The sequence below is a fragment of the Leptodactylus fuscus genome, chromosome 4 (genome assembly GCF_031893055.1).
Source record: "Leptodactylus fuscus isolate aLepFus1 chromosome 4, aLepFus1.hap2, whole genome shotgun sequence".
Lineage (NCBI taxonomy): Eukaryota > Metazoa > Chordata > Amphibia > Anura > Leptodactylidae > Leptodactylus > Leptodactylus fuscus.
Genome location: NC_134268.1, coordinates 179,377,556 through 179,521,734, shown reverse-complemented (window position 1 = coordinate 179,521,734; position 144,179 = coordinate 179,377,556). Strand labels below are relative to the sequence as shown.

Here is a 144,179-nt window from a genome sequence, read left to right as displayed (position 1 = left end):
CAAGATTTGAGTTACCAAAACAATTGAAAACCCCCATAAATGACCCCATTTTATAAAGTAGACCCCTTAAGGTATTCATTGAGGGGTACAATGAGCATTTTGACCCTATAGCCGTTTCACAGATTTTACTAACCTTGGGATGTGTAGGTTAAAAATTACTAAAATGTCCCTTTATCTCCAAAGTTTTTATTTTCACAAGGGGTTAAAAGAGAAAAAGCCCCCCCGCAGTTTGTTACACAATTTCTCCTGAACACGGCAATACCCCATATGTGGCCATAATCTGCAGTATGGGTACTTGGTGGGGCTCAGAATGGAAAGAGCGCTATTTGGGTTTTGGAGAGCAGGGTTTGCTGGAATAGTTTTCAGGTGCCATGTCGCATTTGTTGAGCCCCTAATGTATCAATACAATAGAAACCCCTCAAAAGTGACCCCATTTTAAAAACTACACCCATCAAAGAATGTATCAAGGCGTATTATCATTTTGAGCCTAAAAATTCTTCCCAAAAATTAACGTACAAAATGAAAATTGAAATTTTTAAAGAAATCAGCCATTTCGGCGCCCAATACTTTGCACCCACTTTGTGTTGTCAGAGACCTGCACTCCTAAAACTATTAAGGAGCCATCCTGAGGGGCAAAAAATTATATATGTGGGTGTAAACTGCTACTTGGGCACAGAGCAGAAGGGAGCTCAGAAGGGAAGGAGCACTGCGCTTTTTAGCTTTTGGGGTGCAGATTTAGAGGAACCCTCTGGGCGCCATGTTGTTTTTGTAGAGCCCTGGAGGCAACAGTAAACTGGAATTCCCCAAGAAGTGACCCCATTTTGTAAGGGCATTTTTTGGGTCTCTGCAAATATGATATGGTGTCCAAACACCAACAATCTAAATCTGCACTCCAAATGTACATATCGCTCCTTCACATCTGTGCCCTGCTGTGTACCCAAATGGCGGTTTATGCCCACATGTATGACACTGGTGTACCCCGGATAACGTACGTAATGCCATATGTGGGTAGAATCGGCTGTTTGGGCACAGCCGGGCACAGAAGGGAAGGAGCGCTATTTTGGTTTTTGGAGCACAGTTTGGTTTTAGGACACCATGCCACTTTTGCAAAGCCCCTGAATTGCCAGTAAAGTGGAATCCGCAGACATGTCACCGCATTTTGGACACTAGCCCACTGATGGAATTTATCCCGGGCACAACAGCTTTTAGAGCGTTCATCTCTGATACAAGTCGGGCACAAAATATTAGGCACTGAAATGACGTATTCCTGGAAAAAATTATTTTTACCTTTCACAATCAGCTTCGTATTCATTTATGGATAATAAGTTATAGCAACACTTGGGGGTTAAAAATGCTCTCTGTACCCCTGGATAAATCCTTCAGGGGTGTAGTTTCCAAAATAAGGTCTCATATCAGGGGATTCCACTTTACGGGCATTTCAGCTCTGCAAAAGTGTCGTGGAATCCAAAACCGCCCGTGCTCCAAAAACCAAACAACCCTTCTGTGTCCGGCTGTGCCCCTATATCAGTTTATACCCACATATGGCATTGCGTACGGTATCCCGGGTACACCAGTGTCATACATGTGTCATAAACTGCAGTTTGGACGTACAGCAGGGCTCAGAAGGGAAGGAGCGCAATGCGGCTTTTGGAGTACAGATTCAGATGTTTGGTATCTGGACGTCATGTCATGTTTGTAGAGCCTGTAAGGTACCAGAAAAGTGGATTCCCCAAAGGAGTGACCCCATTTTGAAAACTGCACCCCTCAAAGAATTTATCAGGGGGTGTAGTGAGTATTAGTATCCCAGACGTGACTGCACAGCGGATGGCGAAGAGGGAATATATAAGCTGTGCGGAGAACATTGCAGACACCAAATTCCCTACTATGTCCCAGGAGCTCCTATAATTGGGGGAGTCACTCTGCGGGTCACTTTGGGGGTCACCTCTGGTGTCTTTTCGCTCATAAGCTGTAAATCTGGAGTGTCCCCTGATTTACGCTCGCACAGCTTGTTTGTGGGATGAGATGCATTTTGTAATTACACCATTTTTGGGTGCCTACAATTTATTGAATACATTTTATTAACTCTTTGCTGGATTTAAAAAAAAATAAAATCAATTCTGGCATTGCGTTTTACCTTTTTAATTTTTCGCCATGCAGCGTACAGTATAAGTAATATGTGACCTTTATTCTGCTGGTCAGTACGGTTACAGCATGCAGTGTACAGTATAAGTAACATGTAGCCTTTATTCTGCGGGTCGGTACGGTTACGGCGATACCTCATTTATATTTTTTTATGCGATACTAATTCTGCAGAACAAAAACACATTTGGGGACAAAATCAGTGATTTTTGCATCGCCATCTTCTGAGAGGCGTAACATTTTTATTTTTCGGTTGACAGTGTTGTTTGAGGGCTTAGTTTTTGCGGGACAACCTGTGCTTTTTATTGGCACTGTTGTGGGGTGATTATGACTTTTTGATCACTTTTTATAGCATTTTTTTTTTTAGGTGAGATGGCGAAAAATCACTACTTCCGACGGGTTTTTTCCATTTTTTTTTCCCGACGTTCACCATGTACATTAAATATTATTTCAGTTTTATTATACAGATTGTTACAGACACGGCGGTACCAGATATGCATTGTTTTTATTAATTTTTAGGTTTTTTTATATAATTCATTTTCTATTGAATAAAAATGAATTTTTGGGGCTTTATAACTTTATTAATTTTTTTCAAACACTTTATTAGTTATTTTTCACTTTTTTTTCACTTTTTTTTATGTGTCTCTTTTAGGACACTTGATTCTGCAATGAATTCATTGCTGAATCAATCAGGCTGGAGACACAGGCTGCACGTGTCTCCAGTCTAACAGGAAGCCAAGCGATGTAGACGCATCGCTTGGCTTTCTTAGTACCTGGCAGGGTCAACCAGGTAACGAGGGGCTCATGCACTCTGGGGTCACTGGTTAGACCCCAGGGTGCATGTTTTACATATCGGCACCCCCCGATCTCCCCGCAGGGGGTGCCGATAACATCGCAGAACCACTTCAGTGCCGTGATCATGTTTGATCACGGAACTGAAGGGGTTAAACTCCGATCGGACACCAGCTCCAATCGGAGTACATCGGGCACAGTGTTAGCTATAACATAGCTATAACACAGGGAAAGTTTGTTACTGCAACAAACTTTCCCTGACATGGCTGCTACATGATCGGGACCTGAATCTATTAGGTCCTGATCATGTCTCCGTGGACCCCAGCAGCTATTAGCGCTAGGTCCACGGAGCTCCGGACCCTCGGGGAGACCCGATCCCAATTTTAAAAGGGTCAGTTTATAAACGTCGGCGCGGCACAGAGCCCAAGCCGCGCCGACGTTTATATACAGTCAGCCGTCGTGAAGCGGTTAAGTTGCTTTATCTGATGCCCAGTGCTGCAGTCACGTTAATTAAAGTCAAACACCTGTGATTTACAGCTGCTCCTACAATAGTGATGAGTACAGACATCTCCATGCCGAAGTTACTGTCCAGGAGTTACACTGTGATAAGCAAAGCTTTTAGGACTTTTATCATGACTTTTTTTCAACAATGATGATCATAGTAAAGTAAAACTGTCTTTGCATTCACGTTAATGCTAGAAGCACTCGCTCCCCTTCCCATCACCTACTCCCTGGATGTTTGCCCCATCTCAGCAGGAAGCCTAGCTAGAGAAAACAGAAGCAGTTTACAGCCCTCTACTGTACTAAACTACAGGTTAATTTACACAGGGACAAGATGTCCAGAAAATAAGCCATGCTGGATATAAAACCATATAAAACCTAATTTTTTTTGGTTGAAAAACTATATAAATGTGTAGATCTGTGATCAGAAAAACTAGAACGTTTGATTTTAATATGTTTATATGCAATAGTATATATAAAAACTATTTTGTTTTAGGTAAAAGAAGCAAAATTTACAATTTTTTTAACATTTTATAACATTCTTCCACTTCTAACAAAAAAAACAAAACTTGGTTAACATATAGTAATACTTATTTTGAGCCTTATGTGTCTTCAAAAAAACATTGTAAAAATAGTTGAGATATGCAAAGCCATTAAAAAGATATTGGGGTGTAAAGCAGTGCAAACCAAAGTGCTAAGTTTGGCCTGAGGATTGGGGCATCAATGACACTTGGTCCTGAAAGAGTTAAACATACAACTCATCCTGAAAAAAATCTGCCCTCACCATAGGGTTTATGTCCCATGTCTGCAGCGGGAAATCACCCAGTGCCCTATTCACCTGACACATGTCTACAATGTGCCCTTTTGATATACAGTAGGTCAGCATGCCTCAAATGTATAGAAAAGCACAGTAGACTACAAGTTTCTATATAGACAACCAGCAAACAAAATGTATCCTAGTATATGGTGTTCAATAGCATTGGAGCCTATGGGAAACATATACATTGCACCAGTACATTACTGTAATGTTAGTACCTTATGGCTCCTTTTGCCATCAGAAGTTTTTTTTTTTTTCTGTTGATTCAAACTTCAGTAAAAGTCAATGATATATAACATCTGATATCTTATAGATGCCAGGACAAGGGGCAGGCCTAGTGTGCCATTAAGGGTGGCATAGTGGTTAGTTTAATGAGTCATTGTCATTAAAACATCTTCAGATTTCAAAGGGAGGTAAGCCTGATGTGTTTTTCATCTCCTGCACTATTTCCTTGGCTTGTCTTTCATCTACTGCTCTGTTTCCATTGGGTCCTAAAAGTTGCCTGTTTCTTGCTGATTCTTCTAAAGAGCTTGAACATATCTTGAAACCTTATTCTGGTTTGAAATCTTTGCCTGGCATAGAACTTACTAATGTAGACAACAACCCCAAGTATACAGCCAATCTCATTATGAAGCATCTTCAATCAAAAAAAAAGTTGTCCTGGAAGTGATGATATGGCCTCCACAGCACTCTGATCAAAACCTGTCTGGGATTACATGAAGACACAGAAGGATTGGAACAAGCCTACATCCACCGAAGATCTGGGCTTAGTTCTCCAAGATGTTTCGAACAACCTTCATGCCGAGTTCCTTCAAAAACTGTCTAGAACTCTAACTAGAAGAAATGATACTGGTTTGAAGGTAAAGGGCAGTCACATCAAATGCTGATGAGATTTAGATTTCTCTAATGTTCATTCACATGATATTTAGGAAAATATAGAAAGAAACATTGTCCCCAGCAAGTATAGATGGTACAGTCTCTAGCTGACTATGTTATGTACTGAGGGAATATGGGACTGGTAACAGGGAAAAGGAACTCTAAAAACCAAGATGATGTTTGTTCTAAAGCTGAGGAAAGGCTGGATTAAGGGGAATTCAATGGATTATACGTAAAAGAATTACATTGTACTGTGTGGGGGCCACTGTGGAGCATATTATACTGTGTGAGGGCCACTATGGAGCATATTATAGATTGTGAAAGGCAATCATGTGTGGAGTGCAGTGATGAAAAAAAGTGTTTTTGCTGGATTGATCTTTGAAGGGTTAATCAGCACCATATTTACAGTACGGTAATATGCCAGGGCCCCAGTCTGTATATAGGTGTACTGCTATACAAGCTGCAGGATGGTGTTCCGTAGCAAATTTGTCAAATATGACTATCTGTTCAATTTTTTTCTTCTTTGGTCAGCCAAGGAATTATTTTACTTTCATCCAATTAACAAAAAATGATTTATTTTTTTTTCCAGTAGAAAATACAATAGTCTTAAACTGCCATATGTTAGAAAAACAGACATGACAGCAATAGCCAAAGTCCATTATTTATGTTATTGAGATATTGGCATTTTCTGGTTTGTTGTTGTCTCGGGCAGTTTTTGCAAAACTGACAAAAAGATTTGCTGCCATATTGATTGTCAGTTTGCAATTAATTTTTCAGGAACTGGCGACAAACCGTGACTTTGTTATTAATCGTACACGATCGGACAGTTATAGGCTGTCATCAGTCGCTGACAAGCTAATTGAAGTGACAGCCAAGATGGTGGCAGATTCTGTTGTCCTGCCCACCATAATATTACTGCAAGTAAGAAAACAATGCAATGTATTTGGACCATCTACTCGTATGGGGTATTGTTTTGTTTTGGGTACTAATGCTCTTTACAGTGCATTTAAGGGCAGTAAGTAAGACAACACATATTCAGATTCATTTAAGGGCCAAAGGCATAATCCAGCAACGCTTGCCAAGAAATCACGCAGAGGGATACGAGAAATTACAATGAGATTCAGTACACTAACATTATCTTCAATATGCTGAGCGCCAAGCTATGGAGGCTACATTTACATCCTCTATTGAAGCGTTGCCGAATTTCCTACCCTCTAATGCTCTTTCCTTGTGTTTCCATAATTCTATATTAATAGTCTTTATGAAGCAGCCAACTTTTTTAGTTCTCTTGTTTTAGAACTTTTGCTTTTGACTTACCAGCTTTTTCTTATCAGACACAGGTTCAGTTATCTGCTCCACCAAGTCACACAATTATGCTATTACAGCAACTTGTTGCAGTGAAGAAATGCTTAAATATACCTCGTGACACTGAGATGTTATAAGTATGCAATTATTCGTATTCAATAATATACATAAACAATATGTAGGCAGCTTTATTACTACATTGACAGCAGCAAGCTTAATGTATGTCATAGAAAGCAAAGACCCAATGAAATTGTACAAATATTTTAGTTCATTGCATTCTGCCTGAGAACATAATATAAAATCTCATACAATATCTATAAGAAGCCATATTCTCTAGCTTTATCCTCTATTATTGTCTTTTCAAAGCATTATTTAATTGGCATTCCCAAGAATATCTATCTAGTTAGCCCCCAAAAAATATGTAGCCCTCTGCTGATACAGATAAGAAGTCGGGGCAATTTATTAACCATACTAAGGCCTTGTTCACATCTGCGTTGGTAATCCATTCGGGGGAGTCCACATGGGGACCCCCCTGAATGGACTTGCGAATTCATTGGCAAGCGGTGTACAGTGAAAGCACACAGACCCTATATACTATAATGGGGTCCGTGTGCTTTCCGCACATTCTCCGCACGGAACATGCGGACAGAAAAGTAGTTCACGATTTACATTCCTGTCTGCGTGACCATTATAGTCTAGGGGTCCGTGTGCTTTCACTGCACACCGCTTGCCAATGAATTTGGTAGTCTATTCTGGGGGTCCCCATGCGGACTACCCGAACAGATTAGCGACTCAGATGTGAACGATGCCTAACATTGTTTCAGTTCATTTACATGAACCTTTCTCAAGCAATGCGATAATGATAAAGTATATATTCAGCACCAATCATACAGTGCAATTCACAGGTCTATCATACATCATAATCAAGCCATGTGAATAGTTTAATTCTAATAATTTCAATAATAATCATCATTAATGAATGCATTCTTAATAATAAATGTAGACAAAAATTCATAAACCACATCAATAAAAAACATATCAAGTACATATGTAAGGCTGTATTAAACAGGACCCATAATACTATAATGGCATAATAATGAATGTGGCAAAAAACAATTCATATAATAAATGAATTAAACTGAAATGATCAAATTCATGTGTGTTTCATAAGCTAACTAACCTGGAAACTGGTTACACCCCATCATGGAATTTGCATACTTCCAAACAATATGCACACTGATAATCTGATCTGATCCAAAGTTGCCACTATATCTGTGTGCAGTCCTAAAAAAGAGGCTAAAGACAGAGGATGGCGCATGCATGGATATGCACAAAGGAGTAAATAGATACAACCAGCTCCATATTACGCAAGGCGAAAATCGGCAGACAGTGTGCAAGTGCAAGGACATGCACGATTTAATAGACAGATGCAACGGACACCATATTGTTAAAGGCTCCTTATAAGATAAGATAAGATAAGATAATGCTATAATATTCCCACAGTGGGAAAATTTCAGTATTTTACAGCAGCATAGTAATACAGATACAGGATAATACACAGTAATATATTACAGACGTAGACACACATATGCTGAGAAGAGAAGTTATACTAGGAGTCCATAGCAGCTAAGGAAGAGAAGAAAGAAAGAAGGAAGACTTCAGGATCATTTAGTTCTCTGTGCGGAGTGATCCTCGCTTGGTCTGATGTAGATTATACAGCCTGACCACGGTTGGAAGGAAGGACTTGCGATAGCGCTCCTTCTCACATTTGGGTTGAAGCAGTTGGTCACTGACAGTGCTGCTAAGTGCCATCAAGGTCTCATACATGGGGTGGGATTTGTTCTCCCGCATGGGGCTCACCATGAACAGTATCCTTCTGTCACCCACCACCTGTACTGGGTCCAGGGGGCTCCCCAGGACAGAGCTGGCCCTTCTGATCAGCCTGTCATCAGCCTGTTATAACCATATGTGTGTGTACAATATGTGATAAAGCTACATTTGCTGCTAATACTAAAAAACAATCCCTTTACAGTTTGCAGACCATGAGGTCAACACTTTCCAGTAGGTGGCAGTTTTGAGTCCAGAGCTATTTGTCTTGTAAGATTCAGAGAGACCAGGAGTCCTTGGCCTCCTCCAGAACTGGGAGGTAAGACTTACATCCTTTATTACATAGTCTCCAAGGCATGTTGACTCCTGTTCTTCAGACAGAATAGCAGTGTTCATTGTTTACTGGACAGATAAAGGTGATCTATACAAATGATATTCATGTATTTATAGCCAATTGTTATCTTTGTATTGTTCAGGCTATTGGCTGAGGCTGGCAGGCTAAAACAAGTTGGGCTTGCAACAGCGCCCATACAGATTAGATGGGTGACCTGTCCTGCGCAAACTGGTGAGTTCAATTAACATTAGTCTAATATGTAGCTAGAAAAAAAATCCTTTACATGTACCCATTTTATGCCTAGAACAAGTGCCAAGCAATGATGGGCACTGGTTAAAGGACCATTTGACACTGACCAGTTGTCGGGATGAACAGATGCACAAACCACCATTCATAACCCACGGTCATTGGCGCGGCTGATCCTTTCTAGTATTGCTGCCAGTAGATGCGCTATTTACATAGAAAGATGTACTAATGACAAGGGATCATATTTAATGCCCCATAAAAGAAGTGATCAGCCGAGAAACGTGTGTTTGCTCATTTGCTGACTGATCACCAGGGCTTTTACACTGGGCAATGATCAGGCTGATAAGTCAGGAGACAAATGAACTGCTTTATAGTCTATACACTAAGGAGAAGAAAACTTTGTCCAGTGACAATAACCTAGATAGAGATACACAACCAGTATTTTATCTGAGACGTGTTCTGTCACTACAATTACAAATGACTGCGATTCTTCCTGCTTTATAAGATTAATTCACTAGTCTCTATGAGCCTGCTGCAGAAATCTGCCATCACAACAGCAATACTCCCCAGCAGTAATTGTAAGTGAAAGATCGTTCCTTTACTATAATGAATATTGGGGCTAGTCATTATGGAGTAGTAATTTCACAGCTCAGTAATTGACAATGGCACAAAGTAAAAACAACAGAGTAATGATCTCTATATATAAAGTGCTATAAATGTGCCTGTTACTAAATGTCTTAATACTAATCTTATTTAACTCATTCCGGTGACAACACCTTAGAGAGCAAGTCTAGACTGATCGGAAAATTCAACAAGGAAATCCAAGCATACCATTTTTTATTATTTGGAGAAATTATATATTCAGCTGCGGATAAATGAGTTTTCTAGAACTTTATGAATGATAGTCTAAGCCCGAATTTACACCGGTGACACTCGGTCCGTGTGTTGGCCGGATTTACCTGACATAACAGTATGCTGGGAGAATGACTCCTATATGGTTATATATGGTTATATGGTATATATGGTATATATGGTTATATATGGTTATCCATGATGCTAGGAGTCCCTGCCACCCAGTGACATACTGTCCTGTACTATGATCAGCATGGGACAGTATGTTGCTGGGAGGCAGGGACTCCTAGTATCATAGAGAACTATACACAGTACATCACACAGTATACAGTAATGTCCCATAGTGGCCCCTCCACACGGTATAATGTCCCATAGTGGCCCGTCCACACAGTATAATGTCCCATAGTGGCCCTTCCACACGGTATAATGTCCCATAATGACTCCTCCACATGGTATAATGTCCCATAGTGGCCCTTCCACAAGGTAAAATGTCGCATAGTGGCCCCTTAACATAGTATAATGCTCCATAATGGCCCGTCCACACAGTATAATGCCCCACAGTGGCCCGTCCACACAATATAATGCCCCATAGTGGCCCTTCCACAAGGTAAAATGTCGCATAGTGGCCCCTTAACATAGTATAATGCTCCATAATGGCCCGTCCACACAGTATAATGCCCCACAGTGGCCCGTCCACACAATATAATGCCCCATAGTGGCCCGTCCACACAGTATAATGCCCCATAGTGGCCCGTCCACATGATATAATGCCCCATAGTGACCACTCTCACCTCTGCTGTGCTCCGGAGCAACTCCCTGTTCTCTTTGCCGCTTCTGCCTGATGCCAGAGACTGCTGATTGGGTCTTAGAGGTCACGTTAGTGTTATTATATTTCAAAACACCAACGTGACCTCTGAGGCCCCATCAGCGGTCCCTGATGTCAGGCAGAATTGACCAGGATAACAGGGAGTAGTTCCGAAGAGGTGAGTAACATTGCTTTTTATGATTGATCACCTCTCCTGGGCTTCTGCTTATTATACTTTGGGGTTTGACGGGACCCAGAGCATAATAATATTAGTTTAGTTTCAGTCCATAGGAAAACGCTGGGCAAGTTCTTTTAAGTGTCATTGCCTCAGGGACTTGGGCTGCCGTGCCAGAGAAATATTCCTTGTGTGCCCGTCTTGGCACTTGTATGAGGGGGTTGCTGACCCTTGGTATAGGACATCATTGTATTATCATTGAAATAAACTGGCAATATTGTCAATATTTATTCAAGCATGCCAACGTTTGTTCTTGGCGCTGTTGAGTTAAGCTGCAGTAAGGCTGAGCCCACACATTGCAGAAAAGCTGTTTTTTTTTTGTTGCAGAATTTACTATGATTCTGCAGGCCAAAGCCAGGACTGGATCTATCAGAAGAGAGAAGTATTACCTATATATATATATATATATATATATATATATATATATATATATATATATATATCCTATTCCTTTTGATGCCACTCTTGGCTTTGGCTCAAAATTCAGCTTTCCAACAATCTGTGGCTTTAGCCACTGCTTTGTGCTAGATTACGTCAGTCACTGCAATGACATACCAGAAAGTACCTGGCACATTTTTTTAAAGTGTTACTACATACGTAGACAAAATTGTTGGTACCCCTCTTTTATTGAAAGAAAAACCCACAATGGTCACAGAAATAACTTGAATATAACATCTCGGTCTGTTTGGGTCTCTGTGCTACCCTCCGCTCCCACGCTGCGGGGCATGAGACGTGTGCAGTTTGATTTCTTGCTTAGAGTTTTTCATTGCACTGTGTGAACACAATTCTATTGCCTATCTCTGTAATTGTATTCCCTCCACACCCGTCTCCTGCACCTTGTTTCTCTCTGTTCATAAAATGGTTAATTTTAGCCTTGCTTGTGTGACTGACAGCCTGTCTTCCAATCAAGCATAAGGCGAGTCTTTGGCTCTCCTATATACAGGCCATCCGTTCACATAGACTTGCTAGCTATTGACTCTGTCCTTAGACTTTGTCCCTGCTAAGCTCCTCTTCTACCATTGTATTACTTACCTCTGACCTCTAGCTTTCCTTATTAACCATTCTCTTGGATTTGATTCTGTGCTGCATTGCTCGACTGTTACCGGACCCTTGGCTAGCTGACTTCCCTTTTGTGTTGTTTGTCTTGTCTGTGTTCTGTGTTGTCACCTATACAAGAAGGGCTTTGTCGACCAAGTGTCCTCTGCTGCATAGGGCAATGAGGCAAGTAGGCAGGGGCAGCGGTGGGTTCAGCTTAGGGCTCACTGTCTTGTTGTGCCCCTCCCTCCAGACTTTTCCAGTAGCTACTAGGGAATTCCTCCTCTAGATTTGCCCTTATATTGAATCTGACAAAGGTAACAACAAATACAAATTCTATGAAAATGAACAAATGAAAGTCAGACATTGCTTTTCTCTTCAACAGAATTTAAAATGAAAATAAAACTCATGAAACAGGCCTGGACAGAAATGATGGTTCCCTTAACTTAATATTTTGTTGCACAACCTTTTGAGGCAATCACTGCAATCAAACGCTTCCTGTAGCTGTCAATGAGACTTCTGCACCTCTCAGCCTATTCTAGGCTCAAGTCCAACCTCACACACAATGATGTAAACTATAAGTTGATAAAGGGATCTCGAGGCAGTCTCCTCACCACCCGGGTGACTTGACATTTTTGATTTTGGTGGAAAATTTCCACCAAAAACCATATCCACATAGAATGATTATAATCCCATGTGGAAACCTAAACTGATTGATTTAGAAATGTAAAGCTGGGGAAATTAATTTACGGAAAACGTAAATTGCAGTAGATCTGGTGCCTGTATCTAAAAAAAGACAAATGTGTGAAGCATGAACCTAAGCTGACAGTAGTAATAGGGAAATCCCAATGGTTGCTTAGATACTATGTCCAGAAATATCCTATATAAGCAAAGTAGGTGTTATTTTACAATAATATAGTATACCATGCCATATACACATTGCTTTCTATGAAAATGTAAATACATATTAATCAAGAATTCTGAATTATTCTATCTATTTAGGTATATTTATGGGGTAATGGATAAGAACACTCTTCTTGCTTTAGGTCTCCTGGCATAGGTGCCACACCCTGGTTGCACCAGCCATGTATGTATGTTTGTGTGTTTGTGTCTTTGTTCCTCAATCACGCAAAGACGGCTGAACAGATTTGAATGAAATTTGGCACATAGATAGTTTGTAACCTCGATTAAAACATAAGCTAATTTTTATTGCGGTAAATGACGGCTTCATGACTGTTATGAATTTTTGTTCACATACTATATTACACTGCTCTTATCTCAGCTTCTGAGAAAGCCAGGGCTGTTATCACTCTGTGTAAACACACACTAACCCTCAGTGGTTTGTGTTCATGCATTTGCATATTATCTGATCTGGTCCAGGCACTGCAGACAAACTGACATGGGCAAACACCTTTAATCCAAAATAGCAGTTTGCCAATTTTCAACATGCCTGGAAAAAGAACATCTAATTTGTCGCAAACAAGGAGAGCTATGAAGGAAGCCAGAAGTCACAGAGCTCTCCTCAAGCAGAACTGAGGGGGATCATCGACGCCAACAACACGCTCATTATATGGCATCCTAGCGAGCTGCTGAGATACTGGAACAATCAAAGGTACAGCGCAAGGAACAAGTTCAGCAGCAGGCCAGCTTGACAGCTTGACAGCTGCTGAAATGCCGGAGCAGAAGGATCATCAATGCCAACAACACGCTCATTATATCACGTTCCAGCGAGGTGCTGAGATGCCAGAACAATCACAGGCACAGTGCAAGAAACAAGTTCAGCAGCAGGCCAGCTTGAGAGCTGCCAAAACGCTGGAGCATGCGGATCATCTACGCCAACAACACGCTCATGATATGGCGTCCCAGTAAGCTGCTGAGATACTGGAACAATCACGAGCACAGCGTGATGAACGAGTTCAGCAGCAGGACAGCTTAAGAGCTGCCGAAATGCGGCAGCAATTTGCTGAATATAGGCGGATCATCAATGCCAACAAGCAGACAAAGTCGCGGGCAGAGGCTAGTGTTCACTATTAGAGATGAGCGAACACTAAAATGTTCGAGGTTCGAAATTCGATTCGAACAGCCGCTCAATGTTCGTGTGTTCGAATGGGTTTCGAACCCCATTATAGTCTATGGGGAACAGATACTCGTTAAGGGGGAAACCCAAATCCGTGTCTGGAGGGTCACCAAGTCCACTATGACACCCCAGGAAATGATGCCAACACCTCTGGAATGACACTGGGACAGCAGGGGAAGCATGTCTGGGGGCATCTAACACACCAAAGACCCTCTATTACCCCAACATCACAGCCTAACAACTACACACTTTACACACTCAATACCACATCTCTGACAGTAGGAAAACACCTTGAAACATGTGTATTTGGCACTTGCAGTGAGGAGAGCTTGTCACCAGCAGTGAATTTGGCCCTTGTAGTAAGTTGAGGTTGGCACCAACATTTGTTTTGAAAATCAGGGTGGATTGAGCCTCTAACCAGCAGAGTTTGGGCAAATTCATGGTGGAGGGAGCCTCTAAACACCCCAGTTTGGGCAAATTCATGGTGGAGGGAGCCTCTAACCAGCCCAGTTTGGGCAAATTCATGGTGGAGGGAGCCTCTAAAAAACCCAGTTTGGACCAATTCATGGTGGAGGGAGCCTCTAAAAAACCCAGTTTGGACCAATTCATGGTGGAGGGAGCCTCTAACCAGCCCAGTTTGGGCAAATTCATGGTGGAGGGAGCCTCTAACCAGCCCAGTTTGGGCAAATTCATGGTGGAGGGAGCCTCTAAAAAACCCAGTTTGGACCAATTCATGGTGGAGGGAGCCTCTAACCAGCCCAGTTTGGGCAAATTCATGGTGGAGGGAGCCTCTAACCAGCCCAGTTTGGACCAATTAATGGTGGAGGGAGCCTCTAACCAGCCCAGTTTGGACCAATTAATGGTGGAGGGAGCCTCTAACCAGCCCAGTTTGGACCAATTAATGGTGGAGGGAGCCTCTAACCAGCCCAGTTTGGACCAATTAATGGTGGAGGGAGCCTCTAACCACCCCAGTTTGGACCAATTCATGGTGGAGGGAGCCTCTAAACAGCCAAGTTTGGACCAATTCATGGTGGAGGGAGCCTCTAAAAACCCCAGTTTGGACCAATTCATGGTGGAGGGAGCCTCTAACCAGCCCAGTTTGGGCAAATTCATGGTGGAGGGAGCCTCTAAACAGCCCAGTTTGGGCAAATTCATGGTGGAGGGAGCCTCTAACCAGCCCAGTTTGGACCAATTAATGGTGGAGGGAGCCGCTAAACAGCCCAGTTTGGGCAAATTCATGGTGGAGGGAGCCTCTAAACAGCCCAGTTTGGACCAATTCATGGTGGAGGGAGCCTCTAAAAAACCCAGTTTGGACCAATTCATGGTGGAGGGAGCCTCTAAACAGCCCAGTTTGGGCAAATTCATGGTGGAGGGAGCCTCTAACCAGCCCAGTTTGGACCAATTAATGGTGGAGGGAGCCTCTAAACAGCCAAGTTTTGGGAAATTCATGGTGGAGGGAGCCTCTAACCAGCCCAGTTTGGACCAATTCATGGTGGAGGGAGCCTCTAAACAGCCCAGTTTGGGCAAATTCATGGTGGAGGGAGCCTCTAAAAAACCCAGTTTGGACCAATTAATGGTGGAGGGAGCCTCTAACCAGCCCAGTTTGGACCAATTAATGGTGGAGGGAGCCTCTAAACAGCCAAGTTTGGACCAATTCATGGTGGAGGGAGCCTCTAAAAACCCCAGTTTGGACCAATTCATGGTGGAGGGAGCCTCTAACCAGCCCAGTTTGGGCAAATTCATGGTGGAGGGAGCCTCTAAACAGCCCAGTTTGGGCAAATTCATGGTGGAGGGAGCCTCTAACCAGCCCAGTTTGGACCAATTAATGGTGGAGGGAGCCGCTAAACAGCCCAGTTTGGACCAATTCATGGTGGAGGGAGCCTCTAAAAACCCCAGTTTGGACCAATTCATGGTGGAGGGAGCCTCTAAAAAACCCAGTTTGGACCAATTCATGGTGGAGGGAGCCTCTAACCAGCCCAGTTTGGACCAATTAATGGTGGAGGGAGCCTCTAAACAGCCAAGTTTGGACCAATTCATGGTGGAGGGAGCCTCTAAAAACCCCAGTTTGGACCAATTCATGGTGGAGGGAGCCTCTAACCAGCCCAGTTTGGACCAATTAATGGTGGAGGGAGCCTCTAACCAGCCCAGTTTGGACCAATTAATGGTGGAGGGAGCCTCTAACCAGCCCAGTTTGGACCAATTAATGGTGGAGGGAGCCTCTAACCACCCCAGTTTGGACCAATTCATGGTGGAGGGAGCCTCTAAACAGCCAAGTTTGGACCAATTCATGGTGGAGGGAGCCTCTAAAAACCCCAGTTTGGACCAATTCATGGTGGAGGGAGCCTCTAACCAGCCCAGTTTGGGCAAATTCATGGTGGAGGGAGCCTCTAAACAGCCCAGTTTGGGCAAATTCATGGTGGAAAGAGCCTCTAACCAGCCCAGTTTGGACCAATTAATGGTGGAGGGAGCCGCTAAACAGCCCAGTTTGGGCAAATTCATGGTGGAGGGAGCCTCTAAACAGCCCAGTTTGGACCAATTCATGGTGGAGGGAGCCTCTAAAAAAACCCAGTTTGGACCAATTCATGGTGGAGGGAGCCTCTAAACAGCCCAATTTGGGCAAATTCATGGTGGAGGGAGCCTCTAACCAGCCCAGTTTGGACCAATTAATGGTGGAGGGAGCCTCTAACCAGCCCAGTTTGGACCAATTAATGGTGGAGGGAGCCTCTAACCAGCCCAGTTTGGACCAATTAATGGTGGAGGGAGCCTCTAACCACCCCAGTTTGGACCAATTCATGGTGGAGGGAGCCTCTAAACAGCCAAGTTTGGACCAATTCATGGTGGAGGGAGCCTCTAAAAACCCCAGTTTGGACCAATTCATGGTGGAGGGAGCCTCTAACCAGCCCAGTTTGGGCAAATTCATGGTGGAGGGAGCCTCTAAACAGCCCAGTTTGGGCAAATTCATGGTGGAGGGAGCCTCTAACCAGCCCAGTTTGGACCAATTAATGGTGGAGGGAGCCGCTAAACAGCCCAGTTTGGGCAAATTCATGGTGGAGGGAGCCTCTAAACAGCCCAGTTTGGACCAATTCATGGTGGAGGGAGCCTCTAAAAAACCCAGTTTGGACCAATTCATGGTGGAGGGAGCCTCTAAACAGCCCAGTTTGGGCAAATTCATGGTGGAGGGAGCCTCTAAACAGCCCAGTTTGGACCAATTCATGGTGGAGGGAGCCTCTAAACAGCCCAGTTTGGGCAAATTTATGGTGGAGGGAGCCTCTAAAAAACCCAGTTTGGACCAATTCATGGTGGAGGGAGCCTCTAACCAGCCCAGTTTGGACCAATTAATGGTGGAGGGAGCCTCTAAACAGCCAAGTTTGGACCAATTCATGGTGGAGGGAGCCTCTAAAAACCCCAGTTTGGACCAATTCATGGTGGAGGGAGCCTCTAACCAGCCCAGTTTGGGCAAATTCATGGTGGAGGGAGCCTCTAAAAAACCCAGTTTGGACCAATTCATGGTGGAGAGAGCCTCTAACCAGCCCAGTTTGGACCAATTAATGGTGGAGGGAGCCTCTAAACAGCCAAGTTTGGACCAATTCATGGTGGAGGGAGCCTCTAAAAAACCCAGTTTGGACCAATTCATGGTGGAGGGAGCCTCTAACCAGCCCAGTTTGGACCAATTCATGGTGGAGGGAGCCTCTAAACAGCCCAGTTTGGGCAAATTCATGGTGGAGGGAGCCTCTAAAAACCCCCAGTTTGGACCAATTCATGGTGGAGGGAGCCTCTAAAAACCCCAGTTTGGACCAATTCATGGTGGAGGGAGCCTCTAAAAACCCCAGTTTGGACCAATTCATGGTGGAGGGAGCCGCTAAACAGCCCAGTTTGGACCACTTCATGGTGGAGGGAGCCTCTAACCAGCAGAGTTGGTGGAAATCAGGGTGGAGGGAGCCTCTAACCAGCAGAGTTGGGGGAAATCAGGGTGGAGGGAGCCTAGTATTAGCAGAATTGTGCAACGCTTATGGTGGATGAGTATGAGGATGCGGAGGAATTGGAGAGGTTGAGTACAGACATGGAGTTTCATGTTGGGGTGCTTTACACAGGTGGGCACAAAAATGACGGCTCTACCCAGTGGTGGTTCATTTTTATCAAAGTGAGCCGGTCGGCACTCTCAGCTGACAGACGGGTGCGCTTGTCAGTGATGATGCCACCGGCTGCACTGAACACCCTCTCAGATAGGACGCTGGCGGCAGGACAGGACAGCACCTCCAAGGCATATAGGGCAAGTTCAAGCCACAGGTCCAACTTCGACACCCAATACGTGTAGGGCGCAGAGGGGTCGGAGAGGACAGGGCTGTGGTCGGAAAGGTATTCCCGCAACATGCGCCTATACTTCTCACGCCTGGTGACACTAGGACCCTCCGTGGCGGCACTTTGGCGAGGGGGTGCCATCAAGGTGTCCCAGACCTTAGACAGTGTGCCCCTCGTTTGTGTGGACCGGTGAGAACTTGGTTGCCTACTGGAGGAACTGCCCTCCCTGCCGCCAACGTCACATGCTGGAAACATCTCCATCATATTCTGCACCAATTGCCTGTGGCAAGCATTGATGCGATTGGCCCTCCCCTCTACCGGAATAAAAGACGAGATGTTGTTTTTATACCGGGGGTCAAGGATAGCAAAGATCCAGTACTGGTTGTCCTCCATGATTTTGACAATACACTTGTCGGTTGTAAAGCACCCCAACATGAACTCAGCCATGTCTGCCACAGTGTTAGTTGGCATGACTCCTCTGGCCCCACCGGAAAGTTCAATCTCCATTTCCTCCTCATCCTCCATGTCTACCCATCCGCGCTGCAACAATGGGACGATTCGAAGTTGCCCGGAAGCCTCCTGTATCACCATCACATCATCGGACAACTCTTCTTCCTCCTCCTCCTCCTCCTCCTCCATTAAACGCAGTGAAGCGGACAGATGTGTGGACCTACTCTCCAGCTGTGACGGATCGGATGCTATCCCTAACTCCTCTGTGTGATCTGAGTTATCCCTGATGTCAATCAGGGATTCTCTCAGAACACACAAGAGCGGGATTGTAAGGCTCACCATCGCATCCTCAGAGCTCACCCTCCTTGTGGACTCCTCAAAGACCCGTAGGATGTCACAAAGGTCTCTCATCCATGGCCACTCATGGATGTGAAACTGAGGCAGCTGACTTTGTGGCACCCTAGGGTTTTGTAGCTGGTATTCCATCAAAGGTCTCTGCTGCTCAACCACTCTATTCAACATCTGAAACGTTGAGTTCCAGCGTGTGGGGACGTCGCACAAAAGCCGGTGTTGTGGCACATGCAGGCGTTGCTGGAGAGATTTTAAGCTAGCAGCGGCTACTGTCGACTTGCGAAAGTGGGCGCACATGCGCCGCACTTTCACCAGTAGCTCTGGAACATTGGGGTAGCTCTTTAGGAAACGTTGCACCACTAGGTTGAAGACGTGGGCCAGGTATGGAACATGTTGGAGTCCGGCAAGCTTCAGAGCTGCTACCAGGTTCCGGCCGTTATCACAAACGACCATGCCTGGGCCCAGGTGCAGCGGCTCAAACCATATTGCCGTCTCATCGAGGAGGGCATCCCTCACCTCGGAGGCAGTGTGCTGTCTGTCCCCCAAGCTGATCAGCTTCAGCACAGCCTGCTGACGTCTACCAACGCCAGTGCTGCAACGTTTCCAACTCGTAGCTGGGGTCAATCTAACAGCGGAGGAGGAGGCGGTGGCGGAGGAGGAGGCGGTGGCGGAGGAGGAGGCGGTAGAGGAGGAGGAGGAGGGGGGTGTTCTTCTCGTGTCCCTGCCAGGAATGTTAGGCGGGGAGACGAGGTACACCGGGCCAGTTTGGGAAGCAGTCCCAGCCTCAACTACATTCACCCAGTGTGCCGTCAGTGAAATGTAGCGTCCCTGTCCGCATGCACTTGTCCACGCGTCGGTGGTCAAGTGGACCTTTGTGCAAAGCGCGGAACTAAGGGCCCGCCTGATGTTGAGTGACACGTGCTGGTGCAAGGCGGGGACGGCACACCGGGAGAAGTAGTGACGGCTAGGGACGGCATAGCGAGGTGCCGCAGTTGCCATCAGGTCCAGGAAGGCGGGAGTTTCAACAAGCCGGAACGCCAACATCTCCTGGGCCAGCAGTTTAGCGATGTTGGCGTTCAAGGCTTGCGCGTGTGGGTGGTTAGCAGTGTATTTCTGCCGCCGCTCCAATGTCTGAGAGATGGTGGGTTGTTGTAAAGAAACGCCTGATGGTGCCTTTGATGGTGCAGGAGAAGGAGATAAGACAGGACCAGGGGAGGATGAGGTAGAAGTCAACAAAGTGGCGGAGGCAGATGAAGTGATGTCCTGGCTCGTCCTCTGGAGTGCATCGCCAGCACAGTCAGCAGTGGCAGTGGCAGAGGCAGAGGCAGTGGCAGAGGCAGTGGCGTGAACGGCAGGCGGCCTTTGTCCTGCCGTTGCTGCCTGCCACTGATTCCAGTGCTTGGATTCCAAATGACGGCGCATTGAAGTGGTGGACAGGTTGCTCTTCTCAGAGCCCCTAATCAATTTCGAGAGGCAAATTGTGCAGACAACACTATATCTGTCCTCGGCGCATTCCTTGAAAAAACTCCACACCTTCGAGAAACGTGCCCTCGAGGTGGGAGTTTTTCGGGGCTGGGTACGAACTGGAACATCTTGGGAGATTCCGGGTGTGGCCTGGCTTCGCCTAAGCTGCTGACCTCTGCCTCTGCCTCTAGCTACCCTTTTTGGTGCTGCACCTGCCTCAACATCCACACTACTTTCCCCGCTTGACATCCCCCCTGTCCAGGTCGGGTCAGTGTCCTCATCATCCACCACTTCCTCTTCCAACTCCTGTCTCATCTCCTCCTCCCGCACAATGCGCCGGTCAACTGGATGCCCTGACGGCAACTGCGTCACATCATCGTCGATGAGGGTGGGTTGCTGGTCATCCACCACCAAATCGAACGGAGATGGAGGAGACTCTAGTGTTTGAGCATCTGGACACAGATGCTCCTCTGTTAGGTTCGTGGAATCGTGACGTGGAGAGGCAGGTTGAGGGACAATGAAAGGAGCGGAGAACAGCTCTGGGGAGCAGGGACAGTTTGGGTTATTGTTCTGTAAAGCTTCGGAATTTTGGGAGGAAGGAAGACAAGACTGTTGGGTAATAGGAGGAGAGGAGGCAGAGTCTGACTGGCTGCTGGACAATGTGCTGTAAGCGTTCTCTGACAGCCATTGCAAGACCTGTTCCTGGTTCTCGGGCCTACTAAGGTTTGTACCCTGCAGTTTAGTTAATGTGGCAAGCAACCCTGGCACTGTGGAGTGGCGCAATGCTTGCTGCCCCACAGGAGTAGGCACGGGACGCCCTGTGGCTTCACTGCTACCTTGCTCCCCAGAACCATTCCCCCGACCTCGCCCACGGCCTCGTCCACGTCCCTTTCCGGGAGCCTTGCGCATTTTGACTTCCTAGTTAGAAATTGGCACTGTATACCAGTAGTAAAAATTGTGGGTGCACGTAACCCCAATATATTCTTTGAATTACCAGTCAGAAACTGGCACTATATGGCAGTAGCAAGAAATGAGGGTATTTGTATTCCCAATATATTCTTTGAATTCCCAGTCAGACACTGGCACTATATGGCAGTAGCAAGAAATGAGGGTATTTGTATTCCCAATATATTCTTTGAATTCCCAGTCAGACAATGGCACTGTATACCAGTAGTAAAAATTGTGGGTGCACGTAACCACAATATATTCTTTGAATTACCAGTCAGAAACTGGCACTATATGGCAGTAGCAAGAAATGAGGGTATTTGTATTCCCAATATATTCTTTGAATTCCCAGTCAGACAATGGCACTGTATACCAGTAGTAAAAATTGTGGGTGCACGTAACCCCAATATATTCTTTGAATTACCAGTCAGAAACTGGCACTATATGGCAGTAGCAAGAAATGAGGGTATTTATAACCCAATATATTCTTTGAATTCCCAGTCAGACAATGGCACTGTATACCAGTAGTAAAAATTGTGGGTGCACGTAACCCCAATATATTCTTTGAATTCCCAGTCAGACACTGGCACTATATGGCAGTAGCAAGAAATGAGGGTATTTGTATTCCCAATATACTCTTTGAATTCCCAGTCAGACAATGGCACTGTATACCAGTAGTAAAAATTGTGGGTGCACGTAACCTCAATATATTCTTTGAATTACCAGTCAGAAACTGGCACTATATGGCAGTAGCAAGAAATGAGGGTATTTGTATTCCCAATATATTCTTTGAATTCCCAGTCAGACAATGGCACTGTATACCAGTAGTAAAAATTGTGGGTGCACGTAACCCCAATATATTCTTTGAATTCCCAGTCAGACACTGGCACTATATGGCAGTAGCAAGAAATGAGGGTATTTGTATTCCCAATATATTCTTTGAATTCCCAGTCAGACAATGGCACTGTATACCAGTAGTAAAAATTGTGGGTGCACGTAACCCCAATATATTCTTTGAATTCCCAGTCAGACACTGGCACTATATGGCAGTAGCAAGAAATGAGGGTATTTGTATTCCCAATATATTCTTTGAATTCCCAGTCAGACAATGGCACTGTATACCAGTAGTAAAAATTGTGGGTGCACGTAACCCCAATATATTCTTTGAATTACCAGTCAGAAACTGGCACTATATGGCAGTAGCAAGAAATGAGGGTATTTGTATTCCCAATATATTCTTTGAATTCCCAGTCAGACAATGGCACTGTATACCAGTAGTAAAAATTGTGGGTGCACGTAACCCCAATATATTCTTTGAATTCCCAGTCAGACACTGGCACTATATGGCAGTAGCAAGAAATGAGGGTATTTGTATTCCCAATATACTCTTTGAATTCCCAGTCAGACAATGGCACTGTATACCAGTAGTAAAAATTGTGGGTGCACGTAACCCCAATATATTCTTTGAATTACCAGTCAGAAACTGGCACTATATGGCAGTAGCAAGAAATGAGGGTATTTGTATTCCCAATATATTCTTTGAATTCCCAGTCAGACAATGGCACTGTATACCAGTAGTAAAAATTGTGGGTGCACGTAACCCCAATATATTCTTTGAATTCCCAGTCAGACACTGGCACTATATGGCAGTAGCAAGAAATGAGGGTATTTGTATTCCCAATATATTCTTTGAATTCCCAGTCAGACAATGGCACTGTATACCAGTAGTAAAAATTGTGGGTGCACGTAACCCCAATATATTCTTTGAATTCCCAGTCAGACACTGGCACTATATGGCAGTAGCAAGAAATGAGGGTATTTGTATTCCCAATATATTCTTTGAATTCCCAGTCAGACAATGGCACTGTATACCAGTAGTAAAAATTGTGGGTGCACGTAACCCCAATATATTCTTTGAATTCCCAGTCAGACACTGGCACTATATGGCAGTAGCAAGAAATGAGGGTATTTGTATTCCCAATATACTCTTTGAATTCCCAGTCAGACAATGGCACTGTATACCAGTAGTAAAAATTGTGGGTGCACGTAACCCCAATATATTCTTTGAATTACCAGTCAGAAACTGGCACTATATGGCAGTAGCAAGAAATGAGGGTATTTGTATTCCCAATATATTCTTTGAATTCCCAGTCAGACAATGGCACTGTATACCAGTAGTAAAAATTGTGGGTGCACGTAACCCCAATATATTCTTTGAATTCCCAGTCAGACACTGGCACTATATGGCAGTAGCAAGAAATGAGGGTATTTGTATTCCCAATATATTCTTTGAATTCCCAGTCAGACAATGGCACTGTATACCAGTAGTAAAAATTGTGGGTGCACGTAACCCCAATATATTCTTTGAATTCCCAGTCAGACACTGGCACTATATGGCAGTAGCAAGAAATGAGGGTATTTGTATTCCCAATATATTCTTTGAATTCCCAGTCAGACAATGGCACTGTATACCAGTAGTAAAAATTGTGGGTGCACGTAACCCCAATATATTCTTTGAATTACCAGTCAGACACTGGCACTATATGGCAGTAGCAAGAAATGAGGGTATTTGTATTCCCAATATATTCTTTGAATTCCCAGTCAGACAATGGCACTGTATACCAGTAGTAAAAATTGTGGGTGCACGTAACCCCAATATATTCTTTGAATTCCCAGTCAGACACTGGCACTATATGGCAGTAGCAAGAAATGAGGGTATTTGTATTCCCAATATATTCTTTGAATTCCCAGTCAGACAATGGCACTGTATACCAGTAGTAAAAATTGTGGGTGCACGTAACCCCAATATATTCTTTGAATTCCCAGTCAGACACTGGCACTATATGGCAGTAGCAAGAAATGAGGGTATTTGTATTCCCAATATATTCTTTGAATTCCCAGTCAGACAATGGCACTGTATACCAGTAGTAAAAATTGTGGGTGCACGTAACCCCAATATATTCTTTGAATTCCCAGTCAGACACTGGCACTATATGGCAGTAGCAAGAAATGAGGGTATTTGTATTCCCAATATATTCTTTGAATTCCCAGTCAGACAATGGCACTGTATACCAGTAGTAAAAATTGTGGGTGCACGTAACCCCAATATATTCTTTGAATTACCAGTCAGAAACTGGCACTATATGGCAGTAGCAAGAAATGAGGGTATTTGTATTCCCAATATATTCTTTGAATTCCCAGTCAGACAATGGCACTGTATACCAGTAGTAAAAATTGTGGGTGCACGTAACCCCAATATATTCTTTGAGTTCCCAGTCAGACACTGGCACTATATGGCAGTAGCAAGAAATGAGGGTATTTGTATTCCCAATATATTCTTTGAATTCCCAGTCAGACAATGGCACTGTATACCAGTAGTAAAAATTGTGGGTGCACGTAACCCCAATATATTCTTTGAATTCCCAGTCAGACACTGGCACTATATGGCAGTAGCAAGAAATGAGGGTATTTGTATTCCCAATATATTCTTTGAATTCCCAGTCAGACAATGGCACTGTATACCAGAAGTAAAAATTGTGGGTGCACGTAACCCCAATATATTCTTTGAATTACCAGTCAGACACTGGCACTATATGGCAGTAGCAAGAAATGAGGGTATTTGTATTCCCAATATATTCTTTGAATTCCCAGTCAGACAATGGCACTGTATACCAGTAGTAAAAATTGTGGGTGCACGTAACCCCAATATATTCTTTGAATTCCCAGTCAGACACTGGCACTATATGGCAGTAGCAAGAAATGAGGGTATTTGTATTCCCAATATATTCTTTGAATTCCCAGTCAGACAATGGCACTGTATACCAGTAGTAAAAATTGTGGGTGTATATAGCCCCAATTCTATTGCTAGGGGACTTGCAGGGTATTTCTGGGGTGAAGGTGGGGGGGCACACCGTTGGAACGGGTATCGGGGTATATATCGGGTATACGGGAATACACTGACAGTGTATTCCATTCAGGATCCTGGGAAAGCTGGGTTGCGGAGATTGAGCCCGTCAGTGCCACGTTACACTGACAAGCTTCTCCCTGGAATTTAGCTCTTACAAGAGCTGTTGTGGTTGTCTTCTCCTTCCTATCCTAGCCTGTCCCTGCCTACCCAGAATCTAACCCCTAGCTAACTGGACGGAAACCTCCGTCCCCGGTGAATTGCAAGCTCAGAATGACGCGAACCTGGGCGGCGCTGTTCTTTTAAATTAGAGGTCACATGTTTTCGGCAGCCAATGGGTTTTTCCTACTTTTTTCAACGTCACCGGTGTCGTAGTTCCTGTCCCACCTACCCTGCGCTGTTATTGGAGCAAAAAAGGCGCCAGGGAAGGTGGGAGGGGAATCGAGTAATGGCGCACTTTACCACGCGGTGTTCGATTCGATTCGAACATGCCGAACAGCCTAATATCCGATCGAACATGAGTTCGATAGAACACTGTTCGCTCATCTCTATTCACTATGTCTCTAACAGCCCATACAACTGTATATAAGTGGTTTAAAAGCAATTGTTTTGCCTTTAGACTCCATTAAAAGAGTAGTCCCATCTAGTAAAATGAAGAGGTATCGACATCGCTTTTTGAATGGTAGCCTGTGGGATTTCATTGATCCTTAGAATAAAGGGACCTGAAAGAGTTTGCTCAAAAATGTAAGACTGGATGTACGTGACTACTGAGGCCATTCACTGGCTACAACAGTGATACCTCTGAAACCTCTAATAGGAAGTGGCAGTCTTGTAATCTAATAGTCAACAAAATAAAATCGGGCGTTGTGGTGTTACTGGCTAATAACATTACTGAAGGACCTGGAGTTTGTTGATTCTATCTCTTGCACACAAGATCTGTAAAATAAGTGCCTGGATGTTTTGTGAAGAGGGGCAATGCTGTATGATTCACATAGTCTAAAGCTGTGGGGGAAGGAATGGGCAGCCTATCCTCAAGGTCCCTATTAGTGTTGAGCGAATAGTAGATTTCATTACTTCGCTCCCATAGGAATGCGTGTTAGCGCCGGGCGCTTAACCCCTTGGTGTTTGGCCACTTACATGCATTCCTATGGGAGCAGAGGTATTCAAAACTATTCGTCAAATACTATTCGCTCATCTCTAGTCGCTATGGGGTATGGGATGAGCCCCTTATTCTCAAAACTGGTTTTACTAACTGGTTCTAGCATAGATAGTTTATGAGTAAAAAAAAATTTCACCATAGTCATAGGCAGGTCTTCTTTACAGTAAGAGCAGTGAGCTCTGACAAAAGATATGGCGATGACTGATAACTTGTGCGGGTTTAAGAAGGGCCTGGATGTCTTTCTTGAGAGTAATAATATCATAGGTTATAAGAACTGCATATTTTTGGGATAGGCTATTAATCTCCAGGGACTTGGTCCAATTGTCATATTAAGGGTGCATTCACACTATGGAACGCCAGCGTGTATCACAGCCGTACACGCCGGCGTTACAGCAGGGCTGCCGGACACTTCCCATTCATTTCTATGGGAGCCGGCATGCGAGCGCTCCCCATAGAAATGAATGGACAGACACTTCCCATTCATTTCTATGGGAGCCGGCATGCGAGCGCTCCCCATAGAAATGAATTGAAAAAAGCAGTCCATTCATTTCTATGGGGAGTGCTCGCATGCCGGCTCCCATAGAAATGAATGGGAAGTGTCCGGCAGCCCTGCTGTAACGCCGGCGTGTACGGCTGTGATACACGCTGGCGTTCCGTAGTGTGAATGCACCCTAAGAGTTGTGAAAGAATTTTTACTTAAGACTTAGGCCCCACATTGCAGAAAGGCAACGGTTATTGTTGCAGATTTTGCTGTGAATTTTTGAACGAAAGTCGGAAGCAGCTACAAAAAGAATGTAGTTTCCCTTCTGTTAATTCCACTTCTGACTTTGGCTCAAAAAAACGCAGCAAAATCTGCAACAAAAAACAGTTTCCACAACATGGGGCCTTAGTCTAAGGCCGGGGCCCCACAGAACGTAAATGCCGCAATTTGCCAGCAGCGTTTCCGCTGCAGGAAAAATTGCTGCGTTTTACAGTGCAAGCAAAGGGGATGGGATTCATACGAATCCCATTCCCACTTTACGGAAAAAAACGTAGTGCGGACACGCTGCGATTTGCAAAGCCGTTGCGGCTTTCCAAATCATAGCATGTCAATTATATCTACGGAAACGCCGGCGGCTTTTCCCATAGATATAATGTTAAGAGGAAGTCTGCAGAGGAAAACTCTGTGAACTTTCTCCTAAAAGCGCTGCGGAAAGAACCGCAATGCGTTCACGCAGCGGTTCTTTCCGCAGCGCTTTAGCACTGCGATTATGGCCCGTGGGGCCTTAGACGGGATAAATGGTATCAGCCTCATGTTATTTGCCTTCCCCTGGATCAACTGGGTGGATTTACAGTTAAGGCCAGAAATATTTGGACAGTGACACAATTTTCGCGAGTTGGGCTCTGCATGCCACCACATTGGTTTTGAAATGAAACCTCTACAACAGAATTCAAGTGCAGATTGTAACGTTTAATTTGAAGGGTTGAACAAAAATATCTGATAGAAAATGTAGGAATTGTACACATTTCTTTACAAACACTCCACATTTTAGGAGCTCAAAAGTAATTGGACAAATAAACATAACCCAAACAAAATATTTTTATTTTCAATATTTTGTTGCGAATCCTTTGGAGGCAATCACTGCCTTAAGTCTGGAACCCATGGACATCACCAAACGCTGGGTTTCCTCCTTCTTAATGCTTTGCCAGGCCTTTACAGCCGCAGCCTTCAGGTCTTGCTTGTTTGTGGGTCTTTCCGCCTTAAGTCTGGATTTGAGCAAGTGAAATGCATGCTCAATTGGGTTAAGATCTGGTGATTGACTTGGCCATTGCAGAATGTTCCACTTTTTTGCACTCATGAACTCCTGGGTAGCTTTGGCTGTATGCTTGGGGTCATTGTCCATCTGTACTATGAAGCGCCGTCCGATCAACTTGGCAGCATTTGGCTGAATCTGGGCTGAAAGTATATCCCGGTACACTTCAGAATTCATCCGGCTACTCTTGTCTGCTGTTATGTCATCAATAAACACAAGTGACCCAGTGCCATTGAAAGCCATGCATGCCCATGCCATCACGTTGCCTCCACCATGTTTTACAGAGGATGTGGTGTGCCTTGGATCATGTGCCGTTCCCTTTCTTCTCCAAACTTTTTTCTTCCCATCATTCTGGTACAGGTTGATCTTTGTCTCATCTGTCCATAGAATACTTTTCCAGAACTGAGCTGGCTTCTTGAGGTGTTTTTCAGCAAATGTAACTCTGGCCTGTCTATTTTTGGAATTGATGAATGGTTTGCATCTAGATGTGAACCCTTTGTATTTACTTTCATGGAGTCTTCTCTTTACTGTTGACTTAGAGACAGATACACCTACTTCACTGAGAGTGTTCTGGACTTCAGTTGATGTTGTGAACGGGTTCTTCTTGACCAAAGAAAGTATACGGCGATCATCCACCACTGTTGTCATCCGTGGACGCCCAGGCCTTTTTGAGTTCCCAAGCTCACCAGTCAATTCCTTTTTTCTTAGAATGTACCCGACTGTTGATTTTGCTACTCCAAGCATGTCTGCTATCTCTCTGATGGATTTTTTCTTTTTTCTCAGCCTCAGGATGTTCTGCTTCACCTCAATTGAGAGTTCCTTTGACCACATGTTGTCTGGTCACAGCAACAGCTTCCAAATGCAAAACCACACACCTGGAATCAACCCCAGACCGTTTAACTACTTCATTGATTACAGGGTTTACAAGGGAGACGCCTTCAGAGTTAATTGCAGCCCTTAGAGTCCATTGTCCAATTACTTTTGCTCCCTTGAAAAAGAGGAGGCTATGCATTACAGAGCTATGATTCCTAAACCCTTTCTCCGATTTGGATGTGGAAACTCTCATATTGCAGCTGGGAGTGTGCACTTTCAGCCCATATTATATATATAATTGTATTTCTGAACATGTTTTAGTAAACAGCTAAAATAACAAAACTTGTGTCACTGTCCAAATATTTCTGGCCCTAACTGTATATAGTGGACTTGATAAACTTATATCTTTATCCAACCTACTATGTAAAATATACAAAGGCAGGTAGAGGAAAATTGACGAAAACTTTTTCATCTTGCAATAAATGATCTAGGAATAACAATTATTGAGGAAACACAAGAGATTCACCAATATTTTGGAAAATCTCTTTTTTTTTCTGGTGTTTGCTTTCTCTATCCTATTAGAGTCCTTGAACAAAACTGTTCCATAGCCAGATGAGTGTTTGTAACAATTGTTGAAACACTGACAAGTCAACTCAGCAATGGAATTACCAATGTGTCTGACTATTGTAATTGCTTATAGGATACATTTGTTGCCTTACTGTTATCACTGTTGTGTTTTTATCACAATATTGTCATATTGTAGCATGGGAGCAAATCTAGAGATCATTGCATGTTAAATACAATAGATTGACGATTTTGGAAGAATACAATTATCCCATTCATCCTTCATTAAAATTCTATTCATCTTTTGCCTTCAAATGAAATGCAATATCTGCAAAGAGATATGTAAAGTGATTTTAGTTATTCGCTTGCCTGAAAGACGTTATTTTGTTCATTATTTATAGCTTATGAACAGGTGCTAAATAATTGCTCCAAAAAGTCAAATGAAAATCAATATGTCCATTGTAAACAATCCTTTCACTTCGCCATGAACTTGACTTTTACTTAAATGTCAGTACAGAAACAAGAATCATTTTCTCAGCGGCGTTCTCAAAGCTGCTATTTATTAAGGAGAATATTGGATGCAAGGTACTAACTGTTATGGGAATCAAAAGTGCTTCTGTTTTTCACTATTACAATTTAGGCTACATTCACATTTGTTTCAGAGACTCAGTCGCAGTGTCCTCCTAAACTGCTGGATGAAAAAAATCCTGTACACACGACTTTTTCATCCGGCCCTTTTAGTTAGAAACAACAGACGCCAGATGGACCCCATTGACTATGATAGGCTTTGTATGTGTCCGCTGTTTTAGTGGTCCATTTAGTTCGTTGTTCTGGTCTTCTGACGGATGAGTACGACGGACACTCTTGACACAGATGTAAGCCTGGCGTCACTTTTCAGTTTTAGTTCAGATCTATCCAACTATCTAACTGGTATTTGTTTTCAGAAAAGTTTAGTAGTGAGTTAATGCTCCACTCTTTTAAAGGGTTTATATTAAAAGAACTGTTCATAGGAAAGGGATAGGATGGGGTCTGACTGCTGAAAACCCTACCAATCCCTAAGACCCCTGTTGTGAATGTAACAGTGAAGTCAGAATACGTGACCCAGATCCATTTCCTCCCTTGGGAATGCGAGAAATAGCATTTGTTCAAAGACAAACAAAGACTTGGACTGGCCCACTAAGTTACCAGTGAATTGCTGAGGGGCATTGTGCTTTTTGGGGTCCTACCACTTGGGTTGTTGCATTTTTAATAGGCTGTGACAGCCCCTATTACTTTAACGATCCCTGTTCCTGCCCACAGTAGCCTCTTCCACTTCTTCTTTAGCCTCCAAGGGACCCTGAGCATTGCCCATTATGTCATTGTGTTGGAACGTGATGTTCAGCACATAGGGCTCCCTGAATGGTGAAGAAGAGGAGCTGTAAGTGAATTGTGAAGAGACGCAGCTGGTTCTGTTTGATTAACAACCGAATCAACCAGTGGGAAGTGGCACCCAAATTTGGTGCTGCTACTGGTAGAGGACACCATCACTGCTCTACCACTCTTCAACTTGTAGGCCACCGAACTTTTAGGCCTTTGGCCTACAATTTACATGGGATAAGGCGTTTGCTCTCCAGGACTTTTCGCTCCTTCCTACTCCAGGCGCATATGATGTCACAACAGTGCACCCAGAGCATAGAGACAGAGCAGAATCAGGGAGTAGACAGGTAAGTAATTAGTTAATTCCGTTGTACAGGGGCCAGTGAGGGGGCTACTTCATAAATTAGGCTCCTGAACAGAAGTCCACATCAGCTCCTTGCTGGCGTAAAATTCTGGCATCATTTATTACAAAAATCTATCGTAAATGATGATAAATCTGACAGGGACAGGAAAGTGGCATGACTTTTTTTAAAAAATTGATTGTACTCCAGTAAGAGTAGGGCGGACCCCTAAAATCAGTTTCACTGGTTGGCCCTAGACATCCCAGTCCAACAATGAATGGACATACCGATGATGCAACCTGTGCCCAATAGATAAAAAACTATGAGCACTGATTGTTAGAGAAAAAAATCCACCTGTGCTAGAAACAGTGGCACAGAGCTTATTGAAGGACGCGAAGAAATGGAGTTGATGAAAGGTCCACTTGAACATTCACCTTCTGAGAGTGGCTTCACAACCAAAGCTAAAACTAGGCCAAACGTTACACTGCCGGCTGTACCACACGACCATAATGATGAGGATACAGGATAGTCGCCCCATGGTGAGGCAGCTAGCTATGATACTGTAAGCCTTGGTCCCTGGCTGACATATGAACCATATTTTCTAGACTATAAACCAGTGTGCAACAGACCATACAGTTCACCTAAAGGCATTTAGTCCTTAGGGGCATAAATTGCTCACCCAGTTACTTTCAACACCCGAACCGAACATTTGATAGAAACTACTGTATTTTTTAATATAATACTGGAAGGCCTAATTTAAATAATTGTAAATAACGGCGTGTAATCTCCATTTTTCGAACGGATGTCACTCGACCATTTTAAAATTCCTGAATGACTAGGGGTCTGTTCACATGTCCTTTTTATTTTTTTGACAACCTTCAGAAAAACTGACATGCTCTATCTTTGCCTGTTTTGACGAACCTAAAATTATACATGTGAATAGACCCATAGACATTAAGGAGTTTTAAAACAGCCAATTGACAGCCGTTATTTACTGTCATGTGTTAATGGGACTTAAGCTACATTCATATGACAGTGATTAATGGCCGTGTGACATCTTTTTTTTTAACGGATGTCACACCGCAACATTACATTCGATATCAGTGTATAGGGGCTATTCATATGACCGATATTTTTCCGGCCCATTGCAATGTATGAAGATCTCTGAAAATGGCCATTTTGAACCTCGGTTGTCTGAATGTAGCTTTAAATGGACTGAGGTGTCTGTTTTTCACAAATGTTAGGTCTGTGAAATATGGCATGGTGAATAAGGCCTAACACTGCACGGCCACATTATCTCCTGACTGTTCATTTGAACACAGTTTTCTCTTGTAAGACCAGTTTTCCATCTTTTTATTTATCAAGCTGTTACTTGATCTTGACATACATGGAGTAATTAATCTTAATATAGAACGTATATGAGTACATTCTAGATACATTTTAATTACTTGGCTTCTATTAATGGATCCATAATTATTATTTTTTTCCCTTCTGATTTGTCCAATAAGAGCATATTTAGCTACAAGCAGGATTGAGGGGGTTCCGTGTTATGTCAGATTACAGTTGATTAGAAGACTAAGAGCACAATACAACCTATGGTTATATATTGGTAATATAACCCACATTGTAAGAAGAGGTTGTCCAAAGAGAGTGAACCCTTTAAAGGGGTTGTCCAAGATTTAGGCTTTTTTGATCTGTTCTTAGGATAGGTCATAAATATCTGATTGGTGGAATGTAGATAAACAGCCACTGCGCAGATCAGCAGTATTGAGCGACTTCCAATGTCAAAGTATAAATAACATGGAGCCAGGAGCAGGTGGCTCCATACTCTATATAGAGATTGGGTGCTATATTGCACCTTTGCCCCCTTTGACTTCATTCGAAGCTGAGCTGCAGTACCCATGTCCAGCCACTATACATGAACCAGAGCTATCTGCTTCTGGCACTGTGTTGTGTATATAGTACAGGCACTATGTACAATGGCCTTGTATAGCTGATATGGATGACCAGATATGAGAACAGCCCCATTAATCCTTTAATCCCTTCCCGCTCTGCTCCGTACTATTACGTTTCGCTGAACTTATAATTAATGCTGTGGGCACAGAAGCTTTACCTGCAGCTTTACTTCCAGCCCTCGACTGTATTACACAGCCGAGAGCCGGGGCCAGCCGCCAATGTCGGAAGATACTCTGACTCTGGTGGATTAACCCCCTGGATGTCGTGATCAATAGCGATCACAGCATCCGGCGGGTCCAGGACAAGATTCCCCCTGTCACCCCTCAGAGCCACAGCCTCCTGACTGCATATGCACAGTTTCCATAGGAACTAATGTGTGATGTTCTACAATACCATGTATTGCACTGGGAATCTGAGATTCCAGCTTCAAGTCCCCTTGTAGAACATGTAAAAAGTGAAAAACAAAAAACACACATATAGTTTACAAAACACAACAATAAATAAACAAAAAAAAAACCCTTTTATATTTTAAAAAATACATAATGTAAACAAAATAAAGAAAGAAACAGGTTAGGTACCTCCATGTGCCTATAAGTCCCCACTATCCAAAAATAGCGTTATTTATCCTGTGAACGCCGTAAAAAAAAATACTGCAATGCTCAAATTAATGTATTTTGGTCACTTTGCTCTCCCGAAAAAAATAACAGTAAAAAGTGATCAAAAAGTCATATATATTAAACATAGGTACCACTAAAAAGTACAAACTGCCGTGCAAATAACGTGACCGCTGAGGCCATCAGCAGCTCCATGAAAGGGACTGGGGACGTCATAGCCAACGAGGAACTTCACTTCAAGAAGATAACGGAGCAGCAGGACTGGACCACACTGGGAAGACATTGGAGAATCGGGGACAGGTGAGTAGGATTATTTTTTATTTTTTTCACCTCCCTCGGCCTTTTTAATAAATAAACTTTTTGTCCGGACAACCTTTTTAAAGTATGCACGGCTTTATTTAGCTTAGAGAGGAAGAAATATGCAAAAAACTGGAACCAGCACATGCTTAAAATTGCTAAGTTATCTCCGCTCATTAAAATAAAAAATACCTTAGACATTTGGACCATATTTAGATGTGGCAGAGCTATAAATGGCCTGTAGCTGTTTGTCACTCCGGAGATCCGGACCACCGCACACTGAAATATGGAAAAATAGGAAGATCTTTATTTGTGCCATCAAAACAAAACAGTTATTTTGGAGAGATAAAAGAGAACACAAACAGCACAATGATAAGGCTGTCAAGTAATGCAAAACTATGCCGTACAAGAAATCAAAGAAAACTAAGAAAATACAATTACTAAATAAATATCACCGCATGCATAAAATGTACAGGACTGAGCAAAAATGAGGAGACGAGTAAACCTTCAATTACTTAGTGATAATCCCATAGTGTTAATACAACATAAAAATTAAACAAATATTGATGGAGCAAGGAGGGGTAAGGTAGTGATGTCAATATATCGGCTGCCAGCAGCAGAGACTAGGGGAACGGGCTGCAGTACTAATCTTATTCTTCTGTCTTTTGTGCATTATAATGTGGGGGCCATAAGGGAGGACACTATATATTGTGAGGGCTACATTATAAGTGTCATTGGTGAAGCCATATTTACAAGGAATTATATTGTGGGGGCCATATTAAGGGGGAGATTATACTATGGAGGCCATACTAAGGGGGGTACTATGCTGTGGGGCCATATTAAAGAGGACCTTTCACCATCTGGGGCACACGCAGTTTAATACACCGCTAGAAAGCCGACAGTACACTGAATTCAGCGCACTATTGACTTTCCCATTCTATGCCCCCGGTGAACAGCTATCAGTGCCGATACCATAGCTCTTCACTGTCAGAAGGACGTTTCTGACAGTCATTCAGGAACGTCCTTGCTCACAGCAGCGTCTATTTCGCTGTAGTGTGATACCGGGGAGGAACGCCCCCTCCCCTCCTGATAGTACGTGTCCATAGACTAGTACTGGGGGGGGGGGGCACTGTTGGCTTTCTAGCGGTGTATTAAATCGCATGTGCCTCAGATGGTGAAAGGTCCTCTTTAATAAGGACATAATACTGCGGGGGCCATAAGAGGGACATTATACTGTGGAAGCCACATTTAAGGATAATTATACTGTGGGCACCACCATGAGTTAGACATTATATTCTGGGGACCATAATTAGGGGGGCATCATACCAAGGGGGGCACAATGAGACGGGCATTACACTGCAGGGGCCACAAGTGAACATTACATTGTTTGGTAACCAGAAGGAACACAATAATGTATGGAGGCCACTAATGAGGGATTATGTTGTGTGGGGGCACAATGGGAAATGGTTGGGACAAGGGCTGGTGGGGGGTTTACTTACATTTATCAGATTTTATCCCTCCATACCATTAGTTTTTGGTGATTGATCTCTGTATGTTATTCAGCCTACCACTTCATAGTATTGTAACTATGATGGTGTAGGTGCCTCTCCCTTTGGTGCGTCTGATGTTACACTGCAGTGAATGGGATTTTATTAAACCACAGACCTACGGTAGATAGTTAATATATTTAATACAAACTCATAATCATGCTTCAAATGTGAGAGCCTTCTCTACAATACATACCCAAACCAAATCAAAGAGCTCTATCACATCAGCATTTGACAATCCTGTTTCAAAAGAACGCACAAGTAGCACTCTGATGGGGCAACACGGTGGCCCAGTGGTTAGCGCTGTAGCCTTGCAGCGCTGGAGTCCTGGATTTGAATCCTGCCAAGGACAAAACATCTGTAAGCAGTTTGTGTGTTCTCCCGTGCTTGCGTGGATTTCCTCCCACACTCCAAAGACATACTGATAGGGAAAAATGTACATTGTGAGTCCTATATGGGGCTCACAATCTACAAAAATGTTAGTTTACCCATAATTCAACTTTTTTTTGCGATATAAAAAAAACCACAATTTATCTGTACAGAAACAAATCCAGTTCAGATATGTCAATGGGCAATTAAAGCTACTTACCCAAATGGTAATTGAGGCTGAGAAAAACACATTTATGTCCAGCAATTTCATCCACTTATTTTATGCTAATTCTGTCCTAGTCTGTAAGTGAGGAAAAAAACCGAAACACTTCATTTAGTATAGTCATCCCAGAGTCAGAACAACATCCCAGCATTAAGCTGCAACGTTTGGCATTTATTCACAGCAGGAACAGCAATAGAACAAAAGATGGATTTAGACATTTCTACAAATGTACAATGCAGAATAATATAAACACGTCTTGAACATCGCTCACTGTCCACATCCCTAAGAGCTTTCATTGACAGCTGTTTCATTTGAAAGTTTTCCAGTCCAGGAGTGTATTTTACCTTTTATCTGTGTACTAATGGGAATACATTTATTATCTATCCAGCAGGAGAATTTAAAGACCTACCCCGGAATCACACATGGATGTTATTACAGTGATGGCCAATATGATATCCTCTTTGGGCTCCATTCATACTTGGTATTGTACCCAAGTTCAATTTGCCTGTGGTGCAGATGTAACATTTTTGCCACCGGTCGACATATAGATTCATAGACTACTGTAGGTATTGAGTCCAGTTGTAACACAACAGTCTCAGCTGACCCATTTTTGGTTTATCAAAGCTGCTTTTGTGTGTAGGAGGACCTACTTTTAAGAATTTTAGTGACTTTGGTCCTGTATTTTCTCCGTATCCAGGTTAACAATTCAAAAACATAAAAAGGGTTTTCTGAGGATTGGTCACCAATACCAGATAGGGGGTGTTGGACTCCCAGCAACCCCATAATCAGCCATTTGAAGAGGCCATGATGCCTGAGTAAACTCTTTTCAGGCCAATGATGACAAGTCCATCGGTTACATAGCCATGCTGCAGCTCAGTCCTCTTCAAATGAATGGCACTGAGTTTCAATAGTAAAGAGAGCTGCTATACTACGCATGGCATTGTGTCTGGTATACAGTCAAGACGCCGAGACAGCACTTGGCCTATTCAAATAGTTCATCTGACTTGCCTACTCTTGAATCCCCTGAATTGCTAGCAGTGTTTTTAAAGGGGATGATCCAAGTTTTAAAGGGGTTGTCCCATCACAAGGATCCTATCTATACTGCTAGTTTATGTGGATTTAAGACTTTTCCTAAATGCATTGCTTTATCAAAACTGCTTTGTTTGGCCACTAACTTAATTTATTCACTTCATTGTTTACGCTCTGTTTCTATGGCCCTTGGGATTATCTGCTCATTTGTCATGTGACGTAGCTGCCTGCTCTCAGGGGGGAAGGAAGGGGCTGGGAGCAGCTCTGAGCTGTTTGTGTCTTTTAAGTAGCGGAGCTTCTATGGGATTTCTGAGCTCTTTTCAGTTGGTTTAATTGAATTTGGCTGATAAGGGCTGAGATAGGGAGTCCATTACCTCTGTATGTAATGCAAACTGACTCAAATCCAGCTCTGCAACATCAGCTTCACACTGTGGTAATTGATTTACAACAAATCCCATGAAAGTGAAACCCCGCCTACCTATGTGCCGAGAAAACCAGAAAGTGAAGAGAGCACAACAGCCTGCAGGTTAGTGAACAAGCGTCATGGGAATACCCCTATAATGTTATTCCAACTGCACCACAGGCAATAGAGTGACACCTAATAAGGGATGCAAAGAGTTGGATTTAGTGGAGGCAATAACATTCCCATGTAGCAAAATCTTACCATTTACAACCATGTTAATGCCAGGTTTTATTAACCTGGTACAAAAAAAAACTATCTAACCAAGGAGATCAGACTGAAAATTCCAAGTATCTCTTCTCTAGTGTTACTATTTACTAGAAGGAATTACAAATCCCAATGTTCCCAATATTCTAGGTTGGACAAGACAAGATGAATTCTACACTCTGGTTCTGGCATCAGCAGAAACACCGAGGCAGTGGTTCACTTTAATCATCTGCTCTGTCACAGCAGAAAACACCAGATACCTAAGGGACGTGTAGATACAAAAATTTGTTGAAATGAGTTTCCCTGTGGGAGTGTATAAGAAAATATTTTCAGCTATCCTGTTCATCTTTGCTTTCTATAGTAGGTGTAATTCTTATATGTGTGCCAATTATTAAATAATATTGTGGGGAAAATCAAAAGCAGAGTTTCGCCCAAGGCAATGCCACCCCTACCTTTGCTGTCCTCACATGTTTAAGAAGAACTATTTCTGACATACTCCATTCCTCAATTATTTTATTTGGCCTCACCCTCTACCTTTCTCACACAAAATGCCCCCGGCCCCCCCCGCAGACTATGTTATTTATAAATGGTTTAAGCTCATATGGAGACCCATAAAAGGTATGGGCAGCAAATGGAACTATCTTGGGGAAATTTTTATTTTTGATCTTTGTTGGAATATTTAGGGTTATTTTTATTATTATTATGTAGGCATTTTTCAAACCCATTCATTTAAATGGGTTTGAAAAGTGTGCAGTTGTGAGCGCCCGTGAGCATTTTGTGCTCTCCGCGGCGAAACCGGTTTTTTTAACCAGACACAAAGTCAGACATGCCGGACTTTATGTCCGGTTTTTAAAAAAACGGTTTAGCCGCGGAGGGCTCAAAACCCTCACCGACGCTCACGACTGGACTCGGTGCAGAAGACGGAAACCTCATAACGAAGACACGAACGCTGGTGTGAACCCAGAGATATACTGTATGTACCTTCTATACTTTATATTTATACCAAATCTAGGGAAAGGGGGGTGATTTGAACTTTTAATATTTTTTTTTACATTTTTTTTTACTTTTGTTCTTAGACTCCTTAGGGGTCTTGAACCCAAGGGTTTTGGTTATTAATACAAAATACTGCAATGCTGATGCAATAAATTGTAAAATCCATAGAGTTCTATTACAAGCTGCCTAGCACAATCTGTAATAGAACCACATTGATGACAAGCCTGGGAGTCTTCAATTGGCTCTCGGCTGCCTATTCAATGGATCATCACCAAAATGACAGCGCAAATGCTATGCCAGTGAAAAGATGCCTCGGTCATCTGTAATATAAATGACCACAATGAGGGCACTGATCTTGGGCATTGCCCATGGGTTTCTGCTGTATAATACAGTGGCTGTTGAAAAGTGCTAGGTGGGCAGGAGATGAGCAGGAACACCAGTCTTACCAGGTCAAAAATATATATGCAGGTTGTATTGTAAAATCTGGTGTTAAATCCTGCTTAAGGCTGGGACCCCACGTAGTGTAAATGCCACGGTTTGACTAAGGCAGAAACACTGTGGCAAAAACATTCCCAAGTTTCCCTATAGATACAACTGAAGCATTGCGTTTCTGCCTCAGTTTTTCCAGCTTCGTATTTTTGCTGCGGCCCAAAACGTGGGGCTTTAGCCTAAGAGAGCAAAAGTATCTTAATTTATAGGAATCATTGTTCTTATCTGATCAGGGTGATTTTACAGACTGAGGAAACTGAACTCTGCCTGAAAACCATGAACAAAACCTATTCATTTTAACTACATAAGTGCAGCAGGCTGAATTCCACTGAAAAAAGTGACAGTGCAAAGAGTGTTAATTGCATTGCTGAAGAAGGAATTTCTAAGGTATATTCACCTTCTGACTGTACTTCAAAACTGAAGATCATATGGCTACATTAGAACAATTGACAATGACAGTTAATTTGCACCTGCTGTAACCTGGAACAATGTGGACTATTAATATATATATATATATATATATATATATATATATATATATATATATATATATATTATTATATGTTAATATAAATGTGAAAGTTTGGATGTTTGTGTGTTTGTTCCTCAATCACGCAAAAACGGCTGAATGGATTTGGATGAAATTTGGCACAAAGATAGGCTACTTTTTATCCTAGTAAATTACATGGTTTCACGACTGTTATAAATTTATGTTCACATACTATATTACATCAGGTTCTGATAAAGCCAGCTCTGTTATCTCTCTGTGTAAACACACGCTAACCCTCAGGGGATTATGTACATGCATTTGCATATTATCTGATCTGTTGCAGGTAGTGTGGACACATTGACATGGGAAAACACCTTTAATCCAAATTGGCTGTTTGCCAATTTTAAACATACCGGGGGGGGGGGGGGGGGGGGGGGGATCATCGACACCAACAACATGCTCATTATATGGCGTCCCAGCGAGCTGTTGAGATGCCGGAACATCCATGGGCACATTGCGAGGAATGAGTTCAGCAGCAGGCCAGCTTAACAGCTGTCGAAACGTCGGTACAGGCAGATATTCAACGTCAACAACACGCTCATTATATGGCTTCCCAGCGAGCTGCCGGAACAATCACGGGCACAGCGCGAGGAACTAGTTCAGCGGCAGGTCAGCTTAACAGCTGTCGAAATGCCTGAGGAGGCGGATCATCAATGCCAACAACATTCTCATTATATGGTGTCCCAGCGAGCTGCTGAGATGCCAGAACAATCACAGGCATGGCGTGAGGAACATGTTCAGCAGCAGACCAGTTTGAGAGCCCACAATATGCTAGAACAGGCAAACCATCAACAGCAGCAATTTGCTGATATAGGCAGATCATTGACGCCAACAACATGCAGACAAAGTCACGGGCAGAGGCTAGTGTACACAAGGGTGGGTACAATGTGATTGAGGAGTCTCAGGAGGCCCTAGACCTCTGTTTTGCATCTCCTGTACATCCAATCTACATTGCTCAGGTTTCCTTCCACGGTCCCAAAATATAACATGAAATAGCATGCAAAGTTCTGGTTCTTGCAATCTACAGGGCATAGTCCATAAAAGACAAAAAAAAAACAGCAAGCTTGATAAAGTCATATACAGCCCCCAAAAGTTACACCCATTGATTAAACTATTTTTTCAGCGGTTTAATACTAATGATCTCCCACCAATCAGATATTGATGACTTACTCTAAGGACATGCTGTTCCGCTTTCCAATATGGAATTAGAAAAGATATACTGATCTGTACGTCCTGACAGAATCCTAATGGACACTTATACAAACCTAATATGTAAATAAAATGGCCAGAACGTACTGTGTAGTCTGTACCGTACCACTACAACCTCACAGCATGACAATCTCCATATCACTGAAAAAGGATGAGCCCTGTGGGATTGAAATTTATCTGCTATATGAGAAGACAGCTGCAACATCAGGGAATGTGATATATGTGGAATTCTAGCAAAATCTACCGAAGTCATTTCAAGAATTACCCCAGGAATATTAAAGGACTGAATAATTACTATGAAAATAAGGATCGAGCAGGATCTTCTTCTCTATAATATGGATACAAATTTCTTCTATCTAGTTCATTAATACTGAAAATAGAAATATGTTGATCATGTCGCTTATTTATAGAATTGTAAAACAAAGTAGAAACAAAGAACATTGAATTGTTGTTAAAGCTTTGGATCTCAGGGCCTCTATGCTTGTTGAATGGATCTGTAATAGGGCATCTATAGCCCGTCATGGGCCCATGGTGTGCCCCTTTATGATTCCAAATAAATGATATCTAGTAAGATTACATTTTATCATGCAGAATCTCATGGTGAATCGCACAGTTTGTCTTCCTTCTAGAGAACAATACAGTAATCCTCACTGTTACAAACCAGTTTTGGGTTTCACAACTTCAGCCGACCACCCGCGGATCCTTTCCTAACACTAATGATGTCCTTGGTAGTTCTTCTAAATAGTGCGGAGTCTCTCTGAGGTGCTGCCTGGCTATAGAATTAGCTGCTAGGTTTTTGGTTGCCTCTCTGGTTCGATAGTTTTGTTTGCTTGTTAACCCTTTGATTGCTACTGAACTTTGCAAGCTTCCCTCCACTAAACTCAAATCACATTCAAGTCAGGCTTCCTTACGGATTCCAGACTTCTTTCTGCTAAGCAGTTCTGTTCTTTTGCGCACCTGTTCAAGCTTTGCTTAGCTAAACCAAAGTACAAACTTTTCACTCTTACATCAACATTGCATACAATCTGCAGTTTCTTGGTATCTCAAGGCTACTACTGAATGTTCACAGGTGATCTCTGTATAGAGGATTCAGCACTGCAGTATAACAGAATATGAAGTGCCTATGGGTTCATAGTTGGAATACCATACTCCACATATGGAGAGGTTAAGGTCACCTGAATCCAAGATCAGTGCCTCTACTTCCGTGATATTGCTGCAGATTATTATTACAGTGCATTATTACAGATTATTACAGATTATTATTACAATGCAGATTAGCATAGCATTGTCTCGTACCTCTTTAGAACAAAGGCTACTTCTTCATTGCTCCAAAGAGCTCATTTACATATTAGCAAAATTAGCAATATCTTAGCAATGGATGCACAGATTTCCGAGAGGAAAACACTGTTTGATTCAGGTGATATTAATCTATGTGCGGTGTTGGGTTGATATGCTTGGTTCTGGTAACAGGCTCATTTTATACATGATGGGGGAATTTCTTAAACTGAACACAGTTTTCTGGTTTCTACAGTAGCTTGCAAAAGTATTCATAACCATTGAACCTTTCCACATTTTGTCTCCTTACAACCACTAACTTATTAAGATTTTAAGTGATAGACCAACACAAAGTAGAAGATAATTGTGAAGTGGAAAGAAAATGATCCATGGTTTTCAAAATTTGAATCAAATTTGTTTTACTAAAGGTGAGATCAGATTGCAGCAAAAATAAAGAAAACTTCTAAAAAAGTTTTTTTTTCCATTTCATTGTGAGAATTATGATCCAAATCTGTATTTATAATGTCTTAAGGTACCAGCCAATTTTTTTTCTGAACTGATGACTGTATATATGGGATTGAGCCAGCTCCCCCCACACACACACACACACACACAGATGATGTTGAGTGAAAAAAGGATCAGTCATGCTTGATTTTGACATGCACAATCCTTTTTTCTCATACGATATAAGTGCCACCAGAAATGGAGTCTGGGGGAACTCTTATTGGCAAAAATACTATTGAACCTGTATGGCCATCTTAAGGGTCAGTGCACACGGAGATTTTTGGCGCTGATTTTGCTGCTGAATCCGCCTGAAAATCAGCCTCCTAATAGAACTCTATTGAGAGGCTTTTTTTTGGAGGCTGATTTTCAGGCGGATTCAGCGTCAAAATCAGCGCCAAAAAACTGTTTGTGTATTGACCCTTTGAGGGAAACAGATTTATTGTTCATAGGCAAAAGAGACCATAGAATGTGGTCTAAGATTGCAAAATTTGTTTGTTTTATCGTGTGCCATTTTTTTTATTTGCTCACATACTGTCAATTTACTTCTATAACAATTTTAAAGAGGACCTTTCACCATTTTTCACACAGGCAGTTCTATATACTGCCGGAAAGCTGACAGTGCTCTGAGTTCAGCGCACTGTCGGCTTTCCCGATGTGTGCCCGGTGTGAAGAGCTTACGGCCCGGTACCGTAGCTCTTCTATGGTCAGAAGGGCGTTTCTGACTGTTAGCCAGAGACGTCCTTCTGCCTCACGGCGCCAATCGTGCTGTGCTGTGAGAGCCAGGAGGTTCCTCCCGGCTCCACAGCACAGTGCGATTGGCGCCGCGAGGCAGAAGGACGTCTCTGACTGAGTGTCAGAAACGCCCTTCTGACCATAGAAGAGCTACGGTACCGGGCCGTAAGCTCTTCACACCGGGCACACATCGGGAAAGCCGACAGTGCGCTGAACTCAGCGCACTGTCAGCTTTCCGGCAGTATATAGAACTGCCTGTGTGAAAAATGGTGAAAGGTCCTCTTTAAGAAATGTCCTCGAAATACTGTATAACAGAAATGGTTGTACACGAGTAGAAAAACATGACTGCTTCCTGCTAGAAACAGCACCACATCTGTTCTTAGATTTTATTTGGAATTGCAGATGAACTCCAGTGAAGTGAATGGCGTTGAGCTAAAATACCGCACACCCTGTGGACAGATATCGTTTTTGAATACAGCCATGTTTTGGTAATGCAAGCTTTAAAACGACAATAAAACTTATCTTTTAGAAGAATCATTTTGGTCAGAACGGTCGGTCCACCTTACAGTGTGTAGAGTTTTACAGACCATACGTCCTATACTAGGAATTTTGAGAAATGAATAGGCATACAAGTTCTCCTTAATAGAAAAATGAAAACTTGCTCTAGCACCACCTTCTGGAAGGTAGCTATAAATGCCTGGTTTTCTTAGAATTCTAGTGACGTTGTCTAGGATTAAAGTCAAACCAGAACATCCCCTCCAAAAAGAAGACCGCTGTTTCATCGGGTACTAGTTTGGCTGGGTGAGAGGTCATAGATGTGGGACAAGAAGGATACTATCTCTCTTTAAGAATTACCTTGCAATATTTAGTCTTTCAGACTATGCATTCTCTACTAGGAATTCGGGGAAAGGAATATGCAAATAAATGATGGAAAAAGATAACCACACAGATGAGGGGTAATAACCCCCAAATCTGTGAATGGGTCTCTCATTCCCTAGGAAATGTTCTGGTTTGGCTATCACTAAGCTTCTTAAATAAGAGGCATTGATATCTAGGGAGTTGCCTTCCAAAAGGTGGTGCTACAGTATGTTCTGCATCATAGAGAACTTATTTGCATACTCTTTTTTGAGAAAAGATGTTAACATGCAAAAAGGTACCTTATACTGTCGGCCAAAGTATTTAGTAATATAACTTGTTATATAGATCTTAAAAATCCAACGGGCGAAAAATAAGACATTTTAAGAAGAAGCACGGGGTCTCTTCAGTGCAGATCTATAGGCATGCCCATCAGCAAGACATTGTTAATCAATAATCCCACGTTTTCCTCTCAGTTTTTTTCCACAGGGGCCAGACTTCTGTAGTTACTGCGAGAGCCAGAAGCAATGGTGCAGTCTAGAAATAATGACACTGTTTCTGAAGCAAAAAGAAAAAGTCTGGGTTGATTATTTTGTCAGCTTTGTAGGCAAGTCGCTTTATCTGCATGTGCCTGAGGCAGCAGGCTCTACGGGAACGAGATGGAACAAAGAATCATAGATCACTTGTACTTTTTACACCTGCAAAACCATTTCCAATTTTTTTCCCCATCTCCATCAGCAGGGTGTGTTGGCAGTTCATTGCATTCCATTATGAATAGTGGAAATTAATAGCAGCAGGATAAATAGGTCCGTCTTCTGCAAGGGTTGTTACCCATTACAACTCCAGCTGCTTTACAGTCCACACTAAGCAGACATAAGCATTGGTATGCCAGATACCAGCCTGGACTCCCCGCTGCACATACATGTTTAAAGGGGAATAACAGTACTTTTCACATTGAAAAATACTACATTTTTTTCAGTATAGATTTGGCATCAATTCATCATTTTTAACCTCTTTATATGGCACATGTTAAATTTTTTGTCACATTTCAAGAGCTAGAACTTGTAGCCATAAAGCCCCTTGCAGATGACCTTGGGCGAGATCAGTGTGCTATCCATGTTTTACCCAAATAGAACAGACCCACTAATTTCTATGGCCCCATGTACACGACCAGTGTGCAAGCCGTGAGTCCATGCTGCAAAATATAGAGCAGGTCCTATTCTGTTCAGTGTTTGCGGCACGGACTCGCCCCTAGTGGCCTATGGGAGACTAAGAACCTTGGAAGGCACATGGATGTACTCCGTGTGTCATCAGTCTCCCGTCTGTATTTGCGGACAAGATAGGGACATCGTTAGGGGGCGTACATTTAATTTTTTGGTTAATTTTTATACATTTTTGAGAGAAAGCAGAAAAACAGAATGCTTAATATTGTTTTTTGAACTGTTTACTATATGGTAAAACAAGTTTACTTTAATATATGGGTTGTTATCATTGTGACAGCACTACATATATGATTTCTAAAAAAAAATTACATGCTTGTTAAATTATTTTTAAAAAATTTAAATCCTGATAAGTCATTTTTTATGTAATTATAAAATATGTAGTACCCCAGAAATCCCAAGTGCAACTTTCCCAAGTGCTCCATGTGAGTGAAGCAGCGTTGGATGTATACTCACCATTTTTTTCTCTTCTATGGGACTACAACAATGGCAATCTGCTGCAGCCCCATAAAAGCCACACGTGTACCACTTCTACATTCAGGCTAAGACCCCAAGCAATGAATCGCTGCAAAAAAAAATAATAAAATGCTGTGGAGAAGACTGTGGCAGAAACATATGGAATTTTTTTTTTTGCCAGCGCTTTTCCCAGGTAGTCAGTGTTTCCGTAGATATAATTGACAAGCTGCGATTTGCATAAATATTAGAAATCGCAGCATTTCCGCTGCAGAGATTTTTCTGCAATGTGAGGATGGAATTAGCCAGAATCCCATCCACTTTACAGGTAATGTAAATGCAGTGGTTTCTGCGGCAGCGTTTCTGCTGCAGCCAAAAAGCTGTGTTTTTCGCAACGTGGGGCCCTGGTCTCACATGGATTCACTTTGCCTCATTTTCATAATAACTTAGGGCCCCAGTAGTCAATCCCCTAACCATCAGATACTTATCCCCTATTGTGTGAATAGGGGCTAAATATTTATGGTGGGACTTTAGCTTTTGGCTGAGGCCATATGTTGTGAGTTCGCAGCAGGTTACATTAGCAATGAAGTTAATGGGATTTCATCAAATCTGTGGAAAAACATGCAGCGCAAAGTGTGTAAACTGTTCTAGCAAAAACCAGCCGCGTATCCCACAAAGGACAACCAAGTAAAGTGTAAAAGTCTCTGGAATCAGTCTTTCAGCAGAAAGCTTCATTGTTTACTTCCAGTGGATAAAATCTGTACTGGTTATGTTACAGACACACACAGGTGTATGGTACGTTACAATACAGCACTCTAACAACTGTGTGTAACACTAACAAGCCGTGCCATTACATGACCAGAAAAAGCTTTTTCAACTGCAAATAAACAATGAATGACAAGAAACAAAGATTGTAGAAATGATGAGGATACAGAAGGGCATATAAGGCAACGATACTTTGAGGTAATGGGAGATTTTCAAAGCAAAATGCACTAGAATTCTGTCTAAAACTGTGCCAAAAAGTGAAGTATATACCATTATCATACCTCCCAACTTTTGAAGAACCGAAAGAGGGACAAAATGTGTGGCGCGCATAGCGCGCCGCGGCAAATTTAGCCCCGCCCACTTTGTGTTGACCCCGCCCACTCATTAATTTTTCAAGTGCCCGCACACAGTATAATCCTCCTACAGTCACCTGGAAATTATATGTCCTCCCTCTATCTCTCCCCCAGTTTCATATACACCCTTCATCTGCCCCCAGTTTCATGTCCCTCTTCCATCTCTGCCCCCAGATTCATGTCCCCACATCTCTGCCCCCAGATTCATGTCCCTCCATCTCTGCCCCCAGATTCATGTCCTCTCCATCTCTGCCCCCAGATTCATGTCCCCACATCTCTGCCCCCAGATTCATGTCTCCCATCTCTTCCCCCAGATTCATGTCCCCCATCTCTGCCCTCAGATTCATGTCCTCTCCATCTCTGCCCCCAGATTCATGTCCCCCATCTCTGCCCCCAGTTTCATGTCCACTCCATCTCTGCCCCCAGATTCATGTCCCTCCATCTCTGCCCCCAGATTCATGTCCCCACATCTCTGCCCCCAGATTCATGCCCCCTCCATCTCTGCCCCCAGATTCATGTCCTTCCATCTCTGCCCCCAGATTCATGTCCTCTCCATCTCTGCCCCCAGATTCATGTCTCCCATCTCTTCCCCCAGATTCATGTCTCCCATCTCTTCCCCCAGATTCATGTCCCCCATCTCTGCCCTCAGATTCATGTCCTCTCCATCTCTGCCCCCAGATTCATGTCCCCCATCTCTGCCCCCAGATTCATGTCTCCCATCTCTTCCCCCAGATTCATGTCCCCCATCTCTGCCCTCAGATTCATGTCCTCTCCATCTCTGCCCCCAGATTCATGTCCCCCATCTCTGCCCCCAGTTTCATGTCCACTCCATCTCTGCCCCCAGATTCATGTCCCTCCATCTCTGCCCCCAGATTCATGTCCCCACATCTCTGCCCCCAGATTCATGCCCCCTCCATCTCTGCCCCCAGATTCATGTCCTTCCATCTCTGCCCCCAGATTCATGTCCTCTCCATCTCTGCCCCCAGATTCATGTCTCCCATCTCTTCCCCCAGATTCATGTCTCCCATCTCTTCCCCCAGATTCATGTCCCCCATCTCTGCCCTCAGATTCATGTCCTCTCCATCTCTGCCCCCAGATTCATGTCCCTCCATCTCTGCCCCCAGATTCATGTCCCCACATCTCTGCCCCCAGATTCATGCCCCCTCCATCTCTGCCCCCAGATTCATGTCCTTCCATCTCTGCCCCCAGATTCATGTCCTCTCCATCTCTGCCCCCAGATTCATGTCCCACATCTCTGCCCCCAGATTCATGTCCCACATCCCTGCCCCCAGATTCCTGTCCCTCCATCTCTGCCCCTAGATTCATGTCCCCAGATTCATGTCCTCTCCATCTCTGCCCCCAGTGTCATGCCGTCCTCTCCTTCATCTGCCCCCAGATTCACGTTCCACCTCCACATTAAACTTACCTTCTCCTCCGCTCCCTCGCTGCTCTCTGCCCGCCTCTCTCGCTGACACATGCGGCTGAAGGAAGGAGCTGACACAGGTCAGCTCCTCGCTTCGCCGCTGCCCGCCTCTCTCCCTGACACATGCGGCTGAAGCTGCTCGCGTGCTCGCTTCGCCGCTGCGTCTCTCTCTCGCTGACACATGCGGCTGAAGCGAGGAGCTGACCTGTGTCAGCTCCTCGCTTCGCTGCTGCCGCCGGCTCCTAGCTTGTACATCGCGTCTACAAGCCAGGAGCCGGCGGCAGCGGTGAAGCGAGGAGCTGACACAGGTCAGCTCCTCGCTTCAGCCGCATGTGTCAGCGAGAGAGAGAGAGACGCAGCGGCGAAGCGAGCACGCGAGCCGCTTCAGCCGCATGTGTCAGGGAGAGAGGCGGGCAGCGGCGAAGCGAGGAGCTGACCTGTGTCGGCTCCTTGCTTCAGCCGCATATGTGTTCAACTCAGATCTGCGTCCTCTGGATGCAGATCTGAGTTGAAATCGGGACATACCTCCCTCCAACCGGGACCGCGGGACATGTCACCCAAATCGTGACTGTCCCGCGGAAATCGGGACGGTTGGGAGGTATGCATTATGTATAACAGTAGCCTAAAGTTTTAAAAACGGTAAGTTCACACAGGGATTTTTGGATCGGAACCTGAGGCAGAGGCTGCTTTAGGTTCCGATACAAAAACCAGGTAGCCACAACTGAAAGCCGATGCACTGCACTGGCTTCCAGCCGCGCACTCCACTCTGGATTAGTCCCAATGAATGGGCCTAGTCGGGAGGGTCTTCAGGCCTAATCGCGAGGTGACCTGGCCTGAAGAATGAGCATGTTGCTTCTTTTTTCCGGGAGCCGGAAGAAACGGCTCCTGGAAAAAAGACCTGAGCGGCTCCCATTGATTTCAATGGGAGCCGTCTTTTTGATCAGGGTTTTGAGGCGGATACGGCCTCAAAACTCTGACACAAATTTTGATGTTCACAAAGTTTACTGCTTTACGCCACCTTTTGGAAGGAAGCACCTTAAAGATCAATGCCTAGTTTTCTATTAAATTTATATCCTCTGGGATTAAGCCAAACCAGAACATCTATCCCAAGAGGAAAAGAGACCCATCTGCACACAGCTGTTTCAGGATTATTGCCACCGCATCAGCAAAAAGCAGAATACTGGATTGGCTGTCTGAGAATTGACTGATGTGGGTCGGAGGAGGCACTTTGTCGTCTTAAGGAGACTGCCCTTATAGGCCACCTTACAGTGTGTAAAGTCTAAGGCTATATTCTGGCCCTGTGACATCACACAGCTGCATTAATTCCGAAGTCAGTGAATGGGTCTATTCTCATGACCCTTATTTTGATGATCTGTGGTTACGAACCGTCAAAATATAGGTCATGTCCTATTTTCACAGATCCTAACACAGAAATGTATGGAAAATCCGTGCAAACGGCCACCCCTCAGTCATGTACATTTAGCCTTACACACCATGCGTGTTCTACTTGGAATTGTGTGAAAGGAATATTTAAATGTTTCCTTTGATGGAAAACTCACTCTAGCACCGCCTTTTGGAATGTAGCTACCTTTAGATCAATGCCGGGTTTTCTATGAAACCAAATTTTTTACATTTATTTTGCTTGTTTATATAGCGCCATTATGTATCACAACGCTTTATTCCCTATCAATATGTCTTTGGAGTGTGGGAGGAAACTGAAATACCCAGAGGAGATCCACACAAACAGAGGGAGAATATACAATCTCCTGGCATATGTTGTCCTTGGCTTGGTTTGAACCTAGGACTCCAGCGCAGCAAAGCCAAAGTGTAAATCCCTGTACGCCAAATGGTCATCACATATTGTCAATGTGAGTGGAATAAAACAGGGACACCTCGGTTTGACATAGTCATTATAACACACACCAGTAAGGAACTGGCATGGATTTCCGTTGTGTCACTGGAGCCTCTACATAAATCACTCATTCCCTGCGCCATTTAGGACTTTATTAAGACTGGCATATCATACACCAGTCTTCATAAATTTGTCCCATATGCTGGGATTAAAGCTAAATCAGAATATCTGGAAACAGCATTTTCAGAGTTTTTGCTGCACCCAGAGCCTGCTGGAACAGCTTACCTGAGCAGGGTCGGGGTGTCAGACTCCCACAGATCAGATATTGATGACCCATCCCTTGAAGACGTGATCAGCATGAAAACTCAATTTAGGGCCAGAAAACTCATTTCATATGTGCATTAATAGAATTACTGAGCAGTTCTTGCCCAAATGGAGCCCGTTTTACTTTAACAATGGTAAAAAAATAAAAATTGATGCCCTGAAAAGGGTATTTTTTTTCTTTTTACATAGGTGGTCCCGGCTACTGAGGTGGCACGTGAATGGCATTTTAGGCTACGCTCACATCTGCATTGGGAAGTCCGTTACATCGGCATACAAGAAGAAAAAAAATGGACAGGAAAAATAGCGCGAATGGATCCCAATATTATAACGGAGATCTCTGGCCGGTCTTGCAGGAGTTTTTTATCTGGTGATTTCCGACAACATTCAGCCAGATGTGAACATCGCCTTAATCCATGGCGGTTCTTCAGTCCTCATCTACCTTATAGTTATTCACCAGATGACAGAGGTCGTATAGGCCCATAGCATTAGAGGTGGATAATACTGATAGCTATATACAGTATTGTATACATACAGAGCCTCTCTATACATGTGAGGACCTCTGCTGCACTTATGGCTGTGACTTTAGCTCAATGACAATCACGTCTGCAGCTTCCATGAACACCGGCGTCTCCTGCCGGCATTGCCAGACAAAAGTGCCGGTAATGAGCCGTCCATCACCCGGAGGGGCGGGGAGGAGACGCCCGCTCCCATTGAATTCTCAATGACGTAGTTTTGCCGCCTCTTGCGGGCGCCCGAACGTGTCGTCAGCGGCTGAGGTGCGCGCGCAGTCTGTGCCCGACTCCCTCGGGGGCGCGCCTCGGCTCGTTCACGGCAGCGCTGACACCGGCTGTGCTCACGGAGAGTTCTTGAGGAAAAGAAGGATCTCGGGTCACATGTGAGCGGTCATTAGCCTGTGTCTGCCCGTCATCCAGCGGCCGCATCGGAGCTCTGAGCACGGCCCTGCGCTCCCCTTCTATCCCAGTCCCTTCTGACAGACAGCGCGCCCGGGAGAGGTGAGTGGCTGTCACCGGTCAGTAGCGCTGTGATTTGTGTCCTGCCGGCTGTCTGCGCCTCACTGAGGGGACCGGTGTGACACTGTACTTGTGTGTGGACGGGGCTCCTATAGACGTGACATGTGGCGGTAACGTGTGTCATGTGCAGCGCATATGGACACGGGCACATACATGTGTGTTACACGGCTTGTGTCATGTGCTGGACATACATGTGTGCTATACATGGCTTGTGTCATGTGCTGGACATACATCACATGTCCTTACCCCATGACCTGCTCTGCTGCACCGGCTGAAGTGTCTGCCGGGGAAGCCCCTTAATGAATGGCCCAGCAGAAGGACATGAGGCGGGGGGGCTGCTGTGTCCTCTTACCGGGTCTCCGCCACAGGAGGAGGGGGGCAGTGTAGTCACAATATGAAGGGTTTCTGGTAGGAGCATTACTGACACTAATGATGATATTATCTGTATGGGGGGGATTATGTGCTGTGTGCAGGCTGTTATATGATACCTCAGAGGTGCACACTGCCAGCAACTGGAGCCCAATGTGAGGGGAGCTCAGCGGGGAAGCCTGGACTCTATGCAGGGTATAGTAGTGACTGCACAGCGCCCCCTGGAGGTGAGGAGAGCTCAGCGGGGCTGCCTGGACTCTATGCAGGGTATAGTAGTGACTGCACAGCGCCCCCTGGAGGTGAGGAGAGCTCAGCGGGGCTGCCTGGACTATATGCAGGGTATAGTAGTGACTGCACAGCGCCCCCTGGAGGTGAGGAGAGCTCAGCGGGGCTACATGGACTCTATGCAGTGTATAGTAGTGACTGCACAGCGCCCCCTGGAGGTGAGGGGAGCTCAGCGGGGCTACATGGACTGTAAGCAGTGTATAGTAGTGACTGCATAGCGCCCCCTGGAGGTGAGGAGAGCTCAGCGGGGCTGCCTGGACTATATGCAGGGTATAGTAGTAACTGCATAGCGCCCCCTGGAGGTGAGGGGAGCTCAGCGGGGCTACATGGACTCTATGCAGTGTATAGTAGTGACTGCACAGCGCCCCCTGGAGGTGAGGAGAGCTCAGCGGGGCTGCCTGGACTGTAAGCAGTGTATAGTAGTGACTGCACAGCGCCCCCTGGAGGTGAGGAGAGCTCAGCGGGGCTGCCTGGACTGTATGCAGGGTATAGTAGTGACTGCACAGCGCCCCCTGGAGGTGAGGAGAGCTCAGTGGAACTGCCTGGACTCTATGCAGTGTATAGTAGTGACTGCACAGCGCCCCCTGGAGGTGAGGAGAGCTCAGCAGGGCTGCCTGGACTATATGCAGGGTATAGTAGTGACTGCACAGCGCCCCCTGGAGGTGAGGAGAGCTCAGCGGGGCTATATGGACTGTAAGCAGTGTATAGTAGTGACTGCACAGCGCCCCCTGGAGGTGAGGGGAGCTCAGCGGGGCTACATGGACTCTATGCAGTGTATAGTAGTGACTGCACAGCGCCCCCTGGAGGTGAGGAGAGCTCAGCGGGGCTGCCTGGACTATATGCAGGGTATAGTAGTGACTGCACAGCGCCCCCTGGAGGTGAGGAGAGCTCAGCGGGGCTGCCTGGACTGTAAGCAGTGTATAGTAGTGACTGCACAGCGCCCCCTGGAGGTGAGGAGAGCTCAGCGGGGCTGCCTGGACTGTAAGCAGTGTATAGTAGTGACTGCACAGCGCCCCCTGGAGGTGAGGAGAGCTCAGCGGGGCTGCCTGGACTGTAAGCAGGGTATAGTAGTGACTGCACAGCGCCCCCTGGAGGTGAGGAGAGCTCAGCGGGGAAGCCTGGACTCTATGCAGGGTATAGTAGTGACTGCACAGCGCCCCCTGGAGGTGAGGAGAGCTCAGCGGGGAAGCCTGGACTCTATGCAGGGTATAGTAGTGACTGCACAGCGCCCCCTGGAGGTGAGGAGAGCTCAGCGGGGCTGCCTGGACTGTAAGCAGTGTATAGTAGTGACTGCACAGCGCCCCCTGGAGGTGAGGAGAGCTCAGCGGGGCTACATGGACTCTATGCAGTGTATAGTAGTGACTGCACAGCGCCCCCTGGAGGTGAGGAGAGCTCAGCGGGGCTGCCTGGACTGTAAGCAGTGTATAGTAGTGACTGCACAGCGCCCCCTGGAGGTGAGGAGAGCTCAGCGGGGAAGCCTGGACTCTATGCAGGGTATAGTAGTGACTGCACAGCGCCCCCTGGAGGTGAGGAGAGCTCAGCGGGGCTGCCTGGACTGTAAGCAGTGTATAGTAGTGACTGCACAGCGCCCCCTGGAGGTGAGGAGAGCTCAGCGGGGCTGCCTGGACTGTATGCAGTGTATAGTAGTGACTGCATAGCGCCCCCTGGAGGTGAGGAGAGCTCAGCGGGGCTGCCTGGACTGTAAGCAGTGTATAGTAGTGACTGCATAGCGCCCTCTGGAGGTGAGGAGAGCTCAGCGGGGCTGCCTGGACTGTAAGCAGTATATAGTAGTGACTGCACAGCGCCCCCTGGAGGTGAGGAGAGCTCAGCGGGGCTATATGGACTGTAAGCAGTATATAGTAGTGACTGCACAGCGCCCCCTGGAGGTGAGGAGAGCTCAGCGGGGCTATATGGACTGTAAGCAGTGTATAGTAGTGACTGCATAGCGCCCCCTGGAGGTGAGGAGAGCTCAGCGGGGCTACCTGGACTGTAAGCAGTGTATAGTAGTGACTGCATAGCGCCCCCTGGAGGTGAGGGGAGCTCAGTGGAACTGCCTGGACTCTATGCAATGTATAGTAGTGACTGCACAGCGCCCCCTGGAGGTGAGGAGAGCTCAACGGGACTCTAGGCAGTGTATAGTAGTGACTGCACAGCGCCCCCTGAGGGTATGAGGAGCTCAGCGGAGCTTCCTGGACTCTAGGCAATGTATAATACTGACAGCACAGTGCCCCCTGGAGGTGAGGGGAGCTCAGAGGGGCTCTAGGCAGTGCATAATGACTGTGCAGTGTCCCCTGGAGGGGAGGTTTGCTCAGCAGGGCTGCCTGCCCTCTAGGCAGTGTGTAGTAGTGACTGCATAGCGCCCCCTGGAGGTGAGGGGAGCTCTGCAGGGCTGCCTGGACTGTAAGCAGGGTATAGTAGTGACTGCACAGCGCCCCCTGGAGGTGAGGGGAGCTCAGCAGGGCTGCCTGGACTCTAGGCAATGTATAGTAGTGACTGCACAGCGCCCCCTGGAGGTGCTCTCTTACTGGAGTTTTTAGGGTTCTGAATGGCACTCTAGCCCTTATTTTACTGCATTTCCGGGGGGCACTTAGAGGTATACCCACTAACACTCCTGTGAATATGGGATAAGTGTCCGACTGCTTGAGGTCTGGCCTAAGGATCATGAGCATAGTGTTACTCCGGACCCCTGTGTGAATGGAGCTGTAGTGTCGCCAGCACTTCATTGACTCTTCTGGGACTGTCGGAGCGCTGTGCTTGTGTCGGAGCGCTGTGCTTGGCTATTTCTGTCAGTCCCATATAGATGAATAGAGCATCGGTGAAGCATGCCCATTAGAGCTCCATTCATATGGGGGACTTGGGAACCCCCATTCTTGTGATCAGTGGGACCCCAAGCAGTCGGCAGGTCACCTCACTCTCTCTCTTTCCAGTCAGTGTTGCTTAAAGACCCCATCAGAGGAAAGCTACGGAAGCAGCAGAATTGTGTAGCTCAGAATGGGTTAATTAAAAACAAAACAAAAACCGCTTTTCTCACCAATACCCCCACTACTGCTTCTGACACTGCCGGGGTGCCCTGCTGGTCTCCACCTCCTGGTCCTTCTTGACACACAGGGTATGCCACAGTGGCCACCTACCTCAGACATTGGGGACTTTTTGCATATCATGAGGTACCAGTAAGTAGGGAACATTGGGGATCAGCGGGTATTTTTGTTTTTTAACCCATTCTGACCTGTATGTAAATATTTTTCCCTGCCAGATGTGATGCAGCAGAGTTTATGTGCCACGGTCTTGAGACGTTTGGTGCTTTAATGACAGACATCTGTAAGGTTCCCATGAAGAAGTTTTAGGTCACCCGGCCCTGATAGGAGTGCCGCTATCCCATGGGGTACATTATAAGCGCCAGCTACACATCCGATTTAGACCATCAGCGTGGTTGTGAACAGTGTCCCAAAATTCACTGGAGCACCTGCTGCAAGTATGGAAATATCTGAGCGATGCCCATGAAGGGTTAAAGCACCAGTGTGTCTCTGCAGAAATAGATCTGAGAATCCCATAGACGATCTCGACTGCTTACATTGAGGACAGGGCACTTCTAGCTTTCTTGGCAAAAAGTGAAATCTTCCCCCCCCCTCCAAAATGTAGATGGGAATCAGGGATGGAATTTGTATATCTGTCAAAAGGCTGCCCCCTGCTGCCCTGGTAGAGTGCTGCTTACTTACCCGTAACTGGGCAGCCTTGGTTGAGAGGGAGATACACTGGAGAGGTGGGATTATATCCGTCTTCTTACCTCTCCCCGCTCCTGTAGATGGGATCTGACCAGGGATACAGAGTTGGTACGTTCCGTTCCGTTCGCTTGGGCTCTGGTGTCGTCTCATCTTCCTGCACTTTGTAAGGACAGTCGGCTTTGCATAGAATCGCCTGTAATGTGTGTCCTGGTATGGGGACATTGTGAGCCTTACAGATGCAGGGAGTACAGCCTGTGTACATTGCTGTGGTATATGTTGGTGCTATGATGTACACAAGCCTATAATAGTTTCTACTTCTGTGCTTTTCAGCCATGATGTCATCTTATAAAACAATTGCAGTCATGTGGTGCAGTCACAGATCTGTTTTTTCTGATGTTTGCGTGGGATAAGTAGGCGGCAGCGCTTGCTTTCTATTACCTTCATTGATAGCGGATTTACCTTGGAGTGTATAAGGACAGAGGCAGCGATCTTCAGGGTTCAGGCCTGAGAGTACACGCTGCTGTCGCCATGTATTGGCCAGGAGCCCGCGGCCCTTACATCCCTGGTTCTGCATGGACATTAATTATGTATATGTCCTATAAAGCCTTTGTTAAATGAAACTTTTCCCGTATGTATTTTATAGCTTTACAGCCCCGTAGTCAGGGATACCAGCTTGTATGCCAGATTATCATTCACTAATATTCCAGATATCGCCTTATGTAAATGCCGGCCCCGCGTCTCCTGTTTGTCTCGTAATTCCATTTCTATGTCATTTAATGAAGCAGATGTTCTTGGTCTGTGACTGGCGCATGGCGTTTATGAGGTGAGGCGCTCTACTAATATTACAGCAGATGTCAGATATGACCACTGCCTTAGCTTTATTCATTGTCCTGCCTTATCTCTTACTCTGCAGCCGCCTGTTGCCGGAGCCCCTGGAGCCGATTGTTGCTGCTTCTCCGAATCCTTATTGTCTTAGCGCTAAGATAGCAAATGCCGTATGTGCTGTGTAGTAAAGTCTAGCTCATAGAAACTATAGGAGATGATACAATAAGTCTGTATCGCACCAGCATTCCTTGCAGTATCTGCCCTACCTTGTTACTGGTGTGGACTGTAAGCCCTCGTGTATGGACTAGGTCTCGTCTGAAGCAAACGTCTCCTTTTATTCCCCCAACCAAGGACAACATCTGCATAGAGTTTGTATGATCTCCCCATGTTTGCCTGGGTTTCCTCCGGGTACTCTGGTTTCTTTCCACACTCCAAAGACCTCCTGATAGGGAATTCATATGGTCATCCCTACTTGGGACAGTGTTGACAATATCTGTACAGCGCTGCGGAATATGTTGGCGCTAAATAAGCTGCTTTTACACAAACAATCTGTTATGGCGGCTGTAAAGACATACATAGGACATTGTTGGGCATTTCTATTTTTGATGCTTCTCCAGTCTGTGTTCATGCTTTTTCCACTTTTTTTTTTTCTCTTTTTGCTTCCACAATAATACGAATGCTGTCTTAATTATTTTTCAATATCTCCTAACAATCTGTGGATTGGATGAAATGTGGACGCACAGTCTGGATGGCGTCTGTGCGCAGTCTATTTCATAGCCCCCTAGGTTCGCATGGTCAAAATGAATATAAGAAAGGAGCAAAAAGTATTGGACGGCTCCATTCATTATTACGGGTCAATTTTCTGTCTGTCTTCTGCCTGATTTTTATTTTTATTTTTTTATTTTTAATGGATAAAACTCATAGGGCTCTTTCATGTGAATGATTTTTTTGACTGATATAAAAGTGCGTTCACATGCAGCAGATTTTGTTGCAGAAATTTCAGCAATTGAAAATTTGTTCTAATCATTTGAATAGGGTTGTTTTGAAAGCACATAAATAATATTGGGGCAAATTTCTCAAACCTCAGAGAAAAACTCTATTTGTTGGACACAGTCATAAATTCTATTTCTGTTTTACGTATTTTAATGTAAGCTGAGCTCGTCACTGAGCAGTATGGGGTGTTATAGACAACAAGGCCACACACATTAGATGTATATAGACCAGAGCGACCGGTCACCTGAGATGTTTGGTCAGCTGAACGTTTCTTCAGGCTCGGTTCATATCTGTGCTCAGCTCTCTGTCGTTTGGGTTGACAGAGAGCCCTATTGCCAAAAACAGCAGTCACCTGCAGGCACTAGCAGATCCCTTAGGGCTAGTTCATACGTAGTTTTTTTGGTCTGAATTTGGACGCGGGAACAGTCCGGACCAAAATGCGCCAGCCGCTACTGTCGCAGCTTTCCTCTCCAGATTAGGCTCAAATGAATGGGCCTAGTCTGGAGGGATTGCCTTGATGCGGAATCTGTGTCAAGATAGGGTAGGTCGCTTCTTTTTTCCGCAAGCAGTAAAATTCCGCTCGTGGAAAAAGGAAATGATTGGTTCCCATTGAATTCAATGCAGTTTCTGCGTCAAAATCTGGACCAAAAAACTGTGTGTGAATTAGCCCTTAGGGCTAGTTCACACGGGGATTCCGCGTGTGCACTTTCTGTCGCGGCTGCCGCGACGGGGTGTTGATGCAGTGCAGGGCATCCTGTTGCGGCTTTCCACTCCAGAGTAGGCCCAAATGAATGGGCCTAGTCCGGAGGGTGCTGTCAGAAGGCGGATGCCGCAGCTGAATGAGCCGCGGAATCCGCCTGAAGAAAGGACAGCTCGCTTCTTATTTCCACTAGTGGAAACATTCCGGAAAAAAGAGCGCTACATAGACCTTTATTGTGAGGGGGCAGATTTTGAGGAGGATTCAGCGCCAAAATCCACCCCCTCTTGCCCCGTATGAACTAGCCCTTAGACTATAAAGAGGTCCTTCGGATGGGCCACTGTTTTTATATTGAAACCAGCACAGAGAAAAGTCTTCCATACAGGACTCTTCTGTCTGCTGATTTTTGGCAATTTGTGCAGTGGAGTCTCCAACAGCGTCAGAGATGTGAACTGAGAATTATAGTCTATGGGCTCCGCGGGTTTCCTAAGGTAACTGTTTTTTTTATGTGGATTAGGTTTCCATTCGGGGAGTCCCCAAGTGGACCCTCAGAACAGAAACCCATGTGCAGATGTGATCCGGGCCTTAGCATAAGGTATATGTCCAGCCTTAGGCTAGATTCTGTGTGCGCGATGGATTTCCTGGCCTGAACAGTATTCCAGGTGAGGGACTACCTAGCCGTATAGTTATCTATGATCCTAGGGGTCTTTGCCTCCCAGCGATATACTGTCTCATACTCTTATCACTAGCAGGCAGTATGTTACTAAGAGGCGGCGACTCCTAGCCTCATGAATAGGGGTCCATCATACTGCAAACTGTTCAGACTAAGAAATTTGGCGCTCACACGGACCAAGTTTCAGGGGTGATCCTCTGTCATGTGAATTTAGGCTTAGACTGAGGACACGCGGGGAAGGAGTGCAGCAGTTTAGCGATCTACAATAACACTATAATAGATGAGATTGTAACAAACCTCATCCACATTCGGAGACGATACCTGAAGCGCTGAGGGATATAAGCCTGTAGCTTGTCAGTTGTTGCTACAGGTTTATTTTTCAGCTTTCAGTTTTTGTATTGCAAATCTGGACATCTGCAGGTGATGTCCCGCGATTCCTGCAGGTGGCCACAGCAAAGATGACCTGATTTAAGGTGTTTTCTGTCATTGCTGTCTGCTGCTGGAGATTGTGCTGCTGAATTTCCCTCACAAATTCAGCGATGTGTTTAGTGTATGTGTGTCCTGACTTTAGTATCTTCTCAGATAAGAAGAATATATCAGAATACAGGTGCTGTGAAAAGGTGCAGTTTTTACTGACAGTGCTTTGTAAAAACATGAGCAAGGCCACAGCAGCCCCACAAAATATATCTGAAATCTGTGCCAGTTTAATAATCCTGCCGCATGTCATACTAGCGCAATGGATGACATTTTGAGTCGATGCTAGGTTCACACTAGCGTTACCTGTCAGTTGTAAGACCAGAACAATGGACCCCATCAGCTATATTGGGGTCTGTTGGCTGTGCATCATTTTAAAACTTGACTCAGCCTAGGAAAAAGTCGTGCATGCAAGCCTTTTTTGTCCGTAGATTTCATCTGGGCACTGCAATGGAGTTTCCGACACAAATGCCAACATAGCCTCAATGTGTTTACACAGCGAATCAGGGCATATGTCAGCAGTATCGTGGAGTTGGAGTCGAATAAAGTTACTAGTCACTAGAGGGGTTTTTTGCCTTCTGATTGGCCATGACTGTCAGACATTTATGAGAGAGTCGGAATGGGGAAGTGGAAATATATGGTAGTTGGTGGCATGGCCTACCTACTCCACAGCCTGGTGTTCAGAATACAAGTCTTGGGCCTGGTTCATATCTGTGTTCGGGGAGTCCGCATGGGGAATACCAAACGCATTGACAAGTGGTGAGCTTATGAAAGCACACAGACCCCATAGACTGAAATGGGGTCTGTGTGTTTTCCGCACGGAACATGTGGAGAGAAAAGTACTTAATGAACTACTTTCCTCTCCACATGACTTGTGCACGGAAAACACATAGACCCCATTTCAGTCTATGGGGTCCGTGTGCTTTCATTGCTCACCGCTTGTCAATGTGTTCGGTATTCCGTTGGGGGTCCCCAAGTGGACTTCCCAAACGGAATACGGAATGCAAATGTGAACCAGGCCTTATGTGGGATGCTTAAAGTGTATATAATAGGCATAAGCAAGCGAAGGCCCAATTCACATCTGCGCATGAGTTTCCGTTCCAGTAGGTCCACTTGGGGACTTCCTGAACAGAAACCTTATTCCCATAAAAAAGCAGTTGCCTTGGGAAACCCGCGGACCTCATAGACTATAATGGGGTCTGTGTGGTTTCTGGGCAAAAAGTACTACAAGCAGCATTCTTCTCTCTGCATTTTTTGTGCGGAAACCATACGGACCCTATTATAGTCTATGGGGTTCGCTGGTTTCCTAAGGAATCCGCTTTTTTATGAGAATTAGGTTTTCATCCAGGGGGTCCTTGAGCAGACTCCCGAACTGAAACCCATGCGCCGATGTGAACCGGCCTTAGATGCACTTCTTTTAAGTATCATGCACTTCTTACTCCAGGGCATGAATGCAATGCTAGTTTTCATACATTTCCCCTCCATTGCATCCAGATGGATGTGCTGCAGTGTCTCTGTATTATGTATGTTAAAAAAAAAAAACTGGTAACAAGATGCCACATCAGTATTTAGTAAACTCTCTACTAATGTCCAGGGTGTGAATATTTCTGTAACTTACTGACAAATCCTCTGAACAAAGCTCCACTCTCTAAATTTCTTAGCACCTAATTAAAATTTACTGAAAAGTGGCGCACGAAACACTAAAACAGTAAGAGGCTTAATGTAATTGAATTCTCCATAACCAAGCAAACGATGAATCCAACTTAAAAAATGATGACAGCTGTTCTTTAATGCTCTGTGCATTGGTAGAACATATGTGAACAGGACCTTAGAGGGAATGTCATTTCAGTAGGTTTCTTCCAGCATCATAATTCCCTGCCAGTAAATAAGCCGAATCGTGCTTTATCCCAGCGCCCCGTGGTATTGTAACATCACTAAGGGAATTAGGGAGGTTTCCTAAAAGTACAGCCCGTGTGGTATTGTCCAGATTGTTTTGATTGTGCGCCCATATTAATACCCCGTTGCTTGAGCGATCGGACTCGCTGGCACCCAAACTAGCGGTCGTACGGTTTTCATGTGTGTGCCGCTCATTCATTTTGTTTGTTTGTTTGAAAAGCAATTATTGAAACATAATGTTTTCAGCCGGAGACCCAAATTACAGTGTGGACTCAGATAGTAGTCGGCGCAGCAATGTCTGTGGGCGACTATATAAGATCTGGATCTCTGTCACTGTGATTGTAGTTACAGGGATATGACTGAACTTGCCTGCACCTCAGATTTATAATAATAATATAGACCATGGTGCTGTATATTATTATATTAATTCCATGGTGCTTTTCATTTAAGGGTTTACATACAGTATACGAAATACACAAATATAATACTAGGAACAGGTTGTGGATCGCTTTGTATGTGAGGGGGAGGTGTATTAAGCAAACAGGACAGTTTATGGTGGACTGGAGGGGGGGCGAGGGTATTTTCTGGGAGTCCATGGAGAAGGGTGTTAGAGTAATCTAAGCAGGAGATTATGAGGGCCTGGACGAGTGTCTTTGTAATTTCAGAGATAACATCGGACCAATCATTTCCATTTAAAAGCATTTTCAGGGTAAACCATTAAAGAGGAGGGCTATATGTTTTTGGACATATTGAATCTGAGGAGTATTTCAGGAGTAAAAATTTTTTCATATCAGCTGAATTTCATATAGACCCTTTCATATGGGTCACCAGCTCAGCTACCTTGGCTGAATCCCTCGGGGCAGCTCCAAGCCCCATCTCCACCAAGCTCTGCCCTTTTTATTTTGTCTTTATGGATAGGGCTACACAGCAATTTTGGCAGTGACTCCTGTTATACAACCAAAGATCTCCCTGTTGCCCTGTGATATATATATATTTTTTTGTGTGTCGGTCAGTCATTCCATCCTCGAGGTCACAGTGTGACTCCACTTACTTACATTAATGAAGTAGAATGGGTTACTTGGAGCAGGTCACTGTGTAGCTCTAGCCTATGTCATGCCATACATAGAGAACTGCTTAAATGGGTTGTTGGGTAAAAAATATGCAAATCTATTCTCCAGGATGTAATTAGGAGAACAGTGCACTCTGTACGCCGCCCTCTAGAGGGCAGCATCCTTAACATCATGCATGACTCAGTTAAAAAGTCTATTTAATCATGATGTGGATTTAATTGCCAAATTAGTATTTCTATTCCAAAAGGAACAGATTCCCAGCTATGGACAGCGCTGTTTCGGCCTATTGGGCCTCCTCAGAATAGCGCAGGGATACTGATTTGGCAGAGTGAAAGACTATAGTCTAGGGTCAGGGGATAATTGTACACATCAGGGAGAGTGTTTGCCTACATAGGTGTACGGAGACTTACAAGTCATTCCTGCTCCGCTAGGGATTCTGGGTAAAAAATATGCAAATCTATTCTCCAGGATGTAATTAGAACAGTGCCTCTGTACGCCACAGCATCTTTAACATCAAATCAAATAGGTTGTTCTAATACAGACACTTAGCCCAAATCCTATAGATAGGGTATAAGTGTTGCATCGCTGGAGATACTAAGGTAGCCCCCCGCATTCTCCCTGTAAATGAAGCTCTAGTGTCCTTGTGTGACCGCTGCTTTATTCATTGCTATTTATTTTACTCCATCTCATTGTCACCAAACCAATTATAGGAGCTGAGAAGACGTTGGATTCTTGTGACGTGAACTGCCACTTTTCATGCCATCTGATGAATGGAAAAAATGACTTTCATCATCCAGTACAGACTAGAGGCAAAGTGGCATTCTGGCAAACCTGAACTCCTTGGTCCGAACAATCTAGTTCACTCCACAGGCTATGGCTATGCTATACATTTCATTCCTTATACACAGTGGGAACAGGGTACTTCAGCTGTCCTGCCCTAAAAACTCGTCCCCATTCCCCATCTTCTTTCTTCTTCCATTTTTTTTCCTCTTGCCTTTTTGTCCACTTGTCCCTCTCTTTTGGTTTACAAGTTTGCCATAGAACGGGGGTCAGCAACCTTCAGCACTCCAGCTGCTGTGGAACTACAACTCCCAACATGCTCCATTCACGACCATGAGAGTTCCAAGTATGCATGCTGGGAATTGTAGTTCTACAACAACTAGAGTGCCAAAGTTTGCCTACCCCTGCCATACAACATGAGTTATGTTTTTACCCCTATGTTTGATAAACATTATACCTGTCTATCTTAGCGGCTGTGGACCCCCTGTGTCATACAATGGATTTGGCTTAGGGCTACTCCCAGGGGCCATGTTTTTATATTGACCCTTTAACCCCCTATACAGGAAGCTGAACTTTGCAGTATGGAAACAATCAGGTCCTCACCTCTTGATGTCTGTTCAGTGACTGCTGACCCAGGAAGGTCAAGAGACTCCGATGTGTAGTACAGAATAAACAGCTGGCAGGTTTGTTACAGAGTCAGACATCCCTGCACAGTCAGGTATTTATCACTGGTTCGGATTCAGCCAAGGACAACATCTGGCGTTTGTATGTTCTCCCTTGGTGTGGGTTTCCTTGGGGTTCTCTGGTCTCCTCCAACACTCCAAAAACACACTCATAGGGAATATAGATAAATTGTGAGCCCTATATGGGACAATGTTAACAATATGCTATAGAAGTAAGCAAAATAAATAAGTCTTAGGTATGGTTATTTATATGTAGCACACACAATGTAAATCCTATTATTAAATATGTTAAAGGAGTTTTCCTGTCGATAATGACCCCTACAGATCAGATATTTAGAGCAGTAGGGGGGCTTCCACTTCACAGAACATCTGACAGTATGTTAATCCCAAATGGCCTATTCAAGTGCATGAGCTGAGCTGCAATACTAAGCAGCACTTCCATACAGTTATCTGAAGAGGCTGCTGAGCTCACCCAAATGCTGTGATCTCTTCATGAAATTGATCAGTAGAGAACCCGTGAGTTAGACCCCTATCGAGCTCTAATTGATGACTTCACTTAAAGGGAACCTGTCAAGTCAATTTTGGACACTAAATCATCGACTGGTCCTTATAGACCAGAGGTTTAATATCCAAAATTGCAATGTTTTTAAATCTATTTCTACTCACATTTTAAGAAAATAAACCTTTATACTTGCTTAGCAATGAGTCTCTTCGGACTCATCTCTGGTGCTCTCGGCGCCTGCACAGTTCTTTAGTGAAGCAGAGAACATACACCCCAGCTTCACTGCGAAAGTGCCGGAGGTACGGGGTATGTGCGCTAAAGCCGCAGTCTACTCCTCTGGCTTCAGTGACTAACTGTCCTGGTGCAAGGAGTACAGCGGCGAGGTGTGTATAAAGCTTTTCTATTTTTATTGTGGGTACAGATGGCTTTATTACCGAGTCATTTGGGACACTAAACCTCCCACAGGTCCTTATGGACGAGGGGTTTAGTGTCCCAAATAGCCATGGCAGATTCCTTGTAAAGATAAGTCATCAATTGATGAGCCTGGAAAACCCCCTTTAAATTACAAAGTATCAATGTATATAAAGCTAATAATGAAGTCAGTATTGGATAATCACATATGTACGTAGACCTACCAGCAGAAGTGCCATCTAGGGAATGACTGACAAGTGAAGGAAGGGTTTTTGCTCTTAAGTTCCTTTGGTTTATGCTTCTGCCCTGTCTGTTAATTCATACTACCTCTTTAAATTAATAGACCATATGACACCCATCTACCAAAACATACAAGCAAATCTAAGTAACATAAAAACTGGCCTATATATTTTTATATATATATATTTTCTGCTAATTATTCTAAATGTCCATGCTTTTATCTGCATTTTAAAAACTGTTTTGCAATTTAGCAGTGTTCATTCCAAACCTGATTTGCAATTTTAGTTCTAAATGTAATTCCTAATGGGTTGGTATTTCCTGTCCTGTAGAGATCACTTCTCAGTAATCATCTCACTATCATATACTAGCAGGAGGACCCAGCTTCGTACGGGTATATTTCATTTTTTGTTTGTGTAGTGGCCCCTTAAAGGGGTATTCCCATGTCCCTTGCTCACCAGTCTTCACTGCTGAAAAGACTTCTTTCTTCCTGGTTTTCGACGTCAATTGGTGGACGGGGTTTCATATGCAAAGCCATACTGTCCGACTACCTCCAGTTTAGCGCCACCCCCAAATTACAGTGTAGCTCCGCCCACCACATAGCGTGATCCTATGGGAGGACCGAAGGGCCTATGATGTCATCAAAGGTCCTATAACACTTGGATTTAGCTTGTTCTATATAGAGTCGGCTAAATCCTAGTAAGCTAAGGGACCAAGTCCTTCTGCCCACTAGCTTTTAGCCTGCTCTATATAAGAAAGCGAAATCCTAGTGAGCAGAGGGACCATGTCCTTTAGCCCACTAGGATTTAGACTGTTTTATATAAGAAAGCAACACTCATTTCCCCCCTCCTTTATCTGAGAGCAGGAAGCTAGGACACAGGAACAGATACAGGCTCGCTCCGTGCACTTAACCCCTCCCTACTCCCTCAGAGCAGGCAGCTACAGCACTTGACATTTAAGCAGATAATCCCAAGGGCCATAGAAGCGCAGTGTCAACAATGATGAGAATAAATTAAGATAGTGGACAAACAAAGCAGTTTTGCTGAAGCAGTGTATTTAGGAAAAGTCTTAAATCCACATTAACAAGTATTATAGACAGGATCCTTGTGATGGGACAACCCCTTTAAGAATTGCCCATTTTTACACTGGTGTATTTTGTATGTTATTTGTGTGTGTATGTCCATAAGCGTCATGTGATCATGTGTATCTCAGTTTGGATATCAGTGAAAAACCTGCGATCAGTTGTTATGGAGACCTGGAGTAAATCTATGTGTAGGTGACATTGTGTAACAGTGTCATCTACAGTACCCTGCCGCCGTTAAAGCTGACCTACAGCAGTGAAGAAAAATGTCTGGGTTGTTCTGGAAACCTGGAGTAAACCTGTGATGTGTCATGGTCTGTGCTGAGCTGTGTATCTAATCCTCTGATGCGTGTATTTCAGATTGGATATCAGTGTTTGATACACCTGGAGTAATTCTATGTACATGTTGAGTGTGTGTGGCAGTTGAATATGAGTGAGAGTTGATGGTTTGTATTGGCTAATGTAGGTCATTGTTTTGGGAATAGTGTAGCTCAGGAACGGTACATCCGAGAGAGTTGAGGCCTTGGCTAGAACCTTCCCGGACACCTAATGTATCTGTGTGCCAAATTTGGTGAAGATCGGTCCAGTCGTTTACTCGCTTATATAGAACTGACAGACAGACAGAAACTCATTTTATGTATACGAGATATCTTAGCCCTCTTACAGACAACCGCATATCTGGTCAGCGTGCTCTCCAGGTTTTTCCCAGAGAGCACACTAACCCATTCATTGCTATGGACCTATACACATGACCATGAACGATACGGTCATATGTGCGGGCCGACAGTCCGGGCCAAAAATTATGAAACAGATCCAATTCCTGTCTGATTTTGCAGCCCTACTTCCTCAGATCGTATTCAACAGACGGCCCAGCAAGACCCTGCACATGTTTCAACTCATGAAGACTCAGGTACCCTGTGAAATGTTAAAAAATACAACAAACTCTCGATCAGAGAGGTTCTTTATGCCTTATCTGCAGAGTGCTCATGTAACATGAAGTAGGCGGCTTTGTACCGTACCCCTGCTCATTGTGAACACTCATTGGCGTTCACTGCTGTCTCGGATACTTGGGAGTCTTTGCATTTCCTCTGTCAAAAGCCAAAGCAAAGTTGGCTAACACCATTGCCAGATTTCCTAGATAAAGTAAGACATGTAGAACGCTCAGTAACGCTTTGTTTCTGTCCAGCTGTACCTTTGTCTCCCCTCAAAGAAATCTCGGCAGTTTATACTCTATATCAGTCCGATGCCTGATCTCATTTATAAAGAGGAACTTACTATCCTAAGGGCATGTTTACATGGCAGAAATTTTGTTGGTTTTGGCTCCTTTTCTGCGTGAAATCCCAGTGTTATTTAATGGGCATCTGCTTTCTATTTATACATTTATGCAGGCACTTTTTTTTTTCGATGCGATAATAAATTTGTTTTATCAGTAAATGACGTATCAACGGTGAAGTGGAAATCACTGTAGGTTAATACCGCATAGTTTTAGCTACATTAAAAAAAAATTCTAAGTAAACAGAATGAAAATCCCTTTTGATTTTCCTTATGTGGATTATGTTATAAAATGCTTGAGGATGGATTTGCAACTGCATTCCGTGCAAGGATTATACTGAACCCCTCCAAGATCCTCTTAGAAGGCAGATGCACTGGTCCAATTGGCATCTCTTCAAGCCTGACACACCTTGGTGTGCTCTATGTATACTGCTAGTGGTTATGCAGTCCGTGAAGATTTAGGTTTGTATATATCTGTATGGCACAAGGCTATGTGCGCAGAAGAATTTATTTATATTCTGATGATGTTGTAGAAGCTCATGTCCACCTTGCTACTTAAATATGGTTACATTAAAGTGGTTTTCCTGGATCACCTATCCTAAGGTTAGACCATCCATATCACATTGGTGAGGATCTAAAACTCTTCAATGATCACTAGTGTAAAGGGCCACCATAGCTGTGCGATTGCTGCGGACTCTTTTTGAAAGAACACAGCGCCCCACATTTTGTAGTGGCTGTGTCTGGAACTACAGATAGTTTTGCCCCATTCACTTGAATGCAACAAAGCTACAGTACCATACAGCAGTTTGCCGGGTGCTTGACTGTGCACTATGACTAGGGTTGAGTGATTGTGTTCGGAAAAAATCGGATTCCGATTGGCGATCGAGAAAATTTCGCAATCAGAATTCCGAACACAATCTTTTTAGGTGGGATCGAGATCGGTAGTATTTCCCACAATGCCTTCACACTGAGTATATAGTGTATACTCAGTGTGAAGGCTCCGCTGTGGTTCCATAGGAATGAATGGAAGCAGCCGGCACACAGCCTTAACCCCCTGCGCGCCGGCTGCCTCCATTCATTCTAATGGGAGACTAAAGTAACATCTCTAGTAGCTACTTACCTCCAGAGATGGCTGCTCCGCTGCTGTTCGCCTTGCTGCCGCTCCAGCTGCAGTCTTCTTCGCCTCGCTGCCCCCTCCCTGCCAGGTTAGGAGAGTGTGGGCGGGTTAGGAGAGTGTGGCGTCTCCCCTCCCAGTACCCTCCCACACTCTCCTAACCCACCCACACTTTCCTAACCTGGCAGGGAGGGGGCAGCGAAGGGAGAAGAAGACTGCAGCTGGAGCGGCAGCGAGGCGAAGAACACCGGAGCAGCCATCTCTGGAGGTAAGTGGACACCAGGGGGGACTAAGTAGCCAGAGGATTAAAAAAAAAAAAAAAAAAATCCTCTGGCTACTTTAGTGATTCACTACACAGCGTGGATTCTAACAATTCTTAGATTCTATGCTGTATAGTGAATAGGATTGCTTTTAAAATCCGATCTCCGATTAATAAAAAAATCCCATTGACTTGCATTGGGATCGGAATTGGGATCGAGATCGGGTTCGAATGAAAAATGATCGGAAAATGGATTTTAAAATCGATCCTGAAAAGTCAAGATCGGCTCAACCCTAACTATGACCCCTACAGACATATGATTCGGACCCCCACAGATCTGTTACTGATGACCTATTATAATACACCGTGTGAGTCCCCATACAGAGAACCCCTGTATGATAGCAGCACTGGTTCATGAAATGGGACGTGAGAGGAGAACACCATGATAATGGGGTATCAGGACTGGTTTTGTCCGTATAAAACCTTCTGTCTTGTATTTAGGTGTTGCCGTACAATTGATGCTTTGCTATTCTTAGTGACAGGTGGTGCACATCTGCAGTAACACGCTCTTTGGTGTAGGATGACATCATTATATATATAATACTGCATTGGGGTAATATATACAGGTATTCTTATAGCTATATGTGCGTTAAAGTGGTCTTTAGATTTACTAACCCACTTTGAATCGGCGCTGGCATTTCCGATCCGCTTTGTTGGGGCAGCCCTGCATCCTCTTATTGTGTACCCCCAGGATATAATTTTGATTGAATAAATCATTCTATTGTGTGCATACAGCTCCTATGCAGATCTATGAGCCGCCATGGATACATATTCTAGAGTCTACCATATGTATCCATGGCGGCTCATAGATCTGCATAGGAACTGGATCTAGACAGACTATACTCCTTCACCCCTTCCTCTTGCTTCCATACAGATAGCGCTGATATTCTGGTGCTTTGGATATGTGTCAGTATTATTGGAAGCAGTGGTAATGTTTAATGAGGGATAAACAATATCTAGAGGGCAGTATGAAGCAGCAGGTGACTGACATGGTTAAGCTTTTGAGCCGATTTCAGATGCTGGACTTATGAGGATAATGTATTTTTAATGCTATGCATTTGGGCTGCGGACTTTCCGAGCTGAAATTGGTGATCATTGACTTTAAACTCTCTCTCGCTTTCCATGCGGAGCTGCCAGCTAAAACTATTACCCTGCATTTTGTCGCTACTACATAGTGACAGTCTTGTCTGTTGCGTGTACATTCTGATACACTTAAGGAGGTTACTAAGTTGCCATCCGATCACAAAAACGTGAGTTTTGCATGAAAAATCTCATGGTGGCTGAAAAAATGTCCAATTTGTTGTTATTATAGGTTTGTGACATGACAGGATGGTCTTTCGCTAAGGCCCCACCACGCACACAACCAAGTGTTCATCTATGTGGGGCCGAGTTTGCAGCAAAATACATCCGAACGTCATCCATAGGCATTCCTTGATGCACTTACCTCTATGGGGGCTTTCATTCTGAAACAGAATGAATCTGAAGTCCCCATGGACACGAATTTCACAACAGAATATACTCGGGTGACACTCCCGAGAAGCATCCGAGTGCACTCCGCTGTAAAATCGGTTGTGTCTATGGGGTCTAATAATGTCCAATCCCTGCTGGCTGCTGAACTCGATCTCCATCAGTCCATTAGACATTGAATGGATCATTACTACCAAGGACGTAAATACTGGAGAAGCAGCGGTAGTGGCTGCCAAAGGGCCCGGGGCGTTAGGGGACCCGGCAGGCCCTTGATGTTTTTTTTTTTTTTTTTAAATAGGCCGGCAGGTAACTGGCCCTATTTACTTACCAATCCTCGCTCCTGCTCACGGTTGCCAGCGCTTTCCCTTCTACGGAGGCGACTGTGATAAAGAGAGGGAATCGGTAAGTAAGGCCACAGTACCAGTTTGCTTGGAGCCCAGCCTTTCCTAGTTACACCACTGATTATTACCCACGCTTCACCATTCTCATGACGTTCTCCTGATTAGTGGCTGTACCGGTGGTCTGACCCCTAGCAGTCATACATCTATCACCTATTCTGTGTATACATGATAAACAGATGTTAACTCATCTGGATTTATTTTTTACACTGTTATGTTCCCTCAACTGAGCCATTCAACCGGTCACAGACCATGGCTCTAGGCAGAAAAACATTCTGTGCCAGCACAGGGACCACAGCACCTCTGCACTTCACTATCTATGTCTCTCATATCTTTCTTTCATATGAGTTATCTCTCCAGTATATGAGTTTAAATGATATTTCTTCACAATTAAAAATCCACTGTAAGAGTAAGACTACGTTCATATTTGCATTTAAGGTTATGGTTGGAACCTCTGTCACAGGTTCCATTGAAAAACAAAAAGAAACTCCCATTATTTTTATTCGAACAGGGGTATCACTCTGTGAATGGCTCTCCCAGGTTGGCATCTCTGGATAAATGATTTTTTTTTTTTTTTTTTTGTGGGCCAACTCCTTGAAATCAGGCAGGCCTCACGTTTGTTCTCCCATCCCATTCATCATGTGTATCAGTGATGCAGTAAATTAAACTTAAAGGGGTTTTCTGGGCTAAAATGATTTCATTTTTTATTTTTTTTATTTTTTTTAAAAAAAAGGTCAGTTAGCCCTATTAATGGGTTAATAAGTGCACCTAAATACCTTTAGCAGTGTTTTGAGTGATTTCTGGGTTTCTCTGGGAGCTCCTAGTATCTTCTGCATTTGTTTATGTGGTGCAGCTTCCTGCTGACTTAACTGCTGCAATGCATTCTGGTAATTGTAGGCTCTCACACTATCTCACTCCTCAACCCCTCTCTGTTTCCCTAGCTATTCCTCTCATTGCTAGCCCTTTCCAATTCACGCAGTCCTCCCCTTTACCCTATTATACTTACCTGTCTTCTTTCTGCGGGAAATGGCTCCTCCTCTTTTGTGACTGCAAGCGCGCAGCAGTCCCGACACTGTGCTGTAGCCTTCAATACATCTCTACTCTGCAGGCTCCCATACTTGCACAATAGAGAGAGAGTGTCAAGCTTCAGCGCTAAGCCAGTACTCCGGCTCTTTTGCACACGTGCAGGCAGACGTCAAGGAAGTAGGATGAGCTGCAGAAAGAGGCGTAGACGCTTTTTTTTTCTTTGCAGGATGAGTTGTACTTTTTCTTGCCACTGATTTTATGGAAGGGAACGGGGCTAAGAATGTCCTTTACCTTGTGTTGTAGTTTTCAATGAGTGTATAGGGAGGTACTGAGACATTAGCTTATAGGGGTATTCCCATGATGCTTGTTCACTAACCTGCAGGCTGTTGTGCTCTCTTCACTTCCTGCTTCTCTCGGCACATAGGTGGGTGGGGTTTCACTTGCAGGGATTGGTTGTAAATGAATTACCACAGTTTGAAGCTGATGTAGCAGAGCTGGATTTGAGTCAGCTTTCATTACATATAGAGGTAACGGACTCCCTATCTCAGCCCTTATCAGCCAAATTCAATTAAACCGACTGATAAGAGCTCAGAAATCCCGGAGGTCTCACCTCCCCTATCTGAGAAGCTCAGCTACTTAAAAGACACAAACAGCTCAGAGCTGCTCCCAGCCCCTCCCTCCCCCCTAAGAGCAGGCAGCTACATCACTTGACAAATGAGCAGATAATCCCAAGGGCCATAGAAACGGAGTGTAAACAATGAAGTGAATAAATTAAGATAGCGGCCAAACAAAGCAATTTTGATAAAGCAATGCATTTAGGAAAAGTCTTAAATCCACATAAACTAGCAGTATAGATAGTGATGGGATAACCCCTTTAACCCTACAGATCAGTTCTACCGTGGCAATACAAAGTTTGTATAGGATGTCGTATTGATTTTTTTGTTCTTGTGGGGTTTTTTTTATAATTTTACATGATAAAACACTTAATTTTTCACAATAGTTAGCTCATGTGTTGCTGCATTCAAAGGCCAAAATCTACTTTTCCAGATCTACACGAGGGCTTGTTTTTTTACAGGGTGACTCGTAGTTTTCATTGGCGCCATGTTGTAGGTGACATACAATTCTTAATGATCTTTTTAAGGCATTTTTTTCAAGAAGATAAACCTAAAACATCAATTTTTACTTTACTAGTTTATAAAAATTTAAAAAAATGTTCCCCATATAGACTAAATAATGCTTTTGTTTTATTTATAGTTCACAGATTTTTTCTTTCTTTGCTTTTTACTTTCTTCTTGCCAAGCTTTAGTTTCCGGCAGTCCTGGAGGCCACTGTTTAGACCCCCTCTAAAAGCTCAGACCCCTTTGTCATATGGCTCAGGTGACACTGACACAAGTCCAGGTCTGCGGCTCACCTCGGTCCTCATTCAGGATCTGTATCACAAAGCTCCCAAATCCAACCTTCATGGCCTGCTATAAGCCAGTACTGTAGAATATGAGAGAAGACTGTCGTCATTGTACAAAACAAATAATAGTATATAAAATTATCTTTTTTCTTCCTCCCTTACAGAAATGCAGCAAGTGTTGGAGAAGTTGACCGATCTACCCTCTTCAACAGGGGCAGAGGAAATCGACATTATTTTCTTGAAAGGGATTATGGAAAACCCCATTGTAAGATCTCTTGCTAAGGTATTTTTATGGTTTGGAATGTTATCAAGGTACCAGAAATACGCCGTCATTTATAGGATGATGTCTCGTGCATGTGTGATAATACTGTGAGTTAGGTTTTGTCATAACCATGCATTAGATGATCTTGTATTTTCATTACTATTTAAAGGTATTCTACCATTAAAAATCTTTTTTCTGTGGCTAACACGTCGGAATAGCCTTTAGAAAGGCTATTCGTCTCTTACCTTTAGATGGGATCTCTGCCGCGCCGTTCCTTAGAAATACCGGTTTTTACCGGTATGTAAATTAGTTCTCTGGCAGCGATGGGGGCGGGCCCCAGCGCTGAAAATGCGATGAGGGCGTCCCCACCGCTGCCCGAGAACAGGATCCTGCGCCGCCTCTATCTTCTGCTGGATCCTCCCCTTCTTTCTTCGTCTTTCTTCTGATGCCTGCGCAGTTGGCTCTGCCATTGAGACACTAGTAGAGCCGACTGCGCATACGCGCAATTTCGGCCTCAGAACTATGGCCATGCATGCGCAATCGGCTCTACTAGTGTCAGAGCCGACAGAGGTGAAGCCGCCGAAGAAAGAAGGGGAGGATCCAGCAGAAGATAGGCAGCGCAGGATCCTGTTCTCGGGCAGCGGTGGGGACGCCCTCATCGCATTTTCAGCGCTGGGGCCCGCCCCCATCGCTGCCAGAGAACTAATTTACATACCGGTAAAAACCGGTATTTCTAAGGAACGGCGCAGCGGAGATCCCATCTAAAGGTAAGAGACAAATAGCCTTTCTAAAGGCTATTCCGACGTGTTAGCCACAGAAAAAAGATTTTTAATGGTAGAATCCCTTTAATAAGTGGGTTCCAACCCCCAATACCTTCACCATTCACAACAGTGGTACCAGATGAGACCTAGCTGCTCGCATGGATACAATGAAATTAACCAATGCGATGCCACACTTGCCTTATGTAGGTCTTTCCTGTATTTATACAATTGATCGTATCTGTTCCCTATTTTCTCTAGTAATTTTAGCAGAACCTCTACAGTCTGCCTGAGTAGTCTCATGGTAAAATGCTGTCCGGTTTTGTGACCTCTTACTATAGAAGCTGCAGTAGCAGTTTTGTAGGATGGAACTTTTCACAGCAGTGGGATCGGGGGCATTACTGATCATCTGCATCATCACTGTGACAAATCGATCATAAGTACTAATATTGTTCTTGTTAAAGTTTCGTATAAAATTTCACAATTCTGCAAGATTCCCCCCCCCCCCCCCCCCCCCAAATATGTCTAAAATTCTGCTTGGTTTAACTTCATAATATATCTATAGGGGTTTTAATCGTTTGGTTTCTTTCAATCTGCAGTAGATTAAGACTAAGGTCGCACGTTGATGAAATGCAGCAGAAAAGGACTGTACAAAAAAATGTACTGGAGCAGATTTATTATTGGGTCTACACCAGGTTTCCTGCATTAAAAAAAGTTGCAAACAGCTTTTTTTTAATGCTGGTTGTGACAAAAATTTGCCATGCCAATTTCATAGAAGTGAAGGTGGCGTGGGAGTTGTGCTACATTTAACATAATTTATGCCAGTATATTGGTGCTAATGACCAGTAAAGTCTACGCCAATTTAAGTTGTAAAAATTTAAGCAACTTCAGGGCCCCTAAGATTGATGTTTGTTTATTTTTTTTAAATTTTGCCTTCCCATGTAGTTAGGTTTTTTTAATTACATTTTCTCCTACATGGTTATATGAAGCTTTGTTTTACTTGCGTGCAAAAAGACGCGCGTTATACGAACATGCCATTGAACTCAATGGCTAACTACATTTTACATGTGTATTTTTACACGTGTAAAACGTACAGAATACACCGAGCGTAAACTCTGTGTGAAGGGGCCCGAATACTGTAAGGCAATTGAAATTAGAACAAGGTTCTGCTGATTGGCCACTTGCCTTGCATGGTTGTGATAAGCTTACAACCATTCTTTAAAGAGGACCTTTCACCATTTGGGGCTCATGCAGTTTAAAGGGGTTGTCCCATCTCAAGGATCCTATCTATACTGCTAGCTCATATGGATTTAAGATTTTTCCTAAATACATTGCTTCAGCAAAACTGTTTTGTTTGGCCGTATCTGAGATTATTCACTTCATTGTTTATACTTCATTTCCATAACCACGGACCTGGGGATGATCTTATCTCTCCGCCCAGGACTAGTGTCATAGCTCCCTCCTCTCAAGAGGGAGGGGTAGCTGAGTGCTTGGGACTCAGAGCGAGCTTGTATTTCTGAGCTGTTTATCTCCCTCTTTGAGTTATCTGGTCGCTAATTGAATTTTGCTGATAAGGGCTGAGACAGGGAGTCTGTTACCTCTGTATGTAACACAGACCTAAAACTGAGTATATTACAAGCTGACTCTTGGTCCTGTAGCATGTAAATTTAGGATTCTCATCTGCTATCATATACAGCTCTGCTACATCAGCTTCATATTGTGCATCTTCCAGTGATACTGTGCCAATTTATTTACAACCATCCCTCATTACTGACTGCAAACATGTACTGCTATGAAGAGAGATAGCAGAGCAAGTGAAACCCCACCCACCAATGTACTGAGAAAACCAGGTAGTGAAAAGTGCACACAGCCTGCAAGTTGGTGAACAGGGAAGTTGGGAATACCTCTTTAATGCACAGCTAGAAAGCCAACAGTCAGCTTTCTCTTTCTGTGCCCCCAGTGAAGAGCTATCGGTGCTGATACTATAGCTCTTCATTGTCAGAAGGGCATTTCTGACAGTCAGTCAGGAACGCCCCTCCTCACAGCAGCGTCTATTGTGCTGTACTGACAGAGCGGTGAGGAACGTCCCCCCAGTACAGGTCTATGGATGAGTATTGTAAGGAGGAGGCGTTCCTCCCCCCTCTCACAGTACAGTGCTATAGGCGCTACTGTGAGGAAGGGCATTCCTGACTTACTGTCAGGAACACCCTTCTGACAGTGAAGAGCTATGGTACCGGCACCGATAGCTCTTCAAGGGGGCACAAAAAAGGAGAGCCGATAGTGCTCTGAATTCAGTGTACTGTCGGCCTTCTAGTGGTGCATTAAACCGCATCTACCCCAAGTGGTGAAAGGACATCTTTAAGCTCCTAAATATTTGAGAGAGGGCAAGTTCCGAAATGCGTTGTGTGCACCATTTTGGAACAAAGACTGTTTATTTAGACCAGCACTCCTGCCTCAACTTCTGCATATACTTGGATTATCCTGAGGATCACAGACCATCCCTCCTTTGTATTACATCTTTCATGGTGAAGTCTCATGATCACTCCTGATCACAATATTTGTCTCCATGTGAAGCCAGCGCTATAGTAGTACCGTGTGAACTGACCCCTGGTCTCTGTAGCCTTGCAGCAGTGTATGACAATAGGATAAACATGTATTTGACAACGAGCTTTTTGACTTTCTAATGCAACCATATTCGTCTTTGTAGCCCCACTCACTGAGGTGCATTACCAATTATAGCTCTATGTGTGTGTGTGTGTGGGCAGATCATTGATGGAAAATGCAGGAAAACCAGCAGTGTATTTTTAAAAAAAAAAAGTTTGACCCATAATGAATTTGATGTTCTAGGAGTGAGGATACACAATAGTGTTTGATTTCATTTGCAGAGAGTCAATTTTCTGTCAAATATAATTGAGTTTTATTCATCTCTGGATTTTGCAGAGGATTTTGGCAGGGAAAGCTGTTATTGAGTTTTAAACAGCGGTTTACGGGTATATAAAGGCTTGAAAACTGTCTTACAGGGTCTCTATTCACAGCGTACGTGGCCATTGTTGGCTTTATTACACACTATCAATTATCCAAGTTCTTCTTTATACAGCGCTTTCCTGTGCTGTTTGCACTTCATGTACCCTGGATAACTGCGTGTATGATGTCGGGGCGATGCTTGTGTCACTACAAATGCTAAAATCCAATTTACAGACTGATTTAGATTTTCCTTTAGGAGTAATGCTTACAGGTTAGGACATCAAAGTGATTTTATGACTAGCAAGTTACAGAATGTGTGATAGGCATACTGGAGAGGGCAGGTATATGTTCTAATGCCATATTCTTTGATTTACATGGCTACTGTAATATCAATTTCTGTTACTTTGTAGTCATTATATTAAAGGGAGTCTGTCAGCAGGAAAAACGGTACTAAACTAATGACAGTAATTCGTAGCGCGGTTTCTTCACTTTCCAAAGGTGCCTTTCTTTTTCCATATTGCTGCTCCAGTGTGTTATTCTTAGCTGTGTTTCTCCTCCAGATAGCCGCTCCTAACCAAGTGGGAGATGTCACTAAAGCGAAGGGGAGCCAAGTTGGCTGACATTATCTTATCTTATTAGAAAGCAGAAAGTGAGCCCCATCAGGAAAAGAAGCCCCTTTTTCAGCTAATTTTCATAAGAATACAATCCTGATTTTCATGAAAATGGAGCTGCCATGCAGAATAAGAAAGGCATCTTTGGAAAGTGTAGAGACCGCCCTACAAGCTACTGTCATTAGTTTGATACAAATTTTCCTACTGACAGACTCCCTTTAAGGAAACCTCCTATTGTTTGAAAGAAAGTGCCATAGGCTACACAAGTAAGGGGGCGTTCACACTACCGTCTGTGTCCGCTCCTAGTGTCCGTTCAAAATCTCGCACGGACATTAGGAGCGGACACTAGCTGTGTCCGTGACACCTGTCATTTATTTAAATGGGCATCGGGTGCGTTCTTTTGCACTCCGTGCCCGTCCTTCCCTGTCCGCTTGTAAAGATGTCTGACTTTTCAAGCGGACAGAAAAACCCGACATGTAGGTTTTTTCTGTCCGCTTTTAAAGTCGGACATCTTCACTTGCGGACAGGGAAGGACGGGCATGGAGTGCAAAAGAACGCACCCGATCTATATTTAAATAAATGACAGGTGTCACGGACACAGCTAGTGTCCGCTCCTAGTGTCCGCTCCTAGTGTCCGCTCCTAGTGTCCGCTCCTAATGTCCGTGCCAGATTTTGAACGGACACTAGGAGCGGACACTACCTGTCGGACAACGACGGTAGTGTGAACGCCCCCTAAAATAAAGGAGCATAAAAATCAGAGAATCTACAAAATATTCCTGCATGGATTTTTTTTCCTTTCCCTAAGTCCCACCCCATTAGTTGATCTCCAGCTAAAGATGTAGCAGATCAGCAGGAGGTTATGGGTCTATTCACATGGCAGGGAGTGAACAAGAATAAGGGTCATTCACACAGTTTTTTTGGCAAGGATTTTGGCGCTGAATCTGTGTCGGAATCAATGTGGAAAAACGCCTCCCCATAGAGATCTGGAGAGTTCCGCCAGCTTTTTTTTTTTTTTTTTGCCGCTAGCAGATTTTTTTCCTCCAACAGAAAAAAAAAGCTTCCTTCAGGCGGATTCTGCCTGCAAAAACCAATGCAGTCAATGGGAGGCGGAAAATCAACGTGGAATTGGCAAAAAAACGCATGGAAAAAGTGCTAGTGGTTTTTTCAAGGTCCACATACTGTGCTGGAAGAAAAAAACAGTTCCTAATTCCTGAAGTGGATTTTTTCCTCGCCAAAAAACTCAATGTGAATGGACCCTTAGGCTTAGTTCACATGTGAATACCGTGTGGCATAATTTGGATCGGAAAAAAAATGCTTCCTAATTAGGAAGCGGTTTTTGGACCTTGAGGAGTTTTTTGGAGCGTTTTTTTTTTTTGGTAAAAACCGATTCAGAAAATGCCAGGCGGTTTTTCCCTCCAAGACAGTCAATGGTCGCGGTTTTTCCCAAAACTGTACCACAAACTGTGACGTTGTTTCCACCTCCCATTCACTTCCTGAGGCAGAATCCGCCTCAAGAAAGGTCATATCGCTTCTTTTTTCCACTAGCGGAAAAACGAATGCTAGCGGTCTCCATAGACCACCATTGTGAGGGGGCGGATGACATGGATTCCGCCCCATAAACCACCCCCTCTGTGCCCGTGTGAACGGGCCCTAGAGGTGGACTTCCGCCTCAGATTCCTCTCCATATTCCTCCCTGGCTTTCACTCCCCCTTTAGGCTCATATGTCTGCACCTAACCAGCGGAGTGGCTCACACCACAGGTTCTGCACCTAACCAGCCATAGACTCCACAGCAAGGCTGCGCAGGATGCTTAGGACTATCAGTACCCTGCTCCAATCTTTGTCTCCCTTTAAATATAATAGAAGGCAGATCTGGGTACGGGATTTGGTGCTGATTTAGCAGTATGCTTGCAGAATGACAAATACTGAGGAGGCACAGCGAGACTGTACCATTTCTGTGTTCTATATAGACATGAAACCTAATAGAGGGGAAGATAAATGGCCTTGGTATAGCATTGCCTGCAGCATTTAGACTAGGACGGCATGTCATATATTTTACCTACAGCCCTACCATTGCAGCATATTCTATATTCTCTATTCTTGTCTTTGATATAGACCATATCCCTCGAATGTTGTTGCCGTAGATGGATGTTCCTATTAGATACATTTACATCTCTAGTAACATTATAATTCTTGTCTAGAACTATAATGTATGTTGTAAAGATGACTAGAACACACACAGGCTGCTGTGAGACCATACTTGTCCCCTGGGCCGTGCCTCTAGTTATATGGAGACAGGCAGAGGTTTTTCTGCATCATGTCATTTGTGGCACACTGAAATGCAAGCTGCTCCCCTTCAAGTATTGCTCTACGCAGACAACATATAGTGGCACACAGGGCCTATATATCTATCATATACAGCTGGAGGAGAAATCACTTTACTACTTATAATAAATAAGGGCTGGTCTGGTTTAGACCAAGGCTGCTGAGACATTGCATCTCATCCCTCATGTCCATATGCTTTTATAGGGCATATAGGGGTGACTTGTCATTCTGCAACAATTTCTTTGGTGAATTAACTACACTGCTCCAATATAAAGGGTCCTAGGACTTCTCTTTTCAGGAATGTAGCCTGTAACTCTACATTCGAACCTTAAAAATGTTCAGCCAAAAAAAAATCTTTACAGTGATTGAGTTCAAGAATACATAATTCAGTGTGTAAATATATATAGGGCCTGGGTTCAAATCTGACCCAGACAACGTGTGTAGGTTTCTTCTGGATGCTCCATTTCTTACCACATTCCAAACACATGCTGAAATGGTATTTAGATAGTGAGCCCTACTTGCGACAGTGTTGGTAATATCTGTGAAGCAATGCAGAATATGATAGCATTACAGACTTGAACTGGCCCATGATGCTGCTTTCTAATACAAGTCTGTAAAAATAACAAACATTTTTACTATCCTCTACTGGGTGTCCGGCATCATCTTCTAGCCTGTAGCTGACATCACGCATTCTGGTCGTCACCACTGAAGCCTGTGATTAGGCCTCAGTGTTTACATGGGGCTTGCTGGTATAGAGGCCTGAAGAGCCCCCAGAGTATATTAGTAGCACTGAAACGAATGGGCAAACTTTGTGAATATTCATCAAAATGAACTTCAAGAGGTTTGCATGAAGCGGCTTGAGGCTCTGGGGAGTATATTATACTGTGTGGGGCCTCTGTGGAGCATTATACTGGGAGGGCCCTCTGAACAGCATATTATATTGTTTAAGGCCATTGTGGAGCATTATACTGAGGGGGGGCTCTTTGGTGAGCATATTATATTGTGTGGGGCCACTGTGGGGAGCATATTATATTTTGTGGAGCATTATACAATGAATGCCTTCTGGGGAGCAAGTGTATTGCCATCTATCGGAAATTCTATACATTACTATTGTGGAGGGTCATAGACCAGACGCAGTAGTAATATAGTGATGACAGGCTGGGAGCCTAGACTAGGCTCCTGGCTGTCATTGGAACAGGTCGGCTCCTGCGAGCTCACCGCACAGGAGCCGGCCTGCAGCTTTAAAGGGATTCTACCACTGAAACCATGTTTTTTCTGCTTTAGATGTCAGAATAGCCTTTAGAAAGGCTATTCGTCTCTTACCTTTAAACATGGTCTCTGCCGCGCCGTTCCTTAGAAATACCGATTTTTACCAGTATGCTAATGAGTTCTCCGCAGCAATGAGGGCGGGCCCCAACGCTCAAACGGCATCCTCCCCTTCTCTGTCGTCTTCCTTCTTCGTCAGCTCTGACGCCTGCGCAGTCTTGCCTTGCGTCCTCGAAAATATGGCTGCCGGCCGGCATGCGCAGTCAGCTCTACCAGTGTCTCGCTGGTACTAAGTGCAAGGAGTGCCATGTAACTTCTAGATGGAAAGGACAGGATCTGAGGAACAGAGGAGGAAGGCTAAAAGGTGTTATTGTTTTACAACTCCACACACTACATGGTGACCAAGTCATGTGATAAGCCTGACCAAACAGATATGATTTTAGGGCAGTTTTGTGTGGGGCTCTTGGAAGCATTATACTGTTTGGAGAGTTGTATACCATGTGGGGCCACTATGGGGGAGGATGTGGTACTGCGGAGCATTATACTGGGGGAACATGTGGAGAGGCTTTTATACTTTGTAGGGCATATATATTGTGTGGGTGCTCTGGGGAACATTAAATTGTATGGCGCATTATATACCATATGGAACAATATACTGTTGGGGGGCTCAAAATTTCTGCTGTCAGCTCTCTGTGCTATGACTGCAGCATAGATCTCTCACTATAATCCTTGCACATACATGGAGCTATTGAGGTGTGCACAGAACTATAGGGGATGACTATACTGGGAACATACTCAGTAATGATGGATAGTCACCACAGTGATGGAGCCAGGGTGTAGGCTATTAGCAGAAAGTTGTTGGGTGGGCCCCAGAACAAGTATCACTGGTGGGCCGTAGGCCCTTTAGTCCAACACTTCAGGGCTAGATAGATAGATGTGTGTATATGTGTGTGTGTGTGTGTGTGTATATATATATATATATATATATATATATATATATATATATATATATATATATATATATATATATATATATGAGAAGATATCTACTGTTGAGAGAAAAATCTCCAAGATCTTATATTCTTGGTCTGTGAATTCTGGTGTTGCGCGTTTGGTACATTCTGATACATTCCATTCTGTGTCTAGCAGTAATGTTCTAGTGCCTAACCGTGTACTCTGTCCATTTACTGTATTCTACCTTTGTATTGCAGGCACATGAACGTCTAGAAGACACGAAGCTAGAAGCCGTTAGCGACAATAATCTTGAACTCTTGCATGAAATTCTTGAAGACATTGGTCCGCTAGCACATCAAGATAAAAATGTTGAAGAACTTGTAGGCATACTTAAAGAGCCCCATTTTCAGGTATGTTTATCAGTGTCAAAAGATACAGCATTGCATCCATAGGAAATCTGTTTAGCAGTCTAGTACACATTCTGTTGCTCCATTAAGTCTATGCGAGTTCAGCATTCTTCTATCTTTGTCTTTCCCATAGACTTTGAATAGAGTGGTTTTTGGCATGTCTGGTTGTTCCCTTACAGATACTTATCACCCATCCTATTTCACTCGTGGGACAACCCCTTTAAGTAATTCATAAGATATTAGTAAAGTTTGGGCCACGTTCTACTGATGTGTTCTTAGCAGTGATGGTCAGTGTTATAAAGCATGCATGCATAGTTCGGAGTTACTGCTTGACTAGATAAGACAGTAAATTGATGTGTTCTAGGCTTTTGTGTCTCTGAAGGGTGAGGCACACAGACAACTCATTGATTTCAAGAAGGAACTATGGAATATTTCATTTTCCCTGCTTTGGCATTGCAGAAAAATTAAACACTTGATGACAGTTCTCCCTACAGATTTCAGCTGATTCCTGAGGCTTTTGGCTTTGGGATGCCCCATGATCAGTATATTTTTAAAGCAGTCCCTGTAATCCAATGTGAACAACAACCTTAAGTTGTCAATTCTAGATCACTGACAGGTGTAGTAATGTATTCCGTTCAAAAACCTGATCGGGTGGCTGCAAGTTTTATGCCAATAGTGTAAATAAAAAACAAAAGTTATTCTCGCCTTGTCCTGTTCCCACAGGGCAGCCTACAAGCTCTGGCTATGATGTCCCTGGCTCGGCACTCATCGTGCCTTCCTGCCTTAGACCTCATCAGCCAAAGTCTGAATGGTACAACATGGAGATTATAGCTCTGTGCTCCACTACTATATTCAAGTTTTTCTCCTTCATAAGAATGTAGATATGGTTTAAATCCCTCACTACCATAGGGCCTGGCTCAGATTCACCATCTGCCGTATGCTTAAAGTGCCCATGATTGGAATTTTTTTTCTCTAGCATACCGGGTGCTGAATCTAGCAGCACGCATTACTCAGGTGGGGACTAGAGAAAAAATTACAACTAAGTTGGAATCTGATGCAAAGAGATCAATTCTCTTAAAGGGATTCTATCATTCAAAATAAGCTTTTTTGAATAAAACCATGTTGGAATAGCCTTTAGAAAGGCTATTTGAGTCCTACCTTTTCTGTACTTCTGCTTGCATACATTTTTGCATTATATAGTTATTAGCTATTATGTTAATGAAGCTCACGGAGCACAGGGGGCATTCTCTGCAGCGAGATCAAAATCCCGCACATGAACTGTCGGCTTGGCCTAACATGGTCACTTCGGGTTAGGACTGAGCGCTTCAGTGGGATTTCAGTCTTGCTGAAGAGAGTTGCTCCTGCTGAGGCAGCGAAGAGGAAGCTGAAGTCAACTGATCTACATAGAATGGAGTGTACAGGTGAGGTCTAGGAGGTAGAATGAAGGCCAGGGAGGGTATGACGCTGCTGTGCTCTAAACACAGTGGGAACACTCCTGTGCTCCATGAGCTTCATTAGCCTAATCGCTAAAAACTATATCATTCAAAAATGGCTCTGAGCAGAAGAACAGAAAAGGTAGGGCTAGAATAGTAAAGGCTATTCCAATGTGGGTTTATTGAAAAATGCATATTGTGAATTCTAGAATCCCTTTAAGATGTTGATCTGGTATCTGCCATGTAGGACATGCCATAGTTTTACTACTTTAACTGTAAAGAACTCCTTCCTATATCAATACCAAAACCATCAAGTTTTCCCTTTAGTCCTTTGTTCCCTTCTTGGACATAATAAATGATGTGCTAGTTTTATATCCTGACCATTCATGTATTTGTACATGTAACTCGCCTCTAGGGCATCTTTTTTCTAAGCTGAACAAGCCTAATTTTTGTAGCCTCTTGTCATGAGAGCTTCCATTCCATTTACTAATCTACTTGCCCTCTTTTACACCTTTTCTAGCCTGTTCTCCAATATTCATTGTAGAATGTCGAGCCCATAAATGAATTCCATGTTCTAGATGTGTGGAGGGGCGCGGTGACCATATTCTGAGGCATCACCAAATTGGTGTTTAAGTTGTTAGTTTAAAGGGTTTTCCAGGATGATGATATTGATGACCTGCCATTGGATCGACCCCCAGCACCCCCACAAGTACTGCAGCCTCTTCACTGCTTACCAAGTACTTTGTATAGTAACTGTGCTTGTTATTCTATCGCAGACCCATTCCATTAAATGGAAGTTAAACAGGCCAATAAATGTGATGCCACTGGCCTGTGAAGCAGACGTGATGTGCGTCTGAGCACCTCTGCTGCTCTCCTACCAATCTGATATTGAAGACCTGTCGTAAGGAATAGGTCACCATTATTTAATTCCTGGAAAACCCCATTGAGGCTATATCGCGTGCATTGCTAAGAAAATCTCTCTCTTCTTTCAGAGTCTTTTAGAAGCCCACGACATAGTTGCATCTAAGTGCTATGACTCTCCGCCTTCAAGTCCAGAAATCAATGCAATGAATAATCAGATTGCTCCGGTTGATGCCATCCGTATGGTTGGCATTCACAAAAGAGCAGGAGAACCTTTGGTAAGCCATCTGTTAACTATACAAGGAGCTAAGCTATATGTAGATAAAAACGTTAGCAGTATTTGTCATTTGCCTTTGTGTGGTCTTTTTTATTCGTCTTTTTTTTTCCTCCTACTTTGAGTGCACCCCTTTTAAAATCCATGTTATTCTTCAGTCCAGCATTCTGCGCTAATTTATTTCTTCATAGAGATCAAACCTCCATTTTTTTTTTCCGTACACTATACGTATTGTGCCTAGTATAAAAGTTACAGCAATACTCTCTATCCTGATAAAAAAAAAAAAAAAATTACTATATATTAAACATGTATCATGTACTTATCCAGTGCCCTCTATGCTGGAGCTGCTTCCATTGCTCTGGTCAGCATGATAATATGGGCACTGACTTCCTCTGGAGCGCTGTCTGTAAATCACAGGTTCCCCCAAAAAACTTCAGCGCTGTGTCTATCACAGGGCAATTCAGCAGGCCGGTGTCTGAATTACAGAGTCAAAGTAGAAAAAACAAAAAAAACTTTGCAAGTCTTCAGTAGGTGATACCTTTTTTAATGGCTAACTCATAATGATGACAGAATATGACGTTTCGAAGCTTTCCTCTGAGCTTCTTCTTCAGATATAACTAAAAAACACTCTGTAGAGGCTGCATATTTATAACTGGACACAGGGCTAGAATTACAGGAGGGAGGGGGGGGGGAAGAGGCTAGTTACTACTTATAACAACAAACAATCAATTGCCAGATCCCCCAGTTCTTATCTTAATGGCTGTCTTAATGATGTGTATAAAAAGACATAAACCCACGTGAGATGTTCATCCCATTGTCCAACGTCTGGAATAGGGTCATGGCCTTGTACTCATAAATCAGTCGCTGTTTCCTTGATTTAAAGTTCCCTTTTAAGATCAAGATTTTCATGTCATTGATGATGCTGTGGTGTTCCTGGCAAAAATGATTTGGCACGGGAAGATCAGTTCTCTGTTGTTTGATTGTATGGCGATGTGAATTAATTCTCATTCTGAGTTTCTGACCAGTCTCTCCAACATACAGATTTTCAGTGGAACATTTGGTGCAAATGATCAAATACACCACATTAGGTGTGTTACAGGTGAACGTACCTGGGATTTTATATTCCCTGTTAGAGTTTGGTATCTCTATCTTGTCAGTGGTCAGTATGTGCGGACAGGTCTTGCACCTCTTCTGTCCACATGGGAATGTTCCTTTGTTAGTTGGAGGTGACAGAGAGCTGCTAATAATCATATTCCTGAGGTTTGGTGGCTGTCTGTAGCATAGGAGAGGGGGGTCAGAAAATATGGATTTTAGACGGTTGTCTTTTTGCAGTAGTGGATGTAATTTGCGTGTGATTCCTCTCAGCGTCTCCAGGTGGGGGTTGTATGTGACAACCAGGGGTACCCGAGTGTTCTCCTGTTTGGTATTGTATTTTAATAACTCTGATCTTGGTATCCTGGTGGCTCTGGTGATTTGGTTATCAACTGTTCTTGGATGGTAACCCTGCCTCAAGAATGTGTTTTTGAGGCCCCCAAGGTGTTCGTCCCTATCTGCAGGGTTTGAACATATGCGATGGTATCTGATGGCCTGGCTGTATACAATGGAGTTCTTTATGTGTTTAGGATGAAAACTATCCCATCTTAGGTACGTAGGGCGGTCAATTGGTTTCCGATACAGCGATGTCTCAATGAGCGATGAGTCAAAGTAGGTCAGAGGTCGTAGAAGAGACAGAGAGCCAAACACTTTGCTGCATAGTCCAAGTTTTTTGGCCGGGTAGGGAGACACTTTAAAAGGGTTACGAGGTCAGCCGTCTTGCCTGAGTTTTTCCCCTGCTGCGTTAACAGCATATAGTGATATGCTTTACAGCACTCTCACAGCTATAAGTAAAAATAATCTCCGATGACTCATGGAGGTCATTGGGGGAGTGTTCTAGACAAAGTGCACAGGAAGGCGGGAGTAGAAAAGATGTGACATCACAAATTGTCAGCAGTGAATGCAATGATGGATATTATTACGTGGTGTCTATGGAGGTGATATCTTCTATTGTAATCCTCTCTGTCTTGTCTGCCATGGAAATGAGGTGATTGGTGCAAAGAAAACCTCCTACAGAATTGGCAAGTTTGGCTTTTATTAGGCTTAGTGGCCAGAGTGAAAGCTGTAGGTTCTAGTATTTCTTAAAAAATATATATGTAATGGCATGGAAAATTATTTACAAAAAGTTATTAAAATAAATAAATTGGAAAAAAAAATACCTGTGACACGTTCCATTTAAAGGTGTTTTCTGGGATTGATAGGACGCCAATACCAGATTGTGGGGGTCTGGCTCTTGGCACCCCCGCTTTAGCTTTTTTTGAAGAGGCTGCTTCGGGCAAAGTTCCCTACACTGCAGCGTGGATGTACCTGGCAGCAGAATGAATGGGACTGAACTGTAACTTAGCCATGTGACCAATGCTCGTGGCCGCTTTGAAGCTTACAGTATTTAGTTGAAGTATTGAGTTTTAGTAGTTCCGGCCTCCCTTTAGGGGTCGCTGCAGGAGTCAGGGGCTAAATAGACAACCCCAGAAATTTCCTGTGTCGAGCGATTCTAGGAAGTAAAGACCAGTGTCAGTGAATTAGTAAGGGTGGAGTGTCAATTATTTTTATTTTATGGTCCTATGTTTAGCTCTTTGATTGTCCTTGGAAAGACCCTTAAATGAGAGCTTTGCCTAAGACTCTGTGATAAAGGCCTCGGGGTGTTTTTATTTGGAGTTTTTGAGCATTTGCCCATAATAGCATATTTATTTATTGATGTAGATTGCATTCATATACATATAGCCCAAAGGGAAAATCAGTCTTATTCATCCATCTCTCTTGTGTGTACATGTGCAGTCCAGCGCTGACAGTCTGGCCTTTTAGTACATAAAGTAGCCCTTGTGTTTCCCCGTTTCGCTATTCATCTATATTATGATACAGCTATGTTTGGCAGGAGTACGTCAGGCTGAAAACGTGTAGTGGAGGGTTTGCAGCTGCAAAGAAGTATCTGGTCTCTGAACAGTCATTTTTGTCGATGTCACATGAATGTGATGATTATACTTGCTTTTGTTTGCGGGGTGTGTTTCATCCTTTACAATGCTACAGCCAACCAAGGACTGAACCACATCACACATTGGATACACTAGAAAATGTTTCCTCGCCTTAGACAATATCTAATCAAGTGTAGAGAATTGTCCCTGCCCATCTTCACACGAGGCGGAATCGACCTCTGCCCGATGGCCATTCGTTGGGTATAGAAATTCATGGTATGGCTCATCCTTGTACAGCCATATGTCTGTCTCTACCCAGATATGATCTTGATCTCCAGAATAATACATTGTTGAGATTGAGAACAGATTGATAATTGTTTGCCAGAGACAGCACATCCGATGAGGCGCCATAAACTTCACTCCAAACCCAACACAAGTCAATCAAAAAGTGATTAAAAAGTATGATGAAATGTGACTACAATTAAAGACCTGCCACAATAGACTCTAGTAGTAAAATATATTCACAGTATAGTATAGTATAATAGTATATCACACAGGCTTTTTGGGGATTTATTTTGGGTCTGCAGTGACATGTTAGCAATTTTTTGATCATGCAACAAATTCAGCAGTTGCAGTACCCTGCACGGTGGCTATTAAGCAGGTAAATGGACCAGAATAAACGACAAAGAGGGGGCAGAGCTCGGCCCCTGACAACAGCTGATCTACCACTGCCAGACCATCAAAACTCTCATCCTGGAAAACCCCTTTAGGCTGAAGCCCCACGTGGCATAAATGCCACAGCAAAAACTTCTGTGATTTTTACAGTCCCTGCAAAGTGGATAGAATTCCATCCACGCATTGCGGAAAGGGGCAACACGGTGGCTCAGTGGTTAGCACTGAAGCCTTGCAGCGCTGGAGTCTTGGGTTCAAATCCTGCAAGGAACAACATCTGCAAGGAGTTTGTATGTTCTCCCCGTGTTTGCGTGGATTTCCTCCCATTCTCCAAAGACATACTGATAGGGAAAAATGTATATTGTGAGTCCTATATGGGGCTCACAATCTACATTAAAAAAAGGGAAAAAAAACACCCGAGTGGAAGTGCTGCGTATTCCAAAACTATTGCATTTATGGAAATCACACCATGTCAGTTATACTTACGGAAATGCTGGCGGTTTACATATAGGTATAACAGAAGCAGAAAATCCACTGAGGAAACCTCTGTGGCATTTCTGTGAAAAGCGATGTATGAAAAACTTATTTCCACTGCATTTTTTTTTTCTCGCAGCACTTTTTCCCTGTAGCTCATATGTGGGGCCTTAGCCTCAAAGTGAATCTGTTGAAGCTATTTGGGACACTAAACCACCCACAGGTCTGGTCCTTATGGATCAGGAGATTAGGGTCCCAAATACCCCTGCTGTAAAGCTTTCTCCACCTACATTAACAAAAATTTAAAAAAAAACTTTACACTTGCCTAGAGATGAGTCTGATGGGTCACCTAAAACTCTTCTGTGGTGCTCCTGGCACTTGTTCAGTGAAGCTTGGTTAAAGTACATGACTTCTGTTCAGGGGCGCACAAGGTCTGGCACAGGCTCATAGTAGTTTCTCCGGCTTCACCAAACAACTGAGCAGACACAGGGAGCACAGATTCCAGGTAGGTATAAAGTTGTGGAGTTTTGGGGGGAAGGGGGGGGGGGGGGTTGGTCAGGGTTTTTTTTTTTTTTTGTTTTTTTTTGTAAAAGAACCTGCAGACAGCTTTACAGGAATATTTGGGACTTTTAAGCTCCTGGTCCATAATGAGCTGTGGGTGGTGGGTTCTCTTTAAACGCCTTTCACACAACTTTTGATTTTCTGGCAGTATTTTGTAATATAATTTATTAACAAATGAAAGAAAGCAGTTCTGTGGTTGGTTGTTATAAGCCATAAGATCAATTTTATTTTTGGGCCACTTTGTAACCTTATTTATTTGTACAACTGCATTAGGACATAGAAACTGGCAACATTTGGGGCTTTTACTGAGCCTGTTAATATTGAGGGCCTTTACCCTGCAGTGGGAACTTTTTTTTTTTATGGAATTTTAAAGGGGTATTCCCACCTCGCCTGCTCACCAATTTGCAGGCTGTATGCTCTGTTCACTTCCTGGTTTTCTCGGTACATTGGTGGACGGGGTTTCATTTACTCTGCTTGGCTCTCTTCATAGCAGTACATGTTTGCAGTCAGTAATGCGGGATGGTTGTAAATAAATTAGCACAGTATCACTGGAAGATGCACAATAAGAAGCTGATGTAGCAGAGCTGGATTTGATAGGTGATGAGATTCCCAAACTTACATGCTACAGGACCAAGAGTCAGCTTGCAATAAACTCCGTTTTAGGTCTGTGTTACATACAGAGGTAACAGACTCCCTGTCTCAGCCCTTATCAGCAATATTCAATTAGCAGACTGATAACTGGAAGAGGGAGATAAACAGCTCAGAAATGAAAGCTTCTTCCGAGCACTCAGCCCCCCCTCCCAAGAGCAGGAAGCTAAGTCACTTGTCCTGGGCAGAGAGATAAACGGCTCAGAAATACAAGCACGGAGCACTCAGCTCCCCCTCCTTCCCACTAGCAGGAAGCTAAGTCACTTGTCCTGGGCAGAGAGATAAGATCAACCCCAGGTCCGTGGTTATGGAAACGAAGTGTAAACAATGAAGTGAATAATCTCAGAGGCCAAACAAAGCAGTTTTGCTGAAGCAATGTATTTAGGAGAAATCGTAAATCCACATAAACTAGCAGTATAGATAGGATCCTTGAGATAGGACAACCCCTTTAAGTATGCGAAGGGGCTCTTTTAAAAATCTGTTTTCATTGTCCTTCCCGCTGTCATGTATTTCTTAAGTATTGACTATCAGGGTTATATTTGGATCATCTACCATGGTTTTTCTGCTTGATATTCACAGGGTGTGACTTTTAAAGTAGAAAATAATAATTTAGTTATTGCCCGAATTCTCCACGGTGGGATGATTGATCGACAAGGTCTTCTCCATGTTGGCGATATCATTAAAGAGGTGAATGGACATGAAGTGGGGAATAACCCAAAGGAGCTGCAGGAGTTGCTGAAGAGTATTAGTGGTAGCGTGACTTTGAAGATACTTCCAAGTTATAAAGACGCAGTAACTCCTCAACAGGTAAGCAATTGTCATTTACCACCTAAGGTGTATTGGCTCTGACTTAAGGTGACCATACACAATAGATGAATGTGGGGTGAACCAGATGGCCATTTAATGTGGCAGATGTCTGAGGAGAGGAGGGTCGGGCAGAAAGACTTCAACCTGACTGATTCTGCTGCCCCAGGTAACTGAGAGAATTTTATCACACTCTCTCTATTGAGAACACTTGAAGACTCAGACAAGTATAGTTGTTGACTGAACAAGTATTCGGTCGCCATCTTTCTAGTGTGGTTGACCAGCCCTAGAAGCAAGTCTCTGAAGTGTTACCTGGTTGTTGTAGTTATTTACTTTAGATATGAGTAAAGGATTAACTTGGGGATAAATATATTCAGTATCTTTTAATAACACTTTCTTTTCTTCCTAGGTTTATGTGAAGTGTCATTTTGATTACAACCCATTTAATGATAACTTGATCCCCTGCAAGGAAGCCGGATTGAAGTTTTCCAAAGGAGAAATTCTGCATATTGTTAATAGGGAGGACCCAAACTGGTGGCAGGTAGGTACCAAGAGCTTGATGGCTTATATAATTGTATCATGGCATTTGTGGAACCTTTAACCTCTACTGTTTAAATAAATAATTTTACTCCCCCTGAAGAATTCTGGAGCGTCTATTATTAGAACAATTTTATTTCACTTTGACATTTCTGATTAAATTGACAGCAGGGTGTCACCAGTTGGGGACGTGTCCTTACTCACTGTCCTACCAGTGCTGACTGTAATAGACTATGTATGGGGAGAGTGATGCCCAGTAGTCAAGGTATAACAGAGGTATGGCACAATACCAGGTTATGGAAAAGATGCCAAGAATTGTTTTTTTGGGGCATACAAGTATATGCTAAAGTGGTCATTTGAGGAGAGGTGGAAGGTCCTCTTAGTATATGTTCAAATGTAAGTGAAAATCTGTTTCTGCTTGTAGGGAGGGATATATAATTGGACTGTATAGACTGCGACAATAGCGGCGGCCTGTGAGTTACATGGGTCATTTTTCATTGCGCAGAGCAGTACATAAGCACAGCATACTGCACAAAAATATGTAATACTTTTATTTAAAAAATCTAAATGACAACACAGAGCTAAAACTCAGAAATGGATAAAAACAATTACAAACACACCGCAGAGGTACAGATTACCAGCCAGGTATAACGTAAGTAACAATATATGGAAAAAAAACCTTCCAATGCAACATTCATACGTGTGAATCAAGGTATATAGCAATAAACATATATGTAAAGGCAAAGAAACATATCATCTGGTAAAACTAAGGGAGAAGGCAAATGTAGGAATAAAGACCCCACATGTATCACCGTCACTACAGCTTCATCAGGCGTGACCCCTTTGTATTTCGCAAGAGTATATAAACCTCTCCCTGATGTGACAAATAAAAAAAACAAACTAATCCTAGGGAGAAAAAAGTATAAATTCTGGCACATCCGTCAGTGCCAGAAATTAATATATCCATTGCCAAGTAAAAACAAAGGTTAAACACTCCCTGTAATGGTAATATTGTCCTTGGCCCTTATAATGGCTGCAGACCTGTTATGTTGTATTATAATGTGTGTATGTAGGTGGATGGATGGATGGATGGATCACTTGAGATTGATCAAAGATAGATAGATAGATATGTGTGTGTTTTTTTTTTTGGTTTTTTTTTTTTGGTTTTTTTTTTTTTTTTTTGGGGGGGGGGGGTTGTGTTGCCCATGTCTACTTATTACAGCAGTATATAAATGACAGTATACTTGTGGAGAACCCTTCGCTCCACCTCTACATCTGACGTTCCTTCTATTACAGTAAGTGCTATGAGTATTATTAGATGTGTAAATCTAGATTAGCCAGCGGTACATTTGCCTGAGGGAGAGGGTTAATGATTTCTCCCACATTGGAGTGGAAGTTAGCTATATTCTTTTTATGTTTCCTTTTCATGTTTTCTGCAGAACAGGCCTCATTTTTTTTCTCTCTGATCGATGCAACAATTACAGCTCTTTGCAAGAAAGATGTTACCTTGGCTCTTCTAGTGGCAGATGTGTTTTTCACTTATCAGCAATTTCCCCACCTCCCTGCCTCTTGTCAATTCCGCTTTTTTTTTTTATTCACTTGTTTTTACTTTGTTCCTTCCCAATGTTCTTTGTCACTTGTCAAGAAAACACAATGCCCTCATTAAGTTTCTAGCTATGCCCGAGAAAAAGGCCTCACATTACAAGCTCATATTGTGTAGATTTCAGTAACATCTGTAGTTTACTCTGATTCTCTTAGATTTTTACTGAGAATGCTCAGTGACGAGCAGTATCATGGCAGTGAAGCCCCCTCGGGCAAGTCACCACCGTCTCAGTAACCCTGTTAGTCATGGAGTACAGTTGTAGCCGCTGTGTACTTCTGAGTTACCAAGATGTCAATAATGAAGAGTTGCACAAGTTTTCCTACATGTCATTCTAGCTAAGTGACTGAACACTCAAGCTGGTCATAGGTGATCATGTGTGCCCATTCACTCCGGTCTATAAGCAGCCATCTAAGGAAGTCCAAATTTCAATAATAATAAATCTCTATCTGGTAGACCATTTGTTGACGGGTTGTTTGAAGACCAACCCCTGTCACCCGTCCTCAGGTAGGAGATCAACGTCTGATCACTGGGGGGCCTACCATTTGGAGGCACTCTGATCATGGGAGCAGGCAGGGGTCCTGTGATTTCTGTACCGTGACAGTCATGCACCCATTCAGCAGCTCCATTCAAAATGTATAGGATTGGCAGATTATCTTCATGAATTTCATAGACTTTGAATGAAGAGGCAATGTGACTGCGCAACTGCTGCTCCATTCATACAATGGACACAGGACCACTGTTTTGGTCACTAGGGATCCCAGTGGTGGGACACTTATCACCTATCTACAGGAAAGGTGATAGATATTGGGTTTGGGGCATCCCCTTTCTTTAACTACAATTCTTTGCATCTGCCACTCCACTGATTTGGGCACAGTTGGAAATTTTCTGTAGCCCCCACTGCTCCTGAGTGATCCCTCCTGTTACCGATCGAGTAGACCCTCAGGGACAGCCCAGCAGACACCATAAATGTGCTAAAACTAACAGAACATCTCTGCCAAATCAGTTTTCCCTACGCTGTGCTGAGGAGATCCAACCAGATGGAAACAGCACTGTCCACAGCTCGGATACTGATTTGGATAACCCCCGCATCATAGCATTAAAGGCTTGTTGAAAAAGTCGGGCATGATGTTTCCGGGGGCTACCCCTAAAGGGCAGCAAGCAGAGGCACTGTTTTCTTATTTACATCTTGGAAAACAGATTTGCATATTTTTCCCATAATCCCCCAGTGGAGCGAAAAATGCTTTTGTAAGACTCCATACCCCTGAGAAGGTGATCTCTCCTTAAGGAGCCATATTATCCCCAGAAGTAAAAGTAACAGAAATGACTGCTTGGAAATGTTAAGGGCTAGAGAGAAACAATCCAACTCCAGCAGAGTCAGTGGAGCGGCACCTATTAAAGGATGCAATGAGGTGGAGGTGGTGAAAGGTCTACTTTAAAGAGGACCTTTCACCACTTTTGGGCACATGCAGTGTTATATACTGCCAGAAAGCCGACAGTGTGCTGAATTCAGCGCACTGTCGGCTTTCCCGATCTGTGCCCGCTGTAAAGAGCTTACGGTGCCTTCTATGGTCAGAAGGGCGTTTCTGACCATTAGCCAGAGACGTCCTTCTGCCTCGCGGCGCCTATCGCGCTGTGCTGTGGAGCGGGGAGGAACGCCCCCTCCCTCTCCTGATAATGCTCGTCTATGGACGAGCTGTGTGAGCAGAGGGAGGGGGCGTTCCTCCCCGCTCCACAGCACAGCGCGATAGGCGCCGCGAGGCAGAAGGACGTCTCTGGCTAATGGTCAGAAACGCCCTTCTGACCATAGTGCACTACGGTACCGGCACCGTAAGCTCTTTACAGCGGGCACAGATCGGGAAAGCCGACAGTGCGCTGAATTCAGCGCACTGTCGGCTTTCTGGCAGTATGTAACACTGCATGTGCCCAAAAGTGGTGAAAGGTCCTCTTTAAATACATTTGTAGGATTGAGAACAATGGCTCCTGTTAGGTTTCTGAAGGCTACTCGCTGCATATGTAGCTGAATTGGAAGTATGCCGCATCACATATCCCTTATTGTGCAGAAGGATTAGCCCCTTTTCTCCTGTTAGATTTGTATCGCAGATCTAGTTACATAAATTCTTTGTAAGAAGGGAGTGTCTGTGGATAAACCTTGTGCTAGTTGTAGATAAGGCCTTACCTTTGTTTCTGGTTCCTGCCCTCTCTATAGGGCAGTGTATTGATTGGCAATGTATTGTGTGTGTTGGACACTTTAATATTTTATTAACTTTTCATTACAGGCAAGTCATGTGAAAGAAGGCGGAAGCGCAGGACTAATTCCTAGTCAGTTTCTGGAGGAAAAGCGAAAAGCATTTGTGAGAAGAGACTGGGATGGAACAGGTATCACTGCACTGTATGGGATAGGATTTAGGATTGGCACTGGTAAAGTATGGACAGGCTATATACTCCTAATAGGTTGTGGACTTGAAAAATAATAGTGTTAAGAGGTTCATATGTCATCCATTATGTAAATGCCAGCCCCGACATAAGTGTATACTTTGTAGCAGGTGCCCGCCAAGGAGAGGAAACTTGTACTGTGCAAATGTAAATATGAAATGTCACCCTGGTTTCTAAAACGGCTTTTCATCTTTTTCCATCATCATTATTCCAGAATTAACTGTGCGCTCATGCTCACCCCTCTGCCCCTGCTCAGCCTGTACTGAGATGTGAGTGACATAGAGATTGCTGGACTCTTTAGCTTTCTTTGTCTTACAAGCCATTGAAAGGTCTGCAGTAATATGGCTGTCCCTGCTTTCATTTAAATTGTGGAATTATGCTCGGCTTAATTTGTCAGATTTTTATTGATTAAACAAGAGTCAAGTATTATACCGTATACAGTGGCCTGCACCAGATGAAGCAAGTACGCAGTTGAAAGCTTAAAGAAGTTGTTCAGCTTTGAAAAACTTATGGCTGTTCCTTAAAGCGATTCTGTCATTAAAATTGTAGTTTTTCTGCCTACCACGTCGGAATAGCCTTAAGAAAGGCTATTCTTCTCCTACCTTTAGATGTCTTCTCCGGGCTGCCGTTCGGTATATAATCCGATTTGCGTCGGTATGCAAGTGAGTTCTCTCGCAGCACTGGGGGCTGGCCCCTGCGCTCAAACAGCACTGGGGGCGTCCCCAATGCTGCAAAAGAAATCTCCAGTACCGCCTCCATCTTCGTCTGGAACGGCCTCTCTGCGCATCTTCTTCCAGTGCTGGGTTGAAACTGCGCTTGCCCGCCGGCCACAAGAAAATGGCTGCTTACACAACTTACTGTGTAAGCGGCCATTTTTTTTGAGGCCGTGGGCATGCGCAGTCTGCTCTGCCCGAAGCCTTGAAGTTTGAACCCAGCTCCGGAAGAAGACGCGGGAAGAGGCCATTCCTGAAGAAGATGGAGGCAGCACTGGACAATGCTGCGAGAGAACTCATTTGCATACCAACAAAAACCGGGATTTCTACCGAACGGCAACGTGGAGAAGACATCTAAAGGTAGGAGAAGAATGGCCTTAAGGCTATTCCTACATGTGATCAAGAAAAAATGTGATTTTAATGATATAATCCCTTTAAGGTACACATGAGCTTTAGCTTGTTGGATCCCATTGTTGTGACCCCTACAGATCAGCTGTTTCAGGAGCTCAGTGTGCCTGGCATTGCTTTTACGCTGGGTGCCTTAATTTTAGCAGTGGTGCCTAGTGAGCTGTATGTAAGCAGTTCCGGGCAACCAGCTGATCTGTGGGGGTCCTGGCAGTCGGACCCTCACCGCTCTTCAGGGAAGTTGTAAGATTCTGCTGCTCAAGCCAGTTGTCTTTCAGCCAAATAACGTTTGATCTGGCGCACACTGACCATATTTGCTCACACTACCTCCTATGGCTATTGTACAGCAGCGGCTGAGATAGATTCCAGGCCAAGTCACTTGTAAGCTATTTGACATATTGTGGTCTGTGCCCCTGCTCTGTGAAGCTGACCCCTGATTCTGAAGTAGACGGCTAATATTTCTGCCGTGTTCAATTAAAATCTCGTCTGCTGTGTAGATGAAGCATCTGGGTCTTCTGGTTTACCTGCTGCATGCTGGGAACATCTTCAGAAAGTGCTGCGCTGTCTCATTGGCATTCAGTGTGAGGAGTCTTTGCTTTCTGGCTTTATTAGCTCCATTAGTGTGACAGAGTCTTCGTACTTAAAAGGATTGTATATGTCCAGTTCTATAAAATAGGTTACACTATAGTCACTGTTTATTACATCATACAGTCATCTGTAAGCGTGTTCCTGCAGCGCCACCACAGGTTGGAATGAAGCATTGCACTGTGCCCTTTCAAGTCAATAGGTTGTTTGTTTTAGGATAAGGTCACATCTACAGCTGAGACTTTGCTAGCCGCCTCTGTCATAGATTCATCATAAATTATTGACAGATTTGTGCAGCGTGCGGCCCTGTGTCAGGTGGCGATATGTAGGACACCATGGTAGAAATCCAAAAGTGCCACTAGAGTCTATAGGGTCTGTTGGTGCCATTAGTTCTATCATGTAGCTGTATTCTGGCTTTCTCTCCCTATGGCTAAATATAAAAAACAGAATCCCAGGTAGAGATGGTTAAAACGATCTAAGGGAATGTTCACACACAGAGTTTTTTTGCAGGGTGAGAAAATTGCTTCAGGAATCTGGTAACGTTTTTTTGACGCTTTTTGTTTTTACACGTTTCTGTTTTTGCTTTTGTTTTTTCTCCAGCACACTGTATGGACCTGAAATCTTCCCTTTTAAAAAAAAAAAAAAAAAAAACACTTGTGGTTTTTGCAAAAAACGCGTCACAGGTCAATAGCAACAGGTCATGTAGCTGCTGACTCCCATTGAAATGAATGGGTGACGTTTTTTTGAGGGGGATTCCGCCTCAAAATCAGCCTGCAAAAAACTTGAACATACCCTTAGGCTGCAGAAACACAGATTTTTTTAATTTATTTTATTTTTTGTGTTTTTTTGAGTGAAAGCCAGGAGTGGATTGAGCAGAAGACAGAAGTATAAGAACGTTCTATATATTTCCCATTCTTGACACCTTTTAGTCTAAAGACGTTTTTCCATTAAAGGAGAACTTGCAGATGAGTGGGGACCGACCACTGAGGCCCCCCTGATCTGGAGAACGAGGGATTCATCCCTGGTCAGAATGGAGCGGTATTCGGGCAGCACACGCAATGCTTCATCCATTTCAATGGGAGTGCCCCCCACTATCTCTGGCAATAAATGGTGTGGTGCGCAATACCTGATCACTGCTTCATTCATAATGGGGGATGAAGCCCCCCTGTTCTCCTGATCAGTAGTGGTCCGAGTGGTTGGTCCCCCACTGATCTGCAGACTATCCCTTATCCTATGAGAAAGGAATAACTTTCTTTTGTGGAAAAGAAAACAGGAGATGCTCTTTGTTACTGTTTGTCACTCTAGTCACCCCCTCCCCTCATAGTAACTGAGTATTCAGTAACAGGATATTCTGAACTGGACAAGCCCTTTACAGCAATGGTTTTGTTTCTCTCCCCACCTCAGGACCATTCTGTGGTACAATCACCAGCAAGAAAAAGAAAAAGATGATGTACCTGACTACAAGAAATGCAGGTAAGGTTCTGTTAGGTATTGTGTGATCATCTCATATACATGTAGGTGTAGGGTATGTGATGTAGTATTTTGTGTATTGTGCTGTCCTATTTTGTCTTACACTTTTACAATAAGATTCTCATATTACTGGACTTTTCTATAACATTATCTATTTTATACATGAATATTTAGCATAGCTGTTCTGTAAGATAACACCTTGAGAATAACCATCTTCAGGCAAGAAAAAAGATAGTAGATTACAATATTCTATTAGGTTTTCAGCCTGATGTTCATCCCAATACAATATGGTTATGGGCCGGAGGACGCTGTGTGTTCTGTTGTATTTGCTCACCGTGCATGTATATTACTTATCAGTACTGTGAGCCTACAAAACAGACTTAGCATATGTTGCTTCTATGACCTTTCTATCCTTATTATTGTAGTGTGTGAGGGAAAATGCCCACAATCTTGTTTGCTGCGGACAGAGAAGGGCTGTTCTTTGTTTTCCTACAAAGTTCAGAGGGAGGAGTGTGGGAGCCGAAGCAACCTCAGTGTCTCACAAAGAAATATGTGATAGACAAGTTTTCCGTGAAATGACCTGTACACTGAGATAGTGGAAGTTGGGACTTTCTTACTATTTTTTCATACCTCAATTTTAAGGTTAACCCTTATCTCTGGTTCTGCTTAAAGGGATTTAACTGCTATTAACAATCATGCTCATTGAATAGCTCATACCAAATTATTCGCACATCATTATTAGAATTGTGGCACCAGTACATGTTCATAGAAGCTAATGGCCTGACAGTAACATTGTGTTACTAGGATATCCATGACCGTGCTCTTATTGCCATCCGATAGGCTTATCTAGCCAGTCTTAGGGTTTGGCAGCCATCTTTTGGATTTTGAGACTTGTCCACTCAGGGAAAGCATCTGGTTTGTTTCTGGCTGCACTGCAACAATTTAGCATGGTTGGAAAACAAACCCTTACAAGCAGACATGTGCTGTTGGCAGACATCGTCCTGACTGATAATGATCGCGGTGACTCAGTAAATATCATTTTCTGTCAAAAAGGAGAGCGTTCCTTCAGCAAATTTGTTCCATAATGATGCAGGTGTTCGCAGTTTCCTAAAATGGTTTCACTCCTATAAACAGGATACTGGCAGTTTGGAAAAAGGGGAAAAACACACAAAAATAACATTTTCTTCCAAATTCATTTATAAATGGATATGGCTGGGTTTACATGGTGTTTTTTATTCGGAAGAACTGCACGCAGCTTTTAGTTTGAGTGAGAAGTAACATTTCTGCTATGACGATACACGCGGCCACATTTTTTTGTGGCGTACCTATCCCTTCTGTTCAGTGTATTTATTAAGACCGCCATTGAGATGGATCTTAGGTCTAGCGCTATAGTTGAACACCACAGTTTAGCTTTTCTTCACGTGGAAAGGTCTGTGCACGGGTCTCCGTTGTTGGGAATCCAAACGAATTTGAGCTGGATCGCTTAAAAAGTAGTTAAACGCGGGACCCATAGACTATAATAGGGTCTGTTTGGGCTCCATTGTTTTTATACCGAAGCCGGTGGAGAAAAAAAAGTCGTCCATGCAGGATTTTTCTCTCCACTGATTTCTGGCAGTTTCTGCAGTTGGAGACTCCGGCCCAGATGTAAGGCAGGGTCTTCACTTTCATTGTAGTCTCTGCTGCAAAATCCACCTAAAACTGGTGGAGAGAAAAGTTCTGCAAGGAAGACTCTTCTCTCCACCAGCTTTCAGTCTAAAACCAGCGGACCCCATTATAAAAACTGCTTTTTAAGCGGACATGATCTCTGTCTTTTGGGTCCCCCTGTGGACCCGACCGCTAGTGTGACCCTAGTTTAAACTTAGCCTTACCAGACTAGTAAAACTTTTCCCTGTAATTTTGGTTGGTGGTGGAAAGGGAAGTGTCTGCCATCTGAACATAGAAATGGTTGGGTTTTAAATTCTATGACTTTATCTTATATTTTTTTGCTTACTTTAGAATTTGATCGACATGAGATTCAGATATATGAAGAGGTAGCACGTATGCCCCCCTTCCAAAGGAAGACTCTTGTTTTAATCGGAGCCCAGGGAGTGGGCCGAAGAAGCTTGAAGAACCGTTTAATTGTCTTGAATCCCACCCACTTTGGAACGACTGTCCCCTGTAAGTTCTGCAAATACCCGAAGATTCTCCTATTGTAAAATGATTAAACTTAGGGCTTTAGTTTTTTTTGTTTTCCTTTTGTTACCGTATTAAATAACAATGAATGGAATAGATCCATGGGTGAGGACAAGCAGATAAATACCTTTATAAAGTATCACCATTCACTACATTAGTATAATAATGGAATACACAACTACTCGCCCTCTTTATAGTGAGTTTCCAGGATTCACATATTATAGGGCTCTATCACTGGGAAAAGTCATTTTTAACTAATCACATGCTTGCATAGCCTTTAGAAAGTCTATTCCGCACCTACAGTAGCTTTAGTATGTAGATTGCCTCAGTGGTTTCTGAATAAGTCCGTTTTTATTCATATGATAATGAGCTTCCACCCAGCACAGGAAGTTCCCAGCAGCACTGGTCTCTGCCATTATCTCCTATGTGTGTGAGGCAAACAGGAAGCTGAGTCATCAACATTAGCAGCCTGTGCTGTATACACCCATAGGAAACAATAGCAAAGAGGGTGCACGATGCATCGTGCACCAGTCTAATTAGTATATGAATAAAAACAGACTTATTCATAAACCACTGAGGCAATTTACATACAGAAGGTAGGTCTGGAAGGCCTTTCTAAAGCCTATGCAAGGATGTGATTAGTTAAAAATGACTTTTCCCAATGATAGAGCCCCTTTAAGGACCATTTCACTTGACTTCACATAAGTGGTCTTGCAATAGACTTTTTAGTGATGACTTATGGTGTTTCTTGGTCAAATCCTGCCTTGTTTCTTTTTTATGTTCACGTGCAGTCACCAAATCACACGTACTTGTATTCCTTCAGAGTCCAACCAAATGGATCAAAATTACAGCGTTTTCAGCAGCCAATTTTGTTGCAAAGTGAATATTTCTCATTCGCACAGTGTGATTTTTTTTTTTTTTTTTTTGCTGTGTGTTCTGCACATAATATATGTTGCCTATTTTTTGGATTTTCTCCTTAGATTTAGCATGGAGACCATAAAATCAGCACTATAAATATCAGCCAGCAAACAAGCTTCAAGTTTTATTCCGCATAAAGAATAACTAGTTTAGTCTACAGTGAATTTACTCGTACAGTGTAACATGAAATATCAATAAATGCCGTTGGTATAGTTCTGTAACGTACATTTAGTTTTTTAATATTTTTGTAACTTGGTGAGAGATCAATAGAAAGTTATGAAAATATTGTGTTCTTGAGCAAATCTGCAATAATAAGGAAACCTGATGTTTACTGCGTCTTGTAAATGTATGGCTGCAGTGAAATATGATTGGTATTGAGTTTGACTGAACTCCCATGGTGATAGTTAAGGGTCATAAAGCATATACAGTTAGGCTGTGGTCACTTCTGCGTTGGTGTCTGTCTAAAATAGCAGATGAAAAGTCATGCAAGAAAGTAGTCAGTGGGTGTCCCTACAATGGAACAGAAGACTGGATTAAATAACGTCGCTGTGATCGCCCCCTTGTTATATTCCGCTTTCTATCAGGGTGTGGATTTTGCCATAGGAAGAAATCATAGCAACATATTGTGTAAGTGGTCACGAGCAACAAGTGAGATGGCCTATGTATTCAGTATTTTTCAGACTACTACAATCACATCATTTTTTTTTTTTTTTTACACATTTAGGCGGAGGCCCCACGTTGCAGAAACACAGCTTTTTTTGTTGCGTTTTTTTGAGCCAAACCCAAGAATGACTACAAAAAGAAAAGGAAATATATAGGAAACTCTTAAATATCTCCCTTCTGCTCAATCCACTCCTGGCTTTGGCTCAAAAAACCGCAACAAAATCTGCAACAAAAAAAAGCTGCATTTCCGCAACGTGGGGCTTTAGCCTTAGACACGCTCTATGGGTTCTGCTTGTAATGTAATGGTTATTAGAGATGAGCGAACACTAAAATGTTCGAGGTTCGAAATTCGATTCGAACAGCCGCTCACTGTTCGAGTGTTCGAATGGGTTTCGAACCCCATTATAGTCTATGGGGAACATAAACTCGTTAAGGGGGAAACCCAAATTCGTGTCTGGAGGGTCACCAAGTCCACTATGACACCCCAGGAAATGATACCAACACCCTGGAATGACACTGGGACAGCAGGGGAAGCATGTCTGGGGGCATAAAAGTCACTTTATTTCATGGAAATCCCTGTCAGTTTGCGATTTTCGCAAGCTAACTTTTCCCCATAGAAATGCATTGGCCAGTGCTGATTGGCCAGAGTACGGAACTCGACCAATCAGCGCTGGCTCTGCTGGAGGAGGCGGAGTCTAAGATCGCTCCACACCAGTCTCCATTCAGGTCCGACCTTAGACTCCGCCTCCTCCGGCAGAGCCAGCGCTGATTGGCCGAAGGCTGGCCAATGCATTCCTATGCGAATGCAGACTTAGCAGTGCTGAGTCAGTTTTGCTCAACTACACATCTGATGCACACTCGGCACTGCTACATCAGATGTAGCAATCTGATGTAGCAGAGCCGAGGGTGCACTAGAACCCCTGTGCAAACTCAGTTCACGCTAATAGAATGCATTGGCCAGCGCTGATTGGCCAATGCATTCTATTAGCCCGATGAAGTAGAGCTGAATGTGTGTGCTAAGCACACACATTCAGCACTGCTTCATCAAGCCAATACAATGCATTAGCCAGTGCTGATTGGCCAGAGTACGGAATTCGGCCAATCAGCGCTGGCCAATGCATTCTATTAGCCCGATGAAGTAGAGCTGAATGTGTGTGCTAAGCACACACATTCAGCACTGCTTCATCAAGCCAATACAATGCATTAGCCAGTGCTGATTGGCCAGAGTACGGAATTCGGCCAATCAGCGCTGGCTCTGCCGGAGGAGGCGGAGTCTAAGGTCGGACCTGAATGGAGACTGGTGTGGAGCGATCTTAGACTCCGCCTCCTCCAGCAGAGCCAGCGCTGATTGGTCGAGTTCCGTACTCTGGCCAATCAGCGCTGGCCAATGCATTCTATTAGCCCGATGAAGTAGAGCTGAATGTGTGTGCTTAGCACACACATTCAGCTCTACTTCATCAGGCTAATAGAATACATTGGCCAATCAGCGCTGGCCAATGCATTCTATTAGCTTGATGAAGCAGAGTGTGCACAAGGGTTCAAGCGCACCCTCGGCTCTGATGTAGCAGAGCTGAGGGTGCACAAGGGTTCAAGTGCACCCTCGGCTCTCCTACATCAGAGCCGAGGGTGCGCTTGAACCCTTGTGCAGCCTCGGCTCTGCTACATCAGAGCCGAGGGTGCGCTTGAACCCTTGTGCACACTCTGCTTCATCAAGCTAATAGAATGCATTGGCCAGCACTGATTGGCCAGAGTACGGAATTCGGCCAATCAGCGCTGGCCAATGCATCCCTATGGGAAAAAGTTTATCTCACAAAAATCACAATTACACACCCGATAGAGCCCCAAAAAGTTATTTTTAATAACATTCCCCCCTAAATAAAGGTTATCCCTAGCTATCCCTGCCTGTACAGCTATCCCTGTCTCATAGTCACAAAGTTCACATTCTCATATGACCCGGATTTGAAATCCACTATTCGTCTAAAATGGAGGTCACCTGATTTCGGCAGCCAATGACTTTTTCCAATTTTTTTCAATGCCCCCAGTGTCGTAGTTCCTGTCCCACCTCCCCTGCGCTGTTATTGGTGCAAAAAAGGCGCCAGGGAAGGTGGGAGGGGAATCGAATTTTGGCGCACTTTACCACGTGGTGTTCGATTCGATTCGAACATGGCGAACACCCTGATATCCGATCGAACATGTGTTCGATAGAACACTGTTCGCTCATCTCTAATGGTTATGCTTTTCTTTAGAGAAGTACATGATGTAAATTGTAGTGACGGTATCCTTCTTACTGGTGGATATATGTGAGAGTTACACTTCCCTTCCTGTGACCAGCAGTAACTCTCTCCTTTTCTATGTCAAACCTGTACAGTCACTTCACGCAAGCCAAGAGAAGATGAAAAAGATGGACATGCCTACAGATTCGTGTCCAGATCTGAAATGGAAGCCGATGTGAAAGGTGGCAGATACTTGGAACATGGAGAGTACGAAGGCAATATGTACGGCACCAAAATAGATTCTATTCATGAAGTTGTAATGGCTGGCCGAACCTGTATATTAGATGTAAATCCTCAGGTATTGTATCATTTTATTTGATGCTTCTCTATTTGGTTATGTACATTCCTTTCTATTGTTCCCTGTAATAGGCACGCTCCATGAATTTTTTTTCCTAGCCCCCACCGTTCCCGAGAACTTAGTGTAGTCATGTCAAGTTAGGGGGGGGGGGGGGTCGTCACTCCACCCACTTGGCATTAGAGAGTCTAGTTAGCATATTAGACACCAAGACTAACTGTGCTGATTGCTGGGGAATGGTGGCGGATAGAAAAACAATAGGGAGGGGCCTATTAAAGGATTTAAAAAAAAAAAAAAAAAAGCTCAAGTTGGTAAATGAGGATATGCAGAAAGACTGTAATGAGGCCACCAGGCTAAATCTGCCCCTTCATTCTCAGGATCGGGGTGGATTCCTGGAGATCACATCTCTGCTGACTGTAAAATAAACACAGCTGTGCCCATGTAGTGTTTTTTTTTTACATCGCATCCTCAAGATATACACATAAATTTCTAGAAAATTTCTAATTTTTGAAGGGCAGAAAACAAAACTGCATTGCGAGCGCTGGATATGGGCAACAAGGACAGTTTATATAAATCTCCCCATTAAGCATTTTGTTTGTGTGAGCTCATGAATTGTTAGTCTCTTCCCTAATCCCGAGAACCATTTTATTATAAGACAGAGGTCCTTTAAGCTTCTGGTACATCCTATTTAAATTTCTAGTGATAGCGAGAAATTGACTTGCAGTTAATTGAATTTACTTCTCTGCCAAAGGGTCTCATTTATTTCCTAACAGATCATATTGTGCATCAGAAAAGCAATTAAAACCAAGGACTTCTATTATTTACGTATATATCATTACACAGACATGTCCTAGGTAAACGTGACATGGAAACTTTCCATCCGACAAGTCAGGTTCTATAATGTATGAGTGAATAACCGTGTATTAAACCTATATGTACTCAGGGCTGTGAATCCAAATTTATAAGTCCTACATAGATGGCTGACTGTGTCGGATAAGTTATCTGTAGGGAAGCAGGAGGCCTTAGAGGCCAAGGAACTTCCCACCAATCTGTTCTGGCCAAAGAGGTGAGAAATGAGAGTATTGTGCCAGAAGACTTAGGCAGGTCAGGCAAACAAAGTGGGTATAGGCTAGAGGTGGCTGCACCTAGTACATAGGACATGACCAGGAATCGGATCTATGGCTATAAGAACATCTGCCGCTTCTTACAAGTGACAGGATTAAGGCAAGGATGAGTCCAGTGCTGAAGCCATATTACGCAGGCTCCTCAGGCTTGAGAGGGATTTCAGCCATGGAAGTGAGAAGGCTTGGAGATCAGGCTCAGAGAGTAGCAGGCAAAATCTCCTCTAATTCAGGGGGAAAAAGTATATCCGTTTTATATAGGGGCCACAGAGTGATAGAATGTGATATACGATATGTATGACTACATTTCTAAAGTTTCCTAAATTCTTATGAAAGTAGATGTTAGAAAAAATTACTTTAAAATGTAATTTATTTACTCTCAATCTATAGCATAGAAGATAAATTGATGATCAATGAGGGTCCTAACCACTCAGAGCGCCCCCAACCACTGCAGTACCCCCCTAACCACTGAGAAGGGAGTTACATTCTCAATGGGAGTATTAGTGGATATAGACACACACCCTGCTCCATGTATTTCAATGAGAGTGCTGGAGACATAGCAAAGTGCTGTACTTTCAGCATATACAAATCGTTCCATTGAACTGAATGGAGCGGGGATGCGTCTTCCTACAGACACCTAGCTTACCATTTGGGTGCGCTAGTTTTGTAAATGCTTTCTCACTTCCACTCTGCCTATATGACAGCAGCAGGGATGGAGGAAAGGACCATAGATATATTCAAGGTTCCTCCACCCTGCCCCATATTGAAGCTAGTGGGGTCCCTTGTGCAGTCTGCAACTGATAAATGGCTTATAGCACTCATTCTTTTCAATTTGAGATAAGAAACAAGTCTAAATTGAATATACAAAATGTTTCTAGGTGGATCGCTGGTCACTATCTATCAGATACTTACATTTTTTCTCTGTCTACCACTTTTCATGTTGCGGGTACATCACCATTGCCCGGTTTATTCAGTATAGTATCTATGTGTCTGTTTCGTGGTGCTGTAATCTTTTATCTTCCTCTTGTGTTTTTTACAGGCTTTAAAAGTGCTCCGGACGTCTGAGTTCATGCCATATGTAGTATTCATTGCCGCTCCCGAGCTAGATACATTGCGTGCCATGCATAAAGCTGTTGTAGATGCTGGAATTACAACTAAGCTTCTCACTGTAAGTGAATTGTTTTATTTGCACCTACATGTTTGGTTATTTTGGGGAAAAAAGGGGGCTCCATGTTATAGTTTACCCAAGTGAAAGAGTTTCCGCTATTGTCTTCAGTTTACAGTCTTAAATTATACTCTAAGTCTTACTAAGTCTATGTTCACACTATATTTATGAGCTTTGTTTAATATATACATTGGGACGTGTATATTAAATGGATGCCTGAGCCTGATGCAGAAGAGGTGGACATCACAATAAAACATATACTTTTATACAATCTTATAGCTCCAGCCTATGTGACTGTAACGCACCAGTGTGATCCTTATGCTGCAGATCTCTTACACGGTGTACGGCTAGGGTCACATCTGCATTGTAGGAGACTCTGCCACAGATTCCATCTAAAAAAAAAAGTCCTGCACGTAGGAGTTTTCTCTCTGGTTTTATACTGAAACATTATAGTCTATTGTTTCCGTGAGTAACCCTTTATTTTTCGGCAGACGGACTCTCTGTCTTCTGGTTCCCATGCGGACCTTAACAGAGAGCCAAACATTAGTGAATCTAGCGCAAAAGAAAAAGTGTCTTATTTTACCCATAGCAACCAATCACAGCGCCGCTTTTTTTTTTTTTTTTTTTTTTTTTTTTTTTTTTTTCAAAGCAATATTAGAAATGAAAGCTGGTTGTCATTGGTTGCTATGGGAAACTAAGACATTTTTTCTTTTAGACCGATTACTAAATTTCTCCCTATGAGTCCACAGCCTGACTCCCACCTCTCCACACTGTATCTGCTACCACCATACACTCACCAAGGGTAAATTCACACAGTGCTATTTGTAGGCAGATTTTTGTGGCGGAGTCCGCTTCAAAACCTGCCTCAAATAACGCCTCCCAACTCTTCCATTCCTTTCAGTGAGTTTTTTGCAGTTGATTTTTTTTTTTCAGCCAGTGGGGAAAAATAAGCGTCTTCAGGTGAATTCTATCTTGCAACTAGCGTCAGCTTTTTTTTTTTTTTTTCTTTTCTGCCTCCTCAATGGGGGTTGCAAGGTGGAATATGTCCGAAGATACTGTAGATAGGTCATGAGGCTTTGTTTTTCCTATAGTAGAGAAATCAGCTAGAGGAAAAACCTCTGCTCCTGACTCCCATTGAAATGAATGGGAGAGCTTGGAGGTGTTTCTTGAAGCAGATTCTGCCTCAAAATCAGTCCATAAAAAAACTAGTAGTGAACTTGCCCTAACCCTCTTGAGCTGCTGGAGATGGTGCAGGATGTTTTTTGGTAGCAGAAAAAAAAATCTACCACGGAAGGCAGTGACACGTTTATCGCATACATCGGGATCTTTCCTATCAAAACACACCGCATGTACATCACAAACGTAATGTGAACACAGCCTAAGGGAGCTGCTTAATAATTCCTTTGGTGGAATCTCACTAGCGTTCATTTCTGTTGATTATTATGCAGAGCTGTGGAGCCGAATCTGAAAAAGTTAGGGCTCATTGACATCTGCGCCCAGGGACTCCGTTATGCAGGTTTCCGTTTCCTGCACGAAACTGGACAGGAGACAGAAACCTGCAGTCAGTTTCCAAACCCATTCATTCGAATGGGTTTGAAAAGTGTCCGGCAGTGAGCGTTTTGTGCTCTCTGCAGCGAAACAGTTTTTTGGGGGTTTTTTTGGTTTTTAACCGGACACAGAGTCGGACATGCAGTACTCTGTTTTTTTTGGTTTTTTTTTTAACAGGACACAATTTCGCCGCAGAGAGCACAAAACTCTCACTAGCGCTCACAGCCGGACATGGTCTGACAGGTTTCCATCTTCTGTCTGCAGATGACGGAAACCTGATAACTGAGACCCAAACGCTGGTGTGAACCCAGCGTTACTGAGTCCGGCGTTAAAATGAGCACATTACAGTGATAAACCCCATATAAACCACTTACCTTTGTTACTTATGTCACTTTGTAGATTTTGGAGAAAGACAACTTTAAACTGTTATCATCCTCCCACTGTTATATCCTGATATCCGTCCTCCTTGAGCAACAAGAGCAGTGCACCCGTGGCTGAAGGCCCGCCCCCAGTGCACCCACTGCCTCGTTTTACATAAGACTTCAAAGCTGTTTTTCTCAAAATCTACAAAAGTGACATAATCGAGGTATATTGTTTATCACTGTAATGTTCTCTGGAGGAGACAGTTGTATATGTTTGGAGGAGGCGGAAGACTTCTTTTAAGTGATATGATAAGTTAGTTACATAGTGTGTTGCATATAGAAATTCCATCGCTAGCTTCTCTCCATCAGGAGCTTTACGGCATCTGTCTGACTGTGGCGCTCAGCTCTGGAAAAATAAAGGAAGCTGAGTCAGTGGTTTGGCCTACCAAATCCACAGCCCGGGTGTGATGAAAACGTCTTCAATTTTTAATATACTTTCTATATCTGCAAGGAAGTGACTGAGGCAGACGGCTGTACAAATCCTGTTACCAGAAGCCAGCACTAGTGTTATTACTGCTAGCAGCACTGTGTGCATGTGAAGAGCGCGCTGTCTCCCCTCTGTCCTCCAGAAATTAGGAAAGTGGCGTGAGCAATTTATTTGTATTAATGCTGCTTTAATGTCTCGGCACCATTAGTCAGACGGTGTGACATTGCAGCTGCTAATGTGCAGTCAAGTATATATCTTTCCACATTAAGTCTTGCTGGGCGCTGCTTTCTGTCGCAGTGTAGTAAACCACTTTTCTATAGCTGTTGCTTCTCACAAAGCCTTATCTGGTCCTCTGTAGCAAAGCGATCCACCAGCATTTATCTGAAGATTCAAGACACGACATACAGTATCTAAATTGTCTTTAAGGCCAGGGCCCCAAGTTGCAAAAACACACTGCTCTGGCCTATGTGGAAACACTGCACCAAAAAACGCTGCTTTTTACCTGCAAAATGGATGGTATTCTGAATAAACCCATCCACATATTGCAGAAAAAAATCTGCAGCGGGCACGCTGTCACTTCAAAAAATGTCTGCATTTTTGTAAATCACAACATGTCACTTATACATAGGGAAATGGTGGCATGTTCTGTATAGTCATGATAGAGGCAGAAAGTCATGTACATGAAGGCTAGTAGAATTGCTCCCAGATGTGAGGGAAGAATAGAATTGGGATGTTGGATGTCACCATTCCAAATTATTTTGTTCTGAATGGAGATAAGCTACTGCCCGAGGTGCCTAGCAGCGACTTTCTCTCCTCTCCCCATAGAGAACACATGTACTAAGCGAAGCAGCTAAGAGGTAGTTGGCTAAATAAGAGATCCGCTATCAGTTATCTAATGTGTATGGGCAGGCCAACATTGTGATGAGTGGGCTAGCTGCGGTCTTATTTGCAGTCTTTACATATTTACAAGCATTAAAAGAAAAAGCATACAATACACATAACACATAATGCTGATAGCAATAATTAAGTATAACAAAAGAAAAGGAGAAAAAAATGATTATAGAAAAAAAAAATTAGTAAATTTGGAGACAACTAAGGGCATGTTCACACCTGCACCAGGTTTTAGTTTTTGGGTTTCCGTCCTCTGCCGAGAGAAACTGGACAGGAGACTGAACCCGACGGTCAGTTTTCAAACCCATTCACGTGAATGGGTTTGAAAACTGACCGCCGGGTTCCACCTCCTGTCCAGTTTCTCTCGGCAGAAGGCGGAAACCCAAAAGCGGAGACCGGGCGCAGGTGTGAACCCGCACTAAACCAACAAATAAGCAACAGAGTCTATTAGTATTCTAGAACATATTGGAGAATGACAGTGACAAACATTTGTAATGCACTTTTCTCACCATGTATCTCAAAGGGTCTGACTACATGGTGTCTGCCATGTGTGTGCTGTGCCTATGAGGAGCTGTGACTCAGAGCCTTGGGACTTAGTCTGGCAGCTGAGGTGTTGCTGGGTCTCCCTTTGGGTGCTGTGTGGTGCCGCACACAGTACAGTTAGGACCTGCTATACAGAGGCGCCATAAAGTGATTAGGGGGCTTATACTCTATGATCGAGAAGTATACTAAGAACCTCGCGTTCATTTTTGTGGATTTTGCTGAGGTGCATAGGTCCATGTATAACATGAGAATGTGCGGTCCATGTCTTTCTCTAAAATGTTGGTCCTTTAGTACTATACCTTAAGGTAGGATCCTAAGGGCCTTGGCCACATTCGTGCCCAGCTATATTTCTACTTACTGCGTCTACTAGGCAAGCATGTGACCCTTGAACAGTGTTTCATAACATTTCTAGTTACCCTATCCCAAAAATAATAATGTCACTTGTCTCATGACTGGCCCTTATAGAGATGCTGACTAGTAACTCCTCAGATGTGAACAGTGCCCATTAGAGCCTCTCTAAATCTTCCTTCTTCTGGCCTTAGATGGGCACTTTGCTGTCTGTTGGGAAGTGGTTAAACATTGTAATTGAACACAAATGCCATAAAGCATGACGTCTAAACAAGCAGCCTGCTGTAATTGTTCATTTGCTGCCTATTAACAAGTAGACGCTTAATTAAGGTTTCTAATTTAACACAAATGAGAGAGCTTTGAGCCCGGGCTCGCCAATCTGGACATTAGCAGCGACTGATGATTTTACAGCTTCAAATCATTTTTTATGATCGGCTTTTACAGAATGTTTAAGTAATAGGAAAATGGTGGCACATTAGGTCCGACCTTATTACTGCCCTACAGATAGAGGATAAACCTAGACCAGAACAGCAGGAGCCGTGCCACAAGCGTATGTTGTATGATAAATATGGCACATCAGACTAGACGCTTCATTCTTTATTATACCATTTCTTGGTCTGCTTACTTTTCACTAGTATGTTGCACCATATGACTCGGCTTTTAACTACTTATTGCTCAGCAGACACAGGGTTAAAGAAGACCTGTCACCTCTCTGGGCATGTCTGTTCTAGTACATAACTTCCCATACTATATATCTTACCCATCTTCTTCCTGTGTGAGCTTCATTCCCCGGGGGAAAGGCTCCACCTCCTCCAATGATGTTGGCGCACGCATGCACAATAGAAGCACTGAAGTAGACAATACATCTCTATTGCACATGCTGGGAGCATGCGCAATAGAGACATATTGAAGGCTACGGACACAGCTTTGCTCGTTCCTGGCAGAAGGAAGAAGACAGGTAAAGTATAATAGAGTGGGAGTGAGCTGAGTGAGTTAGGAAAAGCTAGCAGTGGGAGGAATAGCTAGAGAGACAGGGAGGGGGTGTTACAGGGGGTAGAAGTGAGTTGGAGATAGTGTGAGAGCCTACAATTACCATAATACATTGCAGCAGGAAGATGGACACCATGTAAACAAATACAGAAGTTGCTAGGCCTTCTGAGAGAAACCCAGAAATCACTCAGAACACTGCTAAAGTTATATGGGTGCACTTCTGCCCGTGACTTCGTCTGCAGGTTGTTGGCATCCATGATCCGCCTATAATCAGCAAATTGCTGACCTTGTTCCTCACACCGTGCCTGTGATTGTTCCAGCATCTCAGCAGCTCGCTGGGACACCATATAATGAGCGTGTTGTTGGTGTTGATGATCCGCCTGCTCCGGCGTTTCGGCAGCTGTCAAGCTGGCCTGCCGCTGAACTCAATCCTCAACCTGTGCCTGTGATTGTTCTGGTATCTCAGCAGCTCGCTCAGACGCCATATAATGCATGTGTTGTTGGCGTCGATGATCCCCCTCAGCTCCGCTTGAGAAGAACTCTGTGACTTATGGCTACCTCCATAGCTCTCGTTGTTTGCGACAAATTAGATTTTCTTTTTCCAGGCATGTTGAAAAAGTTTGTCAGCAGTGCCTAGAGCTGATCGGATAATATACAAATGTGTGAAAACTGAGGGTTAGTATACACAGAGAGATAATAGCCCTGGCTTTCTCAGAAGCTGATATAAGAGCAGTGTAATATAGTATGTGAACATAAATTCATAACAGTCATGAAGCCATGTCAATTACTGGAAATAAAACGTAGCCTATGTGTTAATTGAGGCTACAATCTATCTGTGTGTCAAATTTCATTCAGCCGTTTTTGCGTGATTGAGGAACAAACATCCAAACACACAAACTTTCACATTTATAATATTAGTAGGATTAATAACCCTAACAGACCTTTTAAAAAAAAAAAAAAAAAAAACATTTTTACCCAGAAACCCCTTTTAAGTAAGGGCTAGTTCACACGCGGATAAGCACCGCGCATTTTGGTCCTGATTCTGATGCGGGAAGCCGCGTCAAAATTGGACCAAAATGCACCTGCCATGACTGTCGTTGCTTCCGACAGTCACGACTTCCCGCTCTAGAGTAGGCTCAAATGAATGGGCCTAGTCCGGAGAGTGCTGCTGCAAGGGCTGATTCAGCCGCGGACCCTACCTGAAGAAAGGACAGCACATTTTTTTTTTTTCGTGAGCCGGAACATACTGCTCACGGAAAAAAGAAATCTAGTGGTCTACAAAGACCTCCATTTTGAGGGGGCGGTTTCTGAGGTGGATTCAGTGTCAGAATCCGCCCCCTATTGCCCCATGTGAACGAGCCCTAAGAGTGCACACTCACTGCAGGGATAGTTTGTCCTTCACAGCAGCCAAAAAGAACTTTATGGTTCTAAGTTTTTGATTTTCTCCAAACATGTCAGAATTGTTATTTATATTGTGATTTTACCTTGGTGTGTTTATGTGAGATTTTTCTATTTTGCTGTTTCTAGTTTCTTGTGAACTTGTTTTTCCTTATACATAATACTCCTGAACCTGCCAAGAAGCGAGCGCCATGCCGACCTAAATATCCCCCCGCACATGTGTTCTTTGTAAGTGCTTGTAGATGTCAGATCTTCGGGAAGTACATTCATTTTCCATGTTCCTCCTGAATACTTACCTGCGCTTGTCTGCTTTTCTTCTTTGCTATCTTGATTTATTGATATGTGCGGCAGGGATATGTGCTGAGAACAGGTTTTGTTCGGCCAGCTCTTTTGTCAGTTCTGTCTCTTTTGGAGCATTAAAAATTGGAACATGTTTCCTTTTTCTCCTGGATTTGTTTTCACAGTTGGGTCTTTTTAAACCGAGCCAGTGAACCATGCGCTCGCTGCAGCTTTCTTCTCCGTACACCGCCATTCTGTGCATAAATCTTCCCAATCTTGATGAAGGATGTGTTCAGATGATATTTTGCAGGGTATCAGCTGTTATCTGGGATCATCTGCTTTGCAATGTGTAGTCACAGTAGCTACAGCTATGACTGCTGCCATCTTGGCAGTGTTCTTATTTGCTGATGTGTCCTTGGCTTTCAGGGTTTTTTTTTTAACCAAATCCTCGCTGCTCTGAATGTGAACATTACTATAGTTTCCTCTAGGCCTTTGCCCATGAGTGTCTCAGGATTTAAAGAGTAGGGGATTAATGGGGGTCATAGCTCAGACCGCCACCAACCATGAGAATGGAGTGTCAGTCCAGCGTGCCATTCATATCCGTGGTAGTGCCATAAATATCAATCTACGGGTTATTCCCAATTGGATTAATTTGCCACTTGAAAGCATTATGATGCTGATTTTTATTAGGGCTGCCATCAGCATGTATGCGCCGTACGCTATCACTGTCATGTACCTGTGTGCACCTTTAATATTGGCTTGGTTGGATGTCCAGCTAATGACTTGGCCGTATGTCAAAAGCTTCAATCCATTCTACATGTTTAGCAACACAATGAATTATTGGATTACTGAAAGCATCGATTGCCTTTTTACCTTGTACAGTCCCTGACCTCAGTCACCTTGTATGCTCTTGGGACATTGCATGTAATGAGTAGGGAATCTGGCAGATGTGACCTCCAGCGATCCCAAGAGTGTCTGTCCTGTTCTGGGGTCTCCATGCAGAAGTGTCTGCTCATGTGCCGTGACCCTGCTCTAGGAGCTTAACAGGCCAGAACTGATGGGAAAATCACCTTGAAAAAACATATGTAATGTATAAAGGAGTATTTCATCAAAACATGTCACTTATCTATGGGATACTAAAACTGGGGTCATTTTGTCAGAGTAAAAATTTAGATTGTTTTAAGAGTTTACTCTCAATTTTCTTTCTTTTCGTCTACATAAAGAAGCTCGGCATGCTGGCGTCACTAGGAGCCATATCTATTTGCCGCACACTTCACTTCCCTGTCCTACCACCCAGCCATTGACCACAATGGAAGGACTCAGTCATAGCTGGTTGTGGGAGGAGACAGCATGCATGGAATAATATATCACTGGCTGAGCCTCTGATAAGCCCCATTATCCCATCCAGTGAGTGCCATAGCAGGAAAAAAAAATAGGTGCGGCAAAGAGAGGTTATATGGCACTACCACAACGTACTACAAGATGCAGCATTCCCATAACTCTTGGTCATTTAAATTTGGGCTGCACACGCCTCAGGAGAGATCACCTTCTCAGGCGTATGGAGTCTTACAAAAAGTCATTTTAGCTCTTCTGTGAGGGATTATGGGAAAAATATGCAAATCTGTTTCCCAAGATGTAAATAGGAAAACAGTGTCTCTGTTTGCTGCCCTTTAGGGGATAAGTAAGTTTATATTTTTCTAGGCATTTTGTGACACTGGCTGCCTAAAGTGTTTTTAAGCCACCATACCCTAGGGGTTTGAGCTTGCGATCGTTAGATGGTTGTTTTTCAGTCTGTGGTAAAATCCCTCAGAACTATTAAGGCTGGTGGCAGGCCTTCAAAAGGCTGCTGTCTGCCATAGTAACCAATGTCTCTTGCAGTTTCTGCCCTGTATGAGCCTTTCAGTGCCGGACAGTGGCATCTGAGGGGTTAAGTGCCAGCAATTAGATATTCTCAGAAGACCAATACACGGACAATGGAGTCGATGTAGTAGAAGGAACTGCGCTCTCACCAGGATTTTGATATGTCACTAATGCTGGCAATGCTGTCAGGTGTCTGCTGTGTGAAATAACCGAGACTCCGCCTCTATGGCACTTGCACAATTCCTGGGCACCATATTTAAAGTCTTGGCTTTGGCTGTCTACTATGGCGGATGTTGGGCTAAGGTAGGAAGAAACAAAATCAGCAAAAAAATCCGAAAAACTGAATTGTAAGTAATTATGTATATCTGGTAACCCCACCAATCAGCTGCATAGAATAGAACTGCAGCATTTTAGAACAGCTCCATACAAAAAGTAGTGGCTGTAAATGGTACTGCACCTCTTTTTGTCAATTAAAATATATTAGGGGGTCCTCTACATATAACGTCTTTGTCAGAAAAGTATTTCCTATGAAGGTATGTTATAACGCTTCATATGTGAAAGACGTCTGAGATTTCTTTTCCTCATTTCAGGACACAGATCTGAAGAAGACGGTTGATGAGAGCGCTCGGATCATGAGAGCGTACAACCATTACTTTGACCTAACTATTGTAAACGATAACTTGGACAAAGCCTTTGAGAAGCTACAGGCGGCTGTGGAGAAGTTGAGAACGGAGCCGCAATGGGTCCCGATTACCTGGGTCTATTGACTTATTTTCTCACGTTGCTATTTTATTAACCGACATTAAAGACATTAAACGGAGAGAGCTCAGAGACGGAGACGAGACCTTCGACGCGCGCGTCGTTCGTTCCCTGTAAGGATATAAAGGATCGTACACTGTTCTGAATTTTTATATAACACTTTGAAGGGAAAGTGTACTTAAATATGTAATTTATTTTAATTTTTATAACTTTTTAAAGATAATCTTTCTATTCACAATACATATGAAGGAAATGCGTTAAAGCATTTTATGTGTTTTTTTTTGTTTTTTTCTCCTTTTTCCATGTGGTACATATGCCTTTTTTCATCCAAGAAAGTTTGTCATTAACATTTGGTCTTACATTTTCACTGTGATATAAAGGATACTTGAAATAATTTTGTAAGTCTATGTTGTTTGATACATAAGTGGATTAAAATGAATTTGTATCTGTTAGGAAAACACTCTAAGCTCATTGTGAGTCCCGATGTGGTACTCGTACAGGTGACGGATCTCCAATGTGCTAATGCAAACAGACTGCAATACCTATTAGTCTTTTATTATCAAGTAGTTACCGTTTCTTGCTGTAGGTTGGGACATTGTATGTGTACAACCTGCTGGCGCCATCATCTCGCTTCATACGTTTTCCCAATAACCCTCCATAACGGACATGGCAATCTGTTAGAGGCTGCCATACTATGAGCTGAACAAATATTCCTGAGATTGTCGTCTTCAGTGTTCCCATAAACTGGCATCTTGTCATTACCAGTGTTGTGCGGCATTCTCAGGTATACCAGTCAGTAGTCCAGTCTTCAAGATGGTTGCCCAAAATTTGTGCGGTTTGCTGGTACGTTTTAAAATGGACACCACTCCGGCTTTACCACAACTGAGGTTTGTTGTCTGTGACTGATATTTGACATGACCCGAAGGGTAAACCTCTGAGGAAACACATTTTCTATATGAGGATACATGATACTGATGTTTAATAAAACATGGACTTAGGGGGTTGTCTGGTGAGGGGGAAAAAATAGACAAAGGGTCAAAATGGGATTTAAAAAAGCCGAATGGGCCTCACCGATCACCAGGGAGTAGAGATTGTGGAGATCAGTTTGTTCTATTTTTTATATGTTATTTTTTTTGTTCTGAGCCCTTTGTCCACACATTTCCTGACTCCAGCACGACTGGAAATATTACACTAACCGAATATGTCACAAAACTCACACGACATTTCAGCTGCAGAGGCTTCACTTTTGGCACTTTTTAGCTGTTTAGTTGTCTCTTATGTGTCTAGTACAAGGGTACATAGCGTTCCACCTCAAGCACGTAAATTGGGACGTTTCTCTTTTTGGAACATAGCAAGATTTTACAGTAGGGAGACACCACTGTTGTTTGAGGTGGACACAATGAACTCATGACGGAGACAGGAAAGGTCACTGAAATCCATTTTGATAGAAAGTCTGACCACATCAGTCTATTGGGAGAAGCTTTTTGGTGCTCAATATCGGGATTCCCATTCCCAATAACAAGCTGTCGGTACAGATGTACATGTGACATGGCGCCGTTCCTCATCCATATTGTTCTCTGGTCCTTCTTCATTAAAAGTTGTTAAGCAATAACTGCGCTGTTGTCTCGGGACGGTCTGATTCCATTTCACGTACTGATAACAGGCAGCTTTGGTGTGGTTGGGACCAAGGTTTTATCCTCCGAGCCAAGTCTATAAATTTCTATGCGATTGCATTGTGTTTTCAGCGTGTACAGGTACGTTCAGTCTTATTTATTACATTTCCGGAACCGTTTCATCCTGTTATTTCAGTATTCATTCTCCCACTTGTGTGAAACCAAACTTTTATGATAGTTGATGATTTTATTTTTTTCCATAATTCTGCCATTGTACAAAAATGTGCTGTAATATTGTTTGTGCTTTATGTCCATGGGTGTTACTTAAATCTCCTTACTAGTACTTTACTGTATATGCTTTACATTGATGTCTACATTATTGAAAAATAGGCCATACCTATTTGTTTGGGGTTTTTGTTACATTTCATAAAAAAGGCAGCTACAGGAATAAGAACTTGTTATATAACTTATGATGAAATAATACCCAATAGATCCTTATTATGTACCCGTGTCCAGAAATACAAGTCTATACAAAGTTTACAACTGAATATTACTAAGATGTGCGCTGCTGTATCACTTACTTGAATCCTTACCTTTAGTATATATAAAAAAAAGACACGTTTCCTTTGCCAAAAACCATATTTAATTGGGCGGATTTATAAACCTTACACGGCTTAAAGCTCCAGCTTTTAAAAATTGAAGGCCTTTGCTTAAAGGGATTGTCCAAGAATCTGACAAATCAGAGGAGGCCGGAGAAGCTGTAATATAAAATTATATATATATATATATATATATATATATATATATACTTGCCCGTTCCTGCCCATTTGGACACGTGCTGGGCCTTCACCGCTGAGCCCAGTCACATCTGAGTGACATCAAGTCCTTTTCAGCCACCAATGATTGACCCCAATGGTCACGTACAGCAGCAGCTGAGGCGTGGTGGGCACTCGTACAGGCAGCGGACACCAGTGACAGGTAGGACTCTTCTTTTTTGTGTTACACCTTCCCAAGCCGCCTCTATGATTTTGTGAATTCCTGGACGCTCCCTTTAAGATAGGCCATCAATCTACGGGCACATTGTTTACATGCCATAGACTTGAATGGGACACCACTGCAGAACCCCTAAAAATATTGTGAGCGCACCATGCCCAACAGGCAAACTAATGCAAACTGCACGCTGCGGGAAACCTCTGATGTACAGAGGTCTCAACAGGTCTATTGAAAATTGATGGCCCATCTTAAGCATAGGCCATCAAATGTTAAAACGATAGTACAGTAGAGTTGCCACATTTACCACAATGGCACAAGCTGTATGATAAATTTGGTGCACTTTGCTGAACACGTTATGCCCCCTTTCTACTATACACACTATTTTCCTCTAAACTACGCCCCCTTTAGGTACAAAAAGTGTCTAAAACACATAAATCTGGCACAAACCACCAATTCCAGTTTTTAGCCACAAATAGAGCCAGAATTATCATGCGTTTTGCTTTGCAAATCTCTCCCACTGTCTTGACCCCTGACACCAAAGCAGACTACAGGAGGCTTCTGAAGGAAGCCTCCTAGGAATAGTCTCCAAAGGATCGGATCACCTGCTTAAGGAAGAGCAAATGTTAGTAGCTGATACATAAGTGTGCATTTGAAGTTTGGTTTCAGATATTTAACATTTGTGATTTTATATTGACAAAAATGACTCAAAATAAGAATACATTGTATAAAAATAAACTTCTAATTCAGTATTTTACTCTTGAGTTTTTTTTTCTTTGTCTTTTTGAGTTTTGGTCAGTGTGTTTGAGTTTGGTTCAAGTTGTGAGATCTATCAGACATCCATTGATACGTCTTTTACTATCAAGTCCTGTCCAGATTTTTGATATTTGGAATTAAATCCAGTCCAAGGTCTGACACCTCTGAAAAATATTCAGTACAGACCAAAAGTTTGGACACTCCTTCTCATTCAAAGAGTTTTCTGTATTTTCATGACTATGAAAATTGTGTAAGGGCTATTTGACCATGAAGGAGAGTGATTGGGTGCTACGCTAGATGACCTGGTCTCCACAGTCACCAGACCTGAACCCAATCAAGATGGTTTGGGGTGAGCTGGACCGCAGAGTGAAGGCAAAAGGGCCAACAAGTGCTAAGCATCTCTGGGAACTCCTTCAAGATTGTTGGAAGACCATTTCCGGTAACTACCTCTTGAAGCTCATCAAGAGAATGCCAAGAGTGTGCAAAGCAGTAATCAAAGCAAACGGAGGCTACTTTGAAGAACCTGGAATATAAGACATAATTTCAGTTGTTTCACACTTTTTTGTTAAGTATATAATTCCACATGTGTTATTTATAGTTTTGAGGCCTTCAGTGTGAATCTACAATTTTCATAGTCATGAAAATACAGAAAACTCTTTGAATGAGAAGTTGTGTCCAAACTTTTGGTCTGTACTGTATATGTCTGAAAGAGAAGAGGAGTGTTAGGCTACTGATGAATCTGTGGGGTCTCTGAAAAGCATTTAGCCTGACCCGTGTATAGAATATCCAACAATAGATACTGATTCTATGGCTGAACATACTCAATATATACAGTGCCTTGCGAAAGTATTCAGCCCTCTTGAACTTTTCAACCTTTTGCCACATTTCAGGCTTCAAACCTAAAGATATAAAATTTTAATTTTGGGGGAAAGAATGTGAAGTGGAACGAAATTTATTGGATATTTTAAACTTTTAACAAAAACTGAAAAATTGAGTGCACAAAATTATTCGGCTCCCTTGTGTTAATACTTTGTAGCGTCACCTTTTGCTACGATTACAGCTGCAAGTCGCGTGGGGTATGTCTCTATCAGTTTTGCACATCGAAAGAGTGAAATTCTTGCCCATTCTTCCTTGCAAAACAGCTCAAGCTTAGGGAGGTTGGATGGAGAGTGTTTGTGAACAGCAGTTTTCAGATCTTTCCACCTTCTTCCACATGTTTGGTGTCTCCCAGGTGGCTTGTGGCAAACTTTAAACAAGACTTTTTATGGATATCTTTGAGAAATGGCTTTCTTCGTGCCACTCTTCCATAAAGGCCAGATTTGTGCAGTGTACGACTGATTGTTGTCCTATGGATGGGACTCTTTCACTTCAGCTGTAGATCTCTGCAGTTCATCCAGAGTGATCATGGGCCTCTTGGCTACATGTCTGATCAGTCTTCTCCTTGTTTGAGATGAAAGTTTATAGGGACGGCTGGGTCTTGGTAGATTTGCAGTGATCTGATACCCCTTCCATTTCAATATGATTGCTTGTACAGCTTGGGATGATTAAAGCTTGGGAAATCTGTTTGTATACAAATCCGGCTTTAAACTTCTCCACAGCAGTATCTCGGACCTGCCTGGTGTGTTCCTTGGTCTTCATGATGCTCTCTGCGCTTTAAACTGAACCCTAAGACTATCACAGAGCAGGTGCATTTATACGGAGACTTGGTTACACACGGGTGGATTCTATTTATCATCAGTCATTTAGGACAACATTAGATCATTCAGAGATCCTCACTGAACTGAACGGAGTGAGTTTGCTGAACTGGAAGTAAAGGGGGAGAATAATTTAGCACACCCCACTTTTCAGGGGGTTTTTGTTAAAAAAAAAAAAAAAAAAAAAAAAAAAAGTTTTAAATATCCAATAAATTCCGTTCCACTTCACAATTGTCTCCAACTTGTTGATTCTTCCCCCAAAAATAAACATTTTATATCTTTGTTTGAAGCCTGAAATGTGGCAAAAGGTTGAAAAGTTCAAGGGGGCCGAATACTTTCGCAACGCACTGTACAAATATCCAGGATGGAACTAGTACAAAGCAAAGTGAGAGTGCATTTTTTTAAACTGATTTTTATTAAAGAATCTTACAGTACAATATAATATACATCCACCAGGAAAAATAGAATATGGGCCACAACATGTAGCATAACCGTCTAACAATATAAACCTCATATAAAGAAAACAAGGACCAATAATAGGACTGACAATAATGGACAAGAGACAAGAGGAGGGGAAAGGGATGGCGTGAACAGATATCATAGACCGTGATGTATACAGTTAGGTGTCCCAGTGCGACCAGACAGCATCAAATCCTTCGACCATGTAGTTGAGTTGCAGTCAAGAACTCGAGGCTATGGACATCCTTCATGCAGGCAACTAGCTTAGACCCTGTCGGAGGTAGCACCTACTTCCAATATAGGACCACAAGGATCTTTGCCGCAGTAAACAAGAAGAGGAACACCTTAGGGAGCCTTCACACGATGTAACGCTGCGCTCATTCTGATCATAAAAAGACGTTCAGAATGAGCGCGTAAAAAGCAGCTCCCATTGACTTGAATGGGAGCCGGCATACGTGCGCTCCCCATTGAATCAATGGGAGGCTTTTTTTCCCCTATTGCTTTCAATGTGATACGCGCGTAATACACTGAAAGCATAGGGAAAAAAAGCCTCCCATTGATTCAATGGGGAGCGCACGTATGCCGGCTCCCATTCAAGTCAATGGGAGCTGCTTTTTACGCGCTCATTCTGAACGTCTTTTTACGATCAGAATGAGCGCAGCGTTACATCGTGTAAAGGCTCCCTTAGACATCTTTTTTGCCTAAGTGACTGGTAAGGCAAATTGAATAGATAGGTAAGAGGGTTTAATGGAACTCCCTGCACAAAGACGGCATCAGTAAGGAGTTTAACTTCCATCCAAAAAGGGCAGAGAATGGAGCAGTCCCAGAATATATGATACAAAGTGTCCAACGAGGTCTGTCAGCGCCAACACAAGAAGGGGGGTACTGGGGTTAAGGGTGTGGTGCAGAGCTGGCGTATGGTAACAGTGCATTAGGGTTTTATATTGAGTTTCACGAAACGGGACCGAATGACCTGGCACTAACATCAACGTGTAAGGCTCAGCTACTATCCTGATGCTGCTATACCCCGATTCCACACATCTGATGCCAAGTTCTCCTTCTTACAGCTACCATCATCAGTGGGTACTGTTTGTGCCACCCACCTCCCCACTCTGTCACTGATTCACTCTATGACCTCCTCATGCAGCTGCCACCTTGGCTTTATGTCACCTTGCCACTCTGCAGCCTCCTCATGCTGCTGCCACCTCCACACTCTGTCACCGGGTCACTGTATGGCCTTCTCATGCTGCTGCTACATCCACATTGTCACCTTACCACCCTGTGGCCTCCTTATGCTGCTGCTACCTCAACACTGTCACAATGACACCCTCTCCTCTGTCAGAGGGCTCTACTTGTATAAGCATTTACTAGAAAAGGTGTCAAAAATGAGTGCGCTCTTTGACGCTACAGTAGGATCTTGAGCCTCTGCATGGTTGCTTATACCTGGTACTAACATTGACATGTAAGGCTGAGTTCACACGTCAGTTAATTGACCAGTTTTGGTCCCAGAACTAGCCAAATAATTGAATTGTGCAGCGGTTCTAAGAGCGAAGCCTGTCATGTGTGTGTCATGCTCACTGCATAGTTTCAGTACCACAGCAGACTCCCCATATGTATTACTGCAAGGCACAATGCTCTGCACCACAATACAGACTTTGCAGCCAGGAAATAGCTGGTTTTTAAAACTATTAGCAACAAATTACTTTGGATAGAATCAAATCTTTTAGCGAAATCCGGTGAAGCGGCAAAATTGAATTTTTGAAAACTTCACTCATCTCTAGGGCTGATCTAAAATTTGAATCCAGGATCCCAGCACTGCAGGGCAACAGTACTAACCCCTGAACCACCATGCTGAGGGAAACCCTACACTTGCCCCATGCCATGCTATTATACCAGGAGCAGCTGCCTATACCTGAAAACCAACATACTGCTATGTCCTGAATATGGCACCAGCACTATCTGGAGAGGTGGCCATATATATAGCTGTGATTGGTGTATCCTCTGTGTATGGCCGTTTAATATAAATAACCCTTTTCAGAGTATTTTTTTATGATTATAAAGAAGAGCGACAACTCACTATTTCTGCATATAAAGTCTGGGGAACTGGTATACGCAGAACATCTGTTACTCTGAGGTGTCTCGCTGCTGTTGTCTTCTCCCTGCTTGGAATAGTTTTTAATGAGCCAAAATAAATATGGATTTTATATACATAAATGGCGAGGCGCCGCTCTTCTTTTCTATTTGAAGATACTTTGGATATAGCTGAGAGCTGAGCAACACCGAAATCCTGATCTCACAAGAAGAACTTGCAGCGATTTCTCCTAGATGTCGGTAGCGCTAACTGTATCTTATTTTCCATGTATATATTTGATATTGTTGCTCGTGTAACAATCTTACTATGAAATAAATTATGAACGCAGTTAAAATAAAATAGCTTTTTTTTTTGGCCACATTCCCTCAAAAAATACCAGCCCACACATGGCTCGAATTAATTGAGAAATAAAAAAAGTTACAGATCTCAGACTATTACGACATTGTAGCAAATTATTATTGGCAAATACCTGATTTTATTTACAAAAGTTACACAACATAAAAAACCTATAGAAATTTGGTGTCGCCGTAATTGTAGCGACCAGCAGAATAAAAGTAATATGTTGACTAGGATGCCCATTGGGACACTCCAAATTCGCTGCATAAAACAAAAGATATCGAAACTGACTTTTATTTTTGCCATCCAGCTACGAGCGTTAATAACATCTGATTAATAAGTTAATGTTTCCCCAAAGTACAACCCATTGCACATAAACAAGCACTTCTATGGCTACAGGTCAGCACTGAAATGAAAAGGTTATGACTTTTGTAATGTGGCAACGAGAAAAACAAAAAAGAACCATGCCCTTAAAGGGAATGCGTTGGCAAAAATGGCCTATTTTTTTTTAAACCAAGATGATTTTATTTGTTATTTTCCATGTTACTATCTATATTTTACAAAAAAAAAAAAAAACTACAATATCCTGGAATTTTCTATTCACTAAGCCTAATAGCAGCCTTACACAGCCTAATTCTGTAAGGTAATGATTTGGAAACTTTCTGAAATAGGGGCACACTTTTGGTCAAGTATTTTGCCTGGGTCTTCCCTATATTGTAGTCACTTCTGAAAAATAAACACCCTCCCCTGTATTCTCCTCTTACTCTGCCTTTTATCCTATTCTGAGATCATGAGATTCGTTTTGCCAACCATTCATGAAGTCGAATGCCGAAACATCACCAGAAGCCCAGGAGAGGTAAGTATATATGTAATCTATACTCTCCTCCCACGGGCCCACCACTGAAGGCTGTGTTGTGTTCCGCTACTGATACAGATGCTTATTGTTTTCGGGGGTTTTTTTGGTCAGCAGACATATTGGGACTATAGCGTAGTGCTACATCCTAAATACTACTGATAGCTGCGGCCCCCTCCTGTAGCCTTCACACAACCTGTAGGAACCACCGCTGTATATAATATACACCCATAGTGACAATGGGAAACATTTGTAATGTATTTTTATCATGGAGACTCAGTGCAGTGAGGATGGTGGAACAGGGGAGCTAGTGGCTGCCATACAGACACTCATTTAGAACACCGACCAGGGTCAGTTGTTCTGCAAGTATATTTATAGTAAGCCATCATTACATCCACTATCGGCAATGGAGGATGTGATGGCTTATCTATTACTACTCCACTGTATGTAGAGAAACCTGTCCCATAGTCTGGTGCTGACTCATTGACGTCATTAAATGCTGTTAACACAGCCCAGAAGCTCAGACAAGATGGCCACCCAGTGCACATGCACAGAAAATAGACTAAGAAACACAATCAGAAAATAGAAACATTGAAAAGGAGATATTCACTGTCCGCGTCTAAGAAATAAATGGAAACAAATTGGCAATAAATTCCTTTCAAGTATCAAACTAGGCCACGTCCTTGAGGTGTTAAAGAAGCCAATGTAGAGTAAGCAGACGATGACAAGAAATAATTCTGTCTAGAGACACAACTAGGCGGCACTTAAGTGTTTACTGTAGACACATTTATTGTTAAAGGAGTTTTCCCATCTCAGGCATTTACATACCGCACAACTCTCAAAGGATAAAAAGAGGGACAATGTGCAGGTGCTTCACCCACTTCTAAATGGACTCCACCTATTCTCATAATGTCAAATTTGATGAAGGTCCACGACTGAAACGTCACGTGTCTTCTGCCAAACACCTAATAAAAGTCATTAATTAGCATTATACACAAGAGTGTGAAGTTCATTTCTGCTAGTACATCACTTTGAGACCCTACATATGGAGTGCTGCTGTTATCTGCTATCAGAGAGTCCCCCCGAATCTTCCTCGTGAACAGAGTACTAGTGCGCTTGCATACCTGTCCCTCCATTCACTTCTATGGGGCTTTCCAGAACTGCAGTCCCCCGAAGCCCCATAGAAGCGAATTAAATTTCTGGCCACACAAGTGCATTAGTACCAGGGAAGATTCAGGGGGACTTTCTGTTCACCCTTCTCCTGATCACTGGGGTCCCAGCGATCAGACTCACTGCAATCTGACACTTATCCTGTGGATAGGGGAATAAGCATGTACAATGGCAGAATCCCTTTAAAGACCCGCTCGGCACACTACATGTAATCCTCAGAGTGGGAAGAGATTAAATACTTTATCCACTGTACGTTAAAGGGGATGTCCAGATCTGATGATATCTGATAGGATCCACAGGATAGGTCATCAGTCTTCAATATCAGACAGGCCAGGTCCCAAAACTGAGCCCCCACTTTTTTACTGATGTGGCCCCGAAAAGGTGTTTTGCTGCTATTCAAGTGGGAGTGGGGTTGTAGTTCCAGGCACCATCGCTCCGCTGTAAGGAGGGCTACACACCGCATATAGATTCGTGGCACCTGGAACGGCAACCCCACTCGCATTCACTTGAATAAGAGCAGAGCTCCTTTTGGGGGCCACATCAGTGGGGAGTTCAGTTTTGGGACCTGACCTATCTGATACTGATGACCTATCCTGTGGATAGATCACCACTATCAAATATCTTCAGAACAACTCCTTTAACAGTGAGCTGCAAAGGGGCAAGGTCAAACAAATAAATCCGAATAGACTAGTACTGACCACTGGAGAAGCTGGAGCCCGGCGGCCTAGAAGGACCCTGATGTGAAGGACAGCTGCAGAATGACCGATTACTGCTTCCTGCAGAATCAGCTACCACATGGAGCACCAGCAGGGGCCAGGGGGCGGAGCATCAGCCTGCTGTCAGTCATATGACACGCTCTGCTCCAATCAGCTCAGCCTCAGTCAGCCAACAACAACCGAGGCTGAGCAGGTGGCCAGTGTTGCTCAAAGCCGCTCAGTGCTCCATATCCTGGGCTGGCTCCTCAATATGGCCTGCGCAGCAACAGAACAGTGAGCGGCACATACGGTTAGTAGGCCCCCACCTTCTCAATGGGCCCAGGGCCCATTAATGTCTACCTCCAGTTAACCCCCCCTTCTGAGTGGATTGGTGGACATTTAGATTTGCCCCTTCTCCCTGGGGTCATAGTTGATGGCCAAAGTACAGTGGTTGTCTATCTCTGGTGGTGTCATTGAAGTGAATGGAGTTGGCAAGTGCCTGTCCATCTAATGTTCCATTTGAGAAAGGAGAGCGCGACACCTGTTATAATCGGAGGTGGCCTTAGCACTCAAACCTCCACTGATCTGAAACGTATCCCCTATATAACATAGGGGGCCAGGGATAAGTGCATGAGAGAGGAAAACTTTTTTTCCAATAATAGGGGCTTTACAGTAGGCAAACTTTAATGGGGTGCTTCATGGTGTTCATTCTTATGAAATCATATGATGATATGCACAAAGACTACATAGAGAAGCAAAGATTAAGCAAAACGTACCCGAATTACAGTATGTTAGTAAAAAAGAAATAGAGTAGATAGTATGTGCAGAGTTTAGCATTACTATTAGGAATTGAGAATATTTAAGACAAACTTTCCAACATTCCGAGTTGTGACGTCATCGATCATTCCGTTTATCTGATTTGGCTTATGTTCTACAAACATTTCTCCCAACACACTGCGCTGGTACAGAGCGGCGAGTAAGTTGTGTTGTTGCTGGTATATGCTCAGACAATCTAACTACAAGTTACAGGGAGTGGATGCCGCCTCTACTTCATTACATTGATTAGATGGACTTTGATGTCTCTGTGAGTGGATAATGGAAATCTAATTGAAGTTCTGTTCTCTTCTCCATTTAAATGAGAGGCTGATAGTCCAGACGTGGCTTACACTGACTGTGCCGGATAGCTCACATATCACGTATTCTTCCAGTGGTTTAGTAGGATGTATCTTAAAATGCAACAAAATACAGTGCGGTATTTCCAAGCACAAGGTCAATGTTAAAGGGAATAATATACAAAGACCTCCACACTCTAAGTTGTAGTGAAATGTGTAAAATTTAGTTTTACAAAACAGGGAATGCGAGAAGTTATGTCCCGAAGGCGTATAGGAAGCTCTGGATATTGGATAGCTATCTGACTCTCAGGGGTAAGGCATTCCAACGAACCAGTGCAGCTCAAGAAAAGTCCTGGAGACAGGAGTGTGAGGTTCAGATTACAGAGAATGTTAGTCTCAGGTCATTGTCAGAATGGATTTAGAAGTAGACAGAGACGAGATATAGGAAGGTACGGCACTGTGAAGAGACTTTTGGGTGAGACTGATGTTGTATGGTGGATGGGCACCCAGGGCAGTGACTGGCTCAGAGCGGAGAAGGAAACAAGACAGTGTCTCATTCTGCAGCCAACAGTCTAGTCAATAGGAGGAGATGATAAATGTCTGCTGCGTTTGCAGAGTTTTTTTTATATATTTCTCATAGTTTTTATTGCAATATGATACAGAATATGGCCAAAAGGAAGGATTTTGTGCAATTTCTTAATCTATTGAGAGTGTTAGTCTTAAGCATACCTAAACTTTGGAACAACTTTTGATTTTCTGGCAGTATTTGGGTCATTGATAAATGTTGTAATATACTTTATTAATAAATTTTGTCTCCTTTCTGTGAAATCTTTTGTTGGAATCCACTTTATATTTTTGTTCTTTATTGCCAGCAGAAATCTAGATACCACTTTGTCACTGGTGTATAATGCAGGGGAGTTGAGGATGGGGTCATTACAAATTGTTATATCTTGGGCATTATAATAGTACAGTTCTATCTGTGTTATATCTGGAGATATCATCAGTTGAAAATACAATCTGGGTAGTCATTGCATTCATATGCAGGTTGAAAGAGAATTTCAGAGCAGAATTTCATGGAAAAATTATAACATTTAATAGTGGCACAAACCGCTGCCAGAAAGTTGTTGAAAGTTCAGACACCCTATAAATCTACTAGATTCTGGAGTTACTTTTCCTTATCTGTGAGATGGTCAGCTTGCTTGCGTGCCTATGTCTAAGTCTAGACACAAGGCTATAGGGGTACAGTGGTAGCAGTTGCTACCAGGCCCAGACCCTAAGGCTGGTATGGGAAATCGCTCAGGTAGATGCTCGGTAGCAGTGCAGGAAACAGGGACACAGACTGGGTTACACACAAGTTCAACTTGTATTTCACTTGCAGTGCATAAACTGCCTTTTCAAAGGCACAAACAAACAAAACAAAAGCCTTCTCGGCTGAAAACTAACTATAACATAAGAACTTGTTCCCTGCCTATACTGGAGCCTGGCTGCCAGACTCTCGCTCTAGTAACACCAACGGGTGGCACAGTACCTGCTTTGTAGGATCTGTTTGGACAGGTCAGCTCTGTCAGTGTGGTGCCCCACTCCTAGTCCTCACACACAGACTAATATCAGGCCTTGATTAGTCACCTGACCTCCCTGGTGTGGGTCTTACCAAACACCCTTTAGCTGCCTGGCTGGGACATACCTGTCTTCCCAGAGCACACCCTTCACTTTCTCACAGCTGGGTTCACAAGGGATTTTTTGGGCCAGATTTCGACGTAGTGGCCTCCTCAGAATCCGGTACAGAAAATGGCTAGCCGCAACTGGATGCCGGCGCAGTGCATACCGCATACAGTGCACAGGCATCCAGTCACGCCATTCCAAATGAATGGGCCTAGTCGGGCCGCGAGGCAGACGTCCACAGCTGATTCAGCCGCGGAATCCACCTAAAGAAAGGGCATGTTGCTTCTTTTTTCCACAAGTGGAAACAAACCACTCGCGGAAAAAGGAATTGACTGGGTCCGATTGTTTTCAATGGTAGCAGTTTTTTGAGCTGGATTCTGGCACAGATTCCACTATTCTAAATGGCACAAGGTAAGTAGGTGCCCCATTATAGATTTTACATTGGGGCTCTGGAACCTCATGTTACACCCCTGGCTAGAGAATTAGGGGCATAATTTGGAGAGGAACTTATGACTTCAGCCTTGAATTTTGCTCCAAATTCTGGGCTATTGGATCCCACTGCAGAAAGCTAAAGTAGAGCTTTGGCATTCTGTAGCAGGTTTGCTTGCTGAGTAGCTTCAGACACAATGGAGCTAATTCGTACACGCATTGCGCTGCGGGCTCTGCAGCTGAATCAGCCATGGACTCCATGTGAAGATCGAGCAGGATATTTCTTTTTTCAACGTGAGAAAAATGAGAAAAAAAATTAACATTTTGGATATTGAAACAATTCCTCTTCTGTGCAGACTGTCCACAGTTTCAACGTTCCTGAAATCTATATTCCTAAGTATAACATCTAGTAAATGTCATGGATATGAGTTCTGGTACACGGTATCTCAGCAGAATATTACACGTAGTCGTGTATGAAGCTTCAGAGAGATCTTTTCAGGAGGCTGGATGGCATTCCTGTGCAGGGACAAGCTCGTATAATGGCTGTATTGTACGGGCCTGGAATGTCTCTACAAATGACCACACTGGGTATTTTTAGAGATTTCTGTTACAGCAAATAGAGCTGAAAATTTAAAGTGGCAAGATTGTTTTTATTAATTCCCCCGCGCAAACTATTCATCGTGGTTATTCCATTAGAACACATCACGATTGACCTCACAGACAAGCACGGTGCATGTGCACGGAAACGCAGTGGACTTGTGTGCAATAACTATACATACATAAAAAAAAAATTTCTAAAAATCTACATTTTCTATACTATACATCTGAGATGTGGCAGAGTCAAATTCATATAACGTGAGGTTTGTTATACATATAAAGTAAATCCTTGGTTCCTTAGCACAGGCAGTTCTAGTACAGATAGATCAGGCAGAGGAATCATGGGAAATGTAGTTTGTCCACAGATTCACTGCATATAAATAGCAGCGATACAAAGAGCAGCAAGTAAAAAAGCCAAGCAAAGGCTGCACAAGGGAACAGTGAATATTCAGCACTGCTGTGGATGTATTAAAGATAATTTTTTGGAAGCTGGATAATCCCTTTAAGGCCGTTTTCATAGAGTATTTCCACAGGACTTGGTCATTAGTAGAGATGAGCGAACAGTGTTCTATCGAACACATGTTCGATCGGATATCAGGGTGTTCGCCATGTTCGAATCGAATCGAACACCGCGTGGTAAAGTGCGCCAAAATTCGATTCCCCTCCCACCTTCCCTGGCGCCTTTTTTGCACCAATAACAGCGCAGGGGAGGTGGGACAGGAACTACGACACCGGGGGCATTGAAAAAAATTGGAAAAAGTCATTGGCTGCCGAAATCAGGTGACCTCCATTTTAGACGAATAGTGGATTTCAAATCCGGGTCATATGAGAATGTGAACTTTGTGACTATGAGACAGGGATAGCTGTACAGGCAGGGATAGCTAGGGATAACCTTTATTTAGGGGGGAATGTTATTAAAAATAACTTTTTGGGGCTCTATCGGGTGTGTAATTGTGATTTTTGTGAGATAAACTTTTTCCCATAGGGATGCATTGGCCAGCGCTGATTGGCCGAATTCCGTACTCTGGCCAATCAGCGCTGGCCAATGCATTCTATTAGCTTGATGAAGCAGAGTGTGCACAAGGGTTCAAGCGCACCCTCGGCTCTGATGTAGCAGAGCCGAGGCTGCACAAGGGTTCAAGCGCACCCTCGGCTCTGATGTAGGAGAGCCGAGGGTGCACTTGAACCCTTGTGCACCCTCGGCTCTGCTACATCAGAGCCGAGGGTGCGCTTGAACCCTTGTGCACACTCTGCTTCATCAAGCTAATAGAATGCATTGGCCAGCGCTGATTGGCCAGAGTACGGAATTCGGCCAATCAGCGCTGGCTCTGCTGGAGGAGGCGGAGTCTAAGATCGCTCCACACCAGTCTCCATTCAGGTCCGACCTTAGACTCCGCCTCCTCCAGCAGAGCCAGCGCTGATTGGCCGAATTCCGTACTCTGGCCAATCAGCACTGGCTAATGCATTGTATTGGCGTGATGAAGCAGTGCTGAATGTGTGTGCTTAGCACACACATTCAGCTCTACTTCATCGGGCTAATAGAATGCATTGGCCAATCAGCGCTGGCCAATGCATTCTATTAGCGTGAACTGAGTTTGCACAGGGGTTCTAGTGCACCCTCGGCTCTGCTACATCAGATTGCTACATCTGATGTAGCAGTGCCGAGTGTGCATCAGATGTGTAGTTGAGCAAAACTGACTCAGCACTGCTAAGTCTCTGCATTCGCATAGGAATGCATTGGCCAGCCTTCGGCCAATCAGCGCTGGCTCTGCCGGAGGAGGCGGAGTCTAAGGTCGGACCTGAATGGAGACTGGTGTGGAGCGATCTTAGACTCCGCCTCCTCCAGCAGAGCCAGCGCTGATTGGTCGAGTTCCGTACTCTGGCCAATCAGCACTGGCCAATGCATTTCTATGGGGAAAAGTTAGCTTGCGAAAATCGCAAACTGACAGGGATTTCCATGAAATAAAGTGACTTTTATGCCCCCAGACATGCTTCCCCTGCTGTCCCAGTGTCATTCCAGGGTGTTGGTATCATTTCCTGGGGTGTCATAGTGGACTTGGTGACCCTCCAGACACGAATTTGGGTTTCCCCCTTAACGAGTTTATGTTCCCCATAGACTATAATGGGGTTCGAAACCCATTCGAACACTCGAACAGTGAGCGGCTGTTCGAATCGAATTTCGAACCTCGAACATTTTAGTGTTCGCTCATCTCTAGTCATTAGTTTTACAGATTTTAAGAGGGGGCTGCTGGTACTTGTAACTACAGTATCATAGCCTGAGAATATAGGTAACGTACAGATCACATTTTTTCAATAGTGTCCTCTAGACCTAAAGGCCAAGTACAGCCCTATGAAAAAGTTTGGGCACCCCTATTAATCTTAATCATTTTTTGTTCTAAATATTTTGGTGTTTGCAACAGCCATTTCAGTTTGATATATCTAATAACTGATGGACACAGTAATATTTCAGGATTGAAATGAGGTTTATTGTACTAACAGAAAATGTGCAATATGCATTAAACCAAAATTTGACCGGTGCAAAAGTATGGGCACCCTTATCATTTTATTGATTTGAATTCCCCTAACTACTTTTTACTGACTTACTGAAGCACAAAATTGGTTTTGTAACCTCAGTGAGCTTTGAACTTCATAGCCAGATGTATCCAATCATAAGAAAAGGTATTTAAGGTGGCCAATTGCAAGTTGATCTCCTATTTGAATCTCCTCTGAAGAGTGGCATTATGGGCTACTCAAAACAACTCTCAAATGATCTGAAAACAAAGATTGTTCAACATAGTTGTTCAGGGGAAGGATACAAAAAGTTGTCTCAGAGATTTAACCTGTCAGTTTCCACTGTGAGGAACATAGTAAGGAAATGGAAGACCACAGGGACAGTTCTTGTTAAGCCCAGAAGTGGCAGGCCAAGAAAAATATCAGAAAGGCAGAGAAGAAGAATGGTGAGAACAGTCAAGGACAATCCACAGACCACCTCCAAAGAGCTGCAGCATCATCTTGCTGCAGATGGTGTCACTGTGCATCGGTCAACTATACAGCGCACTTTGCACAAATAGAAGCTGTATGGGAGAGTGATGAGAAAGAAGCCGTTTCTGCACGTACGCCACAAATAGAGTTGCCTGAGGTATGATAAAGCACATTTGGACAAGGCAGCTTCATTTTGGAAACAAAAATTGAGTTGTTTGGTTATAAAAAAAGGCGTTATGCATGGCGTCCAAAAAGAAACAGCATTCCAAGAAAAACACATGCTACCCACTGTAAAATTTGGTGGAGGTTCCATCATGCTTTGGGGCTGTGTGGCCAATGCCGGCATCGGGAATCTTGTTAAAGTTGAGAGTCGCATGGATTCCACTCAGTATCAGCAGATTCTTGAGAATAATGTTCAAGAATCAGTGACGAAGTTGAAGTTACGCCGGGGATGGATATTTCAGCAAGACAATGATCCAAAACACCGCTCCAAATCCTCAGGCATTCATGCAGAGGAACAATTACAATGTTCTGGAATGGCCATCCCAGTCCCCAGACCTGAATATCATTGAACATCTGTGGGATGATTTGAAGCGGGCTGTCCATGCTCGGCGACCATCTAACTTAACTGAACTTGAATTGTTTGTCCAAAATACCTTTATCCAGGATCCAGGAACTGATTAAAAGCTACAGGAAGCGACTAGAGGCTGTTATCTTTGCAAAAGGAGGATCTACTAAATATTGTCACTTTTCTGTTGAGGTGCCCATACTTTTGCACCGGTCAAATTTTGGTTTAATGCATATTGCACATTTTCTGTTAGTACAATAAACCTCATTTCAATCCTGAAATATTACTGTGTCCATCAGTTATTAGATATATCAAACTGAAATGGCTGTTATAAACACCAAAATATTTAGAACTAAAAATGATTAAGATTAATAGGGGTGCCCAAACTTTTTCATAGGACTGTATATGGCATCTGCTTATCCACAATATCTTTCCTTAATAGATGAAATTTATTGAGATAAAGAAGGCACAATCCAATGAAATGGGTAATAGATACAAAGGACGAATTCTCTTTGTGTTTGAGGAAGCATTCTTGATGTTTGTGATAAATCGGATGCGTTTTAAGACTGTCTTTGTCTAAATTTGTAGGCAGGCATTTGTCTTGTAGGCAGGATTAGTAAATCTGCTTCATTGTCTGCTAGTCCCAGTCTATCTGATATATAATGTTGTAAGACTGGCATGGTATGGTGGTATTTTAGACTATTCATCCAGTCACATTAGATTTGATGGTCCGCTATTTGTTCAGTAGATACCTGCTGCATTTACTGCTGTGGTTGTAATTTTTTATGAAAAGTTTATAGAATTTGGTCTGTTGTTTTTTTCTTAATGCACTAGCAAGTTGTTCAGGATGAGTCCTCTACTGAAAGTTATCCCTGGTTTGTTTGGAGGAATTACTAAAATGGGGTGACTCTTAAGGCTAAGGACCCACATAGCGAGGTGCAGTCAAAAAGCGCTGCGGAAAAGACCACAACAGAAATGCATCATATATTTTTCCTGCATTTCTTTTCACAGAGAGTCTGCAGAATTTTTCACCTATAGGGAAAATGCCAGCGTTTTCGTAGGTATAATTGACATGCAGCAATTTACAAAAACGCAAACATTTTGGAAGTCACAGCATTTCCACTTCAATTTTTTTCTGCAGTGTGTGCAATGGGATTAACCAGAATCCCATCCACTTTGCAGGTACTGTACAATGCAGCAGTTTTCACTGCAGTGTTTCCACCATGGCCAAATTACGGCGCTTTCGCAACATGGGGCCCCAACCTAAAGGGGTTTTTACTAGAGATGAGCGAACACTGTTCGGATCAGCCGATCCGAACAGCACGCTCCCATAGAAATGAATGGAAGCACCTGGCACGTACACTGTGCCGGCGTCACAGGTGCTTCCATTCATTTCTATGGGAGCGTGCTGTTCGGATCGGCTGATCTGAACAGTGTTCGCTCATCTCTAGTTTTTACTATAAACTAATGTAATTTCGGTATATATAAAGCTACGAATAGGATATAGATAAACAAAAGGACATCTATTTTGTAGAAATAAAAATCTCACCTTTCACAAGGTTTAGTGTCTCAATGGCGCACCTGCACTTACTGAAACAAAGCTGTAAATGTGGTAGTAATGGGGGTTGTGGGGTTTTCCGCTGATAATGCAACCACTCACCCACCTACAAACCATGAATGGTTGGATGCTAACATTTCAAATGCACACAAATAAAGCTTTGTATTGGTGCCAGTCACAAGATAATGCGAGGCGCAAAGCAATGGCTTACAGTCTATAAGGGATCAGCTAGTCGGAAAAGAAAATCAGCAACTGTCTCTCATTGAGCCTCAAAATGAGCTCCAAATTTCTCGGTGTGAACCCAAGCCCATCCCTTTCTACCCCCATACAGAGATATTGCTCTTCCTTGTGTAGCACACAATATATTGCCCCCATACAGTATAAGGCTTCCAGCTGGACCTCACACAATACAGTCATGGCAACCCTGAATTTTTTCCAGAAAATCCAGTATTTCTTCCAGAAAATTATTGCAATTACATGTTTATTTCCTTTGTGTGTATAAGAACAACACACACAAAAAAAAAAAAAAAGAAAAAAAAAAAAAGATATAATTTCACACAAAACTCTAAAAATGGGCCAGACAAAATTACTGGCACCCTCAAATTAATATTTGGTTTCAGACCCTGTGGAAAAAATAACTGAAATCAATCACTTCCTATAACCATCAATGAGCTTCTTACACCTCTCAACTTAAATTTTGGACCCCTCTTCTTTTGCAAACTGCTCCTGGTCTCTCATATTTGTGCCTTCTCTTCTTCCAACAGTAATCTTAAGATCTCTCCACAGATGTTCAATGGGATTTAGATCGGGACTCATTGTTGGCCACTTCAGAACTCTCCAGTGCTTGGTTTCCATCCATTTCTGGGTGATTTTTGAAGTTTGCTTGAGGTCATTGTCCTGCTGGAATCTGTATCTTGGTGTCCTCTGTCCACAAGACGTTTTCCAAGAAGGATTTTGTCTTACTCACATACATTTTGGCAAACTGTTCCATACACAGTGTAATAATGCTACCGTGCCTCAAACACTGAAAAAGATAGGGAAGGGCCCCATTATAGAATTTGCATTGGGACCCAAGAGCTTCAAGTTAAGTTCTGTGTCTGATGTATTCCATCGGTCTTCTTCACTCAGTCTTCAGCCTTTTTCACGTAGTTTGTTAGGTATAAAATGGAGGACACAGTTATTGCCCCCATCAGACTGAACCCCATAACACATGTAATGTAATTTGGGACTGGAGTTACATGACGACATAATGGTTAGAGATATGTATGATCTGCTCTCTATATACAGAGCCCCCTAAATTCCCTGGTCCTGAGGCAGCTGCAGCCACGTATATTTGATGAGGCCTTTTATTATATGCTGGATCAGCAACCAAGTGTTTTTATTCTGGCCCATATATCAGCAGTGATCACTCTTGTCATGGTCACTATGTAAGGAACTATTCAGATAAAAGACACATGCCACAAGATAGATCTACAACTTTACACATTCTACAGCCATTGTCATGTCATGTGGAGTCTATGATGTCATGTTTCTTATGATGTCATCAAAACTGCAACTAGTAAGCTTCATTCCCTATCACCAGGGAGGAGACAACACCAGAAGGACAGTGGACCTGATCAAAGGGGCCAATCATTACTCAACCCCCGGCCTTCTACGCAGTCTTCATGCTGAGAAAGCCTTCCACTGTATTGAGTGGTCCTTCATGATGACCTCTTTAAAAGCATTTGGAGTTTGTGATGGGCCTAGTCCAGAGGAGGTTGTGTCTTCAGGCCGAATCGAGAGGAGACTCGGCCTGAAGAATGAGCACCTTGCTTTTTTCCTGGAGCTGGAAGAAACGGCTCTCGGAAAAAAGACCTGAGCGGCTCCCATTGATTTCAATGGGAGCCATCTTTTTGGTCAGGGTTTTGAGGCAAACACGGCCTCAAAACCCTGACCAAAAAACTCTGTGTGAACTTACCTTAAGAACATTGTCGCCCCCACTACTCTGTCAGGATGAACCTCCGCACATTCCTGCCAGCACCACCCTTACTTTAGCTTTGGCCGGTCTTCCTGCCTTACCAGGCTGTCCCAGCAGTTTATAAGCACTACGAGCACTTCTATCAGTAATGGTGGAGGCCTTACAGGTGCCCCAGAGAGGGAGCGGTGATCTGGATTCATTTTTCATTGCTCTGCTCCCAACTTGTCTCTGCTATGGGCCCGAATACAGAAGTCATATGAGACCCTGGATCAGAGCAGTGAATAATGCATCCAGCTCACCACTCACTCCCTGAACATTATACTTGTGGAATTGTTCTGTGTTCATTAAATCTTTACTGTACGGTCGGACTGCTGCTCCAGGTATCAGAAGAGACACCATGAATAATGAGACATGGAGCTCTGTCCTGTAGATCTGATAGCCTGTGTAATACACAGAGCCTGAGGCTATCAGATCTACAGGCCAGGGAAGTTCTCAGCCTCAATATTTTTGACGCACTTTTTATTGTTTGTATGACGTAGGAGGAAAAGTAAGTCAATCCGAGTGATCTGGCGTCAATGTCTACCATCGATGAGGCCCAGGCGTCACCATAGCCTAACAACTGAGGCCCGAGGTTAAAAAGTTTGAGCAATTTTTCTTCAATAAAAATCAAATTTTAAAATAAAAAGTTTGAGCATATCTGGCCTATAGTAGCTGAGCAGAGGGAGTCTGTGTATTGGTAGGAAGGGTCAGACTGCACATAATAAAACACGTCCAGTGTCTTATTGGTAGGCATTTTCCATATTTGACTATTTTGATGGCCACATGGACCAATAGAAATCAATGGGTCTGTTTTTAATGGATGTAAAAGCAGATTGATGTCCAGGTTAGGTTGGAAGACTAATGAAATTCATCCAAATTTTAATTGGTCCATTAAAAATGGATGCAAAATATATATGACCCTTGGCAGTCAAATGGATATGAACCAGATGCAAATTGGGCATTAAAAATGAAAGGATTTGTCCATTTTTCACCGCTGTGTGAATATAACCTTATTGAGACCATTGCTGTGAGCTCAGCTCATGTCCCCATAGATTGATGGGTCTCTTTCTCTACAAATAGGTCCAGACCTGAGATTGATATTTTGGCCACACGTTCATCCCACTTAACATTGCAGTTCTCTTCTACATTATTCGTCTTGCGGGACTCTCTTGCAGCTACAGCCTTCTGTGTTTCTGTGTACAATACGTTCACATTTTCCATTAAATGTAGTAATTTATGGCTTATGCTAATGAATAATCGGCTCGGTTTTCACATCTCCATTGAAGCCTAATTATGAAATAAAAAGTAAAGACACTGCGGAGAGATAATGCGGCTGAAATATTATAGATATAAAAAGGAAATGTGAGAGGCAAAACAAACAGAATTTAAAGACTCGTAATGAAAAGTACATTTTAATTGTTGCTGAAATGAACGTACAGTCTTATCTTCCCATTGCTTTTAACAACTTATTGTTGCTCGCCCAAACTGAATTGCCAGGTACTTGACCTTGTTCTTGTCGAAACAGACAACAATTCTGTGCAACATCAAACTCCCAAATTGAAAAGCAATGCAAAATAATGTTTATGTCGGGATTAATGCCCAAGTTTATATTCATTTAATTAAACCTTGAGAAATAAATCCTCATAATCTAAAGTGCAGAATGTAAAAACAATAGGAAAAGGATCCAGAGGAGGAAGACAACATCTGGCGAGCAATTAAAGGGACAGAAAGCTAAAATGACATAGGGTCTGCGTTCTAAAGGGAAAAGGACAGCCAAGTAGCAACAGTTGGGTATAGACGCTCTAGTCTGCCTGAAGATCCAACAAACACATGAGAAAGTCTCACGAAAGCTCAAGTGCCTTCCCAGATTCTTTGCCCAGGAGGTGTTATGGCCATCCAACTTTTTCATCCCCCAAGAACTGAAAATTTTAGAAGTTTTCACATGTCACATACCCCATTGTGGATTCTCAAAGCTGCTATCTATCTGAAGAAAGTTAGACTAGGGTGTGGAACCCAAGACGTCCCCTGGTTTACAACCTTAACAGCCACATGGCGGAATGGGATTTGTGCAACAAGATCCACAGAATAGTCTCAGACAGTGGCAATGCTGCAGGAGCCATCGGATGTCAGGAACGGAGCTCAGGTTTGTCACCAGGAGAACAGGGAGGATGTGTCAAGCCAAAGGGCGACATTAGTAGTAGGGATAGTTCTAAAAGTATCACGTGTAGTCAGGAACAATACTGAAAAAAAGAAGAAGCCAGGAAAGACCTACCTCACTTACCAGGCAACAAGTATTATTATTATTATTATTATTAATTATGCTTACTTGTAGAAGAATGGGACTCATATAACCAGGCCCTTCAGCACAACATCATCTTTATTCTGAGAAGGCAATCCAGAGGCCTGGCACTTTATGAACTGTTTTAAGAACTTTGGATAGTTCGTCAGGAATCACCTCATGTTGAGAAGAGAGGGATGCCGCATCTACAGTCTGCTCAGAGACTATTCCTTCCAAATGTCGAAAAGTAGACGACTGACCCCTCTCTCCTCTTGTGTGTTGTCTCTTAATAAAGCTTTTGTCGGTCATTCCCCCCTCCCCTATCACTTATTTGTATGCCTTGTTGAGTGTTTGTATATAATGTCCAAGCGCTGAAGGATGTTAGTGTAGCATGCAGTACGATGTCATGTGCAAGATAATATGTACTCTATGTCATGCTATGTACAACGTCTGTAGTCATTTATTGTGTGCACTGACTCACCGTACACTGTATCCTTGTTGACAGCTGATTGTTAATAATTAGAGATGAGCGAGTAGTACTCGATTGAGTAGGTATTCGATCGAATACTATGGTATTTGAAATACTCGTACTCGACCGAGTACCACTCGCTATTCGAATGTAAAAGTTCGATGCTGAACCAGCATTGATTGGCCGAATGCTATACAGTCAGCCAATCAACGCTGGTTCTTCTCCTACCTTTAGAAGTCTTCTCCGTGCAGCTTCCCCGCGGCGTCTTCCAGCCCTGAATTCACTCTGCCAGGCATTGGGCCTGGGCAGAGCCGACTGCACATGTCCGCTTGTAGTGCGGGCATGCGCAGTCGGCTCTGCCCAGGCCCGATGCCTGGCAGAGTGAATGAAAAGCCGGAAGACGCCGCGGGGACGCTGCAAGGAGAAGACTGCTCGGAGGATCCAGCCCGACCCTCACTCGTGGACTTGGTAAGTATAATTTAATCGAACGTGGCCCTGAAATGAGCATTTTCCCCCCCATAGACTATAATAGGGTTCGATATTCGATTCGAGTAGTTGAATATTGAGGGGCTACTCGAAACGAATATCGAATCTCGAACCTTTTACTGTTCGCTCATCTCTATTAATAATGGCATTTTCATTTATGTCATGGCTTATTGCAGTGTTAGTAGTCTGACATCAGTGTAGCTGCTGCCGTCCGGTCCCTGACTCCCCATTATGCACTGCACATGCATTGAGCAATGAGAAGCACAGAAGTGCCTACAAGTAGTATTCAACCCCCTGCAGATTTAGCAGGTTTACACATTTGGAATTAACTTGGCATTGTGACATTTGGACTGTAGATCAGCCTGGAAGTGTGAAATGCACTGCAGCAAAAAAGAATGTTCCCTGTCGTCCTCAACAGCGGCACAATGTGGGGTATTTCTGCCCCTGTGTGCTGGTAGGACAGGCGGATATTTAATTAGCCAATAAGATGCGTGGCAGGCCCTATAAGAGGGCACAAGAACCTCCCCTCTGCGTGTTTTTTTCTGTCCTGTGTGGACAGAGGACAGGTGTGAGGACTTGTGTCCTCTTACAGGGCTCAGCTGTTGAGCTTGATGTTTTTGTCAAAATCACCCTCTTCCTATGGAGAGGGTGCTGGTTAGCCTGCGTTGGCTTTTCCCCCTGAATCCTCCTTCTCCTCCCCCGCTCCCTCCCCTCTCCTCCTTACCCTTTCAGCGTCTGTTGAGCGCTGATCCTCAGAGCCGCACCACGCCACTGCGTCCGTGGTTACGGCGGGTCCGTGCGGCAGCCGGAACTCCTCTGTATGGCTGCATTCGCGGCGGCCGCACTTTGCTTGCGCTCACTTCCGGTTTTGACCGGAAGTTCGCGGCGCGGGTTAGAGGTCAGGCCGGCCGGCGGCACGGCCAGCTAAACTATCCTTCACTTCACTTCAGGCTCCACTCCCAGTGTTCGGAGCCCTAGCGGAGGAGAGGGTGAGTGTTCCCCTGGCTTGGGGATTGCTGGGGAGGGGAGATAGTAGCCTTTATTAACCCCTGTTTTGGGGTAGTGGATGGGAGCGGTTAGCTCCTCCCATTTCCGGCCGGCCAGGTTAAAGGTCAGGCCGGCCGTGTCACTTGTACCTTCCTGCTGCATCTGGAAGGCTGTGCTATTATTGTGAGTCTGTTATTGGTCTCACTGGCATTGCGTTTGCGTTTGTTAACCTGAGTCTGGTTATTGTCTGTCACCTTTACTCATCCGGTCTTCTGAACCTGGTAAGATCTACCCTTTTTTTAAAAAAAAAAAAAAAGTGCAATGGTATGATGCATGGTGACAGTTTGCATGGTCTATTATCTCTTTATTGCAGGATATGTCATCCTCTACTACCCCTCCTGGGGATAGTAGGAGGAAATCCTCTGCCAAGAGGAAACACCTTTCCTGTTTTAATTGCGACACACCGCTCCCTGATGGTAGGTAGCGGCTTAAGGGGTTGGTCCCTTTCATGTGTTGTGGTCCTATAACTTGCCTATTATTTTTAGGCTATGAATGGGCCCGTTGTCACGGGTGTAGAGGTCCTCCACCTGAGGAGCCCT

General features: G+C 43.5%; 1 protein-coding gene across 3 annotated transcripts; it reads left to right on the top strand.

The window, feature by feature from the left end:
* The first annotated feature begins 51,779 nt into the window (after positions 1-51,779).
* Positions 51,780-121,158, top strand: PALS2 (protein associated with LIN7 2, MAGUK p55 family member). Of its 3 annotated transcripts, none has more exons than XM_075271442.1 (12): positions 51,780-51,992; positions 73,871-73,971; positions 83,102-83,254; positions 85,677-85,823; positions 91,756-91,983; positions 92,390-92,521; positions 96,397-96,496; positions 99,661-99,729; positions 101,722-101,883; positions 105,848-106,050; positions 108,208-108,336; positions 117,630-121,158. In XM_075271442.1, the coding sequence occupies exons 2-12, from the start codon at positions 73,873-73,875 to the stop codon at positions 117,804-117,806; spliced, it is 1,599 nt and encodes a 532-aa protein (XP_075127543.1). In that variant the 5' UTR covers positions 51,780-51,992; positions 73,871-73,872; the 3' UTR covers positions 117,807-121,158. The 3 variants fall into 3 exon arrangements, with proteins under 3 accessions (XP_075127543.1, XP_075127541.1, XP_075127542.1); XM_075271440.1 differs by having other exon boundaries at positions 73,871-73,989; XM_075271441.1 differs by having other exon boundaries at positions 51,780-52,009; positions 73,871-73,989.
* The last annotated feature ends 23,021 nt before the right edge of the window (positions 121,159-144,179 follow it).

Excerpts from the sequence above, each read along its gene's own strand:
- PALS2 (XM_075271440.1), top strand. The coding sequence starts at position 73,873 with ATGCAGCAAGTGTTGGAGAAGTTGACCGATCTACCCTCTTCAACAGGG. Across the intron at positions 92,522-96,396 it reads AGGACCCAAACTGGTGGCAG|GCAAGTCATGTGAAAGAAGG; the intron begins GTAGGTACCAAG and ends TTTTCATTACAG. Across the intron at positions 101,884-105,847 it reads CTTTGGAACGACTGTCCCCT|TCACTTCACGCAAGCCAAGA; the intron begins GTAAGTTCTGCA and ends AAACCTGTACAG.